Source organism: Typopeltis vanoorti, chromosome 5, assembly GCF_054136105.1.
Source record: "Typopeltis vanoorti isolate ZY-2024b chromosome 5, IOZ_Tvanoo_1.0, whole genome shotgun sequence".
NCBI classification, from domain to species: Eukaryota; Metazoa; Arthropoda; class Arachnida; order Uropygi; family Thelyphonidae; genus Typopeltis; species Typopeltis vanoorti.
In genome coordinates this window covers 95263602-95385497 of record NC_143553.1, presented here as the reverse complement: position 1 = coordinate 95385497, position 121896 = coordinate 95263602, and the positions used below count along the sequence as shown (strand labels likewise).

At 35.4% G+C, this 121896-nt stretch overlaps 1 protein-coding gene across 4 annotated transcripts; it reads left to right on the top strand.

The window, feature by feature from the left end:
* Nucleotides 1-3693: 3693 nt before the first annotated feature.
* On the top strand, nt 3694-98556 carry RagA-B (Ras-related GTP binding A/B). 4 transcript variants are annotated; one of them, XM_090392622.1, is made up of 9 exons: nt 8193-8553; nt 27759-27826; nt 34310-34409; nt 40883-41013; nt 50425-50583; nt 59509-59604; nt 68382-68504; nt 86799-87006; nt 97809-98556. In XM_090392622.1, the coding sequence occupies exons 3-9, from the start codon at nt 34319-34321 to the stop codon at nt 97901-97903; spliced, it is 903 nt and encodes a 300-aa protein (XP_090248748.1). In that variant the 5' UTR covers nt 8193-8553; nt 27759-27826; nt 34310-34318; the 3' UTR covers nt 97904-98556. The 4 variants fall into 4 exon arrangements, with proteins under 4 accessions (XP_090248749.1, XP_090248748.1, XP_090248747.1 ...); XM_090392623.1 differs by lacking the exons at nt 8193-8553; nt 27759-27826 and adding an exon at nt 3694-3714; XM_090392621.1 differs by lacking the exon at nt 27759-27826 and having other exon boundaries at nt 8194-8553.
* Nucleotides 98557-121896: the final 23340 nt, after the last annotated feature.

The following is a 121896-nucleotide window of genomic DNA, read 5'->3' as shown; positions in this document are numbered from 1 at the left end:
CTCACAGTTTACATTAGAGTGACAGCCAATTAGATAAGGCAGTGTTTCTCAAAGTATGGCAATTTTCGGCTATACATCATTAACGCATGGAATCGTTACTAAGAAAAAAAGAATTATTTTAAACATATATATTTCTCAATAAATTATATATTATGTATGAATTCTCCTACTCAGATTGCGAGTTACTATCGTCACGACGTTCACGTCCTGGCGATAGTAACTCGCTCCCTGCAAAAAACAACACGTCCTCCCCAACAGCGTCACTATACTGAAGACGCAAGAAAAGCAAGTAGTTTTATTGTATCACTGAATAAGCTAAAGAGATATTTGCAGTCTGTGTAATACATTTCTCAACAAATAGCGCAATTAGAGACAACTGGGATAAAAACGGCACTAACTAATGAATCACCCTCCCTCCAACAGAAACTGCTGTATAGACTCAAGCAAAACAATGTTGCAGGTGCAACATATGGTTTTGCTTGACACCACTGCGTTGTGAACGTGTTAAAAATTAAGGAAATATATAGTGAATGTATTTTAGATATTATGGAATTCGGTTGAAGAGAATTAACATTTCAACTCAACTGTTGACTTGCCTTTGTCATTGGTTCGCGCAATCTTTTGTTAACACCGCACCAATCATATGCATTTCTTCATAGCTGCTCTATCTCTACTGGCCTACCATTGCTGTCTGTTTCTCGCTCTACTTTTACTTCTCATTAGCCATTTGTGAAAGATGGTTGATTACATATCTCAAGTCTTGTAAATTACTGGTCATTTTTGCTTGAAATAATGGAAAAGAAGATGAAGCTGTTTGGGTAGATGACTTTGACAATGCACACAATGAAACTCTTCTCGATGACAAAAGTAGCGATAATGAATAGGAGCTTCTTGGTAAGTCACACCATTCTCCGTTTTTTTCTGAAAACTTTAGTTTCCGAAAATCTCCACATATATCCCGCACCACGATTTTTTAGCTTTAATTTTGGGGGGAAAAAGTGCGAGTTATATTCGAGTAAATACGGTTTTTTTTTTTTTTTGGTTTCAAATTCTTAGGTATGGATCTCAAGGAAATCGACCGTAGAACCCACATTATTTCAGACATTGAATACGAGTGTTAGAGTTTGGGACCACGAGATGGCGACACTTGTTGAGCCGCCACTCTTTACTGCGTGCTGCTTAATTAGTGATAGCCTTGGGCCAGCTATCTCTGATTGGGTACCAGTGGAGATTGAACTACCCACTCAGTCTCCAAAAGTTAGATAGGGCTAAAAACGGCCTCGCCTACTCCCTATATATACGGGAATTAAAAGGCGTTAGCTGATTGTAAGTCTGGATCATTGGTTAAAGACAGGATTTATAAAATGCACAAAAGAGAACAATATAGCAAATGCAAGTAGCTGTAAGCAAGAAGAAAACATTGATGTTGTATCTGGATCAAATGAATTTCATAAGGGTGTATCGTCTGATATCTCTAGAGAACCAACTACGAAGAAGATGAAAAATCTTCGTAAGTGTGATATTAATTACTTGAAATGTGGATTTTCATGGATGGGAAATGAAGAGGAACCTATTCCAAATTTTGTTCTACTGAAAATAAATCATATTTTTTGTTTACATGAACATATAAATTCAAATAAAACAATTATTTACAATGAAATACAGTGGTACCTCGACTTACGAACTTAATTCGTTCCTGACCGCGGTTCGTATCTCGAAAAGTATGTATATCAAAACCAAAACAATTTATCATTATATCTTATGGGAAATCAAATAATTAGTTTCCAGATTCAAAATTTAAAAAAAAAAAAAAAAAAAACATTCTCAACTAAATGAAGAAAATGCAAAGAAATGGAGGAGTGAGAATGAGCATTTTTTTTTACACTAGAAATATGCATTTTGTATACCATTACATATTAATTTTTATTTATGATGTCTTTGGTTTTATGTGATTAGTATGAAAATCATCTTCCATTAAATTGTTAAAAAATTAATTTTCTTGTGGGTTGGTTTGTGTTTCAGGAGTTTTCGATTTGTTGTCATCAGTTGCTTCTTTTTGCCTCTTAGGTGAAGGAAGTTTAAAAAACATATCCAACGTTGACTGTATCTGTCGTTTCCTTAACCCCCTTCTAAAGTGGTTAATGACATTGTCATTGAAGTTATTGGTTGCTCTAGAAACAACACCTTGATGTGAATGCCACTTGTTAACAAATTCTTGCAATATGCCCCCAGTGCTGCAAGATTTTTTATGTCACTTGTTGGAATTGCTCCCTTTTTTGTCCTCTGAAGACATTTGTTTTCCTCCTCATCCCTTTCTTTTCCCTGATCTCTTCTTAACTCCTGTAGCTATTCAGTGGTCAGCTGAACGTTGTGGTCCTCGTTCAGTTCCTCTACTTCTGCTTCATCAACTTCCAAATGCATGGTCTCGCCCAGGGAGACAACTGTATCTACAATGTAAATTTCGCTTTCAAGTCTCTCCAATGCCGTTCCTTGGACACCGACACAGTTGGGCCATAACTTTTTCCAGGCTGATTTTAGAGTTCTCACAGAAACATCTTCCCATTCCTGACTAATAAGATGCAAACAATGAAGAATATTGAAGTGATCCGGAATTTCCTGAGGGTTAATTCTGTGTGGGTGATAACTTCGAAACATCTTTTGAAAAGAGCTTTGGTGTAATTTTGAAGTTGGAAATAACATATTGATCCATTGTTTGTAGGAGTGGTGTGGTATTGGGAGGCATGAACTTAATTTTGATAAAATTAAACTCTTCATCCAAACCTTCTTCCAACTGTGGTGGATATGCTGGATCATTGTCAATTATAAGATGAACTTTCTCAGGCAAACTCCTTTCTTGTAGATACCGTTTTACTGTGGAAAACCGTTTTCACTGTCATCCACTCACAGAAGAATTGTCTGGTTACCCAGGCTCTGCTGTTACCTCTCCACATAACGCTGTTTTTGCCTGTTAACTTTCTGCTTTTTAAAGACTCTAGGATTTTTAGAGTGGTAAACCAACAGAGGTTTTATATTCAGGTCACCACTGGTATTGGCACATGATAGATACTCCTACGGCCACATCCAGTTCCTTATAAAAATCTGCTTTTTTGACAATTGTAGCTATGGTGGATTTGGACAGGTCATACTGCCTGCACAGATCACTTTGCCTGACTCCTTTCTCGTATTTTTCCACAATCTCTTTCTTAATTTCTATTGTGATTTACTTCTCTTCTTTCTTAGTTTTCCTTGGCCCCATGTTGAAAATAATACGCTGATCAGTGAAGTTACGCTTATCTGGTAGATTATTCAGAAAATAAACGTTAGGCTACAATAAAATACGTCACTTATAAAAAGAAATACATGCAGTACACATAATAAATACAAACCTAAAAAAAATCTTCATGAAGTGTATTGTTTGTTTACACAAATACCGAGATGGAAACAAAAAAAGCAAATACGTGCAGCGTTCGTTATATTTCAGATAAATACGACGTTGTAACAACAAACGTTAGACTATAGATGGTTCAGCGCGCGCTCACCTAAATGTGCATAAAAAAGTTAAAAAGTATAATGTAAAACACGCTTTAGTTCATTTGAAAAGAAAAGCATCACGGTTCGTATCTCGAGTCTAGGTTCGTATCTAGAGGTCAAAATGGGATAAGAAAAAAGTTCATATCTCGAAAAGTTCGTATGTCTAGCGGTTCGTAAGTCGAGGTACCACTGTATACTTTATTATTTATTTATATATATATTTATTATTGTTGTTGATAAGGAGATACTTGTCCGCGCGGTTAGCCTAGTGGCATTGCGCTTCGCAACCATATGCCTGTGGAAGGAGTGTCCCAAGTTCGATTCCCGTCGTAGACGTGAGGAATTTGATGATCTTCCTCAGGCATAGCCTTTCCGCCAGTTTATCTGGCGTTTTTCATCCGGCAAACCAGCCCCGTGAACATACGCCTTTACAGTCAAAAATATATCTCACCCCCCCCCCAGCGGCAGACCAGGCGACAGGTCGGTTGGGAGTAGTACTAACAAGAAGTCTCATCTAAGTAACACGCGGATCCTGCATTTGAAGCGGGAATAACGTATAGTGAAAGAAGAATTGACAAGGAGATACTTGGTAATAATGAATAATGAAGAAGGGGCATGCGGATATCTGAAGTTTGCGAAACACCATGATACTGCTGGACTTCATGGAAAACTACCATGAAATATGGAACAAATGGAAACGGATATGAAGCTTGTGACATGGCTATGGTTGACGAGACATCAGAGAGGAGTCCATGGAAGAAAGCAATTTATGAGAATGAGCATGACTAGTGGAATGCACAAGTATTCTGTACTAGGGTCATTACTCTTTAATTTGAATATTTATAATATAGAGAATTATGTAAGAAAATATGCAGTTATTTGCTGATGAGGAAAAACTATGGTGGGCAGTAGTTGATAAAGATGATGTAGATATCCTGAAGGACAATTTACATAACTTTCCATCATGGACAAAAGATAATGATTGCGAATTTAATATTGCAAAATGTAAGTTCATGCACTTCGGGTTGAAAATATTACGTCCTGTGTATCACAGTGATGGTACTAGATTGCATATGGGGGCTAGGGAACTAAAAGTAATGGTGGATAAAGGTTTCAAATTCAGAGGACATGTAGCTAAAGTTGGTAAAAAAATCTCAAAGAATTACTTGGATGCTGAAAGACATGCTAAGAAGTAAATACAAGAAGGCTCTCAATCCTTTTTATCCAAGGCCTTTTTATTCTTGGCAGCATTTTGTTACCTGTTTTCCTAGAATTCGTAAAGAATAGAGAGAATTCAGAGACGAGTGATCAAGTGTGACAGGTCTGTGGAATGCTGCCTACGGGGATAGGGTGACGGTGTATAGGTTGCAAAGTTTAGTTGAAAAAAAAGGAACGTGACACAAACTTAAATGTTATTAAAGGGGGTTCTGTAAGATTGACTCACATGACAATACAAAAACAATACATGACAAATAGAGAGGAATCTAGGAGTTGTCAGTGTGAGCATCTGGTTATTAGATTTAAGGAGAGGTATGATAGGATTCATACATATAAAACTTGAAGTGGGCCTTTCCATAAAAGTCACTGGAATCCATTGGGATTTCCGTATAATGATGATGATGATGATAATAATAATAATAATAATAATAGGGCAACCCTTGTCACATGAATCTCAACTGAGAAACCAGACTAACAATGTTCCACCTCACCCCCATTTTCATGGTAATAAGCAAGAGGAAATCCATACTGGATCAGCAAGGCCTGGGTAATCAAGTAGAGTATCACATTTTGGAGATCCTGGGCATCAGGCAACGTCTGCTACAGGACCCAGCTCTCCTTCTTGGGCAACCATAGCAGGAAAATGAAAAGCGACTAGAAGAAACCAAAAGTAAAATATGGACTGTAGAAGAAAACTGAGAAGTTATGAAATATTTTTACAGATCATCTTTAGAAAAACGGAGTTTTAGACAACGTATGCTTATGTATTGAAAACAAAAATCCCAGAATCTGCAATAACAGAGCAGAGGCTTAAGCACCAAAATAATTTCAATTTTTCGCAACACAATATTTACTGAACTTGAACTGCAAGAGCTATGTAATAAATAAACAGATTCCATAAAAACAAATCATCATGAGATAGCTGTATCTAACTTTTAAATTCAACTCAGTGATCATCAAGTTAACAACAAACCTCCGATGTGATAGAAGTATAGAGTAAAATGAAATCGGAGCTATTGGTACATATGAATTACATAAATGACCATATAAGACCATCAACATTAAAAGCTCAACCAACAGCTGTGCTAAAACAGCTCTTTTTATCAAATGCTGCGATAAAAACAATCATAACGAAAATTTTAAAGGAAACAAATCAGTTGTTATAGAGCAAAGTTTATATCATTACAATGAAGCTTGGTTGCAAACTGCAAACCAAAAGCCAAAGATGAAGCAATCAGCACCATGAAAAACCCAGTTGGAAATAAAATTCAGCAAATTTCTTCGTGATCTGAGCAGTTGGAAATCTTGAAGGACGGCTGAAAAATTATAGCATCGAAAACCAACTCATAAATACATATCATTTGGTCAACAAAGCAATTTCTCTCATTACTGAAGAACTAAAGCATAGAATTATTGCCACTGCACAGAAGACTAAAAGATGTGAAGCAAGAATCAACCAATATGTACAAAATATTCAATTGACCTAAACCAACTTCACTTCTTTCAATCTCTGCAGGGATGTTATTATTATTATTATTATTATTATTATTATTATTATTATTATTATTATTATTATTATTATTATTATACGGGCACCTCCATGGAGTCTGAAGTCTCATCTTGGCTCACCGAAGACTCTTACACAGTTTATCATTGACCTTATTAACAGACAATACACTCACAACTGACAATTTTGGAAGTCAATCTGGGACAATCCTTTGAAACATTATAAAGATGCATCATGGATTAAGGAAATAGTATCAGAAATGAAACAAAAAATAAATGCAAAATGTCACTATTGCTAAAGATATGGCCAGTGCACAAGCTAAAAATGAAAATAAACTGGAGCGCACCTGGCACGGACGAACTACATGGATTTTGACTAAAGCATCTAATAAGTCTAAATGGTTGAATGGCAAACAATTTATTAATTTGTTGCAGTCAGGCTAAGTGGAAGACTGGATAATATCTGTCCACAATGAACTATTTGGAGATGTTAGCGTTAAAGATGGAATTTCTAAGGTGATTCCTTGTTACCGTTACTCCTCCACATTTCTTTGATTTCAGTCCATATTTTACGACAATATCTGACAGACTATCTGTAGATTCTTGGGTAAAAATCGAAATTGTTCTGTATCACAAGTCAAATCGATGTTTGAATGACATGTTGTTTTTACTGTGTCTCAATTGTGTGAATAAAGTTATAATAATAATAAATTTTAACTTCAATCATATCTGAAACTTTGTTTGTTCTGTTGTACAATTTTCAAAGTTGCTTGTTCAATTCACCAGGATGGAGGGAAGAAGTTTACGTGTTTACACCAATGACTTATCACAGAACGCCTGGGAAAAAAAAGTTGCTGCTTTATGAACCTTGTAAAAGGTTCATAAAGCAGCAGCAGCAGCAGCAACTAGAATTAAACCTGTGACCATAAACGTTTCTGCGATTTCTTCAGCTCTTCTGAAATTATGAAACCAGAAACGTTTCCATGAAGATGCTTCTTTTCCTGTTAAACATGAAAGTTTCGAAAATGATCGATAAAAAATCGAACATGCACACTTTTATTATAAGTGATAGGAGAGCGGTTGGGAATTTTGTCCGATTTCGACTGTCTTGTTCGAAAATGAATAATTATGCACTGTTTGAGTTGACCGTGAAAAACCTGCATACTTGCAAACAGGCTGTATGATATTCAGAAGATTTTGTCCTCCTTTGGTTTCTGCCTGGCCTCTGATGGACACCAGTTGCTAGAAAACTGTTTTAAAGCAGTGTGGAATAATGATCTTCTTCTTGAGTATTCTGCATTTGAGCAGGTTCTTCTCTTAGTAGCAAAAACTTTTCTTCCACTCTATTCTGTTCCGAGCCTTCTCTTTCAAGGTTGTGTACCTGTCTCCATTCAGCACGTCATCTGGCATTGTCTTCCTTACTCTTCCTCTGGGTCTTTTCCCGTCTATTTTTCCTTCGATGGCATCTCTGATGATTTCATTCCCTTTCAGAATATGTCCGATCCAGTTTCCCTTTTTTCTTTTTATCCTCCTTAACAGACTTCTTTCTTCTACTCTTTTTAAGACCTCTTCGTTAGCTATTTTATCTGTCCATTTTCCATCCTTCTCCAAATCCACATCTCAAAGCTTTCCAAAATCTTAATTTTTGCTTTCTTCAATGTCCAAGTTTCAGCTGTATAGAGGGCAACAGTCCACACATAACAATTTATTAGTCTTTTCTTTAGGTTTCTATCCATTTTACTTCGGAATAATGATATTGTTATTGAAATAGTTCGAAATAATTTAAGTGGTCTGGCATGCTTAATCAAAATCATTGATAAAAAAAAAAAAAAAAAAAGAAACACTCGTTTTCGTGGTCGAAGTTTCACTTTTAAATTGTGCAACACCTGGCAAATTATGCCAGAGGTTGGTGTATTTTCATAAGCATACAATTATTTTCGAATGCTTCAGAGGCTAATCCAGTATAAAATAATCACGAATATTTGTTATTCTTTCGTTTAATGCATTTTTATTTTTAAAGTCAAAAGAACGGACTATACTCTGTTTCTTCTATTGCCCTTGCTGATGTTCTGTTAGTCGTGTGTATTACCCTATCAGAAAGTCGGAGAAATTGTTTATCTTTTCATCAGGCTTGGCTTGGGTAGATGCCAGTAGATCTTTTCAGCAATCATGTGATTTGTGCACGAGTGGAACGTTGGTAGGAACTTCAAATCACTTTGCTTTGACTTTTAAAGTTTTCTATTTAAGAAGTATTTAATTTGGTGCGTTCTCATTACCTTTGGCAATATGAAAAAGAAGGTTAGTAGTAATAGGAGGAGAAAATTATAAGAGTTATTCATTTTGTTCTTGAAGAAAAATACAATTTAACTCCATGACATTAACGTTTTTAATTTGAAACGTCAAATAATCAGTGTGTTTAAATATAATTTAATTTGTGAATTAAAAATAAAAATTGAATTAGTGAATTAAAAATGAAGTTTTATACAGAGGAAATATAAAAAAACAAACAAATGGAACGGTTTCTTACATGCTTGTTTTTGCTTATTTTGTTTATATTCTGCATTAATGATCTCATTACCTCAGGTGGAACCGTTAAGTTCTGTATATATTTTCACAAGATTTTGACACTGATTATAAGATCGTAGGAATGTTCAAAGATAATTTTTTGATCCTGCATTGCTAGAGATGGTGTAAATGATGGACATAATTGTCATACCTCAAAACTTCTCGGTGTCTAGAGATGGGAACCCACAAAGATCCAGAAGAACGGGTGAGAACAAAATGCTCTTAATGCAGCAAAATAAGCATGCTGCCATCCTAATTGTGAAATTTATAAAACTAAACATACAGTACATGGTATTAATTTCCTTGGTTGTGTGTAATGGAGTGCTACCATGTAATAATTTTTACACAGTAGTAATTTAATATGTAAAATTAAGTTTGTATTCTAAATGTTTATATTATTATGGTTATATGGGACACTTCCATGGAACCCAAAGCCTCATTGCAGGAGACCCAAATTATCATCCACACAATGTCTCGTTGACAGATGAACTCGCAACTAACTCTGGTAACCAATTCCACTCATTTGACTCTCCAACCAGAGCATCTAGTTCTTGTTAACCACATCATCTCTTACTCAATTTCCAGAGTTCTGAAATATTTCCTTTATATTAATTAATATTATAAAACTTTTTAATTACTTGTTTGTCTGTTCAAATAGGCAGCCTTCCACAAACCACTCACCATCTTTTTCATTTGCCTCTGAATCCTCTCCATTACTTCCTTTCCCCAATAAATCTGGAGCACAATAATCCAGATATGAAGGTATAGTTCGCCCACCGTTTGTTGGTCTCTACTTTGCATCTTTCCAAGAATAGTCGATTCATGCTGAAGGGGAGAAAGAAATGAAGGACGTCCGAATTGGTCGCCGACACGCCGAATCGCGTGCTTTATAGGTAAAATTTTCCAACTGTTATACAAGCAATATAGTTAACTACAATAATCATAAAAGAGAAGTTAATTTTCCGACCGGTAATAATAAACAACTCATCCCACAATATGGACTGATTATCCTATTTTCGGAATGAATTCTCCTTTTTCTGAGATGCGCAGAAGTGTCGAAGGATCTCTAATCGGTGGGCGAACTATATCAAGGCCTTATAAAAAGGAATAACCATCCTTATCTCTAATTGTTAGTGTATTCCTCAGTAGCCAAGTAATCTTATGAGTTACCTTGGCAACCTTAACAGTATGGCCTCTAAACTTCAGCTCTCTATCTACTACAAATCCCTAGCTTCATCTGTTTCCTAGAGTACATTGCTGTCAATATGGTGCACATCTTGTAATTGTTCTGTTCTGTAATTACTCTGGTTCCCATTATCTTTTGCCCATATTGTCAGTCTTTTTAAATTGCAAGCATCCTGCAAGTTCTGTACATCACCTTGATTAACTGTTATTTTAACTGTATTAACTGTTACCCAATATTTTTGATCACTAGAAAACTGAATATCTCCCTTCAAATAATTTCTTACATCATTTATGTATAAAATAAATAGTCTGCCAGTCACCTGCTTTCTCCTGGAATGCTCCTCCATATACTAATTTTTGGTATTTGTCCATCAGCCACTCTAATATCTGTCTCTGTTTGTTCTGCTTTGCATAACAGTTCCATGTGGTATTATTCTGTCAAATGGCTTTTTGCAAAATCCAGCAGTATTGTATAGCTATTTGTTTATCATTTCTCTCTGTCATTCTCTTACAAAAAGTCAGTAAATTACTAAGGCCCTACTGACCCTTTCACAAAACAATATTTTTTTTGCCCTCATGGAGCATCTTATTCTTATCCACCCATTCCTTAATTCTGTTTATAACCAACTTTTCCAACACTTTTGTTTCCACTCCCAAGATACTAGTTATTCTGTAATTTTATCCCAAATCCCTGGCTTCATCTATTTCCTAGAGTACAGTCTTAGAGTTCTTGCAGTTGCAGAGCCTCCTTAGTGCAAAGGAATTATTCATAACCTGCAAATACATACCAGGTTCTGAAGACAATTTTGTGGACATTTTAGGTTTTATTTAACTTAGTATTTCATTAACATATATTTAATTTGATTATTTCTTCATTTTTTCTTTTATGATCAAAAAGCAAATTTATTTCGCTTTTTTTTTTCCCTCATTATTATGATTTCCTGATATGTACCCGCCAGGGCAGCTGTGCAAGATTTGGTGACAGTACTACACAATTAGGTTCATATTATCACTAATCCCCCTTTCCACTTCTTCCAAATTCTAATCTCCAATATTGTCATATTTTATTTCTGTCTTCTAAGACACTTCTGACTGCATCAGTCCACCTAGAACTTAGTCTTCCTCTGGTCTTTTGTTTTCTTGGCATCATGACACCTGTTTTGCTAACCTTTCCTCTCTCATTTTGTTTAAGTTGACCACCTTAGATTAGTTCTACTCTCTCATATCCTGGAATGCCAGCATTGTCATGTTCCTTCCTAATATGTTTCTTTTTAATATTCTATAATTGAGCCACTTGTTCACTTTCCTAATTTTTCTTAGAGGAATTATTCAGAACCTCCAAATATGTAGCAGGTTCTGAAGGCAATTTTGTGGACATTTATTTGTGGTCTTTATTCTTTTATTAACTGCTTTATTTCTAACCTAACCTAACTTTCAGATCCATAAGTTAAAACTAGTTTGAACACTGATATTTTAGATGCTTGTGCCATAAATTTAGGACAAAACAACATGTGAACAAAAGGATGAATGAAGTATTAAACTTTAATAGGCAGATATTTCAACCTGAAAATTTCAGATCATCAGTTGCATTAACACAAAAAATGAATTATTTAAAATAGAGCTGTGTGACTGTATTAATGGAACACACTAGTGGTTAACAGAAGAAGCATTAGATAAAAATAAATAAATAAATAATAATGATATCTGATTAGAATGAGACTTTCCTATATCTTTGCTGAAGCCTTGCTTCATCGTCCAAATCTGAACTGGAATGACTGCCTCTCCTTATTGAAGATATGAGATTCTCATTTTAATCAGACAATTTTTTTTAATCTAATGCTTCTTTTACTGTTTTAAATAATCCATTATTCATATTATACTCTGTACTCCACTAGCTTTATGTCACTCATGATCTATCATTTTCAAGTTGAAATATCTGGCTATTAAAGTTTAATACTTTAATGAAAGTGGGAGAATGAAGGAAAAAGTGAATGGGGAAAGTATAAAAGTGCAAGAAACTCGGAATAAGTAGAAAGTATTGTATGGAGATTCAATTATAAGAGGTATGCTTAATGAGAAAGTGATGAAAGCTTGTTTCCCAGGTGTGAGGATCAAAGATGGTAGTGAAGCTATTAGTTTGCAGAAGGAAGATGTGAAAGAGTTGATTGAATGATTTGAAAGGAGAGAAATATGCAGTGAGAGAGGATATGAAAGTTTCTGAAAGAAGCAAAAAAATGAAGAGTAAAAAGTAAAGATTTTAAGTCTGCTTCCTTGGTATGATGGGACAGAATTGAGAAGCCATGATAGCTAATGAGTCGATGAGAAGATTGTGCATGAGGAAAACAGTTTATAGATCTATAGAGTGAATTTAATGGATGAAAAGCATAACTTTGCATGACTTATACATGCCTTATGGACTCTTATTTCAATGTTTTTATTAAAGTTAGATGTTGGGAGAAAGTATTTAGAGAGAGTGGAATCAAAACCAGGGAAACTAGAGATATTAGGGAAGATGCAATCAAGCTTGTGTCTGGCTACCCTAGGATAAATGTGTGTGCACACACAGAAATTTTTATGCAATGCCAAATGCGATTTCACAGGTTTCAGATTCGAATGAGTTTGGGATGACATTCCACAAGGGCAACTGTGGGTTCAAGGAGATGTTGAAATGCATGACACAAATGCCAGTAAGTATCAGATATAAGGAAGAGGAGTTTTTGGGATTGATCAGCTCAACTTGGCCAAAAAAAAAAAAAAAAAAAATTACAGCCATCAATGAGACATGGTTGGTAGAAAATGATATTGTTCAGGTATAGAATGTAAAGGAAATTGTATTTTCAGGAAGGACAGAAGGAATAGGACAGGAGATTAATATTTTGTGACACCTCCAAAGACTCCAAAAACTCATCAAGGGAAGACACCTACTCAACAACTCTGTCTCCATCACTTAATCCATCAACTATGCTGAACCACCACTACCATCATCTGCCCCCACTACCACCACCACAAGTACTTTTTATCTGTAAATTGTTCTGAAGGCTGATTTGTCTGTATAGGATGAAAAACCTGAGTTTCCAGGAGGGAAAAAAAACTGCTACCTCCATATGAGATTGGCTAACTCACCATCAATTGAAAAATTCCCATATAAAGATTCCTCTCATTATGACGAAATCAAACTTAGGCCTTTTCCAATCGAAGGCTGTGATGTACTGTCATTCTTCCAATTGTTCTATGGAGGTGCTAATGATATGGTATTGCTGATGATAGCTGAAGAAACTACAACAAAATTAGATGTTAAAGAGAATAGGTCTTGTGGAGATGGTTCATTTGCTGCTATAGACCAGACCATCCACAGGAAGATGTAGATGCTGTTGTGTCCTGAATAAGCTAAGAAATGTTTAACATAAAATATTCAGGTCACAACTTTAATTCAACTTAGGCAGAGAACGTGGAATGTTCTCTGCCTAAGTGCTCTGCCTAAGTTATATAAAAATATAACTTTGTGAATGCAAATCAATTTAAGAACAAATAATTGTATAGAACTGTATAAAATGCTTGTAAATTATAATGTGTAATATGTGTGGGCCAGATGTAGAAATCAATGTAAGCTGTTAAATCTACTTAAGAACCCCGTTTCTTGTATTAAGGTAGCTAAGCCTGTGAGCCAGAGTTCAAGGGTCACCTTTAACCGTCCTGTGTTATGCATGCAAAAGGAGGGAAGGAAGTTACTGGAAAGAGAAACTAAAGCGCTTTCTAGGAAGAGAAAAACAAGTGCACGTGCGACAAAATAGAGGGAGCTGAATAGTATGACGTAAATACACGTGACCGCGTTGGCAGGCATCGCGACGGCCGAGAAATACTGAGAGGAGAAAAGATAACAAAAAGGCCATGCAAACCCATTCAAGGCTTTTTTTGGGTTCTGGTTCCTGACCTCTCTTGGACATAGGTTGAGTTCGCCGTCGGAGAAGTCCCTGGCTGGCCGTGGAAGGCATCGGTTCATCTGTCGCAGCGTTTGGAATGGGCCAAGCTATATCCTTGGACTAGGATAGCTGTGCTTTGTCATGCGATGGAGGAACCAAACAGATGCCTTCCGTTTCAGGCGATGTTCCCATGCCACCTCCCATATTTCCCGCTGAGATTCCATTTGTGTAGTCCGATCGAAGATAACCAAATAGGAAGCTAAGCTAGAAGGCCTTGATGACCAGACAAGGCAGGAAAAGAGACAAAGCATCAAATCAGAGAAGGCAGGAAAAGAGACAAAGCATCAAATCAGAGACGGTAAGGTAGACTTTTGTATTGTGATTTCCAGTCATAGAAGAGTGTGATCCCCTAAGAGAATATATAAGATGGACTAAAATTATGGAACTATAAGAATTGTCTATGACTTGGCTCAGGCCCATTTATTTAAGATTTGTTTGCCCTACGAGGCCGAGTGTATCTCTGTATGAGCTAATAGTAGTGTATAAAGTAAGTTAACTAATGACCATGTGTGAGAAGAAGGAATGATAAGTGCCTAATAATTAATGTTGAAAATGCTTATATTAGTGGTCTATGCAAGTTTGTTTTTGTGTTAAGTCTAATTAGTTTGAGCCTATGTCTTTACTTGAGAATACTTCTGATAATGTTTATATTGTATACTTGTATAATTCCTTGAGCTTATTAAATTATTTCTTTCAAGTACCTGCCTGACCTGTTTTGTCGTATGAATTCATACAGCTGCTCATAAAATATTAACGAATTTAGCGGGATAAACCCAAGTGTATGAATGACTAAAGCGAGCCACGACTGTAAGAAAGAGATAAGTGAACGGAGGTATAAAGTTTATCTCGGTTTAATCATCATGTATCATTCTGAGAGGGCCATCCTGGGTAAGCGTCCCGTCTATCCTAGGTATTATCTGGCGCAGTAAAAATATAAATTTTGTTAATGCTTATCGGGTGAACTCTATCAGAATGTTGTGTGATTAAACTGTAGGGAGGTCAATAAGACTGCTTAGAATAAAAGGGAAGAAAATTTGGTAAAGGATAAACGTTTATTTGTGTATATAAGAAAAATAAGATTACAGTATAAGGATAATATAAAGTACAACAAAATACTTAGATGAGAACGATATAACAATGCCAAGCATCATCAGATTAGCACAATATGCAGGCTGAGTTATTATTATTATTATGATGGAGTACTCCGACTATGGGGACATAGATTGGAGGAAGGAGGGAGGGGGGGGTATCTTCTTCTTTCATTACGCATTATTCCCGCTTCCTATGCAGAGTCCGTGTGTTACTTAGATGCGACTTCTTGTTAGTACTACTCCCAACCGACCTGTCGCCTAGCCTGCTGCTGGGGGGGGGATATAGTTTTGACTGTAGTAGTGTATGTTCATAGGGCCGGTTTGCCTGCTTGCAGGATGAAACACGCCAGATAAACTGGCGGAAAAAACCCTACTGCCTACACCCAAGACTGGCTAACTTGGCTATGGCTAAGGAAGATCCTCAAGTTCTTCACATCTTCGACGGGAATCGAACCTGGGACACTCCTTTCCCAGGCATATAGTTGCGAAGCGCAAAGCCACTAGGCTAACCACGTTGACAGGAGGTGGGGGGGGGGGGAGCTATGACAAGTGGAATTTATACAATTGCTAAGGGATAATTACCTGATACATACCATAGAGGTGAGGGTGCTGAATCTGGTAATAGCATCAGAAGATGTATCCATATCCAAGGTAGACATTGCCTCCACTTGGAGAGAGAGAGTGACCATGCAGTCTTCTTCTGGGAAGTTGTTAAACATGTGGAATTCTCTGTCAGGAAAGGGTTTATGTTGAACTATATAGCTCGTAATTCTGAGAGACTTAGCAGATATCTTGGAACACTGCCATGGCTTGAGAAGCTACAAGGAAAGAATGTGAGTAGTGCATGAGAAGTGGCCAGGAATTGTTTGAGAGAAGCAGTATCAGACTGCATACTCAAGGTCAGGAGGATAAACCAAGTGGGGATTATGTGGATGAATAGAGATATAAAGCAAACTGCTAAAAAAAAGACTGAAGGGAATATAAAGAAAAAAGTGATCATCATATTCAAGAGCAATACAAAGTGCAAGCAAGAAAGGTGAATCAGATTGTGAGAGGAAAGTAGCTAAGATGGCCAAAGTAAATCCAAAAGAGTTCTTTATGTGGCAAGTAAGAGGAAAAATGACTATGAAAGGATGACTTTAATGAATGCTGATGGTAGGAAAGTGACAGAGAAAAAGAAAATAGTTGAGTTGCTGAGTGATCATTTTTCAAAGGTGTATCATCCAGGTGGAGATTTTGCAGTTGCTGATTCGACAGATGCATGGAAAAATTGTGGTTGATGAACAGGAGCGATTGAAAAATAACAGTGTGAATACAGCAGTGGGACTGGACGGTATGTCTGCTCATGTGCAAGTGAACTGGCAGTGCCTCTGATGAAGTTGTTTAATCTAAGTCTCGGCTCTGGCAAGGTTCCAAGAGAGTGGAAAGCCACCTTGTAGCCACAATTACATAATGGTGGCTACAAGAGAAGTAGCAAACTACGGACTAATTATTATCTCTGAAGTGGTGGTTAAAGTATTGGAAAAGTTGGTTAAAAGTAAAATCCAGCAGTGGTCAGATAGGGAAATACGATACTCTATACTAGGCAGCATGGCTTTGTTAAAGGTAGGTTCTGCCTTAGTAATTTATTTTAACAGCAGATTAGATAAGGGAAATGGCTACACCATGATACTGGTGGACTTTGCAGAGGCAATTAACACAATACCACATGGAAAACTATTACAAAACTTGTTACAAATAGGAATGGATATGAATATTAGCATGGATAATGGAGTGGCTGACACAGATACACTATAGAGTAGCATATGGTGGAGTGGAATCTAGGAGAATGAGGGTGACTAGGGTACCTCAGGGTTCTGCACTAGTGCCACTATTTAATTTGTATATCATTTAGGGAAAAATTTAAGGGGTGAGATATTTATTTGTTTGCTGATGATGCAAAATTGGGCAGATACTCTGTTTATCCTGCAGAATGATTTAAATAAATTGCCATTGTGGGAGAAGGATAATGATTGGAAATTTTTAAGGTTAATATGTACTTTGGGTTGAAAAGATTGCATTACTGTGCATCACATTGATGGTTCCAAATTTCAAGAAACTGATGAGACTAGGGACTGGGCGATAATGGTGGACAGAGTGTAAGTTCAGCGGGCATATTGCAGAAGTTGGTGAAATAGCTCAAAAGATTGCTTGAAAGTAAATAAAGATATGGAAGTTATTATCCTTCGTTATAAGAATATAATTCTGATTAAGACTATGACTGGGTTTTGACTGTTTTGAAAGTTTTTCACTTGGTTATACTATCAATTAAAGATGTAAAGAAATTATATTCTTGGTTTCATCCTTTATCCAAGTGTAAGCAAACAAGTTTGCACATGTAGTAATTTCACAACTGGGCTACTTGTATATAGAGACTAATGACTTCACATCACTAGTCCAGATGTGATCTTATTAAAGACTTATATAGGAGGAACAATAATCTCTCTGTCCCTGCTTATTAGCATGTCCTTCAACAACCATGTTGAAGGACATGCTAATAGGGACATCCTTATTAGCATACTGTTTTGGTTCCCTTTGCGATATGCCTTCTAAATTTAAACTCCCTGTCCACAATCACACAGAGTCCCTAGCCTTATCAGTTCCTGCAGTTCAGTTTCATCAATATAGTGCACAGCTTCTGATTTCTTCCCAAAGTTCATCACCTTACACTTGGCTACATTAAACAGGCAGCCATTTACCCTTGCCCATATACTCCTAGTGTAAGTCTTCCTGCAGGATCTCTGCATCACCTTCATTTACCATTTCTCTTCAAAGTTTAGCATTGTCAACAGACAACTGAATATATCCTGTCAAATCATATCATCTATCATTGATATACAAATTAAATAACAGATGATCAAGCACTGAGCCCCTTAGTACACTGCTGGGCACTTGCGTTCTCCTGGACTCAACTTCTCCATGAACCACTCCTTATATTGACTGGAGAAGTACTTAGAACGAATGGGAAAAGCATAAAAGTGAGAGAAACGAGATAGTATTATATGGGGATTCGATGCAGCTTTAAATTGCAGAAGAAAGAAGCTAACGAATTAATTGTTTTGGCAGGCACAAATGATGTGAAAGAGTTGTTAGTAGAAGCAAAAATGAAGAGTAAGAAAGAAAAGATTGTGAATCTGCTTCCTTGGTATGATAGGATAGAATTGAGAAGAAGATCCATGATTGTCAATGAGAAGATTGGAGGAGGAATGATGTGCAGTGAATAAATATCTGGAGTGAAATTGATGGACATAATGACCTGTATATGCCTGATGGACTGACTGCACTTAAATAGTTTTGGAGTTAGGTGCTTGGAGCTCATCTACCTTATTTTGAATACTTTTGGTATTAGTATACGTAAATTGCAATACCCCTTCAGTACATAACCTACCTCCCTTACACCTTGTGTTATTTAGCCCACTATCTTTAACCTGGGGCACTACAATTTGCATCATGTGATCACTCTCCATTTACTAACCTCTGAGTCGCCTGGACCTATGTTCACCTGCACCCCCCCCCTCCCGCAAACATTCTACTAGTTTCTCTGACTTTGTACTTCCGAACTATCACTGAACAACACTTTCCCAAGACTCCTGACACAAAATCCATTTAGATGCAAGCCATCCACCTTATATAAATCCTTCCATCAAACACCTTGCGTTTGATGGAAGAATTTCACTTCACAAATTCAGAAACTTCACACCATTCCTCATATAATTTGCATACTGACTCATTCGCGAACATGGCTCCCCATCTCAGCTCATCTGTCATACCATGGCAACAGACTCACAACTTTTACTTCTTACGTACCACACTTGTCTGTGCTAAATTTAATTTAGTTTGTACAAGCTAAATTAAATGTTTTTCACCTTAATTCTCTGCATTCTTAGAGCATAATTGACATCCTTTATCTTAGCTCAAGGAAATACAATTTCATCGCATTGTCCTCAAGGACTCCTCATATCAATGGATCACCATACAAAATTCAATCCTTGATAAGCACCATTTGACTTACATGGAAGCCTATGGAATGAATTAACTGCATAAGTCAAGGATTGTGCACACATGATGATAGAAATATAATCAAATGTTATTGGCTGATGGAACATCTCCGATTATCTCTAGCCAAGACAATATCTAGAAAGCCACAAAAGTTTTCAGCAAGTTCAAAAATGTTTCATACTGAGAAAATGATACAAAATAAGACCCAATGCCTATAAAATACTCAAGCACATGAATGCAGATATAAAAGAAACTGCAAATATGAATTGCAAAGTAGATTTAAAAGAATGCTTAGATTATTTTACATGTCTTTGCACAGATAAATAACAAAAAATTACACCAAAAAATTACAAAATGCTTTAAATGATATAATAACAATGAAAGAATTAAAGGACAACTGAAATAATAAAATAAATAACAAAATGGAAAATCAACAGGAGAAGGTGGGGTAAGCTTGAAACTGTATAAATTTGCTGGGGGGGGGGGAATTCATCAGAGATTGTTAAACGTTTTAAATAAAATATATACAAATGGACAAATACCAAAAGAATGAAATACAAGTATAGTAATATATAGAAATGGGGATAAAAGAAAACCTGATAATTAGAGATATTAATTTATTATTATAGGTATTAGAAGAATTAATAAAAAATTGAAATTATACAATGAAAAAGTATTAGAATGCCAAAATGGATTTAGAAAAGGATTCTCTACAATAGATGTAGAAGAATAAAAGAGAAAAGAAGAGAATTTAATTTAGAAACTCACCTTTTGTTTATAGATTATTATTATCACGGGCAACTCCAGGGAGTCGACAGTCTCATCGAGGGAGGCCCTAACATCATGTCAAGAACAACTATTCAACGTTCACACAGTATCTATCATACCTCGCCTTAAACTCATTCACAGTCATGGCACCCACAACAGACTCTGACAGCTTATTCCACTCATTCACCACTCTCCAAGTAAAAAACCTAGCTCTAACACCCTTGCTAACCACATTCTTGTCCAGCTTCCATGTATGGCCCCTAGTCCTTCCACCACCAGTCCTATTCTCAAAAATATCTTCTGAATTAATCTTATAGAGAAACCCTTCAGTAATTTGAATGTCTCAATCATATCAACCAATTTCTGCAACCCGCAAATTTTCAACCTGTTCTCATAAGGTTCATTCCATAGACCTGCTATCATCTTGGTCACTCGTCTCTGGATCCTCTCCACCTCATCCCCATCAAGAAGAAACCCTGGCAACCATATCTGGGCACAGTAGTCTAGATGGGGTCTTATCAAGGCTCAATACAGAGGAACAATAACTTGTTTGTCTCTGCTTGTTAAAGCATTTTTCAGCAACCAAGTGATTTGATGAGCTGATTTAGCGACATTTTGCAATGTGCTCCCTAAACTTCAACTCCCTATCCACCGACACTCCCAAATCCCTGGCCTCATCAATCTCCTGAAATATGGTTCCATGAATGTGATATACTGCTACTAATCTTTTCACCTCAAAATGCATAACCTTACACTTTGCTACATTAAATTGACATCCATTTTCCTTACCCAAGTCCTCCAAACTATCCAAATCATCTTGCAAAATTTTGACATCCTGTGCACTCACTATTGCTCTACCCAACTTTGCATTATCAGCAAATAAGTGAACACTTCTTCTCAGATCCTTTCTTATATCGTAGAACAGAACCCTGTGGCACACCACTAGTCACAGGCTGTCTTTTGGACTCTACTCCTGAATAAACTACTCTCTGATATCTCTCCATCAACCACCCTCCTATCCACAGACACACACACACATTTTTTTTTTCAACAGCAAATACAGCTTATCAATTCTTATATTTAGATATATTTATCACCAACCCTATATCCATCCCCTGCAGTTTACTGATTAGAATCCCATTGGTATCTATCCTGTCAAAGGTCTTAGCAAGGTCCAGTAGAATCACTGTAACCCATTACCCTTATCCAGCTTAGCCGTCACTGTGTTATAAAACGTGAGCAAGTTACTGAGGCATGATCTACCCTTCACAAAACTATGCTGTCCCCATACAGTATCCCATTTTCATTTATCCAATCCTGTATTTTTCTCTTGATTAATTTCTCCAAGACCTTGACAACGATTCCTGTTATGCTAATTGGTCGGTAATTTACAACAGCAGTCTTGGAACCTCCTTTATGCAGTGGAACTATTTTCCCCCTCTTTCCATCCCCTCGGGACTAACCCAGACCCGAGACTCAAATTAAACAAAATGGTCAAGGGCGTTGACAATTCTTTAGCTGCTTCATGTATGACACGAGCTGGTATACCATCCAATCCCACAGATGTATTGACATTGAGATTTTGTAATAGACTATTCACCTCCACTTCATTCACCACAATTCCCATATAATCTATTGGTTCATTCATTCCTGCAATGTCACCACCTGGATGATATACTTTTGCAAAGTGCTCACTCAGTAATTCAACTGATTCGGTTACCTCCCTACCATCGGAATTCTTCAAAATCATTTGCCATATACATTTTTTCTTTTACTTGCAATATATCAAAAAAACTGTTTGGATTCTCTTTAGCCTGCATGGCTAATGTTCTTTCATAATCCATTTTTGCTTTTCTTACCACACTCGTTATCCTTCTGGCCTGTGCTTTATACCATTCATGTGCCTGCAGGTCACCTTTCTCCTTAAATTCCTCCACAGTTGTTTCTTTTTTTGCAGCTCATGCTTAATGGTGTTATTCATCCATTTAATCCCTACTTAATTTATTATTCGGACTCTAGGTATACAGTCAGCCATTGCTTCATGCAAACACTTCTTAACTGCCTCCCATGCACTATGAACATCTAGCCCTTGCAGTTTTACATGCCATGGCACTGAACCAATCAAACTCCTAAGCTTGTCATACTTACCAGCCCGATAATTCCACATGTACCCTGTCTTAATTGTAAATTCCACACCTTTAGCCACCTCCCAAGTCAAGACCCTATGATCAATCTCACCAGTTGTTGGCAACGTGGTCATGAAATTTTATCCTGTCAACGTGGTTGGTCATGAAATGAAATCAAAAGATTATGAAAAGCATTTGGTAAAGTAAAAAGACATGCATTGTTTGATATATTTATTATTTGTAATATATCACACAATACATGTCATTTTACTTTATCAAATGCTTTTCATATGATAATAAATGATAATAAAATAAAAATGTCTGAAAAAAATCTATAAACCAAGGAGTAAGTAAGACGGGGGGGGGGGTGTCCTCTTTCTCCAACACTTTTTGATATTTATATTATTCATGAAATATTAATACAGCAGAACACTTTAAATAACCCAAGCATAGAAATTTCCTGGAATAATAAAATAAATATGTTATTATTTGAAGATCATATAAGAAAGACAATTTACAATTCATAGATGTCAATTTACATCTATGAATATTTTAAAATATTCATAGATGCAACTTAAACATTGCCATTTTGTGGACAAACTCCAGTTAGAAGTAAAATAGTTGATTGATAATAAAATAATAGAACGATGTGAAATATCATATAAAGGAGAAAAAGATGCAACATTAAAAACTTTCAAAAATTTTTATAGGATTATAGGCCTAATAAATAGAACACTCAATCTGAATATTCTACAAAAAAGAAACACACTTAAAAATATACAGTACTGTACTTTAACAGTACCTACATTATTATATAGCAGCGAAATTTGGACAATAAATATAAATAAATATGATAAAGATTAAAAACAAGTGAAATAAGCTGCATGAGAAGAACTGCAGAATACAAATTAGACAAAAAAAAAAAAAAAACAATGATATTTTAAAACTAAAAATAAAATCAATAGAAGAAAAACGGAACAAATACAAACAAACTTGGATAGAACATGTAAATTGATTGACCAACACCTGCTATTGTAAACAATTCATGAAATACTTTCTTTTAAGGTTACATGGTGGTCGGCATTCATAGCGAAAAATTTATGGAGACACAACACGTTACAATAATTACTTATTAAAAAAGTAACATTCAACATTTTGACCTCTGTATTGAGGTCGTCATCAGGAAAACATATAGTACAGGATACAAGCTACATGACACTACACTCTACAAAAATAGGTTCTCCATTAAGAACCTGTAGAACAGTTAGTTTTCTATGTTTTTGCCTATTTTCCTAGGTTCTGGTATTTTATTGCTAATTATCATTCCAAATTTGTTACTGTTATTATTCATTTTATTTAAATAATCCTGGTGACCTGCACTGGATTTGTTTAGTAGTACTTTATCTGCATAAAGCAAAGAAATAAGTTTGATATCTCTATTCCTGGTCAGGTTTAATATTAGTTTCTTTCTGTGCTTTTAACGAAGTTTTTACACTTCGTTAAAAGTATATTATACTTGACAAGAAACTATTTTATTCTTTTAATCTTTTAACTAAGCATATGCAAACAGTTTATGCATGTGAATCATCTGCACTTAGTCATGTAGTTTATTTGCTGGTATATAGGGGCTATTGACTTCACATGAATTGCTTTAGTATACCAAAAACATTATGGGAAGCTTCTTATCTTCCTGAGTCTAGCTCTCACTGATGAGACCTTAATAAAGGTTGAAACCAGTCTGGCTAGTGGTCTCATGATACATAGCAGTATACATATCTGAAAGGTGTGCTTTGCATTACTGAGGCATTTGATGAAAGTCCTCTATATACAAACAGACTAGTCATACTTCAAGCACAAACTTTGCTTTTGCTTGAGTAAAGGATTAAAATAAGACTATAATGTAAGTATAATATTCTTTCATGATGCAATCCATATGGATGATGAATAAGAATGGAAATGGTGTGTTGCCTTATCACCAAACCATTTCCCTTGTAACTTGAATGTAGATTATGTATTGTCCTGTATCATGCTTCATTTACTCAATCTAATTGTACTGTTTTGAAAAGCTTTTCTTTTGACATCTTGTTATGTCTTTTCAGATCTACAAATCATAGACCCTTGTTATGTTTCCATGATTTTTCAGCTCTCTGTTTTATATTGAAAATCTGATCCTGACGACCCTTATTTGGCTTGAACTCAACTCATTCCTCTCTTTTTCTTCCACAATTTTTCCTATTCTCTTATGAAGTATGATATAAATTTTACTGGAGATTATTCCCCCCCCCCCAGACACCTTTCTTCTTTTCTATGGGAATTCCTCCACTTCTTTTTTTTTTTTAGTATAACTTTCATTGTGACCACATGCATACAAATAAGTTTCATTGTCCATTTCAGTTCCTCATTTTGAAATTTGCCCACATAACCACGTGAGTTATCTGTCAGTTGAGAAGTTTATCTTGTTTGGTGTTGAATGCTATTGCTACCCCCCCTCCCTTCCTTTTCCTTGATCACTGTTGCCTAATATAACAATCCTATATTTATTATTTAGCAGGATGATACCTGTTGTAGTGTTGTTTGTCTCATTGATACCAATTATATCCATGTTAATTCTTTTTTAGTTCTGCCAGTTTGATTTCTTTTCCATTGATACTCCTTATGTTAATGATTCCTATCTTCATTCTGATGTTTTGTTTGTTCCATATGATGAAAGCTTTTTTCTTATAAATTTCATTTCAGCTGCTATTACTATCTTTTGTTTTATTGTCATCATTTCACTTCCATAAAATAGCATTTGTATAACCATTATAGTGTAAACTTTTAATATAGTCTGTCTTTGCACCAAGTTAAGTTTAAGCGCAGATGTGATTTTTAGGTATTTTGTAATTTTCATATTTATGTTCTTTTCATATTCATATGAATAACAAAAAAGAATTGTTCCAAAATTTTGTTATTTCTTACTGGTTTACTTCCATCAGTACCTCTGTAGTGTAGGAAGAATGATGGACCATTGCACCTTTCAATTGAAAAGACAGGAGTTTGATTCTTGTCGTGATGAGAGGGATCTTTATATGGGCTTTTTTCAGTCTGGTTGGCTGAGTGGTTAGCATATATGCTCTCTAACCAGCAGGCCATGGGTTTGAATCCTCCTATGGGTATAGATGTTTTTCAATTGAAGGTGAGTTAGTTGATCTCATGCAGAGGTAGCAGGGTTTTTTCTTCTAGAAACTTGGTTTTTCATCCCATATGTAGGCAAAACATATTAATGGTGGTACATGGCAGCACGTATAATTCCTGGATTGTGGCATAGTATGTTGATAGTTGTGTAGATGGATATTTTTGTAGTATAGACATTAGGTTGCATGGAGTGTAGTGCTCCTGTGATGAGTCCTTGGACTTTTTGGAGGTATCATGTAATAATAATAAAAGCCATTGTTTTGATTTCTCTGTTCAGATTTTCATTCGGAATTCTGCCATTTCATTTAAGTTTAGAATAGCTCTCTGAAGTTTATTTTCAAAGTCATTAATTATTATAATATAATATAATGTTAAACAAAATGTTTATTATCAAATGCCTTTTAAAATCATTTAAGTCTCTTTTTATTATTAGTTTTAGACAGAGAGCTGGATATATACATGAACATTCTAAATCCATTTCTAAAACCATTTTGTGCTTCTAGATTAAATCATCCGAATACTTTGTTTTTATTTAATATTATGCTATGCATTTTGTAACAAGAATTCAGAAAGCTTATATCTCTATCATTTTTAGGTGTCATCTTTATTACCTTATTGTTTTTATTATGTTATTATGTGACACAAGGACTCTTCATGAACAGGTGGTTGTGTAGATCAGAGTATGCTCTACACAACTTACTTTCATACAGTTTGTTTATAAAGAAATGAATTAATATTAATAATAAAAAATCAGTAATAGAGAAAATAAAGAAATATAAACAGTCAAATGGAGCACATTCATTAGAAGAAAGTAAACAAAGATTATCTAGTGAACTATATATAAAAAAAAAAAAAAAGACTGGATTGTCCATTAGATTTATTTCATGCTGTTAACTTGTGGGTCTGGTACAGACAACACTACTGATAAATCCTTAAAATACATAATGATTATATATTTAATTTTCTGTTAAGCTATATTACATAGTAATCTCATTGTCACTATTATATAAAAAGTATTGTACATTAAACAGTATTTGATATGGTATTAGTATTTTTCATTGATCTTGCAAACAGTAATAATTTCTATTTGGATGAAACTAAAGAACTTCTTTACTGATATGGTTGGTCAAGTGGTCAGCCTGTCTGCTTTCCATCCAATAGGCTGTGAGTTAGAATTCTATCAATGGTAGAATGAAATGCATCTCCCACTTAAAGGCTCATGAATGCCTTTTAAGTGGGAGATGAATTTCATTACCTAGTGTAAGCCTATCCTACTTATCTGAGGCCTAAAATAGCTTGAAAAAAATTCCATGTTTGGTCTCTAGAGCATCGGTTCCCAACCGATGGTACGTGTACCCCCCCCCCCCCCAGGGGGATATGTGCTGGGCCATTTAGGACTGAAAAATAATCAGTAATGGTGGAAAAACAAGTAGAGTAAACAATTTTACATTAAGATAGGCACTGAACAAAAGTGCCAGTATTTAAAAACAACAAGGGGTAAAATTTATACACGAGTGGAAAAAGGTTGGGAACCACTGCGCTAGAGCAAAGTTTCTGGAGTATGTAAAACCTTCAATTCACTTATGGTAAATACTAATGTGATGTGGCATAACAGTGTTTCATGGGTGGGATTCACATAAAAGGGGGAAAAAATCCCTATCAGTCCATTTATTTGGATTACTTTTTTCAGAGTTCGGCTATTAGATTTTGGCATTATCACAAATGTCATCCAAATATCTTTCTGGAGTACCCTCGTATAGTCTTGTGTGGAAAGAAAAATTTTATTCATATTAATACTATTAAATAACATGCTTAGGAGTTGTGCTGATTAGTAAGAATAGAAATGGTGTTTGCTTTCTTGGGTGGAAGCTAAAGAATGTTAATTCTTTTAAATCAGAATTTGATAGTCATGCAGATTACACTTAAATTTGCAAGTTGTACCCCACAGAAGTAAAATAACACATTTAAATTCTTCTTTCTCTTCATCTAATGCCACACACACACACACACACACACACACACACACACACACACACACACACACACACATTCATGAGCCAAGTGTAATGCCTGCACAATGCATGCCTTGTGGCATGGAGTGTTGTCATGCTGGAAGAGTCCAGACCAATCAGGCTTCACTGATAACATGTAGATATGGCCAGCAAGATGCATGGCTGACTGGAAACAGGCTGGTAGGTGGTATCTTGGTATGGGAATTGTTCTCATGGACATCACTTGGTCCTCTCAACCCTATTGTGAACACCCCTTAACTGCTAATTCTTACTTGAGGATTGTTTTGGACTAGGTATTGCCCTACATGGTATCAGTGAAGCCTGATTGGTCTGGACTCTTCCTGCAAGACATGTCATGCCACAAGGCATGCATTGTGCAAGCATTACATTTCCATATGCTCCTGGGTGCCTAATTTTCTTGATTTGAACAATATCAAACATTTATGGATCACATAGAATGCAGCAGCAGCATCTGCTAGTTGATGTCATTTTCTCACTCAATTTCTGTCCTCTGGATGTTATTCTGTCTACTTGATCCAGAATAACTCAGAACATTTTCTGTAGGCTAGCAGTTTCAATTCCAAAATGGATGCAGGCAACTATCTCAGCCAAAGGAGGCTTAAAACTACTAGGTAGGTGAACATAGTGTTTTGCTTCATGTGTGTATAAGTTTGTTATAATATGCATATTCATTATAAATATATCTGTGCATATTATATTTATATATATATATATGTAGAAAGTATTTTACCTTGGGTATAATAAATGTTAAAGATACCAAGCTATTTTAAACCCTGGTTTTACTCCATTTCCCAAGTAAGCAAACAGACAAATAAGTAAAGTTTGCGCCTGCACGTAATGCAAGTCTAGCTGACCCTGCAGGTAGTGCAAGACCAAGATAACTCATGGTAAAAGTAGAATAAGCTCTGATCACTAATCTTAATATTTACCCATAATGCAAAGCACATCTCCTGGAGGAGATGTATGATGCTTTGTATTAAAGGCAAGGGGCCACTACCCAGACCGGTTTCGACCTTTATTGAGGTCTCATCAATGGGAGCCAGGCTAGAAATATCAAGATTTTAGTAATACAGAGCTTATAAGTATTTTACCAGAACAAGTTACTATAAGGTGTTTTAACCTTATTAAATAAAAATCTCTGGAGGAGATATAAATGTAGAAAGTATTTTACCTTGGGTATAATAAATTTTAAAGATACCAAGCTATTTTAAACCTGGTTTTACTCCATTTCCCAAGTAAGCAAACAGACAAATTAGTCAAGTTTGCGCCTGCATGTAATGCAAGTCTAGCTGACCCTGCAGGTAGCGCAAGACCAAGATAACTCATGGTAAAAGTAGAACAAGCTCTGATCACTAATCTTAATATTTACCCATTTTAGGTTTTAAAATCTTGATATTTCTAGCCTGGCTCCCACTGATGAGACCTCAATAAAGGTCGAAACCGGTCTGGGTAGTGGCCCCTTGCCTTTAATACAAAGCATCATACATCTCCTCCAGGAGATGTGCTTTGCATTATGGGTAAATATTAAGATTAGTGATCAGAGCTTATTCTACTTTTACCATGAGTTATCTTGGTCTTGCACTACCTGCTGGGTCAGCTAGACTTGCATTACGTGCAGGTGCAAACTTGACTTATTTGTCTGTTTGCTTACTTGGGAAATGGAGTAAAACCAGGTTTAAAATAGCTTGGTATCTTTAACACACACACACACAAACACACATATATAGATATGTGAATATATAGTAATATGGTGGGAGAGCACTCTACTCCGCTACATACATCTCACCATCTCCCTTACTATTCTCCAATTACAACAAAATGACACTACTACAACACACCAGAAACAGTTTTTTTTTTGTTGTTGTTGTTTGTTTTGTTTTGTAAACTGCATGTGTTCTCATGGTTGATTTGCCTGTACATGGGAGGAAAAGCCTGAGTTCTGGGAGAAAAAAAACCCTACCATCTCCATATGAAATCAGCTACAATGGATTAAATAATAATATATTTAAGCATGAATATGTAGCTGATTTTATATGGAGATTGCAGGGCTTTTTTCTCCCAGAACTCAGGCTTTTCCTCCCATGTACAGGCAAATCAGCCATGAGAACACATGCAATTTACAGACCAAAAAAAAAAAAAAAATACTGTTTCTGGTGTGTGTGTGGCGGAAGAAGTGTCATTTTGTTGTAATTGGAGAATAGTAAAGGAAACAGTGAAATGTGTATAACAGAATAGAGTGCTCTACCATGATGAGTCCTTGGACTCCTTGCATTGTAATAATAATCATCATCATATATTTATGTATTCATATTATATATGCGTTCTGCTATTTTTTAAATTGTTCTCTCTCTCTGCAATTCCATATCATCATCATCAAATTTCTGGCATGTACCCTCAAGGGGTGTTAGGATATGATAGTACTACATGCAAAATTTACATCCTTACTAACTTCCTATCTACAATATTCCTCCAAATCAATGTGTTACCTGTCAAGATTCCAACATTATATTATCAGATCTTATATTTCTATCTTCTAAGACACTTTTTACTGTATCAATCCACCTATATCTAGGTCTTTGTCTTTTTCCTGCCAACCTGGCATAGAACACTTGTTTTGCTAATTTTTCCTCTCCCATTCTGTTTAAGTGACCATATCACCTGAGATTAGCTCTGGTAACATATTCCTGGATGCTAACAATGTCAAGTTCTTTCCTAAATCCTCGTTTTTAATATGATATTGCCATTGATGCCATCTGTTCACACCTCTAATCTTTCTCAGGACTCTCATATCTGCAGTCTCTAGTCTTTGGTCAAGTGTTTTATTTCTGACCCAGCTCTCAGATCCATAAGTTAAAACTGGTTTGAACACTGTCTTGTATACAGCTAATTTACTGTTATGACTAATTTCCCTCTTATTCCATATAAATTTATTCAGTTGACTTCCCATCATAATAGCTTTGTTAATTCTGTTGTCTATTTCCATATTTAATTTACCATCTTTGCTAAAAATCATGCCTAAGTAGCTGTAATGTTTTACTTGTTCTATAGGTTCTCCATTCACAATGTAATTGATACTTTCAATGCTTCTGCTATTTTCATTGTCTTTGCCTTGTTATTGCCGACCTTCATGCCATATCTATTACTACAATTATTCAATTTAGTCAGGGAATCTTGCAGACTTCTACTGGATTTAGTTAGAAGTATAACATCATCCACATAAAGATGTGGATGATGTTAATCTAATCTAAATTTATCTAAATTTATTTAGATAAATATTTAGATATCTAAAATTATTTATCAAAATTTATCTAGTTAATCTAAATTGGAGATTAACATCTCCAATTTTGATATCAGGTTTAATATCACTTTCCTTCATAATGTGATCCATATGCATAATGAATAACAGAGGGGATAATGTACATCCTTATCTGACACCAGATTTAACATTAAACCACCATCATCCTATACTTTCTTCAATTCTTACAGCCGACTTGCAACTCAAATAAAGACCAGGTATTGCTTGATATAATGTCCCATTGACACCATACAACTGTAACATTTTGAATAGCTTTTCTCTTGGCACCTTGTCATATGCCTTTTCCATCTATAAAAATTAAATACAGATCTTTGTTATATTCTCATGATTTCTTAACTATTTGTCATAAAGAGAAAATCTGATCCTGACAGTCTCTATTTGACCTGAATAAGGCTTGTTCTTCACCAAGCTTCCCTTTTGCAATTCTTCTCAACCGTTTCTGAAGTATACTTGCATATTTCTTACCAGGAACACTCAGTAGGGAAATACCTCTGTAATTTTCACATTCAGTTTTATTTCCCTTTTTATATATGGGTACTATGAGACCTCTACTCCAATCATCTGGAATTCTTCCCCCTGTCCAGGCCTTCTGAAGTATGCAGTGCAGCCACTGTAAGACTTTTATACCTCCATACTTTAGCATTTCTGGTCGAATACCATCTACTCCAGCTGCCTTTCCATATTTCAGGCATTTGATGGCTTTTTTTCTACTTTAAGTATGGATATGTATTCCTGATTGAATGCCTGGTCAGTGTTTTTTACCACTGTGCTGTCACTAATTGTTTCATTTAGCGATTTTTCAAAGTAATTACTCCATACTTCAAGGGATATCTTTTTCTCCTGTTTTCATGTCATCTTTATCATCTCTAATTCCTTTTACAGCACTCTTTCCTCCATTTCTGAGCTTCAGCAACTCCAGAATATCTTGCCACCTTCTTGATATTTATTTTCTATGTTCTTCCCATGACTTTTGCTTAGCTAGTTTTACACAGTGTTTAGCGTTCGTACATTTGTCTCTGTATTCTCTAAGAGCACAAGCTGACTTATTTGCCAGGAACTTTTGGGATCCTTTCTTCTTTTCCTTCACTGCCTCTTTAACTTTCTTGTGTTCACCATGGAGTACTGATTTTTCTATCCTTGTAGACAACCTCACCACATGCCTCTCTAGCTGAATCAATCAATGTTTTCTTCACAGCTGGTCACTGAATCTGCAAGGTTTGGTTTCTGTTCTCAAACTCTTTCATTTTTTCTTGAACAATGAACAAATGTATTTTAGTCTACAGTTCACACCTGAGAGTTGCTCAACTTTTATTCAATTTAAAACTTTCTTACATTTTCTTCTTTTCAGTATGAAATTCAATTTTATCCTACTCAAGACTAAATGGTGATCACTTCCAATTTCAAATCCTCTGTACACTGTAATGTCATGCACCAGTGAGAAAACATCATTATCAACAATAGGTTAGTCAATGAGACATTTCTTGTTCCTTGCCTCTTCTCTCCATGTGAATTTGTGCACATTTTTTTTTTTTTTTTGGAACATTGTGTTCATGTCCTGAGCAGAAATCCATGAGGTATTTGCCATTATTATTAGCTTTGCTCTTTTCATCAAATTTTCCCAAAATATTTTTGTATATCTGATAATCATTTCCTATTCTACTTAGATTTCCTTTTTCATTGTGTTAGTTGCTTTCTTTAAAACCTCAAAAAATTCTTCCACTTCTGCTTAGTAGAACCTTCTGTGGAACCATAGGCACAAATAAGTCTCATTGTCCAGTTCCCCATTCTGATATTTGCCCATATCACTCTACTTGAGACTGCCTGCCATTCAAGAAGATTAGCTTAGTATTTAGTATCTTGAATATTATCTCTATTCCTTCTTTTCGTTGCTTGTCATTGCCTGAATATAACATTTTGTATTTATTACTCAGAAAGATCTCACCAGTTTTTGTTTTTTTTGTTTCAGTCACCCCTATTATGTCAATCTGGTACTTATCCAATTCCTCAGCTCCATTTCTTTGCCATTCAGGCTTCTTATGTTGATAGTACAGATTTTGAACTCTGGTGATGTTGAGTTGGTGTGTTTCAAGGTAATTCCATATTCATGTCTCATTTCTGACTTTTACTTTCTGCAACCTGTTCTGAGATTTTTATTTTTTTTAGACTTTTTTCATCATCAGAAGCTGCTTTCTACAGACATTTCACATGACACTCAACTGCAAACGAACATATGCAAACATGCTTTGGTATGAAATTACCGTGGTGTGTGTGTGTGTGTGTGTGTGTGTGTGTGTGTGTGTGTGTGTGTGTGTGTGTGTGTGTGTGTGTGTGTGTGTGTGTGTCTGCTCTAGTTGGTTAGGTGGATGATTTCCACTCTCTAATGAACACAGTGTGAGTTCGAATCCCATAAATGGCATGAATGTCTTTTAGGTCATAGATGACTTTCTGCCACCTAAAAGATCATTGCCTGGTGTGAGACCACCAGGCAATGTTCATAGCATGATATTCCTGTAGACCATTGGAGGCCTGAAAAGTGGATTTAAAAATATCGTTTTCTTTCAAGAGCAGGGTTTCTAGGTTATATTTTATCTAACCTACAGTACTAATGTATACTACAGGTTTGCAACTTTCGTGTAGGATTTTCATTTAAAAAAATGCAAAAAAAAATCATCCAGAAGTAAGGTACATTACTTGTAAATGTACAGACCAATGCAGTTGAGTGCCTTAAAAAATAGAAATATAAGAAACAATCATATTAGAGATATAATAAGAGCTGTTGGAAGTTTATTTTGCACTTGGTTAAGACTATAATAAATTTAGTTTAATCCTTTATCCAAGTGTGAGCAAACAAAGTTTGCACCTGAAAATATCTTCAGGACTGTAGCAAGGTGGTGCAACTGTTGGCAACTCGGAGCAAAGGTGGACCAAGCTCTCATCACTCCTTGTCTCAGTATCTCCTACCATGCAAAGCACATGTCCTTGCGGACATGTATAATGCTATGCATTGAGAGAAGGGCCATTACCCAGATCAGTGCAAAATAAACTTCCAACATCTTTCTCTAAATCCAGAGTAATTTAATAAGGTGGTACACCAGTTGGCAACTCATATAGGTAAATATGACCTTTCTATTGTTTCTGCCTTAGTGTCACCACCTCTGGGTCTGCCTCCCACTGATGAGACCTCTATAAAGGTCAAAACTGGTCTGGGTAGTGGACCTTTCCTCAATTATATATGCACAGCATTATATATGTCCAGCATTATATATGTCAATTATATATGCACAGCATTATATATGTCCACAAGGACATGTACTTTGCATGGTGGGAGATACTGAGACAAGCAGTGATGAGAGCTTGGTCCACCTTTTCTCCGAGTTGCCAACAGTTGCACCACCTTGCTACAGTTCTGAAGATATTTTCAGGTGCAAACTTGAATAAAGGATTAAACTAAATTTATTATAATAAGAGCTAATTTGAGACATTTGTGAGTAGGAAACAAAGGATTCTTTTACTGGACTATCATTAGTATTTTGGAATGTATATTGTTGAGGTTACCTTGTACTATTTTAGACTAAAATGTATTTGTGATGATAAATTTTTATTCTTTATATTTTTCTTCTGGAAATAAAATATTCTCTGTTAGTGTAATATTTAAAAACAAATTTCTCTCAGTATTATCAAAATATTTTAGTATTTAAATTTATTTTCTTATTGATTTAATTTAATTTAATTAATTTTTTTTGTATGCATTAATGTATTAAATGTTTTATTTAAATAGGTTCTTTTAATGGGAAAGAGTGGCTCCGGTAAAACGAGTATGAGATCTATAATTTTTGCAAATTATATAGCTAGGGATACCCGAAGACTAGGAGCAACAAGTAAGCACTTTTGTTTATTCCAGATTTTTATTATTACAGGTATCCCCCCATGATATCAGAAGGCTCATCACAGGAGGCCCACGCTGTTATTCACACAATACATTTCCTCACACCTTACTAACCATACTCTTACACTTTGGGGTTGAACCCAATTCTCATACTATTCATTATTGAAAATATCTTTTTTATCAGCCAGTCTTATAGAACTCCTTTAGAGTAACTTATTTTTTAACGATATTAACAACACCAAAGAATTTTATCAAAAGGGATGTTTTATTAACTGCTTATATTTTGCTGAATTTCAAATCAGCATCACCAGAGCACAACACAATTGTACATGCGGCAGTGAGTGAGTGAAACCATACAACTGCAATGGACAAAAGATCTAAAGTCCTATTTTTGGTGCCCTCTAACGAAGAAGGAAAAAAAAAAAACTATCTGGGAGTTTCTCTTAGGATAACAATCTCCCAAATTTTTGGTAAATTAATGCAGTCATACTTGTTAAGGTTGGGAGAATTCTTCAAAGCCATTGCTGACTCAAAAAATAATCTTTCCGATCTGTAACGACTCCTAAGTAGCACATTCATTTTCTTCCATCTAATCCTGTGTGAAGGAGTGTCCAAAGCGTGGTCTGCCAATCCTGACTTGCCATAGTAATAGTAGCGAATGTATATTTCACGTTCTTCCAGATGAATGTTAACTGATCTTCCTGTTGAAATGAAAAATACATTCGCTACTATTACTATAGCAAGTCAGGACTGGCAGGCCACGCTTTGGACACTCCTTCACAGAGGATTAGATGGAAGAAAATGAATGTGCTATTTAGGAGTCGTTACAGATCGGAAAGATTATTTTTTGAGTCAACAATGGCTTTGAAGAATTCTCCCAACCTTAACAAGTATGATTGCATTAATTTACCAAAAATTTGGGAGATTGTTATCCTAAGAGAAACTCCCGCATAGCTGTTTTTTTCTTCGTTAGAGGGCACCAAATAGGACTTTAGATCTTTTGTCCATTGCAGTTGTATTGTTTCACTCACTCACTTTCGCATGTACAATTGTGTTGTGCTCTGGTGATGCTGATTTGAAATTCAGCAAAATATAAGCAGTTAATAAAACATCCCTTTTGATAAAATTCTTTGGTGTTGTTAATACCGTCATGAATACCATCAACACCTAAGCTTATCTGTTAGAGTAACTTATAACTTTGTCATTTCTTTCCTCTTTTCTGGCTCAGCTAAACTTTGCAACCCATACATTTTTAATATGTATTATAACCATATAGAGAGGGATAATAATCTCTTATCAGTATGTTTGTCAACATTCAAGTAATCCTTTGAACTATTTTGCCAACCTTTGCTTTATGGCATCTGTACTTCACATTTCTATTCACCATCACCATCAAATTTCTATTAATGGTTTAAGGTTGTGGATGAATTTCATTCTCTAGTGTGAGACCAACACCCTGCTTATCAAAGGTCAATAAGTAGGATGGTAGTTCACTGTTCAGAGTGAACATATATTTGGTTGGTCTGTTATATTAAGCAAAAATGGAATTGGAAACATTAAGTACATTCTCTCTTTTATCATTCTGATTATGGTATACATAATCAGAATGATAAAATGGTAGGTCAAAATGAAGAGTGATTTCTAAAATTTTTTTTATGAAGAAAAATAGCAGCAGGAAAATGAACGATACATAATTTGAAATAGAACAAAAATCTAGCATACATAGTACTTTTAATTAATGGAAATTTATATATTTGCAGTTTCACAGATGTAAAACTGCAATATGTAAATTATTAATTAAAATATGTAAACATTAGTTATTAATTATTTTAATTAGATTTTGTTTGTTATTAATTGGTAATTATTCTGATTTTAACATCTCCCAGTAGTGGAAGATTTGAACCATGAAGGTTTACATTTTTCTGCTTAAATGTGATTTTCTGACACTGACTATTATTTCTGGGCCACCTTGTATGTATATTGAAATTTTCAAGAAATGAAAATAAAAAAAATTGCATTTCATGTTAATTTAACTTTTTTTTTTAATTAGAAACATGAGTTACTGCATAATTTTAATATAAAATTATTTTCAAGAATTTTGAAAATATCTTCTGCATTCTTTACAGTAAAATGTGAAAGAATTCTGGAAAATTCAGAGTAACATATTTTGCTCTGTCCTAATGATTTCAAAACAAGAGATTACAAATCTTTTAGTAATAATCTTTTAAATAAATATTGACACAGTTAACATGATGTGGCATTTTTAAAGTAACATGTGTTTTACGTTGGATCAAGTTCCAAAAGAGTGGGAAGAAGGTGAGATTGTACTGCTTCATGAAGGAGGTGACAGAATTCAAGCATCAAATTATAGTCCAATCTGTGTGTCAGGTGTTGTGGTTAAAATGACTGGCGAGAATTAGGATCCAGAATTGGGTTGACAACAATGGTATTATTATCTTTGATGGATGGCACGAATTTGCTAAAGGGAGGTGTCATGTTTTAGTGATTTATTTATTATAATAAGGTGACAGCTTCATTGAACAAGGGAGATGGATACACAGTAGTATACTTAGACTTTGCAAAGGCTTTTGATAGATGACTTCATGATAAATTGATAGTCAAACTAGATGGGGGTTGGATATTAGACTAGTGCATTGGATTGGTGATTGGCTGTCTGATAGGTACAACAAGTTGTGTATGAGGGGGGGGGAGCAATATTCCAGAAGAGGAAAGTCACTGGTGGTGTGCCTGAGGGGGTCTGTTTTAGGACCATTGCTGTTTAACCTGTATGTTAATGATATTGGGGAAGATTTGAATGGTAATATATTGTTTGCAGATGATGCAGAGCAAGGACAAATGAGGAGTATAGCAGATGTTAGGGCCAATGCCGTGACAAATGCGTGGCAAAAAAGGCGGGCGCGACTAGGTTTAGGGCGCAAAACAAAAAATGTAAAAAATAAAAATAAATAAATAGATATTTTTAAATTTTGGCAATATGCCACTTTAGACACACAAATTCTGCAACACACTGCAACTCATTTTGATGGGGTAAATAGTAAGTATTTACCATATTGCATTTAGTAAAATTTAACTTGTTACATTTAAATTTTTCAAAATTTTTGTCATTTTTTGGTTGGAAGGTGGGTGCTAGTTAGACGCTTGCATTGGGTTAGGGGGTTCAAGTTAGATACTTGCAACAGGTGCTTCATACCCTCGTTACTGTACCGGTTATGGCCTTACAAGAAGACTTGAATAGACTGAGTCAATGGGTACTAGAGTGGGGATACCAGTTTGATGTTGTGAAATGTGAGGTTTTAAAATTTGGAAAACAAAGATGGGATGTAGAATTTACTCTTGGTGGGGGGATATGTTGTTGTTGGCAGAGCAAATAAGAGCTTTTTGGGTGATGGTGGATAAAGATCTAAAATTTAGGGCCATATTGCAAAAATTGTGAGGACAACACAATAAATTCTGGCAATGATGTGGCAGACATTGACTTGTGGAAATAAGGAGATTCTGGTTCTATTGTATAAGGCTCTGATTAGGCCACATATGGACTACTGTGCACAGATTTAGTCACCTGGTTTTCAAAAGGATGAAGAGATGTTGGAGAGGGTCCAAAGACCATTGACCAAAATAGTTTCTGATCTCTGGAATGCTGAATATGAAGAAAGGTCGAGATGGCGCAATTTGCAGAGTAGTGAATAGGAGGAAGAGGGGTGATATGATAGACACAAGTTGGTAAGGGATTGTTATAGGATTAACGTTGAAGAGGTTTTTCATAAAGTGGTGGGAGACTGGGGGAGAACAAGAGGTCATCCCTGGAAGCTGTATAAGGAAGGTGTGAGCAGGGGAGTGAGAAGCAGGTTTTTTGCATAGAGAGTTGTGAATGATTGGAATGAGAGCATGGTATTTAGAGAGAATTTCAATGTGTTTAAGGCATGGTATGATGAATTATGTGTATGACAAATATAACTAGATGAGTTTGACTCCATGGGATCTTAGGATAATAATTCTTTTCTCCTCAAAACTATTTGTCCATATGCAACACTGTTGTGTTGTAGGTTTTTTCACCTCTCCTATGTTGGGTTGATATATAAAGTTCATAAATGACTGAAATGAACATAATAATGCTTCACATTGTAAACGATACCAGAAGAACAAAATAAATATGTAATTTATTGTATTACCAATATTTTATTGGATTATGAACCAGCATCTTCAGAGCACAATTTACAAAACAATCTAGTTGAATGCTGTTCTTACTGCTGAGTGCTATTTGTCTTACCAAATATAATTTGTATAATAAAATTAATTTAATCCTTTATCCAAGCATGAGCAAACAAAGTTTGCACTTGAAAGTATCTTCAGGACTGGGGTAAGGTGGTACAACACCAGGGCAACTCATTGCAAAGGTGGAGCAAGCTACCAACATTCCTATCTCAGTATCTCCCATAATGCAAAACACATCTCCTTGCGGATATGTCTAATGTTATGCATTAAGGGAAGGGCCACTACCCAGACTAGTTTCGACCTTTATTGAGGTCTCTTCAGTGGGAGCCAAATGGTGTGCCACCATTTGGCAACTCCTATAGGTAGAGATGACCTGCTAATGCTTCTGCCTGGTATCTCCACTTGGGCCTGGCTCCCACTGAAGAGACCTCAATAAAGGTCGAAACTAGTTGCCATATAGGAGTTGCTCCTACTCCTACCTATAGGAGTTGCCAAATGGTGGCACACCATTTGGCAACTCCTATAGGTAGAGATGACCTGCTAATGCTTCTGCCTGGTATCTCCACTTGGGCCTGGCTCCCACTGAAGAGACCTCAATAAAGGTCGAAACTAGTCTGGGTAGTGGCCCTTCCCTTAATGCATAACATTAGACATATCCGCAAGGAGATGTGTTTTGCATTATGGGAGATACTGAGATAGGGGTGTTGGTAGCTTGCTCCAACTTTGCAACGAGTTGCCCTGGTGTTGTACCACCTTACCCCAGTCCTGAAGATACTTTCAGGCGCAAACTTTGTTAGCTCACACTTGGATAAAGGATTAAACTAATTTTATTATACTCTAACCAAGTGAAAAATAAACTTTCGACAAATATAATTTGGTAAGATAAACAGCACTCAACTAGATTGGTGCAGAAACCATTCATACTGTAATTAGAATTACAATTTGGTCACAGTTTCAATTGTTACTAATATTCAATTTGAAATATTAGTAATGCAATACATTATGTATTTATTTTGTTCTGCTGATGATGTTCATACCTTGAAGCAAAGCACTATTATCAATAACTATTGCTATCTAAGTTTAAAGCATGACTTAAGCAGTATCAAGCAGAACAGCAGGACGTTCTGCTTGATTCTCTCAGATGATGTCACCCGGGAGATGCGATTGTCAATGTCAATTTTGTCATCAAGAATAAAACAGGATATGCAGGCTATTGCTTTGAAACATGAAATGGGCAGTATATTAGCATATACTATATGTACACCAAAGATCTGGTTGTAATAAAAAATAATGAGATGTGTTTTAAACAACATTCAGATTATTGGAGGCCTGAAGTGGCTTTAAAAAGTTCTGTGTTTGGTCTTCGAGCATGATTTCTGGATTACATTAAAAATATACATAAAAATTAGTTTTAAGGGAAAAAAAAATCCTTAGCTCACTCATACTATAGGTTTTAAACCTTTCTTGGGCAGGAGTTGCATTGTTGTTGTTATTATTATTTATCATTAAAGTGTAACTTTCAACAAGCATTATAGCTAATGTGTATTCATAAATGTTATTATGAATGTACTTTATTTTAACTGTTGAGTTCTGCATTGTAATTCTCTTTCAAAACCAAAGAGCTAACTGTGGAAAATACAAAATTATCTTCCATTTGTTTTGTTTTATTTTTACTGTCTTGTGCAAGCACATGTGCGCGCACACAAAATATGAATTATATGTATCCTTTAGGTACTTCCAAGCAACCTTCTGTTATAAATTCTTGTTGTTTTGAATATCTGTCGTAAAGATGAATGGCAGGTTTATTTTGGAAAACAGTGTACAATTAATAAATAGTTAAACTTAATTGATAGACGTACAAAATGTAAAGATTTTTAAGTGAAATACCAAGGACTTTTTATGGTAATGGATGTATTTAACAAAACAATGTAGTTGAATATTGTTTTTACTGCAGTGCTGTTATATTAAAGCCTTACTATGTTCGCTTAATTATTTAATATCAGGAGCTACATGAAGATTTTAGAAAATCCTAAATAGATTTTTATTTTTATAAAAACACAAATCTGATCTGTTTAAATGTTTCACTAATCGAATATATGGATAATGATATATGTACTAAGCATATTGATAAATATTTCTAGATTACTATATAATTTTTCTTCTTTTAAAATGTGCACATTTTAAAATCACTGAAATATATATATATAATATGAATATTCTCAAATATTATAGTCGATGTGGAACATTCCCATGTTCGTTTTCTTGGTAATCTTGTTTTGAACATTTGGGATTGTGGAGGTCAGGAAGCATTTATGGAAAACTATTTTGCTAGTCAGCGAGATAATATCTTCAGAAATGTAGAGGTAAGTGCTATACTAGAAACATATTAATATCAACAGAATTAAACCGTTTCCTTTACTTTTGCTGTCTTTTAAAGTTCTACATGAATGGTTTCAGTATGAATTCATGAAAATTTTAAAAGTAGCCATGACATCTGTTTATAATTTTTTTATTTTTTATTTTTTTTTTTATCTGTTGTGATATGCTACATGGGTAAGACAAGATTGTCTCCAAATAGATACCATTCTTCTTCACTTACCAAAAGTAGTAGTATAATCAACAATAATCAACTGTTAGGTTAGATCATTAAGTAAACTTTCAATTACAAACTTCTGCTTGTACTTTAATTTCAGAAAAAAAAAAATAAAGAATAATTGTAAGAGTTATACACACACACACACACACACACACACACACACACACACACACACACACACACACACACACACACAGTCGGGTCTCTTTTTTATGCAATAGATACGTTCCACAGGAAACCGCATATAAAAAATCACACAAAAAAGACCTAACTTACATTGAAAAATTAGGGATATGTTCCATAATTTTCTAAAACTCCATAAAACCGAAGCAGTGAATTAAAATAAACCTAAAATCGCATAAAAAAGTTTATAAAAATTCAGGAAAATGAGAATACCTAAGTTTGTTTTAAAGCTTTATTCATTAAATTTTATTGAAAAGTAACACTTTTTTTTTACATTTTTTCATCAGAATTATCGTTGCTATTAGACAATATTCGGCAACGTTTGCGAACTGGTGCGAAATCACTTTCATCACCAGAAGAGATGGTCAGCACATGAGCTCTGTATGGTAAAGGCAATGATTATTCACAAACAGAATTAGCTTTACACTCTTTCTCTGCTGATTTTTTTCTTCTGACAATGTAATCAGTGATTAAACTTTGCAATGATGATTTTACTAATTTTTTATACAGCTTACGATATCCAGACATACAGTTCTTCAGCTCACGTTGGAATTTAAAGGCTCATTCAGAATTTGTGTCATGAACAAGAAAATGATTTTCCAATTTATTGCACAGTTCAAGACCTTCTCGTATTATATTTGCTGTGAGGGGGGACAGGTTTTTCTTCCGCTTTACTATCGTTTTCTGGATCTTCGATGATATCTAAAATTAATCAATATCCAATAATATCATCGTCACTTAAGGCATTATCCACAAGCAATTTGTCCACATCATGCTGGCTAAATGTGTCAAAACCTTCTCCACCAATTTCATGTGCCAAAGTAATGATTTCAGCTCATAATGTAGATGTTTGAATGGTTGCACTGTTTGCAACACATTCAAGCCAAGCTGCTTTTCAGCAGGCATTTAAAGTTTGTGGTCTTATTTCAGTGATAGCAGATGCAACATGATTTAAACAGTCCAAAATAGATTTTTTTTTCCAAACATCAGTTATTGTTAATGATTCATTTTCTAGTTTAACCAATATAAATTGAAAAGTGTGCTTAACGTAATATTTTTTGAAAGTAGCAATTATGCCTTGATCTAATGGCCGAATAATGCTTGTTGCATTGGGTGAAAAAAAAAAAAAAAAAACGCTACCTGCACATTTGGATGTTCTAAATGCAGATGACTTGGTGTATTGTCAACAATTAATAAAACTTTAAAATCGAGAGCTTTTTGTTTCATATATGTTTCCACTTCTGGTATTTTGGTTGTACCAGAAGTGTTTCCACTTCTGGTACAAAGCAATTATTGAACCATTAAGTAAATACAGCAGTTGTTACCCAGGCCTTTGTATTAGCCATCGAATGTACTGCAGCTGTTTTTTATCTTTGCCTTTCGGAGCACATGGTCTTAGAGATCAATTTACTAGGAGGGGTTTCAACATTCGAACCCCTGATGCATTGTCAGGGGATCGAATGTTACAAAGTTCGTAACATTCGATCAACGTTACGAACATTGTAACGTTGATCGAATACAAAGTAACAACGTTACTCGATCTTTGCTTGCTTTAAACCCACCTTTTTTTCTCAGACTTTGCAATCTACAATCAGGAATCAACGGAATTTAAACAAATACGGTTGCATTAAACTCCCCAAAATTTAGGAAACATATTATCAGAGATCCCTCTTTACATCCTAGGCCACCTGCAAATGCCCATAGAGGGTGCACCACCTAGATAGGACTTTAGTTTCACTCACTATTGTATTAGATTTGTGTGTGTGTGTTGTTACAAAAAGTTTTTTTGTAATCCCTAAAGATGTCTCTGTGACGGAGACGAAATATTGGAAGTATTAAAATTGTTTTAATCTTTTCTCAGTGCTGATAATATTCCATTAAACCTCCAACATGAATGGACTTTGCAATATAAGTTCGACTAGGCATTTTCTTCCAAAACAATCCTGTTTCGTCAGCGTTAAACACTTGATTGGGACAATATCCGTCATCTTCAATAATTTTGGCTAACTTCTCTTGAAAATGTCTGGCTGCTGCTTCAACCTCGCATGTAATCTTCATGGTATGAAGTAAATTCCTTTTTAAAAACCCGGTTAGCCATCCTTTGCTAGCCAAAAAGTCTTTATCAGCCTCGGAAGAGGAAGTAGATGGCTCCAATTGCTTTATCTGTTCATAAAACTGAAGGGCTTTTTGTTTAATTAAATAACTACTTATAAGAATTCTCCTTTGAGTTAATTCTTCAATCCAAATTACGAGCATTCATTCTGTTTTTTCTAATAAAGCATCTCTTGAGTACGATGATAGTTTGACACTTAGTTTTGAAATGACAGATTTTCTTATTGCGACTTCATTGTTTTTAATTGCTCTTATAGTAGATTCGCCTAAATTAAAATGTTTACCAATCGCCGTATATTCCTCTCCTTTTGCTAAGCAATCTAAAATTGCAATTTTCATTTCCAAAGAAATTACTTTTATTTGGTATTTGTTTTCTCCATTGGGCCAAATTAAATCTTTAAAATAAAAATTAGCAAAATTTACACTTATGATAATGAAAAGACAAACATTTACTCGCATACAAAATTAAATTTCACGAACACTCACTGCTTGCACGTTACTCACGTTATGCCAGAATGTGCTGCAACACATTGTTCATTATGTACAATGGGGGAAACCCCGAATTTGCATGAAATATGCATCGCATAACCTCAAAACTGCATAAAAAAGATATGCATAAAAAGAGACCCGAATATATATATATATTTTTTTTTTGTGACTCTCATTCAGGAAAGATAAACTTATAATGCATTAATATTGTGGGTGGGCTAAGCTTTTTTAAAATATTGTTTTCCGTAATTCAGAAACTGTTTTAGATCAAACATGGATTTTTTTTTTTTTTTTTTAATAGCCTCCAGTGAGTAAGATTATCTCACACTGAACAATGAAATTAATCTCCCGCCTATTGATGATCGCAAACATTCATGGTCAGGATGAGATTTGAAACCCGTAGCCTGTTTATTTCGAGAGTTGATAATCTAACCACTCAGCCATCTAGCTAAATAGTATTTCAGTGATGCAATGTTTTTCCAACTGCTTTTTGTAAAAGTCATTATCTAATTCCGTCATATACCCTCAGGGGTTGTACAGGATATCACGATAGTACTACATGAAAAAGTTACATCATTACTAACTTCCTCTTGGCAATTTTCCTTCAAATTAATCTGTTATCTATCAATACTCCAACATTATTGGATGTTATATTTCTGTCTTTTAAGGCACTTTATTGTGTCCATCTAGATTTTGGTTAGTAAAACAAATATTCTTTGCCATCCTGGCAGGGAATCCTGCAGACTTCTATTGGATTTATTTAGAAGTATAACATCAGCATAAAGTAAAACAGCTGAAATTAACATCACCTATTTTGATATCAGATTTAATACCTTTCTTGTAGAAAGGCTTATTCGCTGGTTAAACATGATTATTAAATATTTAAGGAATTGACAGCGTATACTAGAAATATAAATTAAATCAAACTTTAATATATACTTTCCAGTATTTCGGCAACGTCATGTTGCCATCTTCATGAGAACTTAAGATAAAGACACGTGCACGCAAGTACTACACAACAACAAATGAGAAACAAAGCGAGGAAGCTACCGTTTTCCTAAAGTCCTGGAGGTCTATATTAGGTGTTCTTGGCCTTTGGGCTGAAGTTCTTCTGATGTATGTTTCCCAAATTTGGGGCAGTCTCTTGCATCCAAATTTGTTGAGGTTTGGCATGTTCCTAAGGGCTGAGGCTGATTTCATGAATAGTCTTTCATATTTAAACTTGCTGCGGTGTATTACTGTACATTGTGTACGGTGTATTACTCACACTATACTGGCAACACACCATCACACACAAAAAAAAACTTGGCCCACTTCAATGCCATATAGAAAACCTTACACTCCAACATAATGACATAATGGTCAGTTTTGATGTCTCCTCCTTATTCACAATTGTCCCCCCTCAAAGAAACCTTAGAGCTAATCCAAACTAAAGTTCCTCCCGATATCTCAGCCCTATTTCAGTTCACAATGAACTCGGGCTGTTTTGTTTGGCAGGAAAAATTCTACAAACAGATAGAGGGGACAGCCATGGGTTCACCATTTTCCCCACCCTTGGCCAACTTCTTTATGGAGACTTTTGAAGAGAAAGCCTTAAACTCTGCCCCACAAAAACCTACCATATGGCTTTACTACATTGATGATGTGTTCGCTATTTGACCACATGGCTCGGATACATTCCTCTCCTTCTTAACACTTAAACAACCAACACCCCAGAATCAAGTTCACCCTGAAAAAAGAGGAAAACAATAGCCTCCCCTTCCTAGACACACTAGTCACCTGCCAAATAGATGGAACCTTGGTTTTCTTAGTTTATAGAAAAACCCACCCATACAGGCAGATACATTCACCAACAATCCCCCCCCACACACACACAATGATATGGAGTTATGAAGACACCATTCAAAGGGGTAAACTAATCTGTTCAAATGACAAAGCCCTAACCAGTAAACTAAATCACATCCTTTTTCTCAGCCAATGGATACCCCCCCCCCCCAAAAAAATCCAAAAAATACTAAAACCAGTTATCCACATCCCACCTCTCCCTTTACAAAAAAGATTACTCTAAATCCATCGCCATTCCCTACATCCAAGGCACCTCGGAAAAAATCAACAAAATCCTAAAAAAACATGACTTGACCTCTTGTTACAGACCATATAGAAAATTGGCATCCCTTATCTGCTCCACTAAAGAGCAACCACTTCCCCTAGACCTACCTGGTGAATACTAGGTACCTTGCAGCTGTAAATTGTCTTACTTTGGCCAAACAGGCAGGACAGCAAATATCAGAATCTCAGAACACAAGCACTACATCCAATTTCACCAGTACAGCCACTCTAGGCTTACAGACCATGCTCTGGATACTCGCCACAGAATAAGGTGGAAGAAAGCCACAGTAATACATCGCAGCAAGTTCAAATATGAAAGACTATTCGTGGAATCAGCCTCGGCCCTTAGAAACATGCCAAACCTCAATAAATTTGGATGCATGAGACTGCCCCAAATTTGGGAAACATACATCAGAAGAACTTCAGCCCAAATGCCAAGAACACCTAATATAGCCTGCCATGGGGCACCATCAGGACTTTAGGAAAACGGGAGCTTGTGTGCACGTGTCTTTATCTTAAGTTCCCATGAAGATGGCAATGTGACGTTGCTGAAATATTGGAAAGTATATATTAAAGTTTGATTTAATTTATATTTCTAGTATATGCTGTCAATTCCTTAAGTATTTAATAATCAGATTTAATACCATTTTCCTTCATAATTGATTCATATCAATGATGAATAACAGTGTAGATAATATGCACCCCTGTCTCACACCTGAGACAAGGGTGCATATAAGAGTGTAATATCAAACCATCTTTTATCCCATTCAGTTCTAACTGCTGACTTATAGTTCAAATGCAGACTAAGTGTTGTATTATATAATGTCCCATTTATAGTGTATAACTGTAACATTTTGAACAACTTTTCTTTTGACACCTTGTCTTATCTGTGAAACTTAAATACAGATCCTTATTATATTCTCATATTTTTTTCCTCATCTATTTGTCTTAAAGTGAAAAATCTGATCCTGACAACCTCTGTTTGGCCTGAATTCAGCTTGTTTTTCTTCAAGCTTGTTTCTACATTTCTTAACCGTTTCTCAAGAATACTTGTATAAATTATAAATCTGACCAGAAAACTCAGTGGGGAAATTCCTTTATAATTTTCACACAGTTTTATTTCCTTTTTTATAGATGGGTGTTCCAGTCATCTGAAATTTGACTCTTTAACCAGCCTTCTGAATTATGCATTACAGCCACTGTAAAACTTGCACAGTTCGTGGTTCCAAAATCTTTCTTTTCTTTTTTTTCCCATTGAATAATGTTTGTATATTTTAGTCTACACCTTCAAAAGCTGTTCAATTTTGATTCATTTTAAAACTTTCTTACACACACACTTCTTTTCAATATGAAATTCAATTTTAACCTGCTCAAAACAGAATGTGATCACCTCCCACTTCAAATCCTCTGTATATTCTTTGGTAAAAGTGTGATTCAGTATTAAAACACTGAAGTTTGTTATTTTAAAAAAATGCTATTGTGATATACTCATGAGAAGAATATGGGAGAGTAGAATTGGCCGGCCTGGTTTTATTGAGTGTTTAGTATATCCACTTTCCAACCCACGAGCTGCAGGTTCGACTCTCACCATGGGCATGGATGTTTGTGATTATCTTTATGTGGGAGATGCATTTCATTTCAAGTGATCTCACTTAGTGTGAGATCACTGTCCTGCTTATTGGGGACTTGAAGTGGCTTGAAAAAGTTCCATGTTTGATGTCTAGAGTAGGGATTCTGGACTATGTAATATTTTCTAATTAAATTTATTTTAAAAAATTAAAAAAAAAAAAAAAAAAAAAAATATATATATATATATATATATATAAAATTGATAAAAATGGGGAAAAAATCCTAAGCCCACCCACGGTATGAAAAAATTTATTATAGGTTTGTGAATAACCTTTGATTTAACAGATGGCACAATTGTTATTGAGAAAGTAATTTGAATTCTATAATTATTCCAGTGATAATAAACCAATAAAGTTGTCACATGTATAACTTTGTGATGTATGATTTACAGACCATTGAGTGTCCAATGAAGTTTAAATCAGTGTGTAAGTCAGTGATTAGTGGGATTTGAAACTCACAACCTGTTGTTTGGATAGTGAGTAATCTACCCATTCAGCCAATTCAGAGAATTTATGGATGAATTAAATTATGAACTCATATCATTATAATTGCATTTCCAAGTGCTTGAGGTCTTTCATATAGTCAATTTCTCTGTGTACAGTAGAATGAATCAAACCAGAATTCACACAATACTGTTAATTACACAGTAGTGTTAAGCAAATAAATCCTTAGTTTTTTTTTTTTTTTTTTCCTCAAGCTGTATAACATTAAAGTCAGTATAATAACTTTATTTGTAAATTGAACATGCATTCTGTTTGTTCCTGATTACATACAGCATATGCAGTAAACATTTTTTAGGAAAAATTATTGGAATTCTTGCAGGAATAACAAAAGCCAAGCAGATTTCACTGAACGGTTTTCCATATCCTTAACTTTAGGCTTATGAGTGCCATTAATTTAGGACCTTGATGGCAAAAATATGATTGTTATAGGTTGATGGTGTGACTAGTTCAAAAATAACTGTAATAGACTATTATCATTCTTAATGTACTGAACTGCATGACATCAAACCTCTTAATATCTCTTCTAGTTATCTGACCTAGCAAATAGAAATGAATCATTGTGATATCCATTATTTTCAGTATCACCTAGTTTATGGATATTGAGGTCATCATCATCATCATCATCACTTATTTGGCCATCATATTCTTGCATGAATGGGGAATTATATACAGAAATATTCATATATCAGAACTGCATGGAGTTAGTCTATTAGATGAAAGTAGGCTAGGTTGCTCTTCTTTCTAAAAGAAATGAAGTTAAAAGTCATTGCACCAACCTGATGGAACTCTTGTAAAATTTACTTAACACTTGGTGTTAAAACAGTCTCTTTAAAGCCTCTCTTCAGATTGATCCTCTCAGTTCTGATGATGAAAACTGACATTACATGCATTTTCTCTGCCAGCATACCATGTTTGTTTGGATTCTTCTCAGCATGTTGGGATTAACAGTAGCACTAGCCTTGGTAATTCTCTCCTGTAGATCTCAGGTTTTAACAGCATACATCTGTTCCTTCAGGAATCCCAAAAATACAAAGTCCATGGGGTTGAGGTGATTGTTGTGCCCACTCCACTGGTCCTCTCCTCCCAATCCATCAATGAGGAAATGTCATTAAGCCATTGACACTCCAGTTGTATAACATAGAAGAGTTCTGTCTTCCACTAACCATTTGGATTATTTTCCAATTAAATCATGTTCTTGTACCATTTCATTAACCCATGTTTTCGGGCATTTTTTGCCATCCACTGTTTTTTTTTCTTATGTAGAATGGTTTAATGACTCGTGACATGTCCCATACACCACACTATACCATTAATCAGTCTGCTCAATGTTCTTCGCTATCAGAAAACTAGTGAGAATTTTTGCTCAACCAGTATCTGAAATTCTACTTATTCGTATCAAAGTTCACCTCATCAGAGAACATCATACCTTCCAAGAAACTTGGTTGCTTCAAGTTGGTGCAGATGAAACTTTTCTTTTTTCAGAATTATTTTTGCATTATTTATTTATTTATTATTTTTTATTTTATTTTATTTATTTATTTTTTTCAGAATATCATGCATTGTGCTCTTTGGCACTAAGATTTCTGCTCTGGTCCATGTGATGGATTTCTGTGGGCCAGCATGAAAGCTTGGTAATCTCTCCAATTTGAGTGCCTTCACAATTTCTGTCTCTTTAAATTTCTTCACCATTTTCCCAACTGTGCTGTGCATTATTGGAATATTTTCAGGATGTCTGGCATTAAGCTTGTCTGCCCCCCCCCCCCCCATGGGGTTTATCCTTGACATTTACTGAGGAATATCTCCATTCTTTCATCCAGTATTAATGCCATTTTTCATCTGTTTAAAAAAAAAAAAATGCATTGGTTCCAGACTTTTCAGATATGCTGTATATCCCTCTGTTGTGAGTAAAATTAAATAAATAAAAAAAAAAAATATATATATATATATATGATTAAAAAACGTATATAGTATATGCATTTTTTATATACTATGCAGAGTATATATACACACAAACATACACACTGTATATGGCTCGTAAAGAACAAAGAATTTGTTGACAGTACTTTAATTCAAAAAAATTGTCGGTTTCAATTTTATTTTGTAATTTTCAATTAATGTGAAAATTTATAATAGAGAATTATAAATTTTTGCAGGTACTTATATATGTTTTTGATGTGGAATCTAGAGAATTAGAAAAGGATATGCATTATTACCAGTCTTGTTTAGAAGCTATTCTGCAAAATTCTCCTGAGGCAAAAGTATTTTGTTTAGTTCACAAAATGGATCTTGTTCAGGAAGATCAACGTGATCTAGTAAGTAATTTTCCATGTTTTTTTTTTTTTTTTTTTTTTTTAATCTTTTGGTCATCATCCAAAATTTTATGCACATTCCTCCCTTGAGATCCAGATTGCATCAGTACTTACTCAGCACTACAGTGAATCAACTTAGATTTATAACATGTTATTAATTTAATATTTCATGATATATTATGTAAATACTAAAATATATTCATATAACATTTAATCATGAAATTCATGATATGTACTCTCAAAGAGTTTATAGAATACTGTAATAATACTTGAAAATTTTACATCATTGCTAACTTATTAACAGTTTTCCTCAAAATTATTCTGCTGTCAGGACTATTGTGAGATCTTACATTATGGTCTTCTATGACACTTACAGCACAAACCTTCAGTCCACCTAGATTTTGATCTTTTTTCGTTTTTCCTGCCATCCTGGTGCCAAACACTTATTTTGCTATCTTTCCTCTCACATTCTGATTAAGTGACTGTATCAACTGAGATTAGCTCTACTTGCGCATTCCTGAATAGGACTGGCTATAGGCCTAAAAATGAACTGCTCTGTTTGTTTGCAAATTCCATATCAGAAATAAGGGGAATGAAATGGTTTCAGTGATTGAGTTTATTTGCCCCAAAATCATTGGAATAAGTGAAACATGGTTTAATGAAGATATCATAACGGGAATAGAAATGGAAGGATACAGTATTTTTTGAGAGGATAGAAAGAGCAAGAAAGGAGGGGGGGGGGAAATAGTGGCAATGGTTATGAAGGCAGTTTAGTGTAACGTGGAGGTTGAGAGGAAGACATTTAGTTAGATGTTGTTATAGGCCTGGGAATGTGGAGGATGGTGATGAAGAAATGTATAAACAACTTGGATTAGTGAACAAAGGAAGGGTAATTATTATGGATGATTTTAATTATGATGGTATAGATTGGAATAAAGAGATAGCATTTGGGAATAAGGAAAATGAATTTCCCAAGTTCTTGAGAGATAACTAGCTCAGGCAGCAATTAAATGAGCGCACGCAAGGATTGAGGTTCTAGATCTGATCATTTCATTAGAGGATGTAATTGTGAGAGGGGTTTCACACTTTCTTCAAGTTGGTGAAAGTGATCATGAAGTAATTACCTGGTTGTGGCTAGTCATATGCAGATTCTTGTGAGGAAAGGATATATGTGGAATTATAAGGCTGGTGACTATGATAATCTTAAGAGACAGCTTGGAGCTATAACATGTAATGAGGAATTGAGCAGTAAGGAAATAAATGCTACATGGGAACTGACAAAGAAATGCATAACAGCATCAACGTGTGAATGTACACTGAAGGCCAAAAGGCTGAATAAGGTAGGTGTAAAATGGATGAATGTGGAGCTTAAGCATGAAATCTGGAAAAAGAAAGTACTTTGGAGGAAGTACAAGATGAATATTGGTAATAATCAGTCACATGAAGAGTATAAAGAACAAGCCAGGAGAGTGACTCAGTAAGGAAAACAAAAGTAGAGTATAAGCAGAAATTGGTAAATCAGGCAAAGAAAAACCCTAGAGTTTTTTAGATATGTGACAAGTAGAAGGAAGAATGATTATAGTAAGATGAAATTAATAGATGAAAGTGGTAGAATGGTAACTGCTGCAGAACACATTGTTGAGGTATTCAGTGATCAGTTTATAAGTGTTTCATCCTGATCAGGGTGGAATCATGAGGAAATCAAGTGTAGAAGACATAGGAGTGGGGGGAGCTTAATTGTGAGTGAGCAGGAGGTATTTGAGGAAATAAATAACATTGATGTCAGTAAGGTGATAGGATTTGATGACATATCACCATGCATCTTAAGGGAATGTTCCAGGCAATTGACAGTAGCATTGGCATGCCTGTTTAATAATAGTCTTACAACAGCACAGGTTCCAAGGAAGTGGAAGGAGGGTAAAATTGTTCCACTGCATAAAGGTGGTGAAAAGACTGTAGCTTCAAATTATAGGATGGTCTGTACATCAGGAGTTGTGGTGAAGTTACTGGAGAGATTGGTGAGAAGTAGGTTACAGAAATGGGTTGATAACAGCAGTATTCTCTGTAGTTATCAGCATGGTTCAAAAAGAATTAAAATAGAATTTAATACTTCCTATATTTCGTCCTAGTCACTAGGACATCTACGGAGATTACAAAAACAATTAATGTAACATACACACAAATAACAAACAATACTAAGCCCAACCACGTGGGTGACACTAAAGTCCTATCATAAATTCTATTTTAATTCTTTTTGAGTGTTGTAAAAAATCCATTAAGCCTCCAACATGATGTCCTCACAGCACTTAAGCCTCTATACACGTTATCAGCATGGGTTTAAGGGGAGATCATGTTTCACTAATTTATGTACTGTAACAAGGTCACAAATACCTTGGACAGAGGAGATGCATATACAGTGGTGTACTCAGATTTTGCAGGCTTTTGGTAGCTTGCCACATTATGCTGTTAAATAAATTGAAACAGATGGGAATGGATAACAGACTTCTGAGTTTGATCAGTGATTGGCTGTCAGCTAGGTATCACAAAGTTGTATATGAGGGTATCATGTTGGAGGTTTAGTGGAATATTTTCAGCACTGGGAAAGGATTAAAACTAATTTTAATGCTTCCAGTATTTCATCTCAGTCACTGAGACATCTGCAGGGATTACAAATAACTGTGAGTGATCTGGTCATCTTTAAATATTAATACTTCATTCTGCTGCCTCCTGACTTTGAGAACATGCTGCTTGTTGAACCACTCCTTTGTAATCTTGTGCAAATCAGACATTTCGCTAGGCATAATAGATAATGTTATGTATATGAAATCATTTATGCTTTTGGTATTCTTATCCTTGCCCACCCCATCACTAAAGATTTTGGTATCATCGGATCCTATATGCATTAGAACAAAAAAAAAAAAAAAAAAGTACAGACAAAAAAGCCTTTCTATATGTTTTTTCACTCTCTGTTGATTGCTGCATGCTAAACCAAGGCTGTTTAATCAGCATTATATATTTGAGATTGACACAAACATGATTATTTCATTATTTTCTCTACCTTTTTCTACACCATAAATGGTGGTGATGAAAATGTTGAACCAGTTTCATCACCACCACTTATGGGCTCACTATGAGCTACGAAGTTTTCTATGCCTTTGCCCTTTGCATAAACTACCACAGCCACCCTAAACTGCAAGTAAAATATGTTCTTCAAATTTTTCATACTTTTATGCTGCTCCCTACGGCTCATTGCCATACACCCTAATAATAAATTATTGCATTTTATACTATTTATATGCAGGTTCTTGAAGCAACACTTGTTTTGACTTCTTTAATGGCCCAGCCCAGTTGTATTCAAGAATGTGTGAATGAACAGGACTAATCTGAGGTGATATGGTCACTTAAATAGAATGAGAGAGGAATGGTTTGCAAAACAGGTTTCATGCCAAGATGGCACGTATCAGGAAATTCAAGATACGTATTCCTGATACGTACCTTGAGGGTATGTATCAGGAAATTGATGATGATTTAAGAAGCCAAAATAAGTTTTCCAGAAACATCTTTTCAAGCTGTTCTCTTTTTTTATTTGTTTGTTTCGGATTTTAAAGCAACATGTTCATTTTGCACCACAAATACACACCAACTACTCTGAATATTCATGCATCACAAAGCTAATACCACCACCAGAAAGAGAGAATGTTTAAAAGTAAAGCTCTTTGAGGTTATAAAGTTACTCAGCCCATTCTGTGTAGTGAGCCAATAATGATCTAGATCATCGTTTCTCAACCTTTCTAAGCCCAAGGACCAGTAAAATGCCTAAAACAATTCTGATTGTTTTAGGCATTTAGATTTCAAAGATTTCATAAACGCCAAAAAAAAGGTGCTGCCAGGGGCGGATCCCCCCCAGCCATGCCTCTGTTTTGGCGTTTATGAAATCTTGCCTTACTGAGTGATGAAATAGACTTCGACAATGTGATCGACGATTTTGCGAACAGAAAAGCAAGAAAATAACATTTTAGAATGTTGGAATTAAAGTTTTACTTCAAAAATAAACGTAGTGTTTTTAATTTTTTTCCTACACATCGGTTTGACTTTTTGTAATTTTTTTTTAAAAACCTATGTAGGAATTGCCAACATTTCAGAAAAACTGTGCTATTTATAACATAATAAATCTAAAAGCATGTTTTGAAAGATATGGCAACATAATTAATTAAATTGGAAGTAAACGATTAAAAGTGTATCATCATTGAACAGAGTTTTAATTTTTATTAAACAAATAAATAAGATGATATAATTATGTTACTACTTACTTTTTAATGAGATGGTTGAGCTTCTCGGCCCTTGCAGAGTTGCTGGATATCTGGCTCAATATTGGTCAACTTCAGTCAAAGATCGGCACACACACACACTAAGATGATTTCTGTGTTTTGTTTTTATTTGAAGGAGTGATGAAAAACCTTTCTCACAAAGATAGGTTGTAGAAAACTGTAGGACGATTTTCAATGCTTCTTCAGATAATTCCTGAAATTCACTTCTCACTGAAGACAAGATCCCAAATCGAGCAAAACCAAGATCACAGAATTGCATTTTAAGCCCATTGTCGCTTGAAAGCTCAATTTGCTGTTCCTTTTTCGATAACGAAAGGTCGTTCTCATGACTGCAAGCCTGAAAAATGGATCGCAAACCCACAGAAATTTCTTATAAAAGTTATTCAGAAAATATGTTTCAAAATTCCGTTTCAGATTTTTAAGGTGGTCACAAACTCAGAATGAACAAAAATATTATTTTCCACCAAAAAGGATTCCAATGTTGGAAAAGGTGCAAATTGTCTGTCTTTTACATAATTAATCCATAAAACCAGTTTTTTCTCGCATGCCTTTATTTTGTCATAGGCATCAAGAACAGTTAAAAAAATTTCCCTGAAGGGAGAGATTTAGTTCATTTAATTTCGAAAAAATATTTGGAAGATAGGATAGTGTTGATAACCACTACCCATTTCATCGCAGAGTACTGAAAATAACCTGTTATTTAATGGTTGAGCTTTAATACAATTAACTAGCTTGACAGTGTTGTATAGCACAGTTTTAAATTCTGGTGGCATTCCTTTGCCACCAGAATTTCATATCTGGAGCTACTTCTTTGACCTTAGAAACAACCCCACTAGGCCTGCCTGTAAGAGTGCAAATTCCATCCGAACAGAAGCCTATACATTTTCCCCACTGGATTCCTTTTTTATTTGTAATATGTAATTATTGTAACACTCTCAATTATGTAATTATGAGAGTGTGAAATGTTTCTTCTCCAGTTGTTCGGAATGACAAAGTTCTACAAAACAGAATATCATCATGAACGTTGTTGTCATGCACATATCTTATGTAGCATATTAATTGCGCATCATTTGTAACGCATAATAAGGGCTCTTCTTAACTCTTTCGATTAACTGAGATTCTATGTCACCTGCCATATCATTAATTCTGCGACCGACAGTGTCATTTGAAAGAAGAATCAAATCAACATCTTTTAGTAACTTGTTGCCAAACATAATTTTTATCACATCTTTTATAGCTGGAAGTAGTAAATTTTCCTCGATAGAATGAGGTTTCCCTGTTTTCGCTATGTGCAAATTTAAGAGATAGGATGCTTCTAGTGCTTTGCTATTAATGGAACCCATGGCTGAAATTATATCTTTCCCATGATTTAATGTCCCTAAGCATTGCTAAAAAAATTCAATTGGCTTATTTTTCACATCACAATGTTTAGTTTCTAAATGTTGTCAGAGTTTCGCAGGTTTCATGCACTTGTTTGACAACACTTCACAACACAAAACACATTGATGTTTCTGTTCACTTTCATCTTCACACCAAGTAAACCCAAATTCCAAATATGAACTGTTATATTTCAGACTGTATTTTTTCTTTGAATTGCTTGTTTCTTCTACTTTAATAGTATCAGATTTATTGGCTGTTACAACACGTGTATTACAATTAGGGTTAGTATTACCTGTTTCATTTGTTCTTCTTTTCAAAGTCCTAATTCTAAGCCACCTTTCCATTATTAAAAAGTTTCCGGAAAATGTATAAATATATGAATACTGGGGTTAACTCACGACACACTTTGTTCAAGTATCACTTAGCACTTCTGAAGATATACTGAGCCTTAGTTGAAGGAAACCTTCAATAATAAAAATCAATACACAACAAGCAATTGGTTGAAATGTGGATAACACATGTTCACTTCAAATCTGACAAAACAGCAAAGGGAAGGCAGAAGCAATAAAACTATATTGTTTTTCACTTTACCCCTCTTTTATTATTTGTCATTCTGCAGCTACAAATTTAGCAGCAGAATGACGAATAATAAAAGAGGGATGAAGTGAAACACAATATAGTTTTATTGCTTCTGCCTTTGAACATTCTGATGCTATTTGTTGGTTTTTTTTTCTAAGGCTCCATTTGATTTCAATAATTTTTACTTACTTATTCAATTTTAATTTGTTTTGTTTGGATAATGTCTGCCTGCGGACCACAGGTTGAGAAACAACACTGATCTAGATTATACATCTGGATTAGCTGTATTTAAACTGGCAAGAGTATACTGTAATTACAATTCAGATTTTTTTTTCTTCTGTTACTCTGAAGGATATACAACACTTAACAAATGCATATTGTGATTTTCTTCCTTGACTACTTGTATAATAACTAAAACACTTTTTTTTTTTTTTTTTTTTAATGTTAGTCAAGTGGGTTTTTAATTTATTGTCCTACATGTTTCGCCGATTTTCGCTATCGGCATCTTCAGGGAATACAATTGGTAAGCTATAAGAAGGTAACAGACTAGGTTTTAAATGACAGTTCTAATTCATACAAAATTAGTATGGTCTCCACAATACTAATTTTGTATGAATTAGAACTGTCATTTAAAACCTAGTCTTTTACCTTCATATAGCTTACCAATTGTATTCCCTGAAGATGCCGATAGCGAAAATCGGCGAAACATGTAGGACAATAAATTAAAAGCCCACTTGACTAACATTCAAAAAAAAAAAAAAAAAAAAAAAGTGTTTTAGTTAAAATGCATATTGTTTTCAAATTGTGCAGCATTAAGTTGCGCATCTTTTCATCAACTTTATAAATGGTTCTTTAAACTTAAATGCCCAGTCTCTGATGAATTTTAATATTACAAATACACAGAAGAATAAAACTTCTGAAAATCAGTGGTGGTTGCAAAAATCTAAGGACATGTATTACTTGCTGACTCTTGATGCTTTAGTTCCCATTAAAACTATGGATCTTTTATTTACAACTGCAGATATCGTCCAGCAAGGATAAATTAGTCTTCTTCGTTGCCACTGCCTCAGTGAGTGTTCATTGGAAGAAACATCTCAGTATCTGAATTTCTCAAGCTTCCTCAGAAGCTAGTCAGGGATCTGTTTCCTGCTGAAGTTAATAGGCTATCAGTTGTAAATTGGATGTTTTTCTGGCTGGTTTTGCCTGGTTGTGGGACAAAAAAATAGTGTTTCTGGGAGGGGGAAAATCTTGCCAGCTAACTCACTTCAGTTGAAGCCCTGATAAAGGTTCTTTGCATCCTAGACAGGATTTGAACCCTGGTCTTTCCAACCAAAGAGCATAATTAAAACCAAATAAGCTACATAACCTCTTAAACATTATATGATACAGTAAATAAACCAAATATGACTTAATTTCATAAATCACTAACTTTTGGGACATGTCAGTTTTTTTGCAAAGGTGCTACTTGTCAGTAGCATCCTTTTAATTTTTCACAGTAGTTCTCACAAAATTAATGGAATATTGACAATTGAAAATTCAACTGAACAGTACCAAACTATATCCTTTGTGAAGAATTATAAGAGCCTGGTGATGCATTGTGTATTTGATCCTATGCATGTGCTACACTGCATTAAATTAATATTAATGTCACTGTAACTAAGGTGATGTGTAGTGCAATTGGAAGAACGATGGTATATTGCTTAATTTGATTAGAAAAGGCCTAAATTTGATTGTCATTGCTACAAGAGGAATCTCCTGTCTGGACTTTTTTTATTTGAAGATGAGTTAGCTAATCTCATAAGGAGGCACCAGGGTTTTTTCTCCCAGAAACTCTGGTTTTTGATCCCATGTACAGGCAAATTGGCTTTCAGAATACACACAATTTACAGACAAAAATACTGTTGGTGGAAGTGCTGATGAACCGTAGATGGTGTTGATGGTAGTTGTGTGTAGTAGGGAAGATGGTTAGATGTGTGTGTGTGTGGGTGCAGTGGAGTGGAGTGCCCTCCCGCAACGAATCCTTGGAGGTGTAACATAATTATAATTTGACTGTTCTCGTTTTCAAAAGTAATTTCCCCTCTCTTTTTCTCTCATGGATCAAATTTTGTATTTAGGATGATTATTTTACATCAGAGGCATTTCCTTTTTGGTTTCAGTAAGACTGATTTATGGCAAAATTAGGCAAATTGTCTGCAGTAGATTTTTTTTTTGATCATTGAAATTTATCTTTATTGTTTTCTATAATCAAAGTTTCATTAATTGTATCTTCAAAATGGGGGGGGGGGATGACAAATTTATGCAAATACCATATAATTCAAAAATGACTATGCGCTGTCTTAATGATAATGAGTGATGTCACTTTACAACAATATTACAAAATGCACATCATATATTACTTATGATTTCTTTTTTTTTTGATTTGCCATATAGTTTTTGAAAACATTTTTCCACAATAAACCTCAGTATAATTTTATTGACTTTGTTTCCACATGAATTTCATTTCATTTTTCATACTTGGACACTAATTATGTTGATTGTTGTTATTAAATATTTTTAGAGAATTTTTTGGTTAACACAGATTAACATCCTCTGCCATTATAGTTTTCTTAACCAATTTTAATGAAGATTTGATTTACAACAGATATTCCAAGAAAGGGAGGATGATCTAAAGCGGTTATCTCGCCCACTAGCCTGTACCTGCTTCCGCACTTCAATATGGGATGAAACACTCTATAAGGTAATACATGTAACCAGTCTCATAACCATATATAGTAAAATGATATGCTTTAGAAGATGGAACATGTTAAATTTTAGTTTCTACATATATTTATTTATTGGGGTGCTTTTTTGGAGGGGATGTTTAAGGGTCAAAGCTGTATAACTGAGAGGAGATCTCCACATAGCCTTTAAAGGAATGCAGAGAACTGAACAGGGCTTCTGACCTAATGTCCAATCCTTACTTTCTCATGGTGCCCTGTTAGGTATCTACCTGGATACTAAATGAACAAGGATGGACTGGCAATTTGGGATTTAACTGACCAAATTTTATTCTTTTTGGCTTAAACACAATTACACAATATAAAATGTTGGCACAACATGACAGAATTTCCTGCCAGCTGGGGCATCACCTGATTAAACAAGGTTTATTGTTTTCGCGGGCAAACAGCGAAAAGTCAGCTACTGGAACAAATCCTAAAACACAACCCCAATTCAACATCACCTGAGTTCAAGATCGGTACTATCAACATAAGAAGCTTTAATGGCAAAGAAATGGAGCTAGCTGAAGAATTAGATAAGTACCAGATCAACATAATAGGGGTGACTGAAACATACAAAACAAAAACTGGAGAGATCTTTCTAAGCAATAAATACAAACTGTTATATTCAGGCAATAACAATCAGGTAAAAGAAAGAGTAGCCATAGTATTCAACGCTAAATACGAGGCTAATCTTCTCGAGTGGCAGGCAATTTCAAGTAGTGATGTGGGCAAATATCAGAATGAGGAACTGGACAATGAGACTTATTTGTGCCAATGGTCCCACAGAAAGTTCTACTAAGTTAGATGTGGAGGAATTTTTTGAGGCTTTAGAACAAGCAGCTGACACAATGAAAAATGAAAAGTTGGTCCTTGTTGGAGAATCTAAATAACAAAGTAGAAAATGATAACAATATACAAAAAATATTTGGGGAAAAGAGCAAAGCTAATAATAATGGCAAATATCTGTTGGATTTCTGCTGAGGACATGGACTGTTTATTACTAACACAATGTTCCAATGTAAAAATGTGAACAAATTCACATTGAGAGAAGAGGCAAGGAATAAGAAAACTCTCATTGACTATGTTATTGTTGATAGTGATGTTTTCTCCCTGGTGCAGGACACCAGAGTGTACAGAGGATTTGAAATTGGAAGTGATCACTATTTAGTCTTGAGCAGGATAAAATTGAATTTCATATTAAAAAGAAGAACATGTAAAAAAGTTTTAAAGTGAATAAAAGGAGCAGCTGTAGACTAAAATACACAAACATTATTCAAGAGAAAATGAGAGAGCTTGAGAACAGGAACCAAACTTTGCAGATTCAGTGGCAAGCCGTGAAGAAAATATTGATTCAGCTAGAGAGGCCTGTGGTGAGGTTGTCTACAACGATACAAAAATCAGAACTCCATAGTGAACACAGTTAGAGGCAGCGAAGTAAAAGAAAAAAGTACCAAAAGTTCCTGGCAAATAAGTCAGCTTGTGCTCATAGAGAATACAGAGACAAATGTAGGAAAGCTATGAGCACAAGCTGACTTATTTGCCAGGAACTTTTTTAAACAAAAGTCATGGGAAGACTTTGGTAAGAACATACAAAATAAATATCAAGAAGGTGGCAAGTTATTCCAGAGGTTGTTGAAGCTCAAAAATGGAGGAAAGAGTGCTGTAAACGGAATTAGAGATGATAAAGATGACATGAAAACAGGAGAAAAGGATATCCTTGAAGTATGGAGTAATTACTTTGAAAAATCGATAAATGAAACAATTAGTGACAGCACAGTGGTAAAAAACACTGACCAGGCATGCAATCAGGAACATATCCATACTTGAAGTAGAAAATGCCATCAAAGGCTTGAAATGTGGAAAGGCAGCAGGAGTAGATGATATTCGACCAGAAATGCTTAAGTATGGTGATATAAAGGTCTTACAGTGGCTGCACTGCATACTTCAGAAGGCCTGGACAGGGGGAAGAATTCCAGTTGATTGGTGTAGAGGTCTCATAGTACCCATATATAAAAAGAGAAATAAAACTGAATGTGAAAATTACAGAGGTATTTCCCTAATGAGTGTTCCTGGTAAGAAATATGCAAGTATACTTGAGAAACGGTTGGGAAGAATTGCGAAAGGGAAACTTGGAGAAGAACAAGCCTTATTCAGGCCAAATAGGAGCTGTCAGGATCAGATTTTCTCTTTATGACAAATAGCTGAGAAATAATGGGAATATAACAAAGATTTGTATTTAAGTTTTGTAGATCTGGAAAAGGCATATGACAAGGTGCCAAGAGAAAAGCTATTCGAAATGTTACAGTTGTATGGTGTCAATGGAGCATTATATCAAGCAATACCTGGTCTTTATTTGAGTTGTAAGTCAGCTGTTAGAATTGAAGAAAGTATAGGAAGATGGTTTAATGTTAAATCTGGTGTGAGACAAGGATGTACATTATCCCCTCTGTTATTCATTATCCATATGGATCACATTATGAAGGAAAGTGGTATTAAACATTATATTAGAATTGGAGATGTTAATGTTGTATGCAGTAATAAACTTCAGTATTCAAATAAATTTTGCATTGCAAGTTGATGAGTCAACAGACATTACCAACAAGGCGCAACTCTTAGCATTTGTCCGTTTTATTAATGAAGATCAAATAGTAAATCAGTTTCTTTTTTGCAAAGAATTAAGTGTGTCTACAAAAGGTGAGGACGTTTTTAACATTTTGAATAGCTATCTTGATAAATGACAGTTAACATGGAATTTGTGTGTAGGAATTTGTGCAGATGGAGCCCCTTCCATGGTAGGCTGTGTTAAGGGCCTTACATCTTTTGTAAAAAAACAAAATGAGAATGTTATCGTAACTCACTGCTTTCTTCATAGGGAGGCCTTGATGGCAAAAACATTGGGAGAAAAATTAAGAGAAGTTTTAGATCAGGTTGTTCAGATGGTAAACTTTATTAAAACAAGACCTGTCAAATCGCATTTATTCGAAAAGCTTTGTATCGATATGGATTCACAACACAGACGGCTGCTTTTACACACTGAGGTGAGGTGGCTGTCAAGGGGGAAAGTACTTACCCGTGTACACGAGCTACGACAAGAACTTCTTGCGTTTTTTGAAGTGATGAAACAATTACATTTTTGTAATCTCCTTCGGTGCGAATTTTGGATTGCCAGGTTACGGTATTTGGCGTATATATTTCAGCAGCTCAATATTTTGAATACTAGCATGCAAGGGAAAGAAGAAAATATTCTCACATCCACTGACAAAATGAAAGTGTTTCAGAGAAAACTACAGATTTGAAAAAGAAAAGCTGTTGAAGGTAATTTGGAAATGTTTCCATTAGTAAGTAACACTTAACATAAATGAAACACTTCCAATAATAGTTGAACATTTAACAAGTTTAGAAGAAAAATTGAGTTCTTATTTTCCATCACTTAACACTGAATAATACGATTGGATTAGAAACCCATTTATGGAAACTTCAAGTGATTTTGGTTTAACATTAACAGAAGAAGAACTGGCAGCTATATCCACTGATCGTGGATTGATGATTAAGCATAAGGAATTGTCTCTTGAAGCCTTTTGGATTTCTATAAAAGAAGAATATGTGTCAATATCTAAAAAAGCTTTCAACATTTTACTACAATTTTCAACATCGCATTTATGTGAATTAGGATTTTGTACCCTCACCACAATTAAGTGTAAAAAGAGAGGAACTCTTCAATGTATTGACGAGGAAATGAGAGTTTGCCTTTCAAATATATGCCCAAACATTGAAGCAATCGCTAGGACACATCAGGCTCATGTTTCTCATAGACGCAAGAATGAATAAACTTAAGGTATGTTTCATTTTATTTTTTTTTTATCGTATTATTTTTTTTCTGTAATATTTGACTTAATTATTGTAGCATATTTCTCAGAAATTTGTATATAGTGCACCTACAATTATTTGTAGGATTTTAAATGCGCCCCGACTTCAAAAAGTTTGAGAACCACTGATCAAGATCATAGGTTCCCAAAGTGGGCTGTACCCCCCCCCCCCCCCCAGTGGGTGCTGAAGCTTTCTAGGGGGACTATAGTGGGATCAGAAGCATTTGGGGCCGGTCTAGGGGTCGGTGGCTCTTTATAGAAGAAATTAATAATATATATTTTAAAATTAATTATTTTCGTGATTTCGCGATTAGATAATCATTTAAAATTCAAATATTGCATTTTAATTCATCTTGTGCCTGTCTTACACGACCAATTTTTTTTATCAATCTTCTATTTCAATTATTTAATCATTTGAAAATTTACCATTTCAGATAGAAATAGATGTCAATTTTCTATGTCAATGAGAAAATAGAGCATGTATATATGTATGTATAATAGGTTATGTTTACAGTAGCAAATATATTCGTTATATTTCATTTCAAAATATATATATATAAAATATATAAAACCACTTTTCTAATTAATTTGTACAAAAATAAACCCAATTTTATATAATTTAATATTACGAGTAAAAATAATAATGGCAAGAAAGAAATAAAATCGTAAATTTTAGTTAGCCTAGTTAGTACTAACTTATATTGCTAACACTAGAGGGAAAAAACAAAGCAAATATTATTCGAAACTTATTATACTGTTTTCTATGGTTATGTTTTGTAGGTTTGTTGTTTATATCTTGTGTAATTATTTTATTTATTAATTATTATTTATAATTATTTGGACAATGTCGTGGTCGGAAGAACAAAATGCGCTTGCGTACAAAATAAAAAATCGAACATGTTATACAGGATATTTTAACTTCTATTTTTTATATATTTAAAAAATTTATTCATTTTTTGCTATTGTAAAAATTGATCGTGCCATACAGGCCTTAGTCTATCCACGCAGCAGACGAGTCTTAACTAGTAGTATGTCGGTCAACTATTACGTAGGTAATTCACTCAATTCAGCATGTTTTGACAGGAATATGGGTGCTTGCAGTGACTTCTTCAAAGCACGAGTACGATGGTATCACAAACAAGTCAATGCATGCAAGTTGATTCGGGTTAGATTTCAAATCTATAAATACTGGTTTAGGAATAAGTTTCATTATTTTTTGTGTGCTTTGCCAACAATCATCAGTTGAAAGTGTGATAGATAAGTGGAGTCATACAAAGTGTAAATTAAATCTTTTATTTTGTGAATATTTTTGCAAATTTTATTACTTCATTATGTCTGAATATAAGAAGACATGTCGACAGTACAGTATTGAGTATTCGAAATATGGTTTTATTCAGTCTCAAATGAAGCAATAAAGTCTTCTAGGCTACAAGAGCATTTGACTAAAATGCATGCTAACAAAAAGGATAAAGATTTGTTCTATTTTCAAGTACTAGAAGAAATATATTTTAAACGTTTTGATATAGTTAGAAATATATATTTCTAACTATATCAAAACTTTTTACGTCGTCCACTAAACAAGATAATGACGGATTACAAGCTTCTTATAATATTTCATTATTAATCGCAAAAGCGGGAAAATCACACACAGTTGGTGAGGAATTAATCTTGCCGGCAGTAAAAGAAGTAATAAACACTGTGCTTCATAAGCCAGCGTCAGATATCATCAGGAAAATTCCTTTGAGCAATAATTCAGTGCAAAGAAGAATCGATGAAATGGCCGAAGACGTTGAAAAATCATTGTGCGATTATTTGAAGACATGCCAATTTTCCATTCAACTCGATGAATCAATTCTCCCAAATAATGAACCACTACTCTTATCATACGTATGATTCATAAAAGAAGAAAAAGTTCGTCAAGAATTATTATTTGCTAAAAACTTGGAAGCGGATACAAAGGGAGAATCTATGTTTAATATCATAAATAAGTTTTTTCAAGAGAAAGACATTCCTATTCGTAATATTTTGTCTGCTGCTACTGGTGGTGCTCCAGCAATGACAGGGCGCCACAAGAGTTTCATAGCGCATTTGAAACAAGCAGTACCAAATATACTCGCTATACATTGCGTTCTTCATCGTCAACATTTGGTTGCGAAAAATTTAAGTGAGCGCCTGCACACGTCGCTCCATTACATTATTAGAGTAGTCAACAAGATTAGTAGCAATTCATTGAGTGACAGATTGTTTAGCCAACTTTGTAGTGAAAACGATGAAGATTTCAATCGTTTGCTGCTTCACACAGAAGTTCACTGGCTTTCAAAAGGTATTTGTCAGAATCGATTTTAAATTTGTTTGATTCAGTACTAGAGTTCCTAGAAAACAGAGACGACGGATTGTGGGCCAACCTGATTACATCCAAAAATGACATCGCTTATTTGACAGACCTCTATAAAATATTTAATGAAGTCAATCTACAACTACAAGGTGATGAATTGAATTGAATTAAAACAAAAAGCGTTATTGTCGCTTTTGTAGGGAAACTTCTTCTGTTCAAGCGGAATATGGGCCGAGGGGAATATAGTATGTAAACTTTTCAAATTTATCAGCAGTGTCTCTCAAAAAGGAAGATTTACTTACATACTGCCAACAATTTGAGGTTCTCCATGCTGATTTCAATGAGTGATTCAAGGATATTCTAAACATGAATATACCAAATTGGGTTCTAGATCCTTTTTCACATGTAAGCACAGCAGGATCATCAAATTTAGAAGTGGAACTCATAGAACTCACAACAAATGAAGAACTAAAAATAAAATTCAAAACTGGATACTAAGAGGCTTCAAAATCAATACCGACACTGTACCCTGGATTATGGGAAATAGTGCAGAAATTTTTAATTGCATTTCCATCTTCTTATTTGGCTGAGCGTGGGTTTAGTGCTGTAGTGAATTTACTATCTAAGAAAAGGAACCGATTGCATATGACTGAGCGTGGCGATTTACGACTGTTTTTAACGAAAGTTGAACCCGATATTAACAAACTTTTAAAAATGCACCAAGCTCATCCTTTACAATAATTTGTTATTTTTTCTTTGTATTTTTACTTTGTAAGTTCGAAATAAACCATCTAATACATTTGATGGTGTTTTAATTATTACAATAAGATTCTTACTAATGTAATGCAATCTCTTAATATGTATTCCAAATTTTCATATTTAAATCATTGTATGAAACTTCACATTAATTTGTTATTTTTGCTTTGTATTTTTACTTTATAAGTTAGAAATAAACAATTTTGTAATATATTTAATGGTGTTTTAATTATTACAATAAGATTCTTACTAATGCAATACAATCCCTTAATTGTATTCCACATTTTCATATTTAAACCATTGTATGAAACTGTGCATGATGTTATTCGAGCATACGTTTTACAATCTTTACCTATGGGCTATGTTTCACCAAAATCGGTATAGCAATAACTGTGTTCAAGATGAAGCACATATTGGCCACTTCTTTTTAAAAATTTAACGGCATAAGCAGTAATGTATCATTAGTTGCTATTTACGTCAAAAATATCAAACTGCTTGAACGTGGAAAACTGTTATAATGGGGGGCGTTACAAAATTTATGTCTTACAAAGTGGGCAGTGGCCCGAAAAAGTTTGGGAACCTATGATCTAGATGATACTGTTTTTGATCTTGTATATCCAATGAAAAGCAAGAGTAACATATCAGTCAGAATGCAAGTCAGTTGGCAGTTTTTCTTGTGGGCAGCAATTTTTTCAGGTTTTTTAGGTCACATTTAAGTTTTGGACTGTTAAAAGCCTTCTAAAGTCACAATAATATCTGCAATAGGGGGATTAATTCATAAAATAGTTCCTTGTTATGGCATTTCTTAGTGTTTTTATTTTTTTAGCACATGATACATCAACCAGGATGCCTACATGGGTGCTGGGCACCATCTTGTGAAACCGACATATTACTGTTGGTTGTGGTATGTTGATGCCAAAGTAGGTCACTTCCATAGAACTACCACAAGTGCCATAATATCAATATAATGTTCAGTATACTGTAACCTCTACAGTGATCAGGCACTGTAACCTCTACACTTGATATATATGGATTTATACGTGGTTTGGCTATTAAATAACGAGACTGGTTGCAAAAATGTGGTTTATTATTACAATTGTACAACTTAATTGTTATCCCCTTCAACATACTCCCCTCCTCTATCTATACACCATTGCATACGAATTTTCCATTATTGGAAGCAGTACTGCAAGTCGAGGTAATATCCAAATGCATCAAATCAGATTCGAGTATGTGTTATGATTTTATTCCGCTGCAGTACTTTTCTACAGTTTACGGTTCAGTCACAGTAAGCTATGTCATACAAGTCAAACCTAAGCATTTAGGTACTATTTGGATATATGCAGCTGTCTCCATGGAAACTGAGGAATAGAGTTCAATAAATAATGCTCTGGTATTAAGCCTCTACAGCTGGTACCTTTTGGTTAAATAATGTGCTGGTTAAATACACAACTTTCTCAGCAGTTCTATCTTTCTGTGGGCTGCCTGACAGTTTCTCTTCCTCTTGTAATGATTTCAGGAGCACTAATTGCTATAATTCTGTGAACTAAATGATAGTCTGTGATAATACTTTGCTTGGCACTTTAAATGCACTCCATTTCCAGTATTGTACACAGTTTCAGTTATTTATTGTACATTCCTTTGTCATACCATGTTTTGTTGCTGATGCATTGTATTCAAGAAAAATGGAAGATGTTCAGGTAATTCTTGAAACTTGGTGTAGTTTTGTTCTTCTCCCTCCCTGCAAAAAAAAAAATTATAAAAATCCTTATTTATACATCCAATATTTTCTTCCTAGGCTTGGTCTTCTATTGTATATACTCTCATTCCAAATGTACAGCAATTAGAAGCAAGTTTACAACAGTTTGCCAATATTATTGAAGCTGATGAGGTATTGCTTTTTGAGAGAGCTACATTTTTAGTAAGTATTAACACTACTGTTAACACCAACCAGCTTTATCTTTTAACAAAGTAGTCAGTAAGGCAAATAATAGGAATAACTGAATTATTGAAACTTTTTGATGTAAATAAAGAAAAATATTCACAGAAAAATCAAGTATTCAGAATTGATTGCAGACAAAATGATTTGTATTGGGAAGAAGACATGTTCTCAACTCATGCTATGAGTTAGAGTGTAGCTTTATTTACCTTTATACATTTTAATGCTTTTGCTGTAGTATGTGCCTGGTATGGTGCATGTTTGATCTGGACTTGTTTTCTTAATATTTTCCCATTCTGTTCACTACTATTTATATTAAAAATTATAATCTATATTTAGTGGCTGGAGGCAATAACTAGCCTCCTTTTCTTTTTTATTCCTTTTTATTTTAGTTAGAACTTTCCATTGGTTGATTTATTACTTTTTGCAGATTAAATATTATTTTATTGATCAATGTTCTATATTCTGGAAGATTATGTCATGATCTTCTCTGGAGTTCCAGAAGGCAAATGGACTTCATCTGAGGTTGCAATTTGGATTAATAAAAAATGGAAAAACAAAATTTTAGATTATACTTGGGTATCAGACAGAATAAACAAAGTTTGAATAAAAATTATGAATTAAACATTCAATATTTTTGGAATTTATGCACCAGTAGATGGAAGAGACAGAAGAATTTTACGAAAAACTTCATTAATGAAACAAATAAAAATGAAGCAACAATCTTGATGGGAGATTTCAACGCTAACCCAATAACAGGATGCATTGGATCAGAGGGAGAATCAGTAATCGATAACAATAGAATTTTATTAAGAGACTTCTGCATATTTAACAATCTAAAAATCAGCAGTACTTTCTTCAGGCATACAGATATACATAAGTACACATGGGAAGCAAGAGGAACATAATCAAACTATTTTTTCCTAGATAAAAAGTCTAGGAAAAACAAACTAAATAATAATATCATGGATACAAGGGTTTTTAGAGGGAGGGAAATTGATAGTGATCACATGTTGAAAGCAGATTTGAATTCATGAAAAGAACCATATACTTCAAAAGAAAAAAAGATAACGAACCAACATCTAATAAACAATTTAAAATTCACCTCCTAGAACAGGAGAGTATTAGAAACGTGTATAAAAGCAGAATAAGAGATAAAATAAAACCAACCACAAACAATATTGAAACTGACTGGAAAAATATAAAGGAAACCATACTAAAAGCAGCAGAAGAAAGTTTAGGATACAAATCAAGGAAAAACAAAAAAAAATGTCTCAGAACTTGGAATGATGACTTCAAGGAATTAATCGAAAGGAAAAAACAGGCTTTTAAAATCTATCTGCAAAATAAAAACACTGCTGACTATATACAATATAAGAAATTACGGGCCAAAGTCAAAAAGCTTTCCAGAAGTATATGCAAAGAAAATTGGAGTAAATATGTTAAATTATTATAGCAGGATATCACTGGACCACAAAGAATAGATTTTAAAATTTTCAGGCAACTACAAACAGCAGAAAATGACCAATTAAGAAATAATTAATTTCTTAATTAAACTAATTAAACATACAGAAAATTTATTTAGAAGAAGAGGAGTGTGGTTTTAGAAGAGGGAGAGGATGCACAGATGCCTCTTTCGCAATGCAACAGATCATAGAAAAAAAGAAAAGAATTTAACCTGCCCACTTTTCTTCTATTTATTGAATACGAAAAGGCGTATGATAACTTGAACAGAAATCTACTCTGGAAAATATTACAAGACGATAAAATACCTCCTAAATTAATTAAAGCAATAAAAAGTCTGTATACAGAGGGGAAAAAATCGCATCAAATTTGCAGGTGGAACATTGTCAGAACCTATAAATATAAATAAAGGTGTAAGACAAGGTTGTGACTTACCCCCAATCCTATTCAACGTTTATATAAACAGAATCCTAAAAGAATGGAAAACAACTGTCCAAGATGGAATTAAACTAACAAATAATAAACAGCTAAATACAATATTTTATGCAGATGATATGCAGAAGTACTAATTTCAAATTCAGAAGATAAACTCCAAATAAACTCCAAATGATGGTACAACATGACAAAATTTCATGCCGGCTGGGGCGTCGCCCGGGTAAACAAGGCCCCCGTTGTTTTCGCCAGGGAACCAGGGCGAACAGCGAAAAGTCAGCTACTGGAACAAATCTGAAAACAAACCCCAACTCAACATCACCAGAGTTAAAGATCGGTACTATCAACGTAAGAAGCCTGAATGGCAAAGAAATGGAGCTAGCTGAGGAATTAGATAAGTACCAGATCGACATAATAGGGGTGACTGAAACAAAAAAGACCAAAACTGGCTAGATCTTTCTGAGCAATAAATACAAAATGTTATATTCAGGCAATAACAATCAAGGAAAAGGAGGAGTAGCCATAGTATTCAACACAAAATACGAGGCTAATCTTCTTGAATGGCAGTCAGTCTCAAGTAGAGTAATGTGGGCAAATATGAGAATGGGGAACTGGACAATGAGACTTATTTGTGCCTATGGTCCCGCAGAAGGTTCTACCAAGGTAGAAGTGGAGGAATTTATTGAGGCTTTAGAAAAAGCAACTGACACAATGAAAAAGGAAAAGTTGGTCCTTGTTGGGGATCTAAATAGCAGAGTAGGAAATGATTGTGAGACATACAAATATATTTTGGGAAAATTTGGAGAAAAGAGCAAAGCCAATAATAATGGCAAATATCTGTTGGATTTCTGCTCAGGACATGGACTGGTTATTACTAACACCATGTTCCAACATAAAAATCTGCACAAATTCACATGGAGAGAAGAGGCTAGGAATAAGAAGAGTCTCATTGACTATGTTATTGTTGATAGTGATGTTTTCTCCCTGGTGCAGGACACCAGAGTGTACAGAGGATTTGAAATTGGAAGTGATCACTATTTAGTCTTGAGCAGGATAAAATTGAATTTCATATTAAAAAGAACATGTAAGAAAGTTTTAAAGCGAATATTGAGCAGCTCTCAGATGTGAACTGTAGACTAAAATACAGAAAGATTATTGAAAAGAAAATGAAAGAGTTTGAGAACAGGAATCAAACCTTGGAGATTCAGTGGCAAACTCTGAAGAAAACATTGATTGATTCTGCCAGAGAGGTATGTGGTGAGGTTGTGTGCAAGGATAAAAAAATCAGAACTCCCTGGTGGACACAGGAAGTTAAAGAGGCAGTGAAGGAAAAGAAGAAAGCATATCAAAAGTTCCTGGCAAATAAGTCAGCTTTTACTCTTACAGAATACAGAGACAAATGTAAGAAAGCTAAACAGTGTGTAAAACTAGCTAAACAAAAGTCATGGGAGGACTTTGGCAAGAATATAGAAAATAAATATCAAGAAGGTGGCAAAATATTCTGGAGGTTGTTGAAGAAGCTTAGGAATGGAGGAAAGAGTGCTGTAAAAGGAGTTAGAGATGATAAAGGTGACATGAAAACGGTAGAAAAAGATATCCTTGAAGTATGGAGTAATTTCTTTGAAAAACTGCTAAATGAAACAAGCAGTGATGACAGCACAGTGATAAAAAAACACTGACCAGGCATGCAGTCAGGAATACATATCCATACTTGAAGTAGAAAAAGCCATCAAAGGCTTGAAATGTGGAAAGGCAGCAGGAGTAGATGATATTCGACCAGAAATGCTGAAGTATGGTGGTATAAGAGTCTTACAGTGGCTGCACTGCATAGTTCAGAAAGAATGGACAGAGGGACGAATTCCCGATGATTGGAGTAGAGCTCTCATAGTACCCATATATAAAAAGGGAAATAAAACTGAATGTGAGAATTACAGAGGTATTTCCCTACTAATTGTTCCTGGCAAGATCTATCCGAGTATACTTGAGAAACGGTTGAGAAGAATTGTGGAAGAAAAGCTTGGTGAATAACAAGCTGGATTCAGGCCAAATAGAGGATGTCAGGATCAGATCTTCACTTTACAACAAATAGTCGAGAAAGCATGGGAATATAACAAAGATCTGTATTTAAGTTTTGTCGATTTCGAAAAGGCATATGACAAGGTGCCAAGAGAGATGCTATTCAATACGCTGCAGTTATATGGTGTCAATGGGACATTATATCAAGCAATACTTAGTCTTTATTTGAGTTGTAAGTCAGCAGTTAGAATTGAAGGCTGTATAGGAAGATGGTTTAATGTTAAATCTGGTGTGAGACAAGGATGTACATTATCCCCTCTGTTATTCATTATCTATATGGATCACATTATGAAGGAAAGTGGTGTTAAACCTGATATCAAAATTGGAGATGTTAATGTCAGCTCTTTGCTTTATGCGGATGATGTTATATTTCTAAATAAATCTGCTACAAGTCTGCAAGATTCTCTGACTAAATTCAATTGCTGTTGTAATAGATATGGTATGAAGGTCAGCAATAAAAAGACAAAGACAATGAAAATAGGCAGAATCATTGAAAATGTCAACTGTGTTGTGAATGGAGAACCTGTGGAACAAGTAAAACATTTCAGCTACTTAGGCACGTTTTTTACTGAAGATGGTAAATTAAATATAGAAATAGACAACAGAATCAGCAAAGCTGGTATGGTGGGAAGTCAATTGAATAAATTCATATGGAATAAGAGAGAAATTAGTTGGAACACTAAATTAGCTGTATACGAGACAGTGTTCAAACCAATTTTAACTTATGGATCTGAGAGCTGGGTCAGAAGTAAAACATTTGACCAAAGACTAAAGACCACAGATATGAGAGTCCTGAGAAAGATTAGAGGCGTGAACAGATGGCATCAATGGCAATATCATATTAAAAATGAGGATATTAGGAAAGAACTTGACATTGTCAGCATCCAGGAATGCGTTAGCAGAGCTAATCTCAGGTGGTATGGTCACTTAAATAGAATGGGAGAGGAAAGATTAGCAAAACAAATGTTCTCTGCCAGGTTGGCAGAAAAACGACCCAGAGGAAGACCAAGATATAGGTGGATTGATACGGTACAAAGTGCCTTAGACGATAGAAATATAAGATCTGATAATGTTGGAGTCTTGACAAGTAACAGACTGATTTGGAGGAAAATTGTAGATAGGAAGTTAGTAATGATGTAATTTTTTCATGTAGTACTGTCATATCCTGTACACCCCTTGAGGGTACATGGCAGGAATTTGATGATGATGATGTTCTGTAAACTTCAGGCTCTAGACCAGAGCTTCTTAAACTTTTTCCACTCGCGACCTCTTTTTGTTCGAGAAATTTATACGCGACCCCGAGTATATAGGTATATAAAATAGATATACAAATCAAACATTTATTGATAATAAATCATAAAGAAATTTATTTTAAAACAATTCTTTGGTATGCATATAATTTCACCATTTACATAAAGAATTACAATACAATAATCTTGAATCCAAACCGAGGTGTTTCTGGCAGCGATCATTGGTGTGACGGCATGTGCAGTGCAAAGTTCACTTGTTGTGTGTCCAGAACCAAGGCTGCAGTGAAGTAGCGCAATGCAACATGGGCGAGTGCTGCCAGAAACACCTCGGATTCATTACATGTTTGATTTTGAATTAATTTTTGGTTGTTGCGCGTTCAGGACTTTTACTGTTGCCAAATTTTTTGTGACCCCCACATTCTGTTACGCAACCCCATTTGGGATCATGACTTACAGTTTAAGAAGCTCTGCTCTAAACCATAGGTTGGTATGTTGCAGCTTACAGCCCTGATTTAGCCTGCCAGCTAGAGATGGATTTTAAATGAACTTTGTGATTCTGTCATTTAATTGCTGTTTCAGTTTCCACAGAATGTAGTCATGCCCATTCATTTGCTTATTGTCTTGGCTGCTTTAATGCCACATGTAGTTATGGCAGTGACCTTATGTTGCACTCTTGTCTCTGTGCATTGTCACATTGGTGCTGCTCTCCCTCAGTGTTAATTTGACAGCATTTTGCAACAGTTCTTAGTCACATGTATCATGAGTTTACATCACTGAATATTGTTCATCTTTGTATTCAAAGATGAACAATATTCAGTGATTTCGGTAGCTTGGAAAAGATTTTGAAATGAAATTTTTACATTTTTTGAAAAGACATCTTGAGATAAAATACATAAAATCTCATTACAGATCAGCCTTATTTAACGAGTATTTGCAATTGAATTTGATAATTGGGAACACAAACTTTGAACTCTCACTTAAGTGTAACTGTCTAATAAAAAGAATTCCATACTTCTTAATTTTCCCGAACTTTGTTTGTACACAATAATATTCTGTATTTTGTTAATAAAAAATGTAACTTGTAAATTTGTTGTCTATCTTATATGTAAGTATGTGTGTGATATCCTTGATTTACCTCTTGTCCCACAAAGCATAAAATATTTACTATCCAGTCTTGCTCTAGACCAGGGGTCAGCAAACTTTTGAGACGGAAGAGCCAAACCTTTTCTTCACAACAATTAAAAAATTATTCGAGAGCCATAAATATATTTTTACAAATAAGGAAAATTTAAAGTAATATTATAGTAAATTTATAGTAATATATAACAAGTTATAATATTAATTATATCTTTATTAAATGAAGAAAATATCACACAAAAAATTGCTCTCATTGGTTTTAATCAGTGTGAGCAAATGAGCTTACATTTCCTTACAAAGTGTCTGTATGTCTGGTTTGTAACTAGTCGTTTTTAATTTAAGGCATGATTTCAAGTTGTCAGTAATTTGGCTCCTCAATTTACATTTAATGAAATTCATGTTAGAAAACGATTGCTCTCACATAAATATGTAGACCCGAAGATACTGAGAACACCAAATGCAAATTTTTTCAACTCATAATATGAGTCTGGAAGACTATTAAAGTCTGGAAGTATTGAAAATCATTGAGTCTGCCTTCTGTAGTTCTTTTATAGCGGTCTGCTTACATTGTGAAATCAGACTGCATTTTTCTTTTTCCAGTTCTATTTCAGTATCAAGACGTACAAATTTGGAGCTCCATAAGTCTTTGCTTGTCAAGTCCAGCAATTGTATTTCAAAATTAGCCGTGTCAATATCAAACGGAGAAAAATTTAATTCCTTCACATTGGCATTAAGAGGATTTGTAATAAAAGCTAGAGTCACTTTATTATTTCTGAATTCCTGAAACCTTCTCTCATGTTTAAAACTGCTGTCTTGAAATAATGTTTGTTAATGAGGGCATTGTTTTCTCGGTGATATTGACGCAAGTTTGGGAAATGAACTAAAGTTCCCCTCTCTAAATCTTCAGCGAACAGAATCAATTTCTTTTCAAATGAATAACTTCCTCTAGCATTGAAAAAGCAGCATTTCCCTTGCTAATTTATGATTGAACTGATTCAGTTGCGATGTCCACCATAAAGTAAAATTTTTGCAACCACTGATCTTCAGTTAATTCTGGATATTGAACATCCTTGTTGTCGAGGAATAGTTTGATTTCATTTATGCAAGATGCAAAACGCTTTACATGTCGCCTCTGGAAAGCCATCGAACCCTGTTATTATTACTATTATTATTACTATTATTACGGGCAACTCCAGGGAGTCATTGGACTCATCGAGGGAGGCCCCAAATCATATTCATCACAACTATTTGACATTCATACAATATCTATCATACCTCGCCTTAAACTCATTCACTGTCACAGCATCCACCACAGACTCAGGGAGCGCATTCCACTCATTCACTACTCTAAAAGTAAAGAACCCAGCTCTAACACCTTTACTAACCACACTTTTGCCCAGTTTCCATGGATGTCCCCTAGTCCTCCCACAACCAGCCCTGTTCTCAAAAAGATCTTCTGAATTAATTTTATAGAAACCCTTCAGTAATTTGAATGTCTCAATCATATCTCCCCTCCTCCGCCTATCAACCAATTTTTGCAACCCACAAATCTTCAACCTGTTCTCATACGGTTCATTCCACAGACCTGCTATCATCTTGGTCACTCGCCTCTGGATCCTCTCCACCTCCTCCCCATCAAGAAGAAACCTAGGTGACCAAATCTGAGCACAGTAGTCTAGATGGGGTCTTATCAAGGCTCGATACAGAGGAACAATAACCTGCTTGTCTCTGCTTGTCATCGTATTCTTCAGCAACCAAGTGATTTGATGAGCTGTTTTGGTCACTTTTGCAATGTGTCCCCTAAATTTCAATCCTTATCTACCAACACTCCTAAATCTTGTGCCTCATCAATTTCCTGGAGCACGGTTCCACCAATGCAGTAAACTGCTGCCAATCTTTCCACCCCAAAATGCATAACCTTACATTTTGCCACATTAAACTGACATCCATTCTCCTTAGCCCAGACCTCCAATCTATCCAAATCATCCTGCAAAATTTTGACGTCATCTGCATTCACTATTGCCCTACCCAACTTCGCATCATCCACAAACAAATGAACTGTTCCTCTCAGATCATTTCCTATATCATTTATGAACAAATTAAACAGCAGTGGTCCAAGAACAGATCCTTGTGGCACACCACTAGTCACAGGCCGTCTTGTGGACTCTACTCCCGAGTAAACCACTCTCTGATATCTCTCCGTCAACCACCCTCCTATCCATCTCACCAACCCTATGTTCATTCCCATATGCTGCAATTTACTGATTAGAATTCCATGTGGAATCCTGTCAAAGGCCTTGGCAAGGTACAGTAGAATCACCGTAAACCCATTACCCTTATCCAGTTCAGCCGTCACTGTGTTATAATACGTGAGCAAGTTACTGAGGCATGACCTACCCTTCACAAAACCATGCTGTCCCCGATACAGTATCCCATTTTCTTCTATCCAATCTTGTATTTTCCTCTTGACTATTTTCTCTAAGACCTTGACAATGATTCCTGATATGCTAATCGGTCGGTAATTTACTACAGCAGTCTTGGAACCACCTTTATGCAGTGGAACTATTTTCCCCTCTTTCCACCCGCTCGGGACTAACCCAGACCCGAGACTCAAATTAAACAAAATGGTCAAGGGTACTGACAATTCTTTAGCTGCTTCTCGTACAACACGAGCTGGTATACCATCCAATCCCACAGATGTATTGACATTGAGGTTATGCAATAGACTACTCACCTCCACTTCATTAACCACAATTCCCGTATAATCTACTGGTTTATTCGTTTCTGCAATGTCACCACCTGGATGATATACTTTTGCAAAGTGCTCACTCAGTAACTCAACTATCTCAACTGATTCAGTTACCTCCCTACCATCGGCATTCTTTAAAATCAATCTGCCATGTACATTTTTCCTTTTACTTGCTACATATCTAAAAAACTGTTTAGGATTCTCTTTAGCCTGCATGGCCAATGTTCTTTCGTAATCCTTTTTTGCTTTTCTTACCACACTCGTCACCCTTCTGGCCTGTGCTTTATACCGTTCATGTGCCTGCCGGTCACCCTTCTCCTTAAATTCCCTCCATAGTTGTTTCTTTTTTTGCAACTCAAGCTTAATGGTGTTATTCATCCATTTAACCCCTACTTGATTTATTATTCGGACTCTAGGTATACAGTCAGCCATTGCTTCATGCAAGCACTTCTTAACTACCTCCCATGCACTATCAACTTCTAGTCCTTGCAGTTGTACATGCCATGGCACTGAACCAATCAAACTCCTAAGCTTGTCATACTTTCCAGCCCGATAACTCCACATGTACCCTGTCTTAATTGAAAATTCTACACCTTTAGCCACCTCCCAAGTTAAGACCCTATGATCACTCTCACCGATTGGTGGCAATGTGGTCATATTTGTTACAGCCAAATCCTCAGATGTAATTACTAGGTCAAGCACTCTCTGACCCCTAGTATTTTCCATTACATGCTGTCGCAGATAGTTATCCCTTAATAACCGCATAAAATCCAGTTCCTTCCTCCCGTGTGTCCTCTCCTCACTCCAATCAATGCGACCATAGTTGAAATCTCCCATAATAATCACCCTCCTTCCACCCATTTCTTCTATTTGCTTGTGCATACTGTCACCACCATCTTTTCCATCACCTGGTCTATAGCAGCACCCAATTGTATATTTAGTTCTGTTAGCCACAATCTCACACCAAATGGCCTCAAATGTGTTCTTTTCTCTATCCTGCAATTCAACTTCTATTCTCCTTGGCTGGAGCTCATCAGCTATCATCAACAATACTCCTCCCCCCATTTTATTCTCTCTGTCATTCCTGAACACACTATACCCATCACATTCAATCCTACTAGTTATACATCTACAGTCAGCCATGTTTCACTAATACCTATAACTTGTGGTCTGGAAGTGCCAACCATGGCCAAAAACTCTTCCTTCTTGTTCCTAATACTCCTGGTATTAGTGTACATGAATTTAAGACCCCCATTAGCCCCAACCCTACCTTGATGCCTTATATTAACTATCCCACTCAGATTTGTTGTCCTTATTTGCTCTGGCATATTATATTCATTCTTACATTCAACTGCCTCCATAAGGACTGTATCTCTACTCCCCCCCCCCCTAACAAATCTAGTTTCCCTGAATTTGCACATCCACTACATTGAGCAACACTTTCTCAAGTCTTCTTACACCGTAACCATTCAAATGCAAGCCATCCATCTTATATAGATCCTTTCGCCCATCAAACTCACTCCACACATCCACAAATTCCACACCACAATACATAACCCACGCATAAAGTCATTCGCAATTATGGCCCTCCTTTTAAACATTTCACTGTCATACCGTGGCAAAAGACTAATCATTTTAACTCTCTCACTCTTTTCTTTTGCTACCTCAAACAATTCATTCAGGTCTTCTATCATTTCCATTTTATCTCCTTTCAAATCATTCGTACCTGCCACAACAATCATTTCTTTCACCCTTTCCTTTTGCTCTCTAATAGACGCAGTTACGTCCTTTATGGTCGCACCAGGTTGGTACGATTTTGTCAAATCCTCTACTAACACACCTCGTACTAACGAGTCTCCATACAGCACTCTATCCTTCATTTTGTTCATGTTCACATTCATACGTCTATTTTTCCTGTCATACGTTTTATTATTGGTTGGTTCATTCAGTCTACTTTTGTTCATGCACTCTAGCTGCTGTTTTGCTCTTTCTATCGCACTATTCAACAACGCGATCTCACTCAATGCATCTATCTCATCTTTTTTGTTCTCTCAGAAACCATTTATACTATCATTCACACTTTCTACATTCACACTCTCACAATTTTCATGTACAACCTTGCCGTTTCTTGTCATATCCCTGTTTCCTTCATTCTGAAGGTTGACAATAATATCACACTCACGATCCGAAATACACTTCAATTCCGCATTCTCCCTACATTTTCTACACACATTCAATCCTTTATTATCATCTAACCACACTCCGACCGCACTCCGCAAAGCGTACATTTCACAGCTAGTACACTGACTCATTTCTTTTATGCTACCGTTCTTTGATAACGATGGCGAACCTTCATTACTGGCCGCCATTTTCCTTCGCACAGGTGCCATACTTATCTGTGACGTGTTTTGTCAAATTATACCCTAATCTTTAATAATTATTCAATTAATAAATAAGAGGAAAAAAAGTACAAACATCAGAACATTTAAGTACTAAATATAATTAAATAAAACGAAATATAACTAAATACAGTAACTTAGCTTCGTTTTGTCTTCCACCATACGCGTTCGATTCCACCATACGCGTTATACTGGAGAAGATCTGAATACTCTCTCTCCATTTCACTTAGCAACTCTTTAAATTGTCTATGGTTAAGTCCCCTTGCTATAATGGTGTTGGTAATCTTAATTACCAATTTCTTCTATAAATGTTTGTGTATAAAGTTCTTCCTGGTGGAGTATACAATGGAAAGTAATCACTTCATGATTAATTTTTCCTTTTAAAATTGAAACAAAACCCTTTTTCGCTCCTGTCATACTTTTTGCACCATCGGTTGCAATTGACACAATTTTATTGAGTGGGATATGATTTTTTTTCATACATTCAAGGATGGCATTTGCTATGTCCTCTCCACACGTTTGGTCCTTGAGCGGCAATAATCCCAGAAGTTCTTCTCTCAGACCCACAGATGATACATACCGCACAAAAAGGGAAACTTGGGCTGTGTCCTTGATGTCGCAAGACTCATCTACCACAATTGATAAAGCTGAAGCTAATTTAACGTCTTCGACTTGTTGGTTGGTCATATTTGAGGACATTGTAAATGTCCTATCTGCTACTGTTTTGGCAGATAACTGTATGTTTTTAATCTTACTTAAAATCTCTGCTTTGTTTTTGAAATCCCGAAAAAGTTCTTCAGATGCATTAACAAAACATTTTGTGTGTTCAACATCTGCGAATGGTTTTCTTCTCTTAGCGATCTCCTGACTCACTACTAAGCTTGCAATATTAACATCATTGGCAGACTCTCTCCAATAATTAAATACAGAACTTGATTTTTCAACATTTTTCTGACTTTCTTCAACTGCTCTCTTTCTTATGTCACCGACAGGATATTTTCTGGCAAATGTGGCATGTTTTGTCATGAAGTGTCTCTCCAAATTTGACTTTTTTGTTGTGTGCCAGTTTTTGACTATACCAAAAACATTTTCTGCATTTGTTTTGAGCCACTGTTGCTTTCATTTTGAAATAGATGTTTTAAATTGTTATACTGCTAATATTTTGCATTGTTTTCCCTCTCTACTCAGAATTATTTGTTTATATTTTTATATGCTGGCCTGGTTGGCTGAGTAGTTAGCGTATCTGTTCTCCAGCCAAAAGGCTGCAGATTCGTGATTTTGTTCGGGATGTTTGTGATTGTTTATAAAAATACTAGTGGTGGTGATCAGCGGTAGACGGCATTGGTGTGGATGATGGAAGTAGTTGCGGTTCGTTGTAGTTGGTGGATTGAGTGGTGGAGTAGGTGTCCTCCCTCGATGAGTCTTTGGACTCCCTGGAGGTGTCATGTAATAATAATAATAATAATATGATCTTCTTAATGTTCTATCTGCTTCATGGTCTTTAGATTTTGTCCTGGATGATTAACATAATGAATAAATTGCATGATTTTTTCAAATCATGCAATTTATTCATTATGTTAATTTTGCTTTATTATCTCAGTTACTGTTTTTCATCTGATAGTTTTGCCTTCCTTCATTGACTTATATTTCATTTCTCATTAATGTGGGTTTAATAATTTGTACCTATATTTTAATATTAGATTTCATTCCTATACGTAATACATTTGCCTAGTGCAGTAGTGAGCACAGCAGGAACTGATTTGATTGGCCAAGTGGATAGCACACACCTACTTTCCATCTAATAGGCTAATGGTTTTAAATTGGTTTAGTGGCAATAAGACTTTCTTGAACATAAAAATATGATAAAAAAAGATAAAATAACTATAAACTGGTCATGTGAGGTTTAAATTTCATAACTTGCACATCAAATAAATTTTTCTGATGAAAAAAGGCAAAAAAAAAATCATAAAATATACAGGTTGGGTCAAAATTTAAGACATTCTTACACACAATATAAAATATTACACAACAAAAAGAAGATTATGTGATTATAAAATATCCAGGTTAGGGCCAAATTTAATAAGTATTGATAACACATAATTAAATAAACCTTGTTATGCAGATAGACAAGAAAATGTAGACAAGCCAAAAAAGAATACCTGGAAGAACAGTGTAATAACATAGATGAATTATTTAAAAAAGAAAACATAGAGAAAGCCTATAAAGAAATTAAGAAACTGACTTTCAAATTTAATAAGAACAGCAAAAACAATGCCATCAAAGATGAAAATGGAAAATTACTAATAGAATCTGAGGATATATTAATGGAAAGGAAGAATTATCTTGAAAATCTCTTATAATGGTGAGGAACTTGATGTTGATATCAGCATAGAAAATCAAAATGAAGATAATCTAGGAACCCCAATAATGCGAGAAGAATTTGATAAAGCACTCTCCGAAATGAGTGATGGAAAAAGTCCAGGTGTAGACAATATTCCTATAGAACTGCTACAAAATCTAGGTGATGAGACAAAAACCTTACTCTATCAATTAATAGTCCAAATCTATGATAGAGGAGAATTATCAAAGAAGTTTATGAAATCAACCATAATACCAATACCAAAGAAGAATAATGCAAGCAAATTCAGCCAATTTAGAACAATAGCTTTAATCCCACATGTTAGCAAAATTCTGCTAAAAATTATTCAAAAATAGATTGTCTATTGGATGAAGACCAATTTGGATTCAGAAAGAATAAAGGAACAAGAGAGGCAATACTCTTTTTAATAACAATAATAGAGAGAAAGAGATTAGACCTTAGTCAAAATACTTACATTTGCTTCCTTGATTTAGAGAAAGCATTTGATAAAGTAAACCAGCAAATACTCCTAAATTGTCTAACTAATATCGGCATAGATTTGAGGGATGGGGAAATAATTTATCAAATTTACAAAAATCAAAATGGACGGATTAAAATCAATGATAAGGAGAAAATAATAAATATAAGGAGTGGAGTAAGACAAGGATGTATACTTTCACCACTTTTATTTTATTTATATGTTGAAAAGGCCATTCAGGAAACTAAAGATAAAATAAATAGTGGCATAAAGATAAATGATGAGCAAGTCATGTGTATAAGATTTGCTGATGACAGCCCTTTTAGCAGAAAACAGAAGAACGTTAAAAACAATGCTTGAATTAATAAATAATAATCTTGAAAAATGTAAAATCAAAATCAACACAGATAAGACTAAAATCATTGTTACAGGCGAAATCCCTTTCAATATAGACATCAGCGGGGAACAAATAAAACAAGTGAAAAGCTTTAAATGTTTAGGAAGCCTAATATCAGAAGATGGCAGAACAAGAGAAGACATAAGATCAAGAACAAACAATACAAAAGCCCAATTCTCTAAGATGAAAAGCATTTTAACAGGAAACCTCAACCTACAATTGAAAAAAAAAATTAGTAAAGACATTGATATGGAGCATTGCACTGTATGGATATGAAACCTGGATTCTAGGCAGAGAAGATGTAAGAAGATTGGAGGCTTTTGAAATGTGGTGCTGGCGCCGCATGAAAATTCAAACCAACAAGTCCTGAGAGAGATAAACGAAACAAGAACTGTAATTAAATGAATCAAAATTAGAAGGGATAGGTGGTTTGGACATATACTTCGACATGATGGACTTGTGAAAAGAATAACTGAAGGCAAAATAGAGGGGGGAAAGAAGAAGAGGCAGACCAAGGAAAAGCTTTCTTGACCAAGTCAAAGACAGCACGGGTTTGAGGAGTTACCGGGAGGTTAAGAAGAAAGCCAATGACATAGCGGAATGGAGGAAATTGCTGCTTGAGCTACCAGTCCCAAGACTGATGCAACTGATGATGATGATGCAGATAGAACAAAATTGTACTCCAAACTCTAGGTAGAATAGGCTGACCATTGTCTTTTTGTTTGAATTCTGGATGCAAAAAACCTTTATCAGGGCTTTTAAACTGAAAGTGAGTTAGTAGTTTCATATAGATATGGCAAGGCTTTTCATCCTGCAAAACAGACAAACTTGACCATAATAGCACATGCAATTAACAGACATGATACACTGGCTTCGTAGCCCAAGTTGCTTCGGCCATAAATCAAAATAACCAAATCCTATAAAACTATCGTTGCTTCGTCATTCAGCTGGTCCAACAACATTTAAAATGCTTCCACGACATCACTGAGAGGGACAAAAGCCAGTCCTATGGCACTCAGCATCCACTACTATACTGTGCTGTCATCTTGATCGTATTGGCTCTGAATCCCAGCTTTTTGAACTTTCCAGTATATTGACAGTCCTTTCCAAAATGATGTAGATGTATTGGAATGGGTATCTGTAGTTGTCCTTTTCCTATATGTCTTGTTGCTTGCCCAGTTAGTTGTTCATGAACCATTCAAATCCCATCTTTTTGAACTTTCCAGTATATTGACAGTCCTTTCCAAAATGATAGGACTGTTCAAATGATGTAGATGTATTGGAATGGGTATCTGTAGTTGTCCTTTTCCTATATGTCTTGTTGCTTGCCCAGTTAATTGTTCATGAACCATTCAAATCCCACCAGGAGAGTGAATGTTTTTAGGTACTAGACGAATTTCATTGCCTAGTATGTGACCACCCTTCCACTCATTTGAGGCCTGAAGTAGCTTGAAAAAGTTCTATGTTTGGTCTCTAGATCAGGATTTCCAGATTATTTAACCCTTAGCCTACTCATGGTACTAATAATCATGTACCATAGGTTCACAACCTGTTCTGGGTAGCAACCACATAAAGATGTTTGTTATAGTAGCAGATTAACTATGGTAAATTGAAAAGGAGAGTATCCTCCCAACCAGTTATAATTCTCTGGTATTGTCTTCATATATATATTCTTTTCTCCACTTTGTTTTCAATCCTTTGATCATTTAGGGAGAGCAATTCCAGAATTATCTCATATTAAAAAAAAAAATTACGTTCCAGAATGCATTAGTTAGTTTGTACATACATATAGATTATTATATGTGGTTATAGCAACAGATTTATTCAAATTCAAGCACCTCCTTAGTGCATTTGGAAGAATGATGGTACAATTCACCCTGCACCCTTTGATTGGAAAAGATCTAAGGCCATTTCTCATTGTGATGAGAGGAATCTTTATGTGGAATTTTTCAATTGAAGGCGAGTTGGTCTATCTCGTACAAGGAGGAGGTAGCAGGGCTTTTTCTCCCAAAACTAGTTTTTCATCCCATACAGACAAATCGACCAAGAGAACGCACAATTTGCAGATATTTTGTCCGTTGGTGGTGGGCAGTAGATGTTGTGTTGATGGCAGTGGTGTCATGTAGTTGTAGGATCGAGTAGGTGAGATAGTCAGCTGTGATGGAGTGGTGTGCCCTCCCACAGTGAGTCTCTGGGCTCCCTGGAGATGTCACTTAATAATAATAAAAAAATTGATGAACTAGACCTGGAGAAACATATTTGCCAAAAAAAAACTTGTTTACCTTCAAGGAAAGTATAGTGCATACTTGGACTTTTATGTATTAAATATTCTAAATATTCTTTTTGAACATTTAGAAAGCATCTAAATGTTCAAAAGAATAAAGATGTTTAAGCACCATACTAGCCCTGACATGTATATACATGTATATACATCCATAATTACATGGATATGAAGTGTATATTTTTTATTTATTTTATTCACATTGCCATTTGGGTGGTTAATGCTCATTTTGGTGGTTTCTTAAAGAGGGATGTTATCTTTATGCTACATAAAAGAAATAATTTGCCAAAAAAAAATTACAGTATGAGACAGTGCAATTGACAGTTGCACTTTTAATGCAGGTGGGGGGAAGAAAGCTTGCAAATTCAATACATATAATCTGTTGTCCAATTTCAATATCATATGGAAATAGGTGCATAAATTGTTCTAAAATATTCCCTGCTTTGAGCTGCATCTGGTAAAACATATTTCCTTTTGGCTAAGTTGTGAAAATGCACTATTCACAAGTATCAGGATACAATCAGATTTCTAATGGCTTTTGTTTTGACATATAAGTGCGAGCTGACCTTGGTTTTTTTTTTAAAAATCAAGTATTAGAAATGGGCAATATTTTAGGAATAAATTGACTTCTTTTCTTCTGACACAGTTGCTATGCAATGCAATGCCTAACATCATCATTCATATTTCTTATTTAAAAATCAATAAATACATCCTTCAAGGAAAGTGCAGTACATAATTTGACTTTCATAAAGCATCTAATGGTTTGTAAAATAATGGTTAAATAATGGTGAAATTGAATTTATTTTTTTTAAACCAGTAGGACATACCTCCTTATTTAATGCATCAAATTACATACTGTACATGGATCAATATGTATGTGTGATGGGCTGCAAAAAATTAAACTGGGGGAAAAAAAAAAAAGCCTGCAGCTCTGCAAAGTTTTGGAAATGCTGACCTAGAAGATACCTCACAGCTTATCAAAAAAAAGTCTTTTCAACAAAGTGAAGAGTGAAGCATAAATATACAGTTTGCCACAAAAGCATTCAAGTCATTGCATTAAAGTAATATTCATTTCATGTGATTTATTGAATCTGAATTTGAAATGCTTGGAGATTTCCTTCTATAATTTACCAAATGTCTTGGAATCATTTGAAATTGAAATTTAATTTTTCAGTTTGATCCTGAAACCTAAAAATGTTTATGGTTTTTATGTTATCCACATTTATTTAACATGTGCTTTTGATTCATTTGCAGGTAATATCACACTGTGAACGAAGAACTCACCCTGACATTCATCGTTTTGAAAAGGTGTCCAATATAATTAAGCAGTTCAAACTTAGCTGTAGTAAACTTGCAGCACAGTTTACTTGCATGAGTGCCAAAAACAGTAATTTTGCAGCATTCATTGATGTCTTCACTCCAAATACTTATGTAATGGTTATTACTTCCGATCCCACTATACGTAAGTAGAAAACACGCACGTATATATATTTTTAAATACAAAATAATGAAAAATATTGGAATGAATGGTAACTGCAATAATTCTTCACCAATGTTTACAATTATTACATACGTAATTTACAATATGATGTTCAATTAATATATGACTTGTATCTGCAAGAAAATGTTAAATGAAAATATGAAATCCACATATTTCAGACAGAATTAACGTTCCGTCATCACTGATATTAATAAGCAGCATTTAAAACTTAGAACATTCAGCAAGGAGGTGCTTAAGGGTCAAAGCTATATAACTGAGAGGAGACCTCCACATAACCCTTTAAATGAATTCAGAGAACCGACCACAGCTTCTGACCTAATGTCCAAACCTCACCTTCTCATGGTCACCCTGTTGGGTATCTACCTAGATACTGAAAGAGCGAGGATGAGCTGGTAGTTTGGGATTTAGCCGACCAAATTGTATTCTTATTGGCTTAAACCAAAATACAAAATGATGGTACAACATGATAAAATTTCATGCCGGCTGGGGCGTCACCCGGTTAAACAAGGCCCCCTGTTGTTTTCACCAGGGCAAACAGCGAAAAGTCAGCTACTGGAACAAATCTGAAAACATACAACTCAACTCAACATCACCAGAGTTAAAGATCGGTGCTATCAACATAAGAAGCCTGAATGGCAAAGAAATGGAGCTAGCTGAGGAATTAGATAAGTACCAGATCAACATAATAGGGGATGACTAAAACAAAAAATGCAAAAACTGGTGAGATCTTTCTGAGCAATAAATACAAAATGTTATATTCAGACAATGACAATCAAGAAAAAGGAGTAGCCATAGTATTCAACACTAAATACAAGGCTAATATTTTCGAATGGCAGGCAGTCTCAAGTAGAGTGATGTGGGCAAATATCAGAATGGGGAACTGGAGAATGAGACTTATTTGTGCCTATGGTCCAACAGAAGATTCTACTAAAGTAGAAGTGGAGGAATTTTTTGAGGCTTTAGAGAAAGCAACTGACACAATGAAAAAGGAAAAGTTGGTCCTTGTTGGGGATCTAAATAGCAGAGTAGGAAATAATTGTCAGACATACAAAAATATTTTGGGAAAATTTGGAGAAAAGAGCAAAGCTAACAATAATAGCAAATACCTGTTGGATTTCTGCGCAGGACATGGACTGATTATTACTAACGCCATGTTCCAACATAAAAAAGTGCACAAATTCACATGGAGAGAAGAGGCTAGGAATAAGAAAAGTCTCATTGACTATGTTATTGTTGATAGTGATGTTTTCTCCCTGGTGCAGGACACCAGAGTGTACAGAGGATTTGAAATTGGAAGTGATCACTATTTAGTCTTGAGGGATAAAATTGAATTTCATATTGAAAAGAAGAACATGTAAGAAAGTTTTAAAGCAAATGAAAGTTGAGCAGCTCTCAGATGTGAACTGTAGACTAAAATACACAAACATTATTCAAGAAAAAATGAAAGAGTTTGAGAACAGGAATCAAACCTTGGAGATTCAGTGGCAAGTCCTGAAGTATGCACTGATTGATTCAGCCAGAGAGGCATGTGATGAGGTTGTCTGTATGGGTAGAAAAATCAGAACTCCATGGTCGGCACAGGAAGTTAAAGAGGCAGTGAAGGAAAAGAAGAACGCATATCAGAAGTTCCTGGCAAATAAGTCAGCTTGTGCTCTTAGAGAATACAGAGACAAATGTAAGAAAGCTAAACAGTGTGTAAAACGCTAAACATAAATCATGGGAAGACTTTGGTATAAACATGGAAAATAAATATCAAGAAGGTTGTAAGATATTCTGGAGGTTGTTTAAGAAGCTAACAAATGGAGGAAAGAGTGCTGTAAAAGGAGTTAGAGATGATAAAGGTGACATAAAAACGTGAGAAAAAGATATCCTTGAAGTATGGAGTAATTACTTCGAACAATTGATAAATGAAACAAGCAGTGATAGCACAGTGGTAAAAAACACTGACCAAGCATGCAGTCAGGAATACATATCCATACTTGAAGTAGAAAAAGCCATCAAAGGCTTGAAATGTGGAAAGGCAGCAGGAGTAGATGATATTCGACCAGAAATGCTTAAGTATGGTGGTATAAAAGTCTTACAGTGGCTGCACTGCATAGTTCAGAAAGCTTGGACAGAGGGGCGAATTCCCAATGATTGGAGTAGAGCTCTCATTGTACCCATATATAAAAAGGGAAATAAAACTGAATGTGAGAATTACAGAGGTATTTCCCTACTGAGTGTTCCTGGCAAGATTTATGCAACTATACTTGAGAAACGGTTAAGAAAAATTGCAAAAGGGAAGCTTGGTGAAGAACAAGCCTTATTCAGGCCAAATAGAGGCTGTCAGGATCAGATTTTCTCTTTATGACAAATAGCTGAGAAATCATGAGAATATAACAAAGATTTGTATTAAGTTTTGTAGGTCTGGAAAAGGCATATGACAAGGTGCCAAGAGAAAAGCTATTCAAAATGTTACAGTTGTATGGTGTCAGTGGAGCATTATATCAAGTAATAACTGGTCTTTGAGTTGTAAGTCAGCAGTTAGAATTGAAGGAAGTACAGGAAGATGGTTTAATGTTAAATCTGGTGCGAGACAAGGATGTACATTATCCCCTCTGTTATTCATTATCTATATGGATCACATTATGAAGGAAAGTGGTATTAAACATGATATCAAAATTTTAGATGTTAAAGTCAGCTCTTTGCTTTATGTGGACGATGTTATACTTTTAAATAAATTCAAGATTCCTTGACTAAATTGAATAACTGTTGTAATAGATATGGTATGAAGGTCAGCAATAAGAAGACAAAGATGAAAATGCACAGAATCGTTGAAAATGTCAACTGCTTTGTGAACGGAGAACTTGTGGAACAAGTAAAACATTTCAGCTACTTAGGCATGATTTTTAGTGAAGATGGTAAATGAAATATGGAAATAGACAATAGAATCAACAAAGCTGGTATGGTAGGAAGTCAATTGAATAAATTCGTATGGAATAAGAGAAATTAGTCATAAATTAGCTATATACAAGACAGTGTTCAAACCAGTTTTAACTTATGGTTCTGAGAGCTGGGTCAGAAGTAAAACACTTGACCAAAGACTAGAGACCGCAGATATGAGAGTCCTGAGAAAAATTTAGAGGCGTGAACAGATGGCATCAATGGCAATATCATATATTAAAAACTAGGATATTAGGAAAGAACTTGACATTGTCAGTATCCAGGAATGCATTAGCAGAGCTAATCTCAGATGGTATGGTCACTTAAATAGAATGGGCGAGGAAAGATTAGCAAAACAAGTGTTTTCTGAATGTGAGAATTACAGAGGTATTTCCCTACTGAGTGTTCCTGGCAAGATTTATGCAACTATACTTGAGAAACGGTTAAGAAAAATTGCAAAAGGGAAGCTTGGTGAAGAACAAGCCTTATTCAGGCCAAATAGAGGCTGTCAGGATCAGATTTTCTCTTTATGACAAATAGCTGAGAAATCATGAGAATATAACAAAGATTTGTATTAAGTTTTGTAGGTCTGGAAAAGGCATATGACAAGGTGCCAAGAGAAAAGCTATTCAAAATGTTACAGTTGTATGGTGTCAGTGGAGCATTATATCAAGTAATAACTGGTCTTTATTTGAGTTGTAAGTCAGCAGTTAGAATTGAAGGAAGTACAGGAAGATGGTGTAATGTTAAATCTGGTGCGAGACAAGGATGTACATTATCCCCTCTGTTATTCATTATCTATATGGATCACATTATGAAGGAAAGTGGTATTAAACATGATATCAAAATTGGAGATGTTAATGTCAGCTCTTTGCTTTATGTGGACGATGTTATACTTTTAAATAAATTCAAGATTCCTTGACTAAATTGAATAACTGTTGTAACAGATATGGTATGAAGGTCAGCAATAAAAAGACAAAGATGAAAATGCACAGAATCGTTGAAAATGTCAACTGCTTTGTGAACGGAGAACTTGTGGAACAAGTAAAACATTTCAGCTACTTAGGCACGATTTTTAGTGAAGATGGTAAATGAAATATGGAAATAGACAATAGAATCAACAAAGCTGGTATGGTAGGAAGTCAATTGAATAAATTCGTATGGAATAAGAGAAATTAGTCATAAATTAGCTATATACAAGACAGTGTTCAAACCAGTTTTAACTTATGGTTCTGAGAGCTGGGTCAGAAGTAAAACACTTGACCAAAGACTAGAGACCGCAGATATGAGAGTCCTGAGAAAAATTTAGAGGCGTGAACAGATGGCATCAATGGCAATATCATATATTAAAAACTGGGATATTAGGAATGAACTTGACATTGTCAGCATCCAGGAATGCGTTAGCAGAACTAATCTCAGATGGTATGGTCACTTAAATAGAATGGGCGAGGAAAGAATAGCAAAACAAGTGTTTTCTGTGAGGTTGGCAGAAAAACTATCCAGAGGAAGACCAAGATATAGGTGGATTGATACGGTACAAAGTGCCTTAGACGATAGAAATATAAGATCTGATGATGTTGGAGTCTTGACAAGTAACAGACAGATTTGGAGGAAAATTGTAGATAGGAAGTTAGTAATGATGTAAATTTTTCATGTAGTACTATCATATCCTGTACACCCCCCTTGAGGGTACATGGCAGGAATTTGATGATGATGAACATTCAGCAATCAGCTTCCAATCCTGGAAAGAACCATTAACTAGAAGGATGCTTTATCATATGCATGTTGGAAGAAAAAAAAGAAAAAAAAAGTTATTAACAAATGAAAATTTCTCTGACTACTGATGAGGAATGACAGTCAATATAATAAAATTGGAAGGTTGTAATAATGCCTCAGAGTTCTCTTTAGTAAACATTCATGTTTAAAATTTCTGTTAATCATATCAAACTAAAGGATCCTCTTTTCTGTGTCAACTCTGTGCCAAGCCAGGCTGGACTTGTGAGGTTGTAGTGTATATGATATCGTTATTCCTCACGTCCTTATCCATTAACCAGCCAGTTTGTCTAAAGTAGAGCAGATGACAATTGTCCAGAACTTGGTAGACATCTGGAAAAGACAACAGCAGAAGTTTATCTTTAGTGGTGGATAGAAAATTGGAGTTATTTATTATTATTATTATTATTACACGACACCTCCAGGGAGCCCTAAGACTCATCGAGGGAGGGACCTACTCTACATTTCTCTATCTCTGTCATCATCTACACCAGCGCCATCTACTACCTACCACCACTAGCATTTTCACAGACAATCACAAATATCCATGCCATGGTGGGCTTCAAACCCACAGCCATTTGACTGTGGAGCAGATACGCCAACCAGACCGGCAATTTATAAGGAAAAATGTATGTGTACTTAATAATCCCTCAGGAATGTGGTAATGGGTTTGGAGATTCTAGGAATGGGAACCCGTGTTCAGCAGTAGTTGCAAGAGATGTAGCTGTAGATATCTATTTAGTTACGTGATAGGTATAATATCGATGAATTTTTGTAATGATCAAGTACAAATGAAGTGAGCTCTATTAAATAAAACTGTTAAGGATGCCAGTTTTTCAGATGGATAATTGGCAGCGTCATGTTTGCATGTATACACCAATGAAAGTAGCTTTGCAAAAAAATAACAGCCAGTTATGTGCGTTGGAGGGAAATAAAGCTACCAGAATTTCTTTTTACATAGCGAACTTAATCCAATGATGAAGATTAACTACTCTGAGAAAGGCATTGCGCTTTCTGGATGTGACCATAACATGAAGGCATTCACAAATAAACCAAAACAGGAAGACTGAAAGTGAAAGGAGAACAAGGAATTATGAAGCCTATAGTGTGTGTGTGTGTGTTACCACAAGGAGTTGTAGTCATAGTAAAGTTGTAAATAGTAATTATCTAAGTAGGATGGATGAGGACCTCCCGTGCCTTATCCTTCATTCTGTATGTAAATTTTATTCCTCCAATTGGACACAATTGGAGGAATAAAATAATAATAAGAATAGTAAGTATCCAGAGTGCATCACAAAGTTGAAAATCTGATGTCATCATCAGATTTTCAAAATTTAGATAATTTCTTAACTAAATTTTTTAATTTAATCTCAATCAAAAAACTGTGTTTGTTTAGGGTTATATTCATAAATAATAGGACAATGTTAAAACGAATTGTAATATCATTGAAAGTTTTTCACTTGATTACACTAGGAATTAAAAATGCCAAGAAATTATATTCTTGGTTTCAGCCTTTATCCAAGTGTAAGCAAACAAGGTAGCCTTTACATACAAGTAGCCCAGTCATGAAGTTACTTCATGTGCAAACTTTGTTTACTTATGCTTGGATAAAGGATGACACCAAGAATGTAATTTCTTGGCATCTTTAGTTTATATTAAGCTGTTTATTTTAATTGTATTATCAGTAGGTTGTAACAATGTTAGGTCCTTGATTTTAGTTAAGAAATTATCTAAATTTTTAATCAAGGATTGATTGTCCTATACATGCATTTAACAAAAAAATTTGTGGCATTGGATGTTGGTTTATTTTCATGGTATTGATTACAACACAGAATGATAAGAAAATAATTAATATTTATTACCTTATTAATATTTCACTGGTATTATATTCAGCATTTTCAAAGCACAAGAACAGTTTGTCACATACATGAAACAACAATTTGGTATACCAGTGGGACTAGTTTAAAAAAAAATTGTAATTGACAAAACAAGGAACCAAAGTCCTAATTAGGAGGGGATTAAGCAATGGAGGGGATTTCTAGGGAACATTTAGTATTTTTTCTATTCTGTGGGGATTATAGCCACTTGCTAAGAAGGTGTGATGCAAGTGAGTGAGTTCAACAGTAAAAGCATTGTCATTGGAATAGATAGCTCCAGTTCTGTGAATTAGTGTTTTTATGATACCATACTGTTGAGCTGGATGATAGTGTTACTGTTTATGCAAATATCTCCCTGTATATGTGGGTTTTTATAAACAGAAAAAAAGATAATGAACCATCAGGAAGATGTGTATCTAGCAAGAGCAGACAGTCATTAGCTTCCTGTTCCATTATGAAGTGGATTTTAGGGTGTTGGCTATTTAAATACACTAAAAATGTATCCAGTGTGTCTGGATCATGTGGCCAAATAGCAAACACATCATCAACATAGCATATCCAAACCACTGGTTTGAGAGTGGCTGTATTCATAGCTAGCTTTTCCAAGTGTTCTATGTTGAAATTGGCTAAAGGTGGGGGAGGGGGGGGCATTGCTGTCCCATCTAGTTATTTGTATATCTTCCCTTTCCATGCAAAATAACCTGCATGTATTATCAATTTAAATAGTTCAAATATATTGGGGGGGGGGTGACTTTAGCAAATCAAGGATTTCGATTAATGGTACATTAGTAAATAGTGAAGTAATATCAAAACTAATCATTATGTCTGAACTTTTTAAAATACTTTTTAGGTGAACAGAATTTTTAACAGAAGAGGGAGAATTATTTGTGAGGGTGGCTAGTAATGTAGTTAATTGTTTATTTGTATGTGGGACTGTTTATACTATCCACATTAGGGCATCAGGGCATTTGTGAATTTTAGGTGTGCTCCATATATTCTTTGTGTTTTAACATGAAAAGGCTTGAGTTTGTTAACACGTTCGCTGCCACGCTACTTCGGCATAGTCTGTTCCCGTACGCCAAGCAATTTCACTTCTTCAAGGTCAGTATGGTAATCTCGTTGCCGGCGGTAAGCGTCATACGAGGATACTCGTAGTTGGCTTGTGCAGAGCATATACTATCTATGAGAATACACAGTTTTGATGCTAGCTCCACAAGCCAAGCATTTTCACTTCTTCAAGGTCAGTACAGTAATCTCGTTGCCAGCGGTAAGCATCATACGAGTATACTCGTAGCTGGCGTGCGTAGCTGGTTTACCAACTACGAGTATACTCGTAGTTGGCAGCGAACGTGTTAACTATATCTTTTGGCCAGGAAGTGACTTTTTTCAATAATTTGCAAACTTTATTCTTTTTAGAGTTAGTAGGATCATGATATATAATTTGCATGTAAACTGATCTTGTAAAAGTGTGCATTTTGCTTTCATATTCAGTTAAACTCATCACCACAGTTGCATTACCTTTATCTGTTTTAGTTATAACCTTATTGTTATTATTGTATATCTCTTAAAGCACTGATTTCCTCTTTTTCCAGGAGGCTTGGAATGGATTAAGATGTTGGCCACATCGAAACGAATGTTGGCTATTGCTAGATATCATTGGTAGCCTTAACAGATAAAGCTGTTACCATATTAAGTCGATGACATAACTTTGCTGTTACTCCCAGGCAAGTTCCAAAAGCCAAAATAATGGCTTTCATTGAACGGGGAATATACAACCTGCCTCCAGCAATAGCCAATAACATTCATTTTGGATCCTAATGTATCCTTGACCAACAGTCGCATCTTATCCCATCCATCTGCCCAACAATATGGCATTAGTAAAACTCTAGTCCAGAGGACAAAATTGATTTGCTCTGATAACACCATACTTACTGCTGAGTTCAACCACATACAAAATGCCTTTTTAGTCAATGGCTACCCCCTCCCTCTCAGATAAGAATGCCAACACTCTATCCACACGCACTCCTCTAAACATAGATTACAGCAAATTCATCACCATTTCAAGTATAAGACTCCAGCTCATTCAGTGAATTTCATTGGTCCATGAAGCCTAAAATTTGTTTCTGACCTCTTGCTCCCTACTCACTATGACATACTAGTTGCTGTCATTCATTCTTAAGCTTATTCCTCTTTTATAATTTGAGTATTAACTGTATCTTAATACCTATATAAAAGTAAACATGTATTTGTATGTTCTGTAATTCTCTTGACTGATTCTTTCTTGCTCCTTTATGTCCTTGTTCCAAAAAGGACATAAAGGGCAAGAAAGAAGAGAATACAGAACATACAAATACCTATAATAGTGGCAGATAATACATTTTGCAAAATGCTAGTATGAAAGTTAAAATGTAGATATCTGCCACTATTATAACATAATGAAATTGTTTGATGAAACATAAATACAATTGGTGTTAACCAATTAGTTTGGGGAACTGTTTGGTAAATGACTTGCTTACATTAGACAAAATTTGCAGGTCACATTTGGTTTAATGTGAAACCAAATATTAAGCAACAGTTCTTAATTGTCCCATCTCTTTGCATTCTCTACTGTAAAGAGAAACACTTGACAACCATATAATCTGCATAGTGAGGAACATATCAAATTGTAAATATCCTATTAGTGTGTAAAAAGTCAATATTTCACTGTCCATACAAGGAAACATTCAAATAAGGATTTTTTTTTTTTTCATTCTTTGCCATTATCAACAGTTGTAACTCTGAAGGATAATTCTGATTTGATTCATTACTTCAAAGTTTTTTGAATTTTTTGAGTTTCAAAAGATTAAATTTTTGATATACTTTCTGTTTCTAATGCAGTTTATGCTCCAAAAAATAGTAGGTAGAGCTGTTTTAGCTCTAAACTAACATTTGAAAATCAGGGGCTTGCCCATCTCAGACTTAGCTATCACTGAAAGCTGAGCTCTTTGGCTGTTGATAACTTTAGAGGCATCAGGGCAGGAGTATGACAGACAGCTGCCACAATCTTGACTCAAAGCCCTAATACTCATGTTGTCTGTAATGGTGAGTTCTAATGTTGATTTTTTACGGAGGCATGGAGTTAAACCAAGTTTTCAGAAGAGAGGAAAAATACTACTTTCCTGTGCTAAAGAATGGCTACTTGAGAACTAACTGGAAAAAAGGCTTATAATTAGAATTGAATGTATAACGGTCTTTCTTCTAGTGGTTTAGCATTGTGATATAAAAGATATTGTCACAAGGCTCTATCTGCAGAAACTTTTTATATTTAGTATTTTTCAAGTTGATAATTAAAATTTGCAAATCCAAATACAGATTATCTGTTATAAAACAAGCATTGCAATTATGTTTATGGAAAATCTGTATTTAGATGAACTGCATAATGAAATCATTGTGATTTGTTAATCAGAAATAAACTTTCAAACAACAAATTTAAAAAAAAAAATTGCTACTCATTTATATTTAAAAAAAAAAAAAAAATCAGCTAATGCCTTTTTATTCCCGTATACGGGAAGTAGGCGAGGCCATTTAACCCTATCTAACTTTTGGAGACTGAGTGGGCAGTTCAATCTCCACTGGTACCCGATCAGAGATAGATGGCCCAAGGCTATCACTAATTAAGTGGTATGCAGTGAAGAGAGACTGCTCAAATGTGCTGCCATCTTGTGGTCCCTAACCCTAACACAATATATTTAATGTCTGAAATAATGTGGGTTCTACTGTCGATTTTCTTGAGTTTACAGGATGAAAAACCCGAGTTTCCGGGAGGAAAAACCTGCTTGCCCGTGCCAGAGATCGACTAACTCGGGAACCGGTCGAAAAAAGGCTTAGAAAAATTTCCTCTAGTCGTCGACTAGACTTGAAACCAAGTCTTCCTTCGTGCAGCCAAGCGCCGTGGTGTGCAAACGCCACATCCACTGAGCTACACAGGCTCTTTATTATATTATATTTAAGTGTCTGATTCAAATGTATTGGAAATTAATAATAATGTATGTAGAAGTTTACCTTTGCAAAACTGTGCTAATTTTATTTAGTGTTAACCACTTGTAAAATATGAGGTTAAAACATTTATCTAATATATCATTATGCTCCTAATAAAATTTAGGAAAATATAGTTTCTTGTTATTAACATAAGACTTCTTGCTATTCCTGCAGCCTCAGCTGTAACTCAGATAAATGTAAAGAATGCAAGGAAACACTTTGAGAAACTAGAAGGAGTTAGACAACCTCAGGCTCTTACAGGACGATAACTTTAAATTTCCAAGAACACTATATTTAAACCATCTGAGATATACTTGGTGTAATCTCAAAGATCAAATAAACTTTCAAACAACAAATTTAAAAAAAAAAAAAAAATTGCTACTCATTTATATTTAACAGTGTCTGATTCAAATGTATTGGAAATTAATAATAATGTATGTCTTCATCTTTTTTTGTAAGGAAGAACTATTGCACTTTGGCTAATAATTTGAATTTCATCAACTCAGTGTGTGTTCAACACATTTTCATATTTGCCTTCCTCCTCAGAAATATGGCAATGTGTCTCTCAACAGAAATGAAAAATGCAGAAATCTTCCTTCTAGAAAGAGGGAAAAAAATCAAAATGCCATGCAGTATTACTACATTGCTTTTATTTTGCTTATTCCAAATGATGCTCCCTTTCATGTGCAGAGAATCTGATTTTATGTATTGTCACATTCCTTTGTTTTAAGAGAATCATTATGCAGAAGTATTTGTACATACATTGAAATTATGCATATATTTTGCAACTAATGATGTTACTGTTGAATTTATTAGTTAATTTCATCGAATTTAAATGTTGAATTTTCTTAATTTTATTAAGAAAACATTACAGAAAGCTTGATAATAAAATGAGAAATAAAAATTTGCCTTTTTATTCAAATTTATGGTCTCAGTATTTTGAGAACTTTCCTGAAAGAAATTAAATTGAGTATCAATTATATATTTGGTTTAATCCTTTATCCAAGTGTAAGCAAAGCACATACCCATAAGGGTATGTGCTTTGCATTATGGAATACTAAGGCAAGTGATCAGAACTTATACCACCTTTACCACGAGTTGCCCCACTCCTGAAAATACTTCAGGTGCAAACTTTGTTTGCTTACACTTGGATAAAGGATTAAACCAAATATATAATTGGTAACATAGCCAAGTGAAAAAACTTCCATAAATTGAGTATCCATCAAAGTACTCAGAAATACAATCACCACTCATCATAGCAAATTATTTCATTTGCTATAGTGAAAAATAGTTTATATCAATTATAGTTTGTTTAGCAGATAGTTTGCTATACTCTTAGCTGTACTACAGCATTAAAAATTTTGTATAATTTTTAAAATTAACAGAATTATAAATTGAAATTTACTACTAATTTATGGCAGTAATGTTTATATTATTGTCATGGGGGGGGAGATCAGTTATTTATTTTATGGCTAAATTAATACAATTTTTAATTTTTTGGAATATATCTGATACAATGGGTAGATTTCTACAATTAAGACTTGATTATTAGTTCTTATGATCAGCTTTTATTCATTCTTCTAAGGAAATCCTTATCAGTATCTTCTTGTTTTTTTTTTCTGTTATGCCATTTTTTGCTTCATCCTGTTCTGATCGATCATTCATTTTCCATTGTCTTTTAAAGAAAGATTGCATAAGAGACCTAATCTGACTATACTATCAGATTGTCTGCAAATACAGTTAATGATGGTTTTATCATTGATACCATTTTCTGCTAATCATGTGTAATAGAAGTTGCTGGTTAGCCACACAGGTACCATGGCATGAACTAACATATTAAAATTTGTAAATTAAACCTTAGTTATCAATTATATAAGTTTATTTTTTTTTATTAAATTTTATAATTTTTTAAATTTATATTAAGCCGTCTACCTCTGTTTTTAATTAGAACTTTTTATCTTATTTCAATTTGCAGAAATTTGTTTTTCAAGATTTCTTTTCTTTGAATTCATTATAATAAATTGATTTGAAAGACCTGAGTTTCAATCTCATGTGAAATTTGAGCCATGTAAGGGATTTTCAAATGAAGATGAACTCACATAGCTAACTTATACTGAGGTGGTATTTCTTCTCTCAGTATAATCTATATGGTATTTCCCCTCACATTGCTTCTCTGTTAACAGAACAACGTTAGGGTTACCTACCAGTCCAAAACTTAGGGCCCTCTGAAATCCTAATACTTTTCAAAAATACCCAATTGTTTATCAAATCTTATAGGTGTTGCACACACCAAACTTGTTGGTTATTGTATGAAATCCGTGTGGTAGATAACTTATGGGTCATAGGAGATAAAATTGGTCGAGATGCTCATCAAGGTGTATAGAATTTGTTTGGTATATGAATATACAGAATTGATCAAGGAATGAATTTGGCAACAGGATGGTTTTCATCTGAATAGGCTTGGTATTAAGCAATTAGAAAGACTTGTTATTAGTGGAAACTGAAAAGGTGCAGTAAGTAGTGGGCCAATGATTGTTGAGTTAGTGCATAGTGCAAATGGCCTGAGAAATGTCGAATTGGGTAATATTATTATCAGTGACAATATTAGAGGAAACAGAGGGATTGAATCTTATATTGGAAGTCACCAGATGAAAATAGTCAAAGTCCAAGATGCCTATTTGATAATACTAGAAATATTAGGATGAAATAAAGCACCTTATAGCATTAGTCAGTGCAGTTCATTCTTTAAATTGTACAGTGATCAGTATTTATTATGAATTTTTTTTTTTTTTTTTGGGGGGGGGGTTGCTTTAATTAGATGTAAATAAAATTTGACTTTTTGATCTTAATATTAAGGTCATCCTCAGGAATACATACACTGAATCACAAGCTGTGTTTGTACATACTAAGGTAGGCAAAGTATATAACTGCTTTGGTCAACCATTCACTATAGCCTGGCATCTAGTTAAAATAATAATAATCCATAAATACATTATACAGGCTTATAAATACATATAAGCCTGTCTTGTAGACAGGCTTATACATTGGTTATGCATTACTAAATCTCTTAAGGAATTGACAATGTAGATAAGAATATAAATTAAATTACACTTTAATAAATATTTTCGATATTTCGGCAACATCACATTGCCATCTTCAAAAGGAACTTATAAAAAAAAAAGGCACGTGCACGTAGGCACTACAACACAGTAACTGAGAATGAAGGGATGAAGCTATTGTTCTCCTAAAAGTCCTAATGGTGCCCTCTAGCAGCTAAGTAGGTGTTCTTGGCCGTTGGGCTTGAAGGTCTGCTGATGTAAGCCTCCCAAATTTGGGGCAGTCGCATACAACCAAATTTGTTGAGGTTTGGCATGTTCCTAAGGGCTGAGGCTGATTCCATGAATAGTCTTTCATATTTGAACTTACTGCGGTGTATTACTGTAGCTTTCTTCCACCATATTCTGTGGTGTGTATCCAGAGCATGGTCTGCAAGACCAGAATGGCTGTACTTGTGAAAAACGGATGTAGTCCTTGTATTCCGAAATTCTGATATTCACTATCCTGCCTGTTTGGCCAAAGTAAGACAGTTTACAGCTGCATAGAGGGCACCATCAGGACTTTTAGGAGAACAATAGCTTAATTCTCAGTTACTGTGTTGTAGTGCCTACATGCACGTGCCTTTTTTTTGCAAGTTCCTTTGGAAGATGGCAACATGACGTTGCCGAAATATCGGAAATATTTATTAAAGTGTAATTTAATTTATATTCGTATCTACGTTGGCAATTTCTTAAGAGATTTAGTAAGACATCAGTGGTTACTAGTTTCACTATAGTCCTGTTTAAAGTTCTGCTTATAGAACCACTAGATGGATCATTATCAGATTAAATTTATCTTTTTCATGGTATTCAGCATGTGAATTTAGATGAACACTCTAAAACCTTGTAACTTTTAAGCAGTTGCTTTTGTTGAGATTTGGTTGGTGAATAAGCATTTTACAGGCTTCCTTGAATTTACCAGGTTTTGGTGTAAGGTTGAGGACTGGGTGTCTTTCTAATCAGTCCTGTGGTATGTTTGAAGTGTATGGTTAGAAAATCTTTTTGAAAGAACTTATTTGTTTTGTATTCTCATTTTGGAATTGTGTGTCCATTCCCCCATGTAGGGTAGGTTATAGGTGCATTGGATCTGGTAATACACCTGGGTAGCAAGGGAAGGAAGAAAATCTTCAGTTGAACTGAGTATAAGTTTTTTTTTTTTTTTTTTTCATTGCTGCTTTAAAAGTTTTCTTAATGTATATTTGCAGTGTATTGTCTATGCTGCAAGAACATTTCTAATTGCTTAATACCAACCCTATTCAGATGAAAACCATCTTGTTGCCAAATTCATTCCTTGATCAATTCCATGCATTCGTATACCAAATAAATTCTATTCCTTTAGATATTCCCCATGTAAGGGATAGCTATTGCTTTATTGTAATCTAGTTTAGGTTGTGTTTTGTTGAAGGATTCTATGGGTAGTTTTCCCATAGAATCCTTATAGCCATCTTTTTTAAATATTTTATTATTTTTATTATTATTATTATTATTATTACATAACACATCCAGGGAGTCCAAAGACTCATCGAGGAAGGACACCTGCTCTACAACTCTGTCTCCACCACTCCACTAACCACAGCTACCTTCATCATCTACACCAGTGCTATCTACCGTCAACCACCACCACTATTTTCACAGACGATCGCAAACGTCCATGCCCACAGTGGGATTCGAACCCCCCAGCTTTTTGACTGGAGAGTACGCTAACCACTCGGCCAACCAGGCCATTCATTTTAAAGAATTTGTTCATGAGAAATTGTTAGCTCTTTTTTGAGGGTGCTAACACCACCTTTTTTGTACATGGCAGTGGTAGTATGAGTGTCATGTATTGACCCATCTGTGTAGGTTTACAGTAAATGGTAAAGGATAGACAGTCTGAGGGAAGCTTGTGACAAGTGTATTAATCAAAGGAAGTGTTATAACTGGTAATTAATTTACGGAATTAACAACGCATATGAAGTATTTAATTAAAGATAACTTTAATGAATCACTTCTATATTTCGGCAATGTCACATTGCCGTCTTCAGGAACATAAAGATATGGTATGTGCACTAAGGAACTAACAAAGCAAATGAGGAAGAAAGTAAGAAACTAATTTTGTTCCTAAAGTCCTAATGGTGCCCTCTTGCAGGCTAATTTGGTAGTCTTGGCAGTTGGGCTGAAGTTCTCATAATGAAAGTCTCCCAAATTTGGGGCAGTTTCATGCACCCAAATTTGTTGAGGTTAGGAACGTTTTTTAGAGCTGCTGAAGATTCTTTGAATAATCTTTCGTATTTCAACTTGCTGCGATGGATTATTTTTGTTTTCTTCCAACGAATTTTATGGTGGGTATCTAAGGCATGGTCTGCCAACCCAGAGCGGCTGTACTGGTGAAACTGGATGTAGTCTTGGTGTTCTGAAATCCTGATATTTGTTGTTCTGCCTGTTTGGCCAAAGTAGGACAATTTGGACTTTAGGAACAAAATTAGTTTCTTACTTTCTTCCTCATTTGCTTTGTTAGTTCCTTAGTGCACATACCATATCTTTATGTTCCTGAAGATGGCAATGTGACATTGCCGAAATATAGAAGTGATTCATTAAAGTTATCTTTAATTAAATACTTCATATGCGTTGTTAATTCCGTAAATTAATTACCAGTTATGTCTAACCAATGTATAAGTCTTACTACTAGAAAAGGAAGTGTTGTTTTCATTTGAAATGGTACATCAAATCCATCCGGTGTTTTTTAGGTGGTTGAGGAAATTGCTTAAATTTTGGCAGCTGTAGGGGCCAAATGGCAAATATATTAACATCATAGTCAAACTTTGAACACATTGGGTTTTAAGATTGTATCTAGAGCTTGTTACTCAATGTTCCACATAAATTAGGTCTGAAATATCTTCCTGCTATAATAATGCTGAAAAAATATGGTTGGAAACAACACCATCATTGTAAACAATAAACCACTAAAGAACAATCTTACTAAAGAAAAAAATAATGGCCATTAAATCCCTTAAAATAGATAAATATTGTGATTACCAAAGCCAGCAAAATTAATGCTATCATCTTAACCAGTTGATCTTGAAAAAAAATTACCAACTGATATATGGTAGGCACATTAATTAGTGAACCATAATTGAACAGAACAGATTAAAAATAAAATTTCTTCAGTCAGTAACCTTAATGGCCAACAGAAAATCAGTTACCACACTGTTTACTCCCAAAGAAATTAGTTTTCTAAAAATAACATACTGCAACAGCTGATAGTTGAATTGACAGACCCAATTATCACACCCAAGAAACAAGAGGGTATTCAAGGGATAGGTAGGTTATTCCCCCTCCTATATAACAAAACACACAACTCTTTAAAATTATTAACACTCATGCAAAGAAGATTTCGTAGTTTTGACATAACTACTTTTCAGAAATACTCCAATCACTGACGCTTTCCTCTTATAAGACAAATTCCCTACCAACATCATGGCCCTTCATGCCCAAATACTGGTCCAGTTAAAAGAAAGCATGTTCATCCCCTGCCTCCAAACCTTACTTTTATTGAGTGATCTTTAAAGTTTGGCAGCTATGCTACCAAATTCTTCAGATACCTAAACATGCTCCCTTTTCTGGATACACGTCACACTTCTCTCAGGTGTCTTTCCTTTGCTGTTTACTGTAAACCAACAAAATGAAGGATCAATATATACACAAAAAAAAACTGATAGTTACCATCACCATACACCAGGTTTAATTAGCACCCTCAAAAACCGAGCCTTAACAATTGGTTCTCATGAGCAGGCCCTGAAAAAAGAATTGAAATAAGCAAAATGTTTAAGAAAGATGGCAACAAGAAAATGACCCGTATTAAATCCTTCAACAAAATACAACCTAGAATAGATTATAAGGCCATAGCCTTTCCTTCATGTGAAATATCCAAAAGAATAGACAATATACTGCAAAAATACATTAAAGCAACTTTTAAACCAGCAGTAGAAAAAAAAAATTATATTGGGGTCTGAAGATCTTCCTTCTTTCTCTTGCTTACCCAGGTAAGTGTGTACCAGATCCATTGCACTTGTAACCTACCCTACATGAAGGTGGTGGTAGGGAAACAGGGCACATACAATCCCAAAACGAGAACAGAAACAGTGCACAAATGCCTTCCTTACACTTTCTGACCATGCACTTCAAACATCTCATAGGAGTGATTAGAAAGACATCCAGTCTTATATACTGGAATAAAATTTGGTACAAACATAAATTTAAAGAATCCTGTAACTGAATACTTGTCAAACAACCAGATCTCAACAGAAATGGCTTGGAAGTCTCAAGAATTTGGATGCCTCATTTACAACCCATATGGCATCCAGAAAAAAACTCCAGTAATTTTTCAAGCAGACTGACTCACATATTAGATACTAGGAAAAATAAATTAAGTTGATAACAATCCCGTGGGGGGTGCTTAAGGGTCAAAGCTGTATAACTGAGAGGAGACCTCCACATAGCCTTTAAAGGAATGTGGAGATACCACCAGGGCATCTGACCTAATGTCCAATCCTCACCACCTCGTGGTGCACCCTGTTGGGTATCTACTTGGATACTGAACAAACGAGGATGGGCTAGCAATTTGGGATTTAGCTGACCAAATTGTATTATTGGTTAAACCAAAATAAAAAATGATGGTACAACATGACAAAATTTCATGCCGGCTGGGGCGTCGCCCAGTTGAACAAGGCCCCCGTTGTTTTTGCCAGGAGAACCAGGGTGAACAGCGAAAAGTCAGCTACTGGAACAAATCTGAAAACACACCCCAACTCAACACCAGAGTTAAAGATCAGTACTATCAACATAAGAAGCCTGAATGGCTAAGAAATGGAGCTAGCTGAGGAATTAGATAAGTACCAGATCAACATAATAGGGGATGACTAAAACAAAAAATGCAAAAACTGGTGAGATCTTTCTGAGCAATAAATACAAAATGTTATATTCAGACAATGACAATCAAGAAAAAGGAGTAGCCATAGTATTCAACACTAAATACAAGGCTAATATTTTCGAATGGCAGGCAGTCTCAAGTAGAGTGATGTGGGCAAATATGAGAATGGGGAACTGGACAATGAGACTTATTTGTGCTATGGTCCAATTCCTCCACTTCTACTAAGGTAGAAGTGGAGGAATTTTTTGACGCATTAGAAAAAGCAACTGACACAATGAAAAATGAAGTTGGTCCTTGTTGGGGATCTAAATAGCAGAGTAGGAAATGATTGTCAGACATACAAAAATATTTTGGGAAAATTTGGAGAAAAGAGCAAAGCTAATAATAATGGCAAATATCTGTTGGATTTCTGCTTAGGACATGGACTGGTTATTACTAACACCATGTTCCAACATAAAAATGTGCACAAATTCTCACGGAGAGAAGAGGCTAGGAATAAGAAGAGTCTCATTGACTATGTTATTGTTGATAGTTATGTTTTCTCCCTGGTGCAGGACACCAGAGTGTACAAAGGATTTGAAATTGGAAGTGATCACTATTTAGTCTTGAGCAAGATAAAATTGAATTTCATATTGAAAAGAATAACATGTAAGAAAGTTTTAAAGCAAATAAAAGTTGAGCAACTGTCAGATGTGAACTGTAGACTAAAATACACAAAGATTATTGAAGAAAAAATGAAAGTTTGAGAAGAGGAATCAAACCTTGGAGATTCAGTGGCAAACCTCGAAGAAAGCCCTGATTGATTCAGCTAGAGAGGTATGTGGTGAAGTCTGCAAGGATAGAAAAATTAGAACTCCATGGTGGATACAGGAAGTTAAAGAGGCAGTGAGGGAAAAGAAGAAAGCATATCAAAAGTTCCTGGCAAATAAGTCAGCTTGTGCTCTTAGAGAATACAGAGACAAATGCAAGAATGCTAAACACTGTGTAAAACTAACTAAACAAAAGTCATGGGAGGACTGGTATGAATATAGAAAATAAATATCAAGAAGGTAGCAAAATATTCTGGAGGTTGTTGAAGAAGCTTAGGAATGGAGGAAAGAGTGCTGTAAAAGGAGTTAGAGATGATAAAGTTGACATGAAAACGGGAGAAAAAGATATCCTTGAAGTATGGAGTAATTACTTTGAAAAACTGCTAAATGAAACAAGCAGTGACGACAGCACGGGTAAAAAACACTGACCAGGCATGCAGTCAGGAATACATATCCTTACTTGAAGTAGAAAAAGCCATCAAAGGCTTGAAATGTGGAAAGGCAGCAGGAGTAGATGATATTCGACCAGAAATGCTGAAGTATGGTGGAATAAGAGTCTTATAGTGGCTGCACTGCATAGTTCAGAAAGCTTGGACAGAGGGGCGAATTCCCAATGATTGGAGTAGAGCTCTCATTGTACCCATATATAAAAAGGGAAATAAAACTGAATGTGAGAATTACAGAGGTATTTCCCTACTGAATGTTGCTGGCAAGATCTATACAAGTATACTTGAGAAACGGTTGAGAAGAATTGTGGAAGAACAAGCTGGATTCAGGCGAAATAGAGGCTATCAGGATCAGAACTTCACTTTACGACAAATAGTCGAGAAAGCATGGGAATATAACAAAGATCTATATTTAAGTTTTGTTGATTTGGGAAAGGCATGTGACAAGGTGCCAAGAGAGAATCTATTCAATACGCTACAGTTATATGGTGTCAATGGAGCATTATATCTAGCAATACTTAGTCTTTATTTGAGTTGCAAGTCAGCAGTTAGAATTGAAGGAAGTACAGGAAGATGGTTTAATGTTAAATCTGGTGTGAGACAAGGATGTACATTATCTATATGGATCACATTATGAAGGAAAGTGGTATTAAACATGATATCAAAATTGGAGATGTTAATGTCAGCTCTTTGATTTATGCGGATGATGTTATAGTTCTAAATAGATCTGCTACAAGTCCACAAGATTCTCTGACTAAATTGAATAACTATTGTAATAGATATGGTTTGAAGGTCAGCAATAAAAAGACAACAACAATGAAAATAGGCAGAATCTTTGAAAATGTCAACTGTGTTGTGAATGGAGAACCTGTGGAACATGTAAAACATTTCAGCTACTTAGGCACGATTTTTAGTGAAGATGGTAAATTAAATATAGAAATAGACAACAGAATCAGCGAAGCTGGTATGGTGGGAACTCAATTGAATAAATTCATATGGAATAAGAGAAATTAGTCATAACACTAAATTAGCTGTATACAAGACAGTCTTCAAACCAGTTTTAACTTATGGATCTGAGAGCTGGGTCAGAAGTAAAACACTTGACCAAAGACTAGAGACCGCAGATATGAGAGTCCTGGGAAAGATTAGAGGCGTTAATAGATGGCATCAATGGCAATATCATATTAAAAACGAGGATATTAGGAAAGAATTTGACATTGTCATCATCCAGGAATGCGTTAGGTGCTAATATCAGGTGGTATGGTCACGTAAACAGAATGGGTGAAGAAAGATTAGCAAAATAAGTGTTCTCTGCCAGGTTGGCAGCAAAACGACCCAGAGGAAGTCCAAGATATAGGCGGATTGATACTGTACAAAGTGCCTTAGATGATAGAAATATAAGATCTGATAATGTTGGAGTCTTGACAAGTAACAGACTGATTTGGAGGAAAATTGTAGATAGGCAGTTAGTAATGATGTAATTTTTTCCATGTAGTACTATCATATCCTGTACACCCCTTGAGGGTACATGGCAGGAATTTGATGATGATGATGATAATGACAATCCCGTTGTTCTCAGACAACAAACAGAACATTAAAATAGGAAACTATGAATTGCTGTGATGTACTTTTTTTTTTTTTAATTCTGGATATCATAACCTATTTAATGGCCTTTTTTTTTTTCCTTTTTTTTTTTTTTTCATCAGATGTTGGGCTATTATCAAGGTCGAACGAAGCAGTTATATTCTGGCAATTGTAATATGTACTGACAGAGAGAGAGAAAACTTGTGATCCAGTAAATACAGGGCTGGGTAAAATAAAGGAAACACTAAGATATTTAGGAATAGAATTTGTTTTTGCTACATTGAACAAAGAAAAAAACTTGTGTTGGCAATAGTGATTGTATACGGTGTGATAATTTGTCTTAAAAAATTGGAAAATAGGTGACTTTTTCGCCTTTGAAATAGGATAAATGCCGTTTAGCTGGAGCATCCGTGACGAAAACTGCAACATTATTAGGTGTATCGAGATCAACCATTTCTAATGTTATGTCAGCATACACAGATCATGGTAAGATAACAATATAGAAGAGAAACAGTGGGTGAAAATCAAAAATGACTGATCATTCGGACATTGAAAAGGTTGTTTCAAAAAATCAGTACTACAGCACAACCTATTTCTACAAAAAATCAGATGTAAACTTAATAAATCCAATAATCATGGTAGAACTGCAATTGCTAAACTTCTGATTACTGAAAAGAATACTCAGATGCATAAATGATGGTGTCTGAACCGTTAAATATGGTCATTAGAAAACTGGAAACATGTGATAAGGGCAGATGAGTCGGATCTTCACACTCTTTCCTACATCAGGACGAATTTACGTTTTGAGAACACCCAAGGGAGCCTACAATCTGGAATGCATGGTTTCAACAGTAAAGAACGGCAGTGGTTCTGTAATGGTCTGGGTAGCAATGTCGTGGTATTCTGTTGGGCCTATTATTACTCTTAATAATGACATTTGTCCCATTAAGACAGAATTACTACTAGTGATTGTTTGGGCATCTTAGGTCATCAAGTTCCCTTTCAGTGTCTGAATGATCACTGCCCCATTCATACATTGGACTGTATAAAAAGTGTTTCCATTATTTTGTGTATCCTCTATGTGTATATTCAGGCTGTACTAAAGGCAGAAGGTGGCCCAACACCATATTATTAAAGAAACGTATAAAACAGTCTTTCCATAATTTTGTCCACTCCCTGTATGTGTGTGTGTGTGAGTGTGTGTAGAGAGAGAGAGAGAGAGAGCATTTGTGATCTGTCTCTCTTCCTGAGGATCAACTTGATATAAAATATACTGGGGGGTAGCCATAATTAAACTTCTCGTATGCAGAACGTTATGTAGTTCAATCTAATAACTGGAATTTCACCAAATTTGGTAGGGAAACTAATCAAGACAGGATTCCGAAAAAAAAAAAAAATGTTCGAAAAGTCGCCGATAGGGGAATATGACTCTATACATGTAAAAAAAAAAAAAAAACATTAAAATGAACAGATAAAATACACTAAACTGAAATAAATTACCCTTATGCGTTGCACTTATAATAACCCAGCAATAAAACATTTAGCATGGTAATTACGGTATTGCAATTACTGGAGCATAAGAGTTGTCACGAACCTTTTGCACAGCTCAAGCATATTGAGTTCACCCATACAAAATAAGACTTGGTTCAATGTGGCCACTGTCTCATGAACCAGAAATTGCATTCTCAACAGCAGAAAGTAACGTCTGAAAGAATGTTCGTCACAGTCTGCAATGCATCGTCCTTTAAGGCTGCCAAGTTCGAGACACCGGGATAGATGCTGGCCTTCAGGTAACCAAACATCTCATAGAGTAATATCAAGGTAGGGAGGTGGCCATGCAACTGGAAAGAAGCGATTAATCACTCTTCTGTGAAGTAGAAGCTGCTGTGCCAGGCGTGCAATGTGGGGAAGTGCTCTGTCTTGCATAAAAAATAAGTCTTGTCCAGACACCGTCTTTGCGGAATGACGAAACTTCGGCATATCGCGATGTTTCCGTGAGGTAATGGAACAAGTCACTGGTCCTGTGGGAGTGATATCCTCAAAAAAAAAAAGGCCCTATTACCTGCAAAGACATACCAAACGGTAATTGTCAGTGAATGTAATGGGAGTTTCTGGAGTACATATTCGACAATTTTGGGTGTTTACAGTCTCGTTCAAATAAAAATGCGTCTCATATCCTCCACGTGTTTAGCCAGTGGAAAAATAATCCATATTGCTTGTCTAATAGATGTAACTGTGGTCCTAAGGCAATCTGACAGGCCCGACTCAGACTTCCAATCTGACCAAAAACGTCAGAGCAAATTCAGTCGCTTATCAATCGTCGTGTAGCAGCTGCTATACGCGACTGATTTTGTATGGATAAAATGTAATAATTTTGCGCATGACTTTTCATATCGTGGAATAAGGCATATCCAACTGTCGCGCTGCTGCTACCAGCAACTTCATGTGATCTGTTGACAATCATGGTGGCACTGGTTTCCGCCCTCTGCTAGGTGAATTTCCCAAAGATCCTGTTCAAACTTCTGAATCATCGATCTGTGTTTTGGCGGGTCTTAAATTCACAAAGATCGGTTGATGGTTTGCACTCTTTAAGTTAAAATAACTTTACAAGTAACGTGCGTTAAGGGTAAGTGAGGCGTGTGTTTAACACGCCTCACTTTCACAGAACTATCAATATGAACGCGTTTGTGAAGTTTTCCCTTTATTTTACACTTATGATGCTAGCAAAACAAGTGTTCAACTTCGTTTTATGCAAATTTTCGGCTTCCTGGACTACAACAGCCTCATATTCTCCATATCGGCAACTTTTCGAACTAATTTTTTTTTTTTTTTTTTTTTTTTTTCGTGCGTGTAAATCTTTCCATGTCTTGATTAGTCTCCCTGCCAAATTTGGTGACATTCCGGTTGTTAGACCGAGCTGCATACGACTGAATAGGGGAAGTTTAATTATGACCAACCTGTACATACAGGTCGAATCAAGAATACACACAAGCTTGTTAGTTTGTGTGTATTCCTGAGGATCACTTTGATATGAATACACTGTATAACTTTTAATCCCTTATGTATGTGCGCATACCGGCCACTGAATTAGAAACTTGTATGCAGATATGTGTAAACGTCACTCACGCACGTATATGCTAAATACTTGGTCACATGCGTCATCACGTGGTCTAGGCAATTATTTAAGAATGCTGCTGGTCGGTAATCATCAGTAGTATTGATCGCAATGAGAAAAACGAAGGATCTTTCTGAGTTCAATAAAGGGCTTATTGTGGATGCTTGTCTGGCTGGAGCCAGGATTTTGAAAACAGCAGATCTGAATGGTTTCTCAAAAGGTAAGATATCCGCGTGTTTAGCTAGTGGAAAAATAATCCACATTGCTTGTCTAAGAGATGTGACTGTGGTCCTAAGGCAAGGAACGAGATCGCTATCGTTTGAGATGGTTTATACGAGCTAACAGAACTTCTTGTGTGCAGCAATTGACCAAAGCATTTAATGAAATCTGTTTCCGACCCATATCCCACCGAACTATGCACAGGGAATTGAAGAGGATCGATATTAGCAGTCACATGCCTATACAGAAACCACTGATTTCTGTGAACAACCAGAAAGTTCGTCCATGGGAAAAAAAAAGTCGTGATTAGACGTGTCATGGTACACCTTGTTCTCTACTGACGGTAGGCAGAGAGAAGTTTGGTGGAAGCCCCCATGAAAAATTGAACTCAGCTTGCCTTGTAAACAACTCGAGGTTTTGGAGGTGGTAATGATGTGGGACATGTTCACTTGCCATGGAACAGGCCCCTGATATTGCTGAAAGGTTGGGTATCCAAGGAATATCTGAACACAGTACTACCGATGAAGTCCATTCTTCACCTTTTATCCTGCAGGTTGTGGTTGTTTCATGGACTACAATACTATTGTCCATTGCACAAGAATTTTTCAGCAGTGGTTTAGCTAGCATGGCAACTCCCCCCCCCATCTCCCCTTTCCACCACAAAACTTGGATCTGAACCCCACTGAGAATGGATGGTACATGTAGAAAAACAGATCCGGGAGCAAAGACCTCTTCCATCAAATCTGAGCCATCTGAAGGATGGTGAACTCCAGGTATGTTGTGAACGTAGATGCAATCTAACACTTGCAGAATTTATGATAAATCACAGTAAATTCGGTCTAAAGAAGGTCCACCACAATGGAGAGAGAGAGAGAGAGAGAGCAGGGATGAGGAGGCATACAGATGTTTTGATCAGATAGTGTACTTCTGCCAGATTTAATTCTGTGGCTGGTATGTGCAGATGTAGGTATTCCTGGAGATCACTTTGATATGAAGGTCGAAATGTGAAATTTTATATTCATCTAATCAAAACAGGTTATCATCCTCAGTACTGTGTGATAACACAGCAACTGAAGAATTAAATCTGGCAGAAGTACACTATCTGATCAAAACATCTGTATGCCTCCTCATCCCTGCTCTCTCTCTCTCTCTCTCTCTCTCTCTCTCTCTCTCTCTCTCTCTCTCTCATATGAAGGACATTAATATAGAGGGGGGCCCCACTCTTTGCAGCTATAACAGTCATCAATCAATATGGGAATATTTTCCACTATATTTCAGTATGCTGCTGTGGTAATTCCCTTCTTTTCATCTAGAAGATCCTTACTGAGGTTGGGTGACTCTTCCTAGGCCTTGCAATCAGCGTTTTAGTTCATCCCACAAGTATTTGATGTGGTCGAGATCAAGCGCTGTACAGAGTCAAGTTCTACACCCATCTCATCATATCATTACTGCATAGACATCAATTTGTGGGCACGGCCATTCGCTGTCATGTTAATACAAGAAAGTGCCTTTGCCAAAATATTGTCATAAAGTTGGAATCCCAGAATTATTTAGTGTCATAACCCAAAATACGAAGAAAAAAACCGCGCCCAGACTGATGTGTTACCCACCAAAAGTTCACAGTGCCATATAGTATGTTTATGCCTTGTCCGCAAACCAAGATTCCTTCGTTAGATTGTCAATGGTGAAGGCGGATTGATGACTTCAAAGAATGCGTTTCCACTGCTTCAGGGGAAGCAGTGTAAAATTCCCTCCATTTGCAAGGAGTTTTACACTCCGCTTTAAACTTGCTCGATGCTTGGCGTTGCCCTTCTTAATGTTAATTTTGTATGTGGCTGGGAAGCTCCCGAAACAGTTGTGCATGTTCTTCAGCTGGTCAATAGGCTTCAGTAAGCTTATAAACAAAAAACGAGCCACTGACTTTGGAAGCAGACAAATGGCCATTTTTCCCAGACAAAGTCCAATCACAAGCATTTCGGAACTCGGTAACGAGTGTTTCATCCAAGGACAGGCGATTTTTTTTGTACCATGCTTCAGCGCTTCACAATATCTCTCTTGCAGTTGATCGGGGAAACTATAGCAAGACCGAAAATTTCCAAACTTGTTGCAAAGGTAGCATCGTATGATAATGCTACGTTGAAAGTTACTGAGCCCTTCAGTATTGTCCATTTTACTGTTAGTGTTTGTCTGTGAAGATTACACGACTGTGCTCCCCTTTTTACCGGTATGATCCATGGTTGTGATGTATATAGCCATATCCACTACTATGAAGGGGTGTCCAGGTATTTTTGATTGGATAATATAGTTCGAGAAAAGGGCAGCAGATTTGAGCATATTTGTTTCCCTTAGTAACTAAGAACAAAGTACACATTACAGTCAAAATATGACCATACGGGATTTAAGGACAGCAATATCCAGGAAACTGACAGTATTGAAGGCTGCTCTTGGAATGTTGTACTTAAAATGATTCAAGATTGGAAACAGCATAGTGGACAAAATAGTAATGGCCAGGTCGAGTATTTACTCGACCTGGTCAATGCCTTATCAGTGCTCACGGTGACTGCAGGTTGTCTTACTTTCTGAAAGCCTATAGACAAAAAACGAGCCACTGGCCTTAGAAGCAGACAAATGGCCATTTTTCCCAGACAAAGTCCAATCCATCTGCCATAGACTTCCGAAGTAGGTACCTATGCTTATGCCTAAACATCAATGACATCTAGTTTACATCTGAGATATCACTGAACTATTGAAGACTGGAAAAAGTTGCCCTTTTGGATGAATCTCGTTTTCAGCGTATGCTGTGTGAAGAGAGGCAAAAACCTGGGCGGGTTGACCCTGCCAAAATGTCGAAGCATACAGTACAAAGATTGGTACATCTTAATCACAATAGCATTAAGAAACTTAAAGCTACATGAAAATTTAAGTTATCATTGCTAAATGAATTAGTTGCAACAGAAAAAAAACTGACACCTATTCCCATAGGGCAGCTAACTCTAACTAGGCCAGGGCAGTTAGCTCTATCTAACTTTTGGAGCCTGATGGGTAGTCAAACTGCACCATTAACTAATCAGAGCTAGCTGACCCAAGACTAACACTAATTTTAAACAGCATCTGGTGAAGAAAGTATGGTAGACAAGTGACGCCATTTCGTAGTCTAACAATATACTGCCTGAAATGCTGTGGATTCTACGGTCGATTTTCTTAAGTTTCCGGGAGAAAAATCCACTTGATTGTGCCAGAAATTGTCTAACTTAGCAATCAGTCAAAGAAAGTGTTGGAAAAGTACCTCTTGTTGACAACTAGCATCGAACGTAGAATGTCTTTCTTCAGACGACCTAAGACTATGGATGTAAATGTCACTTCCACATGTCCAGTAATATTTTCAGTGTAGAGCCTGTGTAGCTCAGTGGAAGTGGTGTTTGCACTCCTCAGCGCTAAACTGCCGAAAGATAGACTGAAGTTCAAGTCTAGATGCCGACTGGAGGAACTTTATCTAAGCCTTTTTTAACCGGTTCCCGAGTTAGTCGATCTCTCACATTATCAAGCAAGTTTTTCTCCCGGAATTTCGGGTTTTTCGTTCCGGAAACTCAAGCAAATCGACCGTAGAACTCACACTATTTCAGACATTAAAAATATTGTGTTTGGGTTAGGGACCACGAGGTCGCGGCACTTGTTGAGCCGTCTCTTCACTGCAGGCTGCTTAAATTAGTAATAACCTTGTGCCAGCTATCTCTGATTGGCTACCAATGGAGATTGAACTTCTCCCTCAGTCTCCAATTGTTAGATAGGACTGAAACGGCCTCGCCTACTCCCTATATGGGAATAAAAGGGTTAGCTGTTTTTTTTATAAAAAATAAACAATATATAACCTCTATTTATTTATTAGCTTCTATATCTAATGATTTGTTCATTTTTCAAAAATCACAGCTCCTCCACCCAGATCCATCCAACTGCTGCTCAGAAGATGGCTTATAGTGAATGTTGCTTATAGGACATTTCTCAGGTTAAATGGATAAACATATCTGTCATTTGAATCCTCCAACCGAAATACTTGCATATCTTTGGGAAAGAATCCTGAAAATGAAGAGCATATTCCTCCAATGTTCAGAGGTCTTATGTAAAGACCTCTGAACGGTAACGACTCCATGTCATATAGTGACTGTTCTAGTAACAAGAGGAAGCCTACAAACTATTAGGATGGTTATATTTTTATTGGACAGTGTATATGGTTATGGCATTGTCTGTAGGTTGTGAGTGCTTAAGAAGATAAATGTACTTCGGCAACATGCAAAAATATATAAATAAGGGGACGGGGAATCGGAGATTGAACATGGGATATGATTATAATCGCAGGCGATGTAGCTAATAAGGTGTTCATTCCAGCAACTAGAAAGCAACCATACAGGTTGCATGGTTGCAGCTGTCATGCAAGAGGGGTGTTCAGGCATATTGAGATTTTTCTAGAAAGGATACATGTGGAAATTAGAACAGGAAATTGTGGCAAACTTCAAGTAGTGCTATAACGAGGAGCTATGGGAGGAAAGAAGTCAGTAGGGATTTTCGATGTTGGATTATTATTCACTGGGTTAAAGGGTATATTGGGTAGAAGTTAAATGGATGAATGACATCAATAAGCAGAAGCAGCATAAAAGACCCATGCTGCACTGTAATAAGTATGGGAAAATATCAGAAAAAAAAAACAAGTACGATAAGGAATCAAAATCAAATTGAGAGGAAACTAGTTGAAAATACTCAAGTAGTACTGTATCATCTAGGTAGAAATGACATTAAATATTGAGGAGAGAGAGAGAGAGAAATTTAGTAAGAAAATGGAGGTGAATGATTTGGATGTTTAAACATATATAACAAAATCTTGATGTGTGCACAGCAGTGGAGTATGCAGAATGGGTAAAGGAACTAGGAGCTTAATATGATTAGGTCTACTTTGAATCTTAACTCTGGCAGTATCAAATTTGTTAAACGAGCAGAAAGCGACTAAAATTGTACATTTCTACAAGGGCTATTCCAATGTGGAGGCAGCATACTACAAGACAACAGCATCTTTGGGGTTGTTAAGTAAAGTAAGGCAGAACCAAAATTAAGAAAGGTGTAAATGGAGATAATCGTTCATAGCAAAGTGACAATTTGATTAGATAAGAGTAATGACTACATGATGCTATTACTGGATATTGCAAAAGTCTTGCTGAATGCTGTATGCGCTACTGAATAAATTAGGTTAGTTGCAAGTTTGTAATTAGGCACTGATGTTAAGAAAAGTAGCGGTCTGATAAATAAACTAGGAAGGGTGCGAAGAAATTACAAATATGATATCGAGATTATGAGATTATGTGGAGTGCAGATATAGATAAAGAGAAAGAGATGGTGATATGATAAAGGTGTCAAAGGTTTATAAAAGCCTATAGACTTCTGAATGTGTATTATAGGATATTGGTTGATGAAAGTTTCCATTATATAGAAGATAGTATCAGTGGAAGTGAAGTTTGTGTGGTTAAGAAAGGGATGAAAGCTAGTTTTTCTCTCAGAGGAGTGAGTGATTAAAAGTTTGTTAAAGTCGCTAGTGCATCTTTCAATGAGTTTAAGAGAAAGTATGACTATTAAGGAGGCCACATAGCACACACACATCAGCTGTCATACCTTTTCTTGTCATTCACAGTACTTGCATTCGCCACCTCCAAAGACAAGCCATTCCAATTATGCGCCACGCTATGAGAAAAAAAATCTAGCTCTCACTTCTTTGACTGCATTTATTGTCAATTTCATGGATGTTCTCTCCTTACAGCACATAAAATTCAAAATCCCACCTTTTGGTATCCGAATGACCCTCTCAGAAGTTTGTGAATATGTCATATCACCCTTTTTTAGTTTCCACAGTCTACACATGCTCAGTCTATCCAAATAATCTACATTCCACAACCCACTATCATCTTTAACACTCTCCTTTGCACCCCTTCCACTATGTCTGCATTACCTTAGAAATGAGGAAACCAGATCTGCACATCTAAAATATTAATAATATTTTAGATGGTTTTCAGTGGCAGATATACAACTATTTGCTGACGATACAAAGTTAGCAAGAATGATAAGAAATAACTGTCATTTCAGGACGACTTCAAATGGACTAGTCGCATGAACAAAATTAGAATATATGCAGTATAATAATTAAAGAATCACACGTATATCACAGTAAAAATTAATTTATTATACAGATATTTTGCCTTACGTATCGTAAGACATCATCAGTGTGAGCAGAGAACAACAATAAGAAATTTGAATATAAGAAACAGTAGATTGTATGCGTTATATTGATATGCGTTAACTCTACATACAGTCGCGTATTCATTGGTTTAAAACTATTTGGTCGAAAATAAAATTAAATATAGATAATTTGAGTTAAAAAACTGGAAACCGCAATTTATTTAATACAGTTAAGAATGGCAATTTCACGACTTTAGGAATGGCAGGGTAGTCAATTCATTACGAATGTGGTTAGGTGTCGAAGAAATAGAGCTTATCTCCTACAAGGATCTAAGTAACATTTTTTCCATACTGAATTCTTGACTAGTATTTTCAATTCCGTGTTGTGCTTAGGCCATATTTGCGATCATTTATGAGCTGAATGAAGTCTTGATGTTTAGAGATAAATTTATTTGTGCACATTCCTGTTTGTCCATTGTAAGACTAGTTGCACAAACACGCAATGGCGAGAGTTTATCTTTTGGTGAATGTAGTTGATTATGAATTCCGTTCGTGAGTTTGTTGGTAGCGATAAGTTCATATTTTCTCATAATTTTTGCCAATTGTTCAGATATATGATATAGGGACTTCTTGTCTATGTTGCTCTATACGAGAGTTGTTAATTACTTTCTGTGTTTTTCTTGGATTGTATCCATTCAGTAGGGCTGTTTGTTTGAGAGTTTCCAACTCTTCTTTAAGTAATCCTTTGTAGGAACAAATTTTGTGCGCTCTAGATTCTAGAGATTTAATGATGCCATATATTTGAGATGGATGGTGGCTGATGCTATTGTAGATATAGCGACCTGCAAAAGATTTGTTTTCGGCATCCAGAAATCGAAATGGATCAACCTTGTTTTGGTTGGATGTGTACATCTAGAAAGGAAATTCCTTTCGATGATTCTTTTTCGTGTGTGAACTTAATACGAGAATATAGGTTATTGATTTTATGTAAAAATGAACGGAGTTTGGTTCTGTCTGACTCCAAACTGCAAAGACATCATCATATACTGCAGCCAAATTGATGGTTTTCGAGAGAGAAGATTCTTTCCTCCAAGTGTTCCAATATAAAAGTTGGCAAGATTAGTTGATAATGGTGAGCTCATTTGCGTTCCTTCAGCATTCTTTTACTACTAACATTTTGGAAATGGATACAGTCTCTATCTTTCACTATTACCAAGCCTGAGTGCAATGACAATGGCATGGTAGAAGAGATGTTTTACCGCAGTGTGGGTGGGTGGGTGGAGTTTCTTACGTGGGTACATATCCTTATTTGTCAGGACAAATATCAGTTAACTTTACTCCAAAATATATTGAGAGATTAACTTCAGAGTTATTATTTCACCTTGAAAATAATTATTTTGCTTTTGCACATATTTCAAATAACTTCTGACCAGCATGCAGCTCTCTTGTAAGCTACTTATGGAGTGGCGCTGTAGCTATGGTGTTTCAAACAAAGCAGCATTCGCCAGGCAAATAGTGGGTGCTAACACCTCATTGATTCTTGTGGTAAATGAATGTTGTCCTATCTGCAAGCACATAGAATTGAAACTGAAATGTCACACCATGAAATTTAAACAGAGAACGAATAGTACCATTTCACAGACCACCATCCAATGTATCCTCCATGTGACCTGAAGTAAGCATTCAATCAAGGTACCCAAAGTTATGTCTAATCACTGATGAGTAAAATCTATAGTTTTCACTTGAGAGAGAGAGAGAGCACCATGTCACCATTATATATCCATCAAACAAGAGTGTGTGTGTGTCCATAATGCCGGTCTGGTGGGCCGAGTGGTTAGCATATCTGCTCTCCAGCCAAGAGGCTGCGGGTTCGAATCCCGAGAGGCATGGATGTTTGTGATTGTCTTCCTTCCACCTTCATACATTCATTCACCCAAAGCATAGATACACTGTCCCAATCTCTCAATATGTACTGAGTCACCATGGGAGTAGTAGTAGACCCAAAACCTCCCTCAGTGGGAGAGGCCTTCACTCTGCAGTGGGTAGAAATACAGGCTGTTCATCATCATTCATCATTATTATTATTATTACAAAACAACTCCAGGGAGTCCAAAGACTCATCGACGGAGGGTACCTGCTCTACAATTCTCTGTCTCCACCACTCAGTACACCAACACCATCTAACGCCCACCACCACTAGTATATTCACAGACATCCATATCCACGGGAGATTCGAACCCATAGCCTTTTGGCTGAGAGCAGATGCGCTAACTACTCTGCCAACCAGGCCTGCATATAACATATATCCATTATATATATGCTATAACATATATCCATTATATATATATATATATATATATATATATATATATATATATATATATAATGGATATACGTATATAATGGATATACGTATAGGAAAGAATCTTCTCTCTCGAAAACCATCAATTTGGCTGCAGTATACATATATCCATTATATATATGCTATAACGTATATCCATTATATATATATATATATATATATATATATATATATATATATATATATATATATATATATATATATATATATATATATATATATATATATATATATACAGGGTGTTCGGGATAAATTTGACAGTTTCGTAAGGAAAAAGAAAATCTTCTTTGTATCTATTAAATTTAATGAATTGACAAAAAAACATTACAGGCAGAGTTAATTACAATACTATCAACAAGATTTACTCAAAATAACCACCATTAGCATCGATCACAGCTTCAATTCTGCTTCGGAACCTCGAACAAGCTGATGCTACAGTCTCCCTGGGAAGGGCCGCAAAAACTGTTTTAATTTTATCCATTAACTGGGCTTTTGTATTACTGGAAGTGCGATTGGTGTCTTTTTCAACTGCGCCCCATACAAAATAATTCATGGGGTTAAGGTCTGGGGAGTTTGGAGGCCAAACATTTGGACTGGTGAAGTCGTAGAAATTTTCAGACAACCATTTTTGACTTTTCCCAGAGGTGTGGCAAGGGGCCGAATCCTGCTGCCATACATACGGCCTACCATTGGCTACCCTTGTTATCCAGGGCTTGACTACAGTTAGCAACTCCACGAACAAAGCCCGAATTCCAATGCCAGGGTTCTTCAACACCTGTTCCTGCAGATTTGCGAGGAATTCTGCTGTACGAACGCAATCAGATCGTCTGCTAGGGATCTTTCTTCTTGCTACATCCTCGTAGTCACCATTGCAAGTCTCTAGTTCATGCCTGATTGTTTTTACTGTATTCAGGGAGCATTGGGCAGCAGTCGTAATATCCTTATTTTGATGGCGGGCACGAATCATCATGATACAAGTTATTCTCTTCCATGATTCAGGTGGGTTCCAGCTATCCATCCTTTCTGACATCTTGTATATGAATGAAGAAGGGTCCAAACTTTTAAATGCAGAGAAGTGTGTGTTAATACATGTAACTTACGGAAAAATATAATTAATTATAAATATGTCAAATTTATCCCGAACACCCTGTATATAATGTATATACGTTATATGCAGGCCTGGTTGGCAGAGTAGTTAGCGCATCTGCTCTCAGCCAAAAGGCTATGGGTTCGAATCTCCCGTGGATATGGATGTCTGTGAATATACTAGTGGTGGTGGGCGTTAGATGGTGTTGGTGTACTGAGTGGTGGAGACAGAGAATTTTTTTTTTTTTTGAAAAATATATATCCAAAGAACTCCCAGGGGTGAATGAAACAAAAACGACAAAAAACTGGTGAGATCTTTCTGAACAAGGAAAAGAAGCATTGGTATAGTATTCAACACTAAATACAAGGCTAATATTTTCGAATGGCAGTCAGTCTCAAGTAGAGTAATGTGGGCAAATAT

Bases quoted from the DNA above. Each gene is read 5' to 3' on its own strand.
- RagA-B (XM_090392620.1), top strand. From the start codon at position 8,996: ATGGGAACCCACAAAGATCCAGAAGAACGG. The intron at 9,026-34,309 runs GTGAGAACAAAA...TTATTTAAATAG, and splicing joins ACAAAGATCCAGAAGAACGG to GTTCTTTTAATGGGAAAGAG. The intron at 68,505-86,798 runs GTAAGTATTAAC...ATTCATTTGCAG, and splicing joins TTGAGAGAGCTACATTTTTA to GTAATATCACACTGTGAACG.